Below are 118,986 nucleotides of genomic sequence, written 5' to 3'. Positions count from 1 at the left end.
AAAATCATATGATATCAAAAAAGATAATTCATTTAAATTATATAATTTATGAATTAATTTATTTAAGATCTTGTATGTATTTTTTTTTGTTCAAATCTATGTACACTTTTATATAACTCTCTCTTAGGTTTAAAATTTTACCAAACCTGTAAGTTGTTAAAACTTTGATGAAAACACTAATTTGTTATATTTTTGTGATGAAAACATTGACTCATTTAAATAATAGATATCTAATATATAGTTCATTAAAGTCTTGTTATATGAGGTATAACGTTGGTTTATAATAATTTCATACCATCATTCGATACAAACATATTATATAAACATTACTAATAGAACAATGGTTCATACAAAACCTACGTACATATATAAAAGACTATAGATCGACAGTTTAGATTATAATATTTAAAGTTAATAAACAGTAATATGTTTTATTTAAATGTAGGAGATATTTATTTGGTTGCTATAAAATAGGTTGGTTATAAGATTTAGTTATATATAATAGGTTGGACTAAAAAGTGAAAGACTCTAACAACCTTATTTAAGTAGATTTTTTTAAAATGGTTCTGTTTTAATAGTAAAGATTTTTAATCTACTTTTAAGTTTCACCGAAGATTTTCAAATCCATAAAAGACAAAAACACAATCGATATTAAGAACCTCAAGCAAAAGCAACACCGCATGCTTAAACACCACTCTTCTTAACCGAAGGAGGCCATGATAGTCTCCGGTCAAGTTGAGCATTCTCATTGCCATTACCATCTTCTTCGCCTTCAGCTTCATTTTGATCATGGATTTGTCTCCTTGTGGCCTGAACAGCTAAGTCGTCGAAGCTTGAATCTGTTCTCCCTTGAGGTGGAGTCACGCAATCTGAGTCTCTATGTGGCGTTTCGTTACTTCCTGGTGTTGTTGGTAAAGAAGCTGCAGAGTTACCAACTCGAAGGTCTTGAAGAGTCGCGAATGATTCTCTCATCGCAGTCATGGCCTCGAAGAATCTCGTGCATGACGCTAGTGCCACTGGTACCGGACGCAGCATTTCCTGGGGTGAAAATTGTGAAGAGAGTGAGATCATAACATGCAAAACCAAAGCATCAACTGTTTATCAACTTTCCATACAATTGCTAATCTCTTTATCTGTTGATACAGCAAGATAACTAGTAACTACAGAGAAATCTAATTCGATGCCCTGACGATGACAATTGGTCTCTTATACTAAGCAGAATCCTTAGGCGATGTATTACTCTATAAATTATATATAGTTTACACGATAGCATGGCTTAGTGTGACTCAGTACAGAGCTTTCCACTTAAATTATGACCATTGTACAAGACTCTAGTATAACAAATATATGCAACGAAACATGTGGAGTTATGTCTGAAAAGATATAATGGGAAAACCCAAGATGGATGTGAAATAGAATAAAAGCGTACCCCCCAGACGGAAGGAGGTTCTTTGAAGTTTTGGCTCCATTGAAAATCAGACACTGATGCTGTTAAGGCGCCGTAATCACTGGCGGCTTTCATCAGCAACTCTGAAAATTGTTTCTGAAATAACAAAGCAGAACAAAGCTATCAGATACTTGGTCCTCAAAGTAGCAAATACTATCGAATCACACAGGACACACCTGATATTCTGCTTCAACTGGAATACAATCTAGTGAATAAGGTTGTTGGAGACGAGCAATGATGCGATCCTGCCATATAAAGAGCGCAAATGATGAAAAGATAAAGCCGTCTTAGGATTTATCAGGAGCTATTGCAGCCTAAACAGTTTAAGCAAGAATTATAATTTCTCAAGTGTTAAGAACGATAAAGTAGGCAGTGACTCAAAGGGACAAGACTTTAGAGGCAAGCAGAGAAAGTATGTACCTTGTTTTGTATAACATCTTTCAAGATTTGAGTAATCCTTGAAAGAGTCTCGATTTTCTTTTGCATTTCACTCACATGAGTCAAATGTGCCACATTCTTATCATCCTGATATTCGACAACAAAGATATAAGACACAAAGAATTTAACAAAACCTGTTAGATATACAATATTCAGGCAAGCAATCTCCTCAAAGATGGTTTACCTACCTTCCTCCCTTGAAGTTCGACCTGAAAATCAGCAATTTTCCTTTGCACAGCAGATAACTCCCGCAAGACCCTTATCAAATCATCACCCTTTGAAGAGTCCAAGCTTTGTGATTCTTCCTACATTTCGAAATGATTTGAGCACAATGCGCGTTACTACAAAAGCATATTGTTGACTAAATGAATGATCACAAATGTAGCTAGTTCATGACAGCTTCAGAAACATTGAGTGAGTTCTGTAAGAAAATAACAGATCTCAAACCCTTGTTCTCCAAGTCAATCTAACGGCAACATCCAGAGAAGGTACTATCTATCCTCAGCTAATCGAAGTAACATGAAACCTAGTTACGATGCTGATGAGATTTACTGAATCGAAGAGGCGACTGGGAAGTTACCTGCGAGGGAGGAGGGGCGACGGCGTAACCGAGATCGGAGGCGATGGAGAGAGCATCAGAGAAGCCACCGATGCGCCTGATCGGTTTCTTCCCCACCCACGTCGAGTCGCTTCCCATCGACATCTCTCCACAAGCTTTCCGGTGATAAACTTCGATTTCAAATTTTCTTTTTCTTTTCCGGTTGTGGGAAATAAAAATGATTAAAAGCTTTGGTTTCGGTTTATTCGGTTAAATCTGTTCAGTTAATTTGTGTTTTGGTTAATTAGGTTCGTCCAAAACCTCGTTCAAGATTTTAGTTTGGTTTAGATCTTGGTTATTTTGGTATTTTTAATTTATTTTATTGAAAATATATTTTATTTTTTGATTTAAACTTGTTAAAAACTTGGATATTTACAGTTAAATTAAGTTAATTTGGTTAAGAATTGGATAAAAGAAATTCCCGGAAACCAACCTAACCGACAACCAAATCGATAACCACAATATTTAAAAATGTTTTCAATCTAAACCAAATTCAATTCCGGATATGAACCGGAAGCGGACATCTTGTTCAATTCAGTTCGATCCGATATTAATCCCAAGGTTGTAACTTGTAAATATAGTAATTGTTAAGTGTATGATCTAGTTGTCGTTAGGCTTCAATTATAAATTGTAACTAGATTTTGACATTTTTAAAAAAATACGATGCTATTTGTTTAAGTAGTACCAAATCCGAACCAAAAATTGATTAAATATCTGAATTATTTAAAATTTTAGTATTTGAAGAACTGAAACCTAATCCGATCCAAACCGAAGTATTTTGGGTATCCAAAATAGATTTATATATATATATATTAATTATTTATTGATTTAATATATATATATATATATAAACATCCATAATATATGATACGTTTAAATTCGTTTAAATATTTGAAAATATATACAAATAATCAAACGTAAATATCTAAAATAATTAAAATATACTCAAAACTTCAAAAATACTTAAACAATTATGAATTCTCTATCTAAATATTTAAACCAAACCAATTTAAATTGGTTATTCAAATTCGAACTGAATCCTAAAAGATCTAAACCGACCACGAAATCCCAAACAGACCCGAAAATGAACCCGAACGTCTACCCCTAATCACTATTATATATCCTATATGTGTCATCATAGGTTACAAAAATATGTGTTATCATATAATTAATCGTATTTTATACGTACCATCAAATGAGTTTTCTTATAATTAATAATATTTTATACGTACAATCATATAAACAATCACATATATTATATTTTTAAATTTCAATGTGAAATATAAAAACCATAATTTAAGTTGGTGTTTGAAATTGGGCTTTGTATTATATATATATATGAAAACATTTTTATAATGGTTATTGAAAAATATGTTAGTAAAAATCAAATTTTGAATATATGTATGTTTTTGAATGAATTTTGATATAAATCAATTTTAAAGTATTATTTTGATTTGAATATGTATATCAAGTAACATAAACCTATTATTTTTAATATAATATAATGGACTTCTAATTTTTAATAGCATAAACTCATTATTATTTTTTTCTTCTACTCCTCGCACAACACATCTCAAGGCTGCTAAGGCCAACATTTCTATTGACAAATAGGGGGCTTCCAAGTCCATGCGCACTGTTGTCCATGTTTTCAAATAACACTATTTTTTAAACTGCTATATATGTTGCCAAACAAAAACTTAAAATACTTCTATTTTAATAAGATATATTTGGATTCAACTTTTCCTTAAGACGAAGTTTTTGTTCCTTTTTTTTTATGATGAAGTTTTAGCTGAAACTTTGTTCCTTTCATCCTTTGTAAGATTTTATAATTTGTTTAATCGTGTTTAAGTGTTTTTTTCTCTTATTTATAACTCAAAATTTTATTAAATCTTTTATAATGAAAGACATTGTGGATTACAAAAGCCGACAGAAAATGGTAATATCTCTGGAAACAATAGCCCAAAAAAGGAAGACAATAACAATGAAGTAGGATAATACGAGAAATAAGCATTAGAGAGTCACAGATACTAAAGCGGGAACTGATGGACTATCATAACTCGCATACACTCCTGAGAAACATGAAACCAAAGAACCAATGACTTAGGCTAACCCAACTCTGAAGGGTACACCACCAGGCCAAAACAGGCGCAACATCGGAACAAGCATGTTCGAGGACAAACTTACATCAACACCAAAGACAGTTTGTAAACCGGAGCCGAGGCAGAACCAAGTCAAAACCAAACACCTAGGCTCAAGGACACAAGAACTTGAAATGCTAAAGGGAAAAACACCGGCGAAGATTTACAGGTCTTACACGCGGACACTCGTTAGCCAAAATAGCGATCTACAGAGTTAAAACTGGTCACCTCCTCGCAAGAGAAAACCTGCAAATCAAACTCACGGCTTCGTCTCGAAACGCTTGCCCAATTTACGATTGATAAAGGAGAGGTCTAGTAGATATCTCCACAGGAAATACACCTCACACCGACGAATCCAAAAAGCTACAAGATCTCCTCACAACCGGCAATTCTACTTGTCTTATGAGGATTGACACCTGACTGCATCATCCATATTAGATCTCTTCTTCATCATAATTCATAAATACTTGACGCATGTTTCGAAAACTCACATGACATGGCCTCCCACAATGCCACCAAGATAATGTGTTTTCGGGATTCATTTAAATAGATAATCAATATATATTTCAAGTATTTTTAGTGTTTTGAGTATTGTTTGGTTGTTTTAGACATTTACTTTTGACCATTTGTATATATTTTTAAATATTTTAGACAATTTCAAAGTATCTAATATATTTTAGATATTTTCTATATATTAAATCTAAAAACTAATTAATATATTTAAGTATGTTAATCTATTTCAGATACATTCGGGTATCCGATTTTTTTTGGTTTGGGTCGGATTTGGTTTTGGTTCTCTAAGTACCAAAATTTTGAATTCGTTCGGATATTCAACCAATTTCGGTTTGGGTTGATATTATTTTTTTGGTGCGGATTCGGTTTGGTTTTTTGGATTCTGGATTTTTGCCATGTGCTAGATTTTATGAAAATATGGTTTTATTTTCACTGAGTGATAGGTTAAAGAACTCAAATACAAATAATAATAATAAAAACTGGTTTTATTTGCACTGATTTATCAATTTCTATATATATTTTTGGATTTTTTCTTCTTAATATTTTTTATTGAATGAAAAGTGTGTATAATTATCATTATTATTATTATTATTTTGCTTTTGTTATTGCTCAAAGATCCGTTTAGTCGGTTTTGACTCTTTATATAAGTTAAAACGGTTACTCCGTGCCTCTTTGGAAATATTCTTGAAGAAAGTCCCGCGCCAAAAGAGAGACCATACTCTTCGCTGACTGACGATGGCTCATGATCAAGCTTCCAAAACCTTGTCGTCCGTTAACGTCGCATCTTCACCTTTGAAACCGTCCGCCATGGAAGCTTGCCGCAACGAAACTTTGCCGTCTATCGACGTCGTCGCATCTTCACCTTTGAAACCGTCCGCCATGGAAGCTTGCGGCAACGAAACCTCGACGTCCATCAACGTTGCATCTTCTTCACCTTTGAAACCGTCCGCCATGGAAGCTTGCGGCAACGAAACCTCGACGTCCATCAACGTTGCATCTTCTTCACCTTTGAAACCGCCAACGACTACTGAATCAACTCGTGTTTTCAATCAGACACCGGAGAAACAGCCGTTTAATCTGAAGAATCAAGATCTAGTTCAAACCCAAAGCTCTCCTTCAAGGTATTGAATTCTTACATCTTTTACATATTTGTCACCAAGAATCAAGTATCTTCTGTATTAGGGCCTAGTGTACATTTCTTGATTCCCAAGAAAGTCTGGAACTTATGTTGGGCTTGGGGTATAAAACAAATATGTCTTGTTTCTTGATCCGATATATTCACTATTCTTGCAGACACTCCCTAGCGGTACCATTACTCAGTTCAGTGTCGCAAGGCACTTCCAAGGATGGGGGAATCCAAATCATAACTGAGCAAGATCCGAGAGTTCCTACGGTGAATATGCCAGCTCAAGTAACACCGTGAGACTCTTTTTTTTTTTTTGTGGACATTTTTTTCTACTTAGCTTGTTTTTTATTTTATTTAGCACTGCTCGTTTTTAGTCATTTATTATTTTTCATGATAACTAAGATAAAATTTCCAAAAAAACAAGTTAAATAGAAAATAATTAGTAGAGTACATTAAAACAAGCACTGCTCCGTTTTAGTTAGTTTGATTTAGTGTTTGGTATTTTATCATTTGTAGTTTATTTTTATGATTTGAGATTTGGATTTTGACTTTATGTAGGTGGTCTGTTTACGTAAAAAGGTGCCATGAAATGATACTATTTTTAACGGCGTCTGCTTTGGCTTTCTTGCCAATTCGTTATATGATTCATGAATACACAAAGTGCGGCAGCATCCTTTGTGTCCAACATTACGTAGAAGGGGTTCATACTTTACTGGGAGATTTCAAGAAGCTTGATCCTTTTATTTTATTTGCCTTGGCCTACGCTGGGTTCTACATCTTGTCTTCGGGTTCCTTCTCACCCCCCACTGTGCGGATTTTTGAGGCAGCGTCAATATTATTGGGTTTCGGCATGGTCTTTGTTTTGATATACTATATATCAATCATTACTTTTTACGTAGGTCTGGCTTCATTTGTTGTTTTAGTAGTAGCCGCTACGTTCCGTGAGGTCCTCCGTGCATGAGAAGAAATTTAAACTTTGATGTTTATGTGATGTGATGTTTTTTTTACAAGTTAATGTCAGCAACAACAAAACGATGTGTATGTTTTCTTTTAATACTTTCAGATGAATTTAATAGCATCTGTGTTTTAAAAATCATAAATTGAGTAATAGAATTCAAATAACAATGGACATATTATATAGTTATGAGATACACAATCTAATAAAGACTCGGTACAAGAGTGTTCTAAGTCCAATCACGCAAACACAAAGGATAATAATAGAATTCTTCTTCTTAGTACTCTTCACCTTTGTCATCCTCATCGTCCCCACCTTCAGCACCAACCTCCTCATATTCCTTCTCCAAATTAAGCTGCAAGATACTCACGAGCCTCAGAGAATTCTCCTTACCAGTGAACGAAAGCAAGATAGAACTTGAGATCAATTCTTGAGAAGACCTCAGCAGCACTTGTGGAGTTGGAGATCATACACACAGCTCTCTGCTCATAAGCAAGATCACCTCCTGGAACAACAACAGTTTATGGCTGGTACTTTTAAACCGCACTTGAACGATCCATATTACACAAGTCAACAAACTGGATGGTACGCTTGATCTTGATACAGCTGCGTTCACGTCTGCGGGGACGACAGTTCGTCCAGACTATAAGCAACATTGAACATACCATATGTTCAACATTGAAACCTTAGGACTACCCATTATTGCTTAAAATGAGCTCCAGTTGGAAGTTCGTTTGTTCTAGTTTATGACTAACAAGTTCCATAACAACATAATTTCAAATGAACGAACACTAGGAGAATGAGAATCCATATCAGTGTTTTATTGTTAGACGCTAAGTAAATAGATAGCAATCAATATATGTTAGACTATGTTAACATCTAAAGTTAGACAGCTTCTTCAACAACTTGGCTATTAGCAGTTACTCAATGGCGTAACACAATATATTATTTTGATGGCAGACGGATCCAGTCAACATTAAAAGAATAGTACAATACAAGAACAACATCCTCAATGTTTTGGTTTAACAAGGCCAGCAACAAGGTTCGCAATGTGGTTTTGGTCGCCTCGCCAACATCACATGCATCCGTTTCAAGTGAGCCACCATGGCCTGTCTCTCTGTCATTCTTCTCTTTGGCCTCCTTTTCTTTTTGCTTTTTCTCTGCTCTCACACGTGACAGATCAGCTGCGGTTAGGCCTCCGCCAAAAGTATATACATTTCTTGAATACGTGACCGTCTTGGAGTATCCGATCAAGGTTGTCCACAGCCTCGTCCTCGACTTCATCATCCCAGGCCAGGTCGTCAGGGGGTGATTAATTAGTATCCTCTCTCATGGATGTTACTTCTGTCTGCGAAATATATATATAAAAACTGATTAGCATCTAAAAACAGTAGAAGTTTTGGTTAATGTATACTCAAGCACTTACACTTTCATGTTGATAGAGTAATACAATCAGTAGCAACCTATGCCGTCACGCAGATGGGTGACCTACGCACGCTAACATGGGGGTGGTCACTAACTGTTTTACCGGTTCATATGTGACATCTAATAAAGATCTTAGACGTTATACTCGAAGATAACATCCACATATAACCTTATTCTCTACTATAGAACATTTAAGATATTTTGAATTTTGACTCTTGAACAAGTGTATTGACACATGTTCTATTATCCTATTTCTTCTTTTCAGTGTCTATGTGACAAAAACCTGTGAAGAAGCTTACAAGACTGCAGTACCTATATTCTAAATTGGCGGGAAAGCTGAGGAGAGAAGATGAAGTGAGATAATAGTATTTTAAATAGTATGTTCATCTATATAGCTTGAAGTTAAGGGTTGTGAATGTTATCTCCAGATTTTTCTTTTCTTCACAGTGGGTTTGACTCTTTGGTGTTTTTATCTACATTTTGACATCTTGGCTGCTCTGCATCCAACTCCAGCTGTTTGTGGGCTTCCAGAAGAAGAAGCCAGACTTTTGATTAAAGAAATAGGTGAAATATTGGCTGTTTGTATTATTTTCTTATTTGATGAATTTTCGAGAATTGCCATTTTTCCCATCTATTGATGTACTCTTGAGAATTGAATTGCCAAGAAGTAACAAGACTATCAGTTTACATTATAACTTATTTGAATGTCAAAGCTACGTTTACATGTCATCCTTACACCATTGAAATTTGATGTGACACATGTATCTATTACAAACAACATTAAAACTTTTTTTGATTTAAACAATATATTTTTAAGGTTCAAGAGTCTGAAATAAAATGGAATCCCATATAATAATTTCTTTCTCGCAATGGAGGTCGAACTCACAATTACACACTTATAAGAAGTCCACAAACTAAAAAATTTAGATGGCGATACATAACGTTACAAACTCACACTAGCATAAAAGATAAATCTAAAAGATAGATGCTGAACACACCATGGAGACATTCAAACAATAAAATCAATAGTTACACGCAAGTTTGTTTTCCCTCTAATCATCAAAATTATCTAACAATATATAGTGTTCTTTAAAAAAAAACTACATCCATGAAATCAGAATATATAATTAAAAACATGTTAGTTAATATATAATAAGTTAATTATATATATATACACAAAATAAAGTGTAAAAATTATACTATGCTAATTGCAAAGTGCCATTTATTTTTTAAAATTAATATCCTGAGTTACTTAGATTACGTGATTTATTTTGTTTTTAAACATAATATAATATATTTAAGACTCTAAAAACATGCATAGTTTTAAATAATAATGATCACCATTAAATTTATGTAGTCTACCTGATTTAAATATATTTTCAGTTAGGAGAGATCAGACATCGCATTACTATTGTTAAACTAAAACAAACATTATAAATAAAAAAATAGTCAAATAAATATATAAATAGGTTTAACTAAAACATGAAAGTTAATTTTAATTTCAGTTAAAAATAAATTAAACATTTTAAATAATTTATATTATTTGCTTACCCGCCCTTACCCTAATACAGTATATAACAAACGTAGAACATCTTTGCAGTTCTCTCGGTTTTATTTGAGCCACACGTTAGGGGAAAATATTAAATCTATATGGTATAAGTCTTACCCCTATATAAATAATAAATCAAAGGCGGATAATTATCTATGCTCAATTCTCAACAAGAACAATCAAAATTTTAACTCTGATCTTGAGTGTCATGACGGAAACATAACCCCTGGCGACATGCTCGGGTTTGCGAAATCCTAAATAAACTACATTTAGGATCAAATCCGATGAAAACATGTTATCTAGTCGATACAGTCTGAAATACTCCCTCCGTTCGGAATTATTAGACGTTTTAGAGATTTTCTTTTGTCTCATAATACTTGACGTTCACAAAGTTCTAGATAAAAAAAGATAACATATGACTTTTTCTACCCTTGTAATCAATGATCTCTAGTAATAATGATATGAAGTCAACTGAAAATAAAACATAAATGAAAGGTTAAAATAGATATTATAGCAACATTCTTAATTTATGTGTCAGGTTCTAAAACGTCATATAAATCTGAACGGAGGGAGTATCTAACTAGGGTTCATGATATTCATAGAGGTGCATCGATCGCTTCTTTTAAAGATTACGAAGGGTTCACTGATGCACTCATCTCATCAAGGGTATCATTATAGGTACGGTCCGAGCCTAATTCAAGTCTTTTGGTCGTGGCTTTGGTGGAAGGACCGGATCACTGAGATGATTTTGTTGACCGGAGGGATAACTATACGTTCAAACCAAAGCTTGTACGTATACTTTGCTCGGTGTTTTTGCGAGACTTTCCGAGCTTGAAGAAGAAGAAGAAAATGTGAGTCTCGTTGCAACTTATAAACGACAGGTTTAAAAATTCGAATATAAAACAAGAAAGGAAACGGGGAAACTGGAAAGTTTGTATATTTGCACCCATAAGGCCATAACCCATTTATCGATTTATATATATGTATCTAGTGTTTGATTTTTTTTCTTTATATTTTTTTTTGTTTGAAAAGTCTGTGTATTTGCCGTGATTTCATTAGGGGTGGGTGTTCGGGTATCAATTCGGATTTGGTTCGGGTCTATTCGGATTTCGGGTTTTCGGGGTCAAAAAATTTAGCCCCATTCGGATATTTATAAATGTTGGTTCGAGTTTGGTTTAGAATTTTGCAGATTCGATTTGGATTCGGATAACCCGTTTAAATTATTTTAAAATTTTGAATTTTTGAATATTGCTTCTTCTTGGAAAGAAAAATTGTTTCACATGCACAAGAGGGAATGAAATACAGAAGTCAGCTTTTTTTTTTTTTAACGCTGAATGTTTCATTAAGGCCAAAACAGCCAAGGGAACAGAGTAGGGATGTTAACATGGGTAGTTACCCATGGGTTTATCTAAACCCACTAATAATGGGTTAGGTTTTTACCCGTCTAAGATTTATTGGGTCGATCATAGGTATTAATTTTGAAACCCATATTTATGTTGGGTAAATATAAAAGGGTAATGGTGTACCCATGGGTTTTCAGTTATATTATTATATTTACACCATTTTAATTAAATTATATAAAATTTGCAAAAACGTTTTTTCTGTCAAAACAAAAAAATGAATTTTTCCGCCAAAACCGTAAAAATAAATTATCTCACATAAACCAAAATATGAGTTTTCCCACCGAAACCAAAAAATTGAGTTTTCCTGCCGAAACCGAAAAATTGAGTTTTCCTGCCGAAACCGCAAAACCGAGTTTTCCCGCCAAAACCATAAAACCAAGTTTTCCCGTCAAAACCGCAAAACCGAGTGTTCTCGCCAAAACCGCAAAATCGAATTTTCCCGCCAAAACTCCAAAACAGAGTTTTCCGTCAAAACCTTAAAATCGAGTTTTTCGACTAAAAACCGCAAAACCAAGTTTTCCGACTGAAAATCGCAAAACCGAGTTTTCCTGCCAAAATCGAAAAACCGAGTTTTCTCGCCAAAACCGCAAAACCGAGTTTTCTCGCCAAAACCCCAAAACCGCAAAATCGAGTTTTTCCGCCAAAACCTTAAAATCGAGTTTTCCGACTGAAAACTGCAAAACCGAGTTTTCTCGCCAAAACCGCAAAAACAAGTTTTCCCGCAAAACCCAATTTTTCCGCCAAAACCGCAAAACCCAAATTTCCTGCCAAAACCGCAAAACGAGTTTTCATGCCAAAACCAAAAAACCGAGTTTTCCCGCCGAAATTGTAAAAACGAGTTTTTCCGCCAAAACCGCAAAGCAAGTTTTCCTGCCAAAATCGCAAAATTGAATTTTTCCGCCAAAATCACAAAATGAGTTTTCCCGCCAAAACCGGAAAATCGAATTTTCCTGCCGAAACCGCAAAGCCGAGTTTTCCCGTCAAAATCGAAAACAGATTTTCCCGCCAAAATCATAAACGAGTTTTTGCGCTGAAACAAGTTTTTCTTAAAATTGCGAAATCTTGTTTATATATTAAAGCTGGCATTAATGATATTAATATTTTACATGATATTTTTAGAATAAATAAGATAATATTTTGGGTACCCATGGATAAACCTATACCCTATTGGGTTATTTTTTGGGTTTGGATTTCAACCTTGATGTTTCTGGGTTTTTGCAGGTTGGGTATAAACTGGGTTGGGTTATCTGTGGGTTGGGCTGGGCTGGGTTATTTTACCCTACGTTAACATCCCTAGAACAGAGTATAATAACGGTGACTAAACACCAAGCTATATATGAAAGCATAACAGAACCCAATAAGGAAAATAGAGAAGCCAACAGGGGCGTAGAACCAAGGAGACCACATATATAGGTGAGGACCTAAGGTGGGGTGGATCCTAGACTCTTAGTAGCAGTATGGAGTAGTAGCCTATGTTTCTTCTGCAATCGCCATAAAACCTAATTAGATTTTGACCTGCGCTTAGAAAGCGCGGATTTGTTTGTTTTTCATTTATTGATCAAAAACTAATTTACCAATTACCATTATATTTGTTTCGAACTATAACAATTGAGTTTTTAGATTTTTATCATTTTTTTCTTCAACATAAGGTATTTTTTTGAAATATGGTAATTGTTCTATAATAATGTTTGAGTTTTAGATTTGTTTTCATATCCGACCTAGATTCGTGATTGAACCTATAGACCCGATACATTGTATATAATCCGGTTCAGATTTAATGAAAAATCGTTAATTAAAAATCCGATAGAACCATGTAAAAATCCAAAAACTCACTATTAAACGGCGATCTGATACCATTGATCCGATAAAATACAAAATATCTGATAGTATTTTTTAAAAAAAATTGATTAAATTACTCATATATTTTTTAGTATTACATAAATTTGTGATTCCTTAGAATTTGATGAAATTTTATCATGATATCCAAATAAAAAATGATAATATAAAAAACATATTGATTAATGCTATGTCTAACTAAATTATGATTTGCTATATCGATAGAAAAACTTTGATTTTTGAGTTAATGCTATGTCTAACTAAATTATGATTTGCTTGTTGGTGGGGTAAGAAGTTAATGTGCTTTTTATTGCTTAATGTAATATGCCTTGGAGTACTATGAATAATTAGTAAAGTTTTAATTAATACCAGTCGCATTACATTGTAATTATTTAGGAAAACTAAGGGTCAAATCTTATTTGTACTCTTGTTTTAATAGTTTAGATTACGTCTTTTTCAAATACCTCAAGGATACAACTTTCATCCCTTATATACTAAAGCACAAGTCACATAACCAATAAAATCATAACACATGAGATTTGGTTAAAAGTTAAAAGAGAAAATGAAAATGCAGAAAAAAAACTTAAATGCATAAAGAAAAAAAAAACAGTTTCGTTTGAACTGTTTTTTTTTTTTATAAGTACGTGAATTTCATTAAAAATGAGAAGGTTTGCAATTTACAAAAAAAGGTTAAGACCATCTAGCTATTCTCTGCAAAAAAAAAAAAAAAAAAAAAAGAAGAGCTAATAATAACTAAACCCTCAAAGGGTGTTTCAGTCGTACGCTAACCATTGTACCATGAGTTTCCGAAATTTCTTACGGTTCTTTGATGTTAGGAGTTTTCAAGGCTCCTAAGACAAATGTTGTAGTATAGAAGATTGTCGAACCAGTTCTGAGGGATATCAAAGCACTGAGAATGCAAGTACTCACTTAATCTAAGTGCAACCAATGATTTAGATGGGTTTTAAACTACTACTAAACTAGAAAGCAATAACAGAATGATACTTTCTTGACTAAGGGAAAAGAGAACTCATGGGCATAGGGATTAGACCTTGGGTGATCAAGTATCGAACTAAAGATGGCAAATGATCAATCAAACTATCAACCTTAAGCCTAGACACAATTCTAAGCAAGCTCTATGTCTAGATGAATGCTCATTTGCTAACACATCTCAAACATCAAATGTCTTTGGTTGAATAATATGAAAGCAATCATTACTAACAAGTCTATTAGCTATCTTAGCACCTTTAACAACAAATGTCTTTGGCAAAGTATACTAAAAGCCTAGGAGAGTTGTCTCAGACATTTCATCAAACACCTTTTGGGTGGGAAATGTCTATTGATCAACTTTTGAGTGGCCAACTCAGAAGATGCATTATGAATACTCTACTAGCAAGGAATAAGAATGATCTACACTAAAACATCCTAGAACTAACCTAATCACCCTTAATCTCCCTAACCCATAAATTCAAAAGGTGATTACTCACTAATCTCCATGATTCCTCTTGAACCCATATTGGATTTCAGATTAACCATGTAGAGAAATAGATAAGAAATCAACAAGAACACAAGATGAAAGCAATGAAATCTGAATCAAAAGAGGTTTTTTTACTAGTTCTTCTCTAGAAAAGAGATTGTTTTGCCTCCAATGGCTTACAAAAGTACTTAACTTAGGTTTAGAAAGTGTAAAACATCAAAACAAATGACCAAAAGGTCCCTGAAATAACATAAAAAATTGTCCAAGCAAAACACCCGGAGTGACCTAGCATAGTCGCTCCAGGAGGTCACTCCCGACGCGTTTTTTCGTGTCTCGGCGCGTCAAAACGCGAGTGACTTGAGCTGGTCGCTCTGGCTGGTCGCTCTGGCTGGGAGTGACTTGAGCTAGTCGCTCTGGCTGGTCGCTCTGGCTGGGAGCGACCTCGGTAGGTCGCTCTGAGAGGTCACTCTGCGATGCTCGACCAGGATGGATATGCCTCTAGTAAATTGATCATAACTCCTTCATTACATCTCCAAATGACTTGAAACCACTTCCATTAGAAAGCTAACTCAATTTTCTGTGTCTCCACAAAATCTTAGCAACAGGAGATTTCTCTAAAGGCTCCATCCATGCTCATCTTTCACCTCCTTTTGGATCACAATGCTCCCAAACATCTCAAATCACTCCATGGCACACTCCAACACCTAATAAGGACAATGAATGCAAAATGCAACCTAGACATGGCTAAATCCTAATCTATATGATGAAAATGCTCATGGATGAATGGATAAAACAATGTAAATATGCAAGATATCAACTCCCCCAAACTTGTTCTTTTACTTGTCCACAAGTGAACTTTCTAGAACTCATAAGGAGAGAGGTTGAAGGTGGGAGCACATAGCCAAAAGAAACACAACTAGCACACTCTCTTATTACACTCTAGCTTCTCTAGGCCTATCTCAACTCTTTTTGCTCTTACACTCATCATCAAGCATCCACACATTCAAATCAACCAACTCTCACATTCATTAAGCACAAAACATTAGGTGAATTCTTGCAAATGGTCAGTTGGTCCAAATCATTTGGTTGGGTAAGAGAAGGTTTTTATTCAAGTGATTCAAGAGGTTCAAAACATATGATCTTTAAGGTGGTTTACTCTCGAAACAAGTAGACTTGACATTGCACATAATATATCTAAGAAAGGGATCAACTCATGCTTACAATGCTCAATCTCCATTGTTCTACCCTTTTCCCAAACATACAATTACACAATCATTCCCAAATGTCAAACCCAACTCACATCTCTCACCAAAAGATCCTAAGAACTTTAACTCCTTCTCCTTGAAATCTACAAGGGATTTTTTTCAGAACCTCAAAATATTTCTTAGCTCCTAACAACTTTGCTAGCCCCTTTTTCTTTTCTTTTTTTTTCTTTTTCTTTTCTCTTTTTTTTTTCGTTTTTTTTTCTTTTTCCTTTTTTTTTTTATTTTTTTAGGCTGGGGGCCAAGACTTTCAAAACTTGAGCTAGAGGCTTCTCTACTTATCCCAATAAAACAATTCACTTAAGCACAAAAAGTCTATTCTTTTCCTTTTTCATTTCTCCCAAATCATAATCACAACACTCACCCCCCACCTATAGCTAGACAATAGAGTGCCCAATCTAGCAAGAATGAAGATCAAGCATTGTCGTTCCCGATACTCTCAACATTATGCACATGTAAGACTTTCCGAAAAAGGCCTCACTCATCAAACAATGAAAGCTTAAAAGGAGGGAAAGGTTTTGGGAGTGGTCTACCACTAGAGTTTGTCAAAAAAAAGATTGGTATAAAGGATGTGACAACTCAAGTGTGTATAGCCATGACTCAGTACACAAGGGACCATGAGCAAGAAGCATTAAGTTCGTTCAGTTCAAATAAGGTTGTAGTTGGCTTCAAAGACTGAGTTTCAGCAATCAACAAGTTTCAGGAAGAGTTTTCAAGGCTCGAAACATACAAGTATTTTTGAGAGGTGCAAAAACTACTCAGGTGCAACGTAGTGTTCTTTACAAGGCATTTAAAATCATTGCTCCCAATGCAAGTGAATGCAACCTATATGCTCTAGACTCTCCTAAAAATGCAAATGATGCAAACTAAATGATTGGTTTTTTTTTTTTTTATGCAAATAGGTATGCAATGCATGACTCAATGAAACAACATCAAAGCAAACATGATCAAATACTTGGTACCTCCCCCAAACTTGAGTTACACAGTCTCTGTGTCGTCAAGTAGAGAGAGATACCGAAAAGAAGACTAATATGCAAAAATGAAATGGTATATACAAGGGAGTGTGGTGGGTTGCCTTCTATAGGGAATGAGTAGAGGGAGATGCTCCCTCCTCGTCGTCCTCAGGTGGTAACTCTTCAAGGTGCTCATCAGCAGGGGTGTCCATCTCTTCAATGTAGAAGGCTTGCCCGAACACAGTTGGTTTCCTCATTTTCCTCTTGATGTCAAAGTGGAGGATGTTCTCTTTACCCAAATGGAGATCAATCGTGCTCTCCTTCACATTAACAATAGCTCCTGCTGTAGCTAAGAATGGCCTTCCTAGAATCAATGGATCTTGAGCCTCCTCACCCATCTCAAGCACCACAAAATCTGTAGGTATCTCATACCTTCCAATCTTCACAGGGAGGTCCTCTAAGATGCCCACAGGGTACTTCACTGAACGATCAGCTAACACCAGAGAGAGTCTACACTTCTTGTACTGAGTGAATCCAAGCTTCTTTGCAACAGACAAAGGCATCAAGCTGACACTAGCTCCCAAATCGCAGAGACTTTTCTCAAATACCATAGGTCCAAGAGCACAAGGTAGTGTGAAGCTTCCTGGATCCTCTAATTTCTCTGGAACATCAAGCCTCTGGATGATGGCATTGCACTCATGGGTAAGAATCATCATGCTTTCCATCTCCTTCTTCTTTGCAGCTACAACATCTTTCAGGAAATTGTTGTATTGAGGAATCAACATGAAAGCATCGATGATGGGCATTGCAACCTGAGCTTCACTCATTTGCTTCTCAAACAGAGCTTTGTATTTCTCTAGCAGCTGCTTCTTGAATCTACCAGGGAATGGAAGTTTGGGTTCATAGGGAGGAGGAACAAAAGAACTTTCACTTGCTGGAGTAACAACTTCACCATCCTTTACTGTCTTCTTCTCCTCTCCAACCTTTCCTTTACCTTTGGCTTCCACTATCTTCTCCAAGATCTCGTCATTGATCTTCTCATCAACAATCACCACTTCATCATCTATGTTGATGGCAACCCCCTCACCTAATTTCTCAGCATCCTTGGTGAGGGTTCTAGGAGGTAACTGCTTACCACTCCTAAGGGTGATAGCTTTGGCCTCCTTGGGATTTTGGTCAGACTTTCCAGGTAGAGATCCTTGCTGGCGATTCTGGTGAGTGTTCATGGAAGCAAATTGATTCTCTAAATTCCTGACTGTAGAAGCAAGGTGTGAGAATTTGTTGTTGAGCTCATTGTAGCTCCCATCAATCTTGGAATGAAGGTTCTTCAACTCATAACCAACTTGCTTCTCACTTCTAGTCTGAGACTCCAAGATTTGCTTCAGTAAGGTATCAGTGCTGCTCTCTTGAGGAGCAGAGGAACCAGACGAGGGGTTTTGCTGAGGCTGATAGCTGCCTTGCTGGTTGTTTCTTGGCGGATAGCCACTCTGTTGGTTGTTTGGATAGGATTTCTGTTGGTAGTTGTTGTACTGAAAGTTGGGCTCCTTTTTGTACCAGCTACCATTGTTGTTGATGAAACACAACTCCTCTTGACCTTCCAAACCCTCAACCTCATTGACAGCAAGTGGATCTTCCTGCTTGGAGTTACCAACAAACTTCAGCTGCTCTTGGGTTGCTTTTTCAGCAATGAGTAGGTCGATCTTGTCTTCCAAAGCTTTGATCTCTTTCCTCGTCTGCTTATCATCTGTTCTACTGCCTCTGTCGTGGTCTCCACTGTAGACTGCATCACTCTTTACCATGTTGTCAACCAGTTCTTCTGCATCCTCCTCAGTTCTCCCCAAGAAGAACCCATTGCTAGCTGTATCCAGTCTGGCTCTGTACTTAGGAAGAGCACCACGGTAGAATGTGCTCAGCAAGCTCTCCTTAGAAAAGCCATGGTGTGGGCATTGAGCTTGGTAGCCCTTGAATCTCTCCCAGGCTTCACTGAAGCCTTCCAAGTTCTTCTGTTGAAAGCTGGAAATCTCGTTTCTCAGCTTAGCAGTTCTTGAAGTAGAGAAGAACTTCTCCAAGAATGCTTTCTTGCAGTCATCCCAAGTAGTGATGGAGTCACTGGGTAGAGACTTCTCCCACTGACGTGCCTTATCCCCCAAAGAGAAAGGGAATAGCTTGAGCTTTAAGGCATCTTCGGACACACCATTGGTTTTTGACAACCCACAGTAGCTGTCGAACCTGTCCAAGTGATCAAATGGATCCTCTAGAGCCAAGCCATGATACTTGTTGTTCTCGATCACGTTGAGGAGTCCTGATTTGATCTCAAAGTTGTTGGCTGCCACAGCGGGTGCTCGGATTCCCAATCTATGACCATGAATGTTGGGACGGTCGTAAGTGCCAATGGGTCGAGCTGCTCGCTGTTGGTTTTGAGGTATGTCTCCCATATCAGTACTCAATCTCTGCAAGTGAGCCTGTTGCTCTTCTTCTCTTCTATTTCTAGCACACTCTCTCTCTAAAGCTCTGATGTCTGCAGCTATTGGAACTAGGTTTGATGGACCCCTGCTCCTCAAGTTCATACACCTGTAGATTAAAGGGAGGTGAAGAAAGAGAATCAATAACAAAAGAAAATAAAAATGACTTAGTCTCAAGCAAGTGACTAAATCTCAATGTTCAAATCTACTCAGAATTTGGCAACGGCGCCAATTTGATGTTAGGAGTTTTCAAGGCTCCTAAGACAAATGTTGTAGTATAGAAGATTGTCGAACCAGTTCTGAGGGATATCAAAGCACTGAGAATGCAAGTACTCACTTAATCTAAGTGCAACCAATGATTTAGATGGGTTTTAAACTACTACTAAACTAGAAAGCAATAACAGAATGATACTTTCTTGACTAAGGGAAAAGAGAACTCATGGGCATAGGGATTAGACCTTGGGTGATCAAGTATCGAACTAAAGATGGCAAATGATCAATCAAACTATCAACCTTAAGCCTAGACACAATTCTAAGCAAGCTCTATGTCTAGATGAATGCTCATTTGCTAACACATCTCAAACATCAAATGTCTTTGGTTGAATAATATGAAAGCAATCATTACTAACAAGTCTATTAGCTATCTTAGCACCTTTAACAACAAATGTCTTTGGCAAAGTATACTAAAAGCCTAGGAGAGTTGTCTCAGACATTTCATCAAACACCTTTTGGGTGGGAAATGTCTATTGATCAACTTTTGAGTGGCCAACTCAGAAGATGCATTATGAATACTCTACTAGCAAGGAACAAGAATGATCTACACTAAAACATCCTAGAACTAACCTAATCACCCTTAATCTCCCTAACCCATAAATTCAAAAGGTGATTACTCACTAATCTCCATGATTCCTCTTGAACCCATATTGGATTTCAGATTAACCATGTAGAGAAATAGATAAGAAATCAACAAGAACACAAGATGAAACCAATGAAATCTGAATCAAAAGAGGTTTTTTTACTAGTTCTTCTCTAGAAAAGAGATTGTTTTGCCTCCAATGGCTTACAAAAGTACTTAACTTAGGTTTAGAAAGTGTAAAACATCAAAACAAATGACCAAAAGGTCCCTGAAATAACATAAAAAATCGTCCAAGCAAAACACCCGGAGTGACCTAGCATAGTCGCTCCAGGAGGTCACTCCCGACGCGTTTTTTCGTGTCTCGGCGCGTCAAAACGCGAGTGACTTGAGCTGGTCGCTCTGGCTGGTCGCTCTGGCTGGGAGTGACTTGAGCTAGTCGCTCTGGCTGGTCGCTCTGGCTGGGAGCGACCTCGGTAGGTCGCTCTGAGAGGTCACTCTGCGATGCTCGACCAGGATGGATATGCCTCTAGTAAATTGATCATAAATCCTTCATTACATCTCCAAATGACTTGAAACCACTTCCATTAGAAAGCTAACTCAATTTTATGTGTCTCCACAAAATCTTAGCAACAGGAGATTTCTCTAAAGGCTCCATCCATGCTCATCTTTCACCTCCTTTTGGATCACAATGCTCCCAAACATCTCAAATCACTCCATGGCACACTCCAACACCTAATAAGGACAATGAATGCAAAATGCAACCTAGACATGGCTAAATCCTAATCTATATGATGAAAATGCTCATGGATGAATGGATAAAACAATGTAAATATGCAAGATATCATTCTTCCTTGCTAGAATGGCATTTCGGACAAGTCTGTCTATCCTTTTGACAGTTACCGGTGCAGTTGATGATATGGAGTTATGAAGCCTGTTATTCCTGCTCAACCAAAGGGTGTATATTGTTGCTTGGCCGACCAAGAGACGGAGAGTAGGAGAACATACACTGTATCGTTTGAACTGATTTCAATTTGTTTCTTTTTTCAAATAAAAACTCCTTATATTTCTCACACTACTTAGTTATCACACTATTTTTGAAACTGTTACTCTTCATGTGGAGAGGTTTGACACACGATGCCATTGTTAAAAATTCATCTTTTCATGCATTCTAGGTACTCTCTCTTTTTTCGCTTAACAATATCCTAGGTACTTTCCTCAATTTTTTTTTTTCTGATGGCTTCATTAGTACCTGTGAAAGAATGAAAAAATTCAGTTTCTAACCTCACAGATCGATGGTTTCTGATGATACTGTTCAAGAGAACTTCTTTTAGATGATTAAGAAAGAAACACATTTTTTTTGGTCAGGGCTTTATGCAAAGTTGGCAGATGAAAATTTAAATACAGGTTAGTGAGACTAAATACTCTGAAACTCTTCAATACTCAACTCTAGATTTGCATCATGTTGACTTTCATGAATCTTTATCTCCTCTAACCTACTTTTAATAATTAGTTTTTAAGTAATATGTTTGATCAATATAACTTTTGAAATAGACTAAATTTATTTTCAATTTGCCAGGAAATGTTTATTGGATACGGTGGTGATAATTTGAGGAAGAAAAGCAAGAAGCTTACCTTAAAGCAGATTTACAAGGCTTCTAATAAACGTGAGAAGCACTTCAAGCAACAAAAAAATAAGAAAATGTGGTCTTTATTAAAAAAAAAATGGTGATAACTAAGGTAAAAATGGGGTTTAAGAAACATTGGTGGAAACGAGGATTCATGTTTACGATCTCTAAGATCAAACCAAACTTCAGGTAAGTTTTCTTATTTTTAAATATGTTTATTGTTCTTATATAATGTTACTAATTTTTTTAGATACTCATAAACAAAACTTCAAAAATAAATAATACCATTGAAAATGAAAAGAAAAAAAGATTAATAAAAACAAAAAAATACTCCCTCCGTTTTTTTATATAAGTCGTTTTAGAGGAATTTTTATGTTCCAAATTATATGACGTTTTCGGTTTTCTATGTAAAATTTATTAACACTTAATGTTATATGACCAATGATTATATATCTTCTAATTTATTATTGGTTGATTTGTGGTTAAGTAAATAATTAATGATGTTTTGTTTAGAAAATATAAAAAATTAATGATTTCTTAATCTACGTGCATAATTCTAAAACGACTTATATTAAAAAACAGAGGGAGTATAAAAGACTATAGGAAATGATAGAATCTAAAAGAACAATCAATAAAAATGTCTTCTATCTAGAGTCTCTCCCACAAAGCCGCCGTCAAACCCTAATTCCATCAACAACAAGCTCCTTCTCTCGGTGGCCGCTAGAGTCTCGTCTCCGCTCACCGCGGGTCTCCTGTCCGTTTTAAGCGTGCCGCCTCAACCCTTCGCCTCCTCCTCTCGTCTCTCCTCCTTGTTCGTGTGTCTGGGTTAGATGGGTCTCTCCGTCGAAACAAACTGAAACCAAAGGCGTCTTTGGTCTCTCTGAAGCATGAACGAGGTCTGATTAGTCGAGGTAAGCTTCGGGAGGCATGGATCTACCTTTAGTCACCGATTGCGCTTGGATCTGGGTCAGATCCAAGATCTGAGTCTCGCTGGAATGCACGACGTGTCGCTGCCGTCACCGCTTCTGCCTCATCGTGTCTCACACCAGTCGGTCTCCTCTTCTGTGTAGTTCCAAGGTTGTTGTAGAGCTTCTCCTCTCTTTATCGAGTGAAAGGTAGATGTGAGGCGCTCCACCAAGAACCTATTTTCTTAGTTCAAAAGACTACAACCGTGGCGCTCGTTGGTAATCGATTGGCTTCTCCTTCTTGCTCTTGACGCCGTTTTACTTGGGTTTTGAGGACATCCCGCTGTGAAGGCATCTCCCGCATTAAGGCGGAGCTCTCTCTTGCCGATTTGAGTCGCTTGTTTTCGAGGAGTCATGACTCCTCCTGCGCTCCATTTCCCTTGTTCCATAGCTCTGACAGTTGGTTTAGTGTGCCCTCTGAGTCTTTGCCGCATCTCATGTGTCGTGTGGCCGGTTGGGGAGCCAATTTGTACCGCCTACGCTTGACCAGTAACCCAAGTTTCCATTGTCAGCAGCATCGATTTGGATTAGTAATTTTATCTACTGTCAAGAAAGCTTGGGTTTGTTTGGTTGACGTCCTCCTCCAGTAGTGTTCCGGGGTGGGAGCCAGACACCTCCGTTGAAACTGATTGGAGCCACTTCGATGGTTGCTCGACTGAACTCTCCTTCAAGCTTTTCTCTTGCTTCTTCAGGATTGCTCCAGTTATAGCAAGAAGGGCTTTGGACAGAGAGTCTCATTCTGTTGTCTCTTGTTCTATTATGTCATATTAACTTCAAGCTTTCTATTGATAGAAGCTTGGACTTAATAATCTAGGTTCTTAAGGGTTTTTAAAAACTTTTTGAGGCTCCTTAGAATCAAATGGCTGTCTCAGTAGACCGTGGTTTCAGATTTATTTTGTAACTGAAACTTCATTACTAGTAATGACATTTACAATTTAGCAAAAATAAAGACTATAGGAATAGGAAACTTTTGTTCAAAAAAAAGAAAAAGGAATAGGAAACTTCAATTATCTACAAAAAGTAATGTAAATATTTTAGTTGTATTAGTCTAAGAGAGATGTTTTCCCTGAATTTTCATAGTATCTAATAATATTGGCCGTCTTGAAAAAAAAATCAATATTTTATACTTATTTTGATTTTATTTTGAACATGCCGCACGCACGGGAGATAATACTAGTAGATAATAAATCCTAAACCAATGGTTGGATTAAGGAATCATCTCCCAAAATTTCTGGAATAAAAGTTGAACACATAAAGAAAAAAGTCCAAAAAATAGATAATAAATCCTAAACCAATGGTTGGATTAAGGAATCATCTCCCAAAATTTCTGGAATAAAAGTTGAACACATAACGAAAAAAGTCCAAAAAAAGAATGGTATTCCTAGGAAACAAAAGGCAAAAGCCTCAATATGATTTGATGGAACTCTATACGTGAGGAGAAACATAGATCCCACCATATGGCTGATATGCCCGAAGAATGTGACACACATCTGGTCTTTAAAAGACGCCCTCACGGCAATTTCCAATAAACCAAACACAAGGTATAAGACAGAGGGGCCTATGACATTGAAAAACAGGACGACATCAAAGCCGCCCCTTGTATAGAAAATCTGAAAAGTTAGCAAAGTGAATGCTGTGATGATCAAAATATGCATCACTACTGAGTAGACTACTCCCGAAGTCATCCTGCAGTTTACATGAAATCAAGACATGTATTAAAATCAAATAGCTTTTAAATAAGAGATAAACAAAAGACACTCACCTGAGAATAAATCTTAGTGAACGTTTCCACATATCTTGTCTCTTTACAAGAAAGTCATCCATCTACAAAACAAATTAGAGGTAAAACATCAAATTAATGACTATCTTAGTTAAACCGTAAAAATCAAAAGAAACCCAAATTAACCCTAAAACCCAAAAGATAAAAGCTTATCAACTAACTCACCGGCAGGAGTATAGGGACAGCAACAGACATAGCAACAAAAGAACTGACGGCAGTGACTTAGAGACGGTAGTGCAAGCCCCTGTTCTGAAGTTTGATGGAAAACTAGGCATCATAACCTACGTATTTATATATAAATAAATATTAAAAAGTGAAAAGAAAACAAATAGGAAAAGGAGTTGTCGACCGACATACGAGGACTTTTAAATTTCGTACTAAATTTTATAATTTTTTATAATTCTTCAAATTTTATTTACCACAATGAATCAATGATTAGGGAAAAGTACAGTTTCCCTTTATCAGAATTACGTTTTATAATTAGAGTATTGTAATCATAGTTTTGCAAGTATTTACCCTCTCTTCAAACAGATTTGTTTGGCAGCTCTACCCTCTGATCAATTTTCTCTCGGCATTCCTAAGCTGCTTATACTTTGAATTACTGGATGATAGATTTACCGGAAGCTTGTGCGCCAAGTAACAGAGGTGATGCATAAGAGACGGTTGTTGTGGTTTTCAGAGTTGAGTTCCAGCCACTGAATTGGTAGATGTAGTTTCGTGAGTCGTGACCAGACCGGTGATGGTATCCCACCAGACTCCAATTGAATTAGTCAGTTTGGCTGCCACCGCTGGAATCAAACTCGTTCTTGAACTGCCTAATGCCTTCTATATGGTTCGGACGGCAAGCAACAAGACTTACTATACTTATCATGACAACAGACTCATTGGACTGGATACGTTTGTACTTTGTAGGCTCTTGGTGTCTTTTTTATTTCCACAAACTAGCATTGATTTTTGTTTCAAAGCTAGAATATGAAACCGGAATGTATATATATTATATAATGTGTTTGACCACAACACTGAAGATTATTGGGGGAAAGTGTATCTGAAATCAGAACTAATGCTAATGCAATTATTCGTAATCCTGCTGTAAATTACAGGGATATTTATTATGAAAAAACCTTTGAGCTATTAGGGATAAATGTCCCACATCGGATATTGGAAGGGATCCTTAACAATATATAAGATGATGGGCCACTCCACTTAGCACCAATTGGTTTTATGTTGGAAGTCTATCTAGCTTAACATGGTATCAGAGCTCGATCCACACAGTCCAATCTGATCCATTATCGATCCAGTCCAAAGTTGGCCCATCGATCCTTGCCCGAACATTCCGAGATTGACGCTCAAAGAGCCATCATCTCGAGGAGGCGTATTAGGGATAAATGTCCCACATCGGATATTGGAAGGGATCCTTAACAATATATAAGATGGATGAGCCACTCCACTTAGCACCAATTAGTTTTATGTTGGAAGCCCATCTAGCTTAACATGAGCAAATACTGGTAGCCTCAATAAGAAGCCAGCAAAGGAAATTGATTCAGTAGCCCTTAAAGAGTTCAAAACACACTATTTCTCCTTCAAGGTGGATAGATATCAAAGCCAAGTTAACGCAAACATAATGTGCTTATTCAGCGGCTTCAAGTGCAGAAGCTCCAGAGATAATTTCGATAAGCTCTGTGGTAATAGAGGCTTGACGAGTACTTTTGTAAGTGAGGGTGAGAGGGTCAAGCATTTTTCCTGCGTTTCTGCTTGAGCTGTCCATGGCAGACATCATACCTCCCATCTCACTACATGCATTCTCCAGCACCGCATTGAACATTACCTAAAACAAAGTTTAAGAAAACCTTATATGTTTAAACACCGTTCATGGTTACTTACACAAGAGAACTGGAACTCGGCAAGATTCTCTTGAATTATGAGTAGAAAACCAAAAATGAGTTGAAAAAGTTGATGTTTGGATAATTGGATGGTTCATTTTAGGTATTAATCATGGAGCTAGTAAATATGTAACAGGTTGATAGTGTCAAACACATTTGCAATGAACTTGGAGCTAGTGTGTTGACAAGAATCATTCTTTTAACTTGAAGGGTTAAATTGGAACTTCAATGCCGCCATTGAGGCTTGCCGTCAATGGAATCACCTTGTTCATCATCGCAGCTTCAAGATTCAGTTTTACACTCTAAGGACGATTACCTGAAAGAAGTCAATATAAGATGATAAGTATCATGTATATAGTATAGATATCATTAGATACTATTCTCTGTATATTCCCTGGAATATCTCACCTGTACGTTGTATATAATATCGTATCAATACAATGATCAGTTCAAGGGAAACAATATTACCCCTGAACCTTTTACGCAAATTCCCAACTCTTTTCTTCTCCTTCTTTCGTCTTCTTCTTCTCTAAATCTCTTTTTCTGTACTTCAATGGCCGCCCCTGCTGCTGTTGCTCCTCTTGATCGTGTGTATGGTGTCACAAACATCAAGACACATGTTCTGTTTCTCCTAGATCTCGATGATGGGAATTATGATGCTTGGCGTGAGTTATTCATGACCCATTGCCAAAGCTTTGATGTCGCAGGCCATGCACTCTGCTCACGAACAACGATGATGAAGAAGCTTGGACAAAACGTGATGGCGTTGTTAAGCTTTGGATCTACGGAACCCTCTCCAAAGATCTCTTTCGCAGCACATTTAAAACTGGTGGGACTGCTCGCGAGATCTGAATTCGTCTTGAACCTTCTTCCGTGAAAACAAAGAAGCTCGGGCCGTTCAACTCGATCACAAGCTCCGTACGCAAGAGATAGGTGATCTCACCATTCATGCCTATTGCCAAGAGCTCAAATCAATTGCTGATCTCATGACCAATGTCAATGCTCCGGTCTCCGAAAGAACATTGGTTACCTATCTGCTCAACGGACTCTACGCGAAGTACGACAACATAATCAACGTCATCATGCATAGTCAACCTTTACCGACGTTTGATCAAGCGCGTTCCATGCTCCTCTTGGAGGAGGAGCGACTAGGAAAAGGCAAAAAGACCTGGCTTAACAAAGATGAGTCTTCTTCTTCTGCTAAGGTTCTCAACGTCACCCCAAGCCAACCAGAACAGAAATCAAACAACTCAAACTTTCAGCAACGCAACTTTCAAAACAGAGAAAACAGTGCCCGTAACCGCGGTAGAGGTCGCTCCACCAACAATCAACAACGACAGTTCTTCAATCAATGGAGCGCACCATACTGGCAAACAGGATATCCAATGTGGCCACAACAACAGTTCAATCCATTGATGCAGCTACCCCAGCAGTCGCACCCACAGCAGGGACTACTCGGCCCGCGTCCTCAACAACAGCTCCTAGTACAAGGACCACACAACAATGCCGTTAATCAGCAAATACCCACCACAGATTTCGCCTCAGCCTTCAACACGATGACCCTAGTCGACCCCACAGACGGCCAGTGGTATATGGATTCAGGCGCAACTGCTCACCTCACAAATGCGGCAGGTAATCTTCAAGTTTCATGTTTAGTGGACCCAAGTTTCTTCTCACAAGATATAGAAGTAGATGCTAAATTTTTTCTAGTCATATTTTCTTTCACATGTAGTAGGACTAGTGCAGTGTGTTGAAACTTTAATAAAATGACAATTTTTTGAACTTTTTTTGGGTTGTAAGGCCTAAGAAATACGCCCTCAACAATACAACATTTATATTAAATACTAAATCAATGGTTGGATTAAGGACTGTTCCAATTAATTCTGGAATAAAAGTGGAACACCAAACTAAAAAAAAAGTCCAAAAGAAGAGTGGCAAAATATAACTGTTGGAACCCTCTGCCCGAGGAGCAACATAGATCCCACCAGATGGCTGACATGCTCGAAGAAAGTGACACACACCTGGTCTTTAAAAGACGCTCTCACAAAAAATTCCACTAAACCAAAGAAAAGGTATAAGACAAAGAGGCCAATTGCATCAAGAAACAGGACGAGGATCAAAGCCCTTTTTATAGAAAATCCGAAAAGTTAGCAAAGTGTATGCCGTGATGAACAAAACATGCATCACTATTGTGTAGACTACTCCCGAAGTCATCCTGCAGTTTACACAAAATTGAGACGTATTAAAACCAAGCCAAACTTGCTTCTTAAGTTACAAAAAAAAGACACTCACCTGAGGATAAATTTTAGTGCACGTCTCTCTAAGAGAAAGTCATCCATCTACAAAAAAAAAAAATAATAATAGAGGGTAAAACATCAAATTACAAGTCATCTTTTTCCATCAATCTACTTTTGAACCATAATACTACTACTAACAAACAAAATGAGCCTTACCTTAACGCTCAAAAATCGAAAGAAGCCTAGCAGCAGTCATAGCAGTCATAGAAACGCATATAGATTAATTTAAATTTAAAATTTAAAATTAAATCTAATTTAAATTTAAATTTTAGTTTTAATGTAAATTTTAATTATATAAGAAAAACATATATTAACGAAGCCTAAACTAGGTTTTCTTTACCAAACATGGAGCAACCAGACCAAAAGAAGAACAGAAACTACTACAAGGGATCTTTTCCTCACGATCTAACCTCCGAGCCTGAGAAATCTGTTGCGAGGTTCCGTTGCGTGTCAAAGCTCTGGTCATCAATAAGCACCGATCCATATTTCATCAACTTGTTCGAAACTCGGTCCCCTCGGCAAACTATTCTACTTTGCGTCAGAAAATATGACAGTCTGTTTGTTTCCTCGATTCCGCAGCATAAGCACATGCATACTCTTCATCAGAGTTCGAGCAAGTCTTTCTCATCTTCTCAGCCTATTAGTTGTTATAATATGAAGTTCCCAGAAACTAATGGTTTATATCCTACAGAATCTGTCCACGGCTTGATCTGTTTCCAGGAATCAGGAAAGCCCGTAGTTTGGAACCCTAGTAAGAAAGAGTTTGTAACCTTACCCAAGCCAAGAAAGAGCTGGAACGATATAACAGTTTTCTTAGGATATGATCCAGCCCAAGGTAAACACAAAGTAATGTGCCTTCCTTGTAACAGAAGTACTGATGTGTGTCGAATCTTAACATTGGGATCAGCTCAAGAATCTGATAGAGTTTAGATATCTCTAACTCCCTGTCATGCAGCTTCTTCTTGAACTTCTTCAATGATTATGCCTTGATTAGGGGTAACTTCCTCATCGTCTAGATCATCTCCACTATCATCATCCCCTGCATCTGGCGCTCCACCACCATTGTTAATGACACAAGCACTGGTATCGTGTGTGAGCATTCCACAAGCTTTGCAAAAACCCTTGAGCCTCTCGTACTGAAACCTCAGCAAAGTGTTCACTCCAATTGCGAATTGAAAGTTTCTCTGGAAGCGCAAAGGGTGATTGATGTTTCAATTCAATCGAACCTTTACAAACTCCAATCTTCCTCCCATTTCCTCATTGTACTCCATTTGGATGTACTGCCCCATGATCCGAGCAATATAGAGTATAACCTCCCGGTTCATAAACTGCAATGGAATGCCTCGGATCTCCATATCCATTAGAGGAGTCCACCTTTGGAGAACCAGCATTCTCTCCGGATACGCCCATGGCCCGCGTCGTAGCACCGTCTCCATTGCTTCCTCTGAAGGAAACACAAACTGAAAGCGCCGACCCTCTGTAATTCTGCCTCGAACGATACCTTCTAGACCCCAATTACGAGGCATAGTCGCAACAATTTCCCAAAACTTTTTCCTTCTAGGCATGACTAGTCTCCCAACAATGATGAAACGGTTCTCCTCCGCAGCCTGACGGACCATTTCCGCTGGCATTGTCACTGGAGCATCGGTAACCCCAACTTCTTAAACTTCATACTTTTGTAGAGGTTATAAATAATAATATATATTTATTTTAACATTGTGGTAGATGATTGAAAACTATTAGTTTTGGTTATAATTAATTATTAAATTTAAAAATTTTATACTACTATTTAAAAGTTACACATAGCTAGTGATATTTTTAATTAATAATGCAAATATTAATAAATAATTTATAAGATAATTATGTCTACATGTGCGAACAAATACCTAGTTAGTTTTAATATTTTATTATTTTAGATCAACTCCAAAAAGAAACTCTATTTTGAAGTTTTCAAAACTCTATATTTGAAGTTTAAAGTTGTTCTTCTTCAAAAACAAAACTTCAAACTCAAATTCAAAACTATTTATATTTTATAATATGGTCCTTATATTTGTCATAACTAATTTGAATTCATAAAACTTTTGTAAATAATTAGCGCATATATAAACATATTACAACAATATTAATTAATAAAATAGTCTATTGAAATATAAAATTTAAATAAAAATAACTTAATTAATATTAAACTTCAAACAAAATACCTTATTCCATAAAATGGTTTTGTAATGCATATATGATCTATTAGTACATTTCGAAGTCAAAATAGCTCTCCTCATTTTTACTTTGTAGATTACGAGCTAAACTTGTTCAAATTGGATGATATTGATACTTGTAAATACATTAGATCGGAACAAGAAAATAAAAGAGAAACATAAAATTTGCTAAAAGACTAATTTATTTTCGATGATATTAATACTCGTGAATATATTCGATATGAATAAGAAAAAATGGTACGAAGAAGACATCAGAAACAACAATAACAACCATCTTCTTTTTTTTATACGCTGATTTATTATGACATTACAATTATGAGAAATATTACATAGATGATTTAACAACCGGAAATACTACCTGTCTTATGAGGATCTACGTCTAACTGCATCACCTGAGTCGTCCTATGAAGATCCACGCCTGACTGGATTTACTTGCACAATGTTGAAGATCCCTTGTAAGTCTTTCTTCCGTAGTCTGCAGTAATAAATCGCTCTTTTCGGAACTTGAAACCTGGATTTTCTGTATTCTGCAATAAATTGCATAGTCTGGGATTCGAACCCTAGACATAGGTGTAGAAGCCTTTAAACCTTAACCATTAGGCTACAGTGCTTCCACATAACAATCATCTTCAGTTACACAAAAAACTTTGGACAATATTTGAAAATTTTGAAGGTTCAGATCAAACTTACCTAACTATAAATGTTGTTGTAAAATTTAAATTTGTGTAATAGTTATGGCTTCATGTAATTTTTTTTAAATCTTTTTTGTTAAGTTTTTTTGTATATTATTGTTGTTTAAATCTAATTTAAAATATTTTAAGTTTTATTTTAAAGTTTTATTTAATTTTATGTGTAAAGTTTAAATTTTGTAAACAATGTTTTAAATATTTATGAGATATAATTTTTGAAGGATTAAAACAATAAAAGAGAAAATATTTATGAATCATAAAGGTGTTGTGTATTGTAGGGACCAAAATGCAAATAAAAATGTGAAACTTCAAATTTGAAGTTTTGAGGAGTGAAACTCTATATTTGAAGTTTCACTACTCAAAACTTCAAATTTAAAGTTTTGAAGTTTCTTTTTGTAGAGCAAAAAATTTTATATTTGAAGTTATAGAGTGTATTTTGGAGATGCTTTTAGTCCTCAAACGAGTCGTATCCCTCAACTTTTCCTTTTATCTATCTATATTATTATTTGCGAAGTAAATTTTTGCAACGGAGCTCTCACGTTAAAAATTAGAGCGGTTAATATCATTTATACCCTTAATGAATAATTATATAAATTAGTCGAAATATAAAAACGAATTTCAAATCTATCTGATTAAAAAAATGATTAAAATTAATAATAAATCGTTTATACCCTTAATGAATAAATTATATAAATAGTCAAAAATAAAAACGAATTTAAAATATATCTGATTAAATAAGTGATTAAAATTAATAATAATAAAAATTATCTAAAATATAAATAATTAAAAACGAATTTCTATTAATACTATTATATTTATATATTATATTAGATAATTGACTATAAATAAATATAATAAAATTTTCAAAAATAAAAACATGTTTTAAAACATAAGATAATTGTTAGATATATTATGTTGTTATCTAAAAATAATATTTTATTAAAAAATATTTTAAAACATAAGATAATTCTTAGTTATATTCTGTTGTTATCTGAAATTAATATTTTATTATAAAATTTATAGTTAAATATAAAATAATTTAGAATTAAATGCTAATCAAACAAATAAATATTTTTTCTAAAATATATGTGAATATCTTTAAAATTTAACACAACAATAAGCATATATATATTTTGATAAAAAGTAATGAATATATATTAATAATATTTTATTTATATGTTATATCTGATAATTGACTATAAGTAAATATAATAAAATTCTCAAAAATAAAATATATTTTTAAAACATAAGATAATTCTTAAATTTGTTGTGTTTTTATTTGAAATAATATTTTTATTATAAAATATGAAATATAAAGTTTAATGTTTGATTTATATTTTTAAAAATATAATTAATAATTTATTATGTTGGTTTTGATTTAATATTTATAAAAAATATCTATAAAAACACTATGCCCGCATGTGCGGGCAGAACACCTAGTTTAGTATTATTTTTTATCTCTACATTAAAATTTAAAATCAAAAGAAATCTTAAGAGGATAACAACAGCAGCATTGCAGATAGGAACGCATATAGATTAGTTTTAGTTTTGATTTTTATTTTAATGTTAATTTTAATTATATAAGAAAAACATAGATCAACGCAGCCTAAACTTAGGGTTTTGTACCAAACATGGAGCAACAAGATCAAAAGAAGAAGAGAAACGACTACAAAGGATGCTTTCCTATCGATCTAACCTCAGAGATACTTTTGAGGCTACCTGAGAAATCTGTCGCGAGGTTCCGTTGCGTGTCAAAGCTTTGGTCATCAATAAGCACCGATCCATATTTCATCAACTTGTTCGAAACTCGGTCCCCACGGCAAACTATTCTACTTTGCGTCAGAAAATATGACAGTCTGTTTGTTTCCTCGATTCCGCAGCATAAGCACATGCATACTCTTCATCAGAGTTCTAACAAGTCTTTCTCATCTTCTCAGCCTATTAGTTGTTATAATATGAAGTTCCCAGAAACTAATGATTTATATCCTACCGAATCTGTCCACGGCTTGATCTGTTTCCAGGAATCAGGAAAGCCCGTAGTTTGGGACCCTAGCAAGAAAGAGTTTGTAACCTTACCCAAGCCAAGAAAGAGCTGGAATGATATAACAGTTTTCTTAGGATATGATCCAACCCAAGGTAAACACAAAGTAATGTGCCTTCCTTGTAACAGAAGTACTGATGTGTGTCGAATCTTAACATTGGGATCAGCTCAAGAATCATGGAGAACGGTCAAAACTAACCAAAACCATCGTTCTTCCATTATTACTATTGGGCGATGTATCAAGGGGGTTATATACTATCTAGCCTATATTTTTCACAGTCGTCTCCAGGTTATAATGAGTTTCGATATCAAATCTGAAAAATTCGATACGATACCATTACCAGCGGAAGATATAGATAGACCTTTTCTGATAACTTATGTGGGACGGTTAGCTTTTGTTGATGACAAAAATCCTAGAAGAATGTTGATTTTGGAGGATGCAGAGAGACGCAAGTGGTCAAGCCAAAACTTCCTTGCATGTTTACGTCACCGTGATGTGATTACTTCAGAATATTTGCATTTAGGAGGTTCCACCCATGCTGGTGAGCTTGTTTATCTAGCTCCCTATTTTAAAAAAAAATCATATATTCTATTTTGTGATCCCGTGAGAAACAGCTTTAGAAGATTTGAATTTAAAGGAATCGCAGAAGACGAATCTTGGCTCAATGCAGATCAAGATGAACCACTTTTCTCTCCTCGGAGCCGTCTCCATATTTTTCCAAATCATACTGAGAGTCAAATTTCTTTGTAACAATTTGTTGCTTTTTTTTTTGGTTGGCTTTGTTTCTTTTTAAATTTATGTTATGCTTTTTCATATAATTTTCTCATTCTTTGCTTCAATTCTATGCGGTTCATTTCCAATTAATATTGCGGGTACTATCTAATTCAAAAGTAATAGAGGAATTGCATATATGGAATATGCTACGCCGAGAAGAGAACGGTGGTTGGTGAGGAGGAATTAAAAATGAGAGCACTACTACAGGTACTATCCATATTTTTCCAAATCATACTGAGTTTTGACCAGATGGTCCAGACCGTGATGTTATCGTACCAGACTGCAAGGACTTCGATATGGTTACCAGTGCAAGCAGCAAGACCAACTACAAAAGCTTGAAGCAGATACACAACATAGTAAGATTACCGCATCTTATTGTTAGATTTTCACCGCATGTCATTTAAGTCTTGCCGGTTTGGTCGTGGCGTTTACAATGTTGTCTGAAGACTCTTGGGATCTTGAGACTCTCATATGTTTAGCACGACGACAGATGCATTGGATTGGAGAGGTTTGTAGCCCTTCGTGTCTGTCTTTAGAATTGGTTTTGTTACAAAGCTATTAGGAAACCAGAGTATTTATATAAGTTATTTGAACAAAACAACACTGACGATTCTTGGGAAAGAGTATCTGAATCCAGAACAAAATGTGGATGCAATTATTCATAATCCTGCTGGAAATTACAGGGATATTTATTATGAAAAAAAATCTTTGAGCAAAGACTGGTGGCCTCAACAAGAAGCCAGCAAAGGAAATTGATTCAGTGGCCCTTAAAGAGTTCAAAACACAGTGTCTCCTCCACGGTGGATGAATAATATATCAAAAGCCAAGTTAACGCAAACATGGATGTGCTTATTTAGCGGCTTCAAGTGCAGAAGCTCCAGAGATAATCTCGATAAGCTCTGTTGTGATAGAAGCTTGACGAGTCCTGTTGTAAGTGAGGGTGAGACGGTCAAGCATTTCTCCTGCGTTTCTGCTTGAGCTGTCCATAGCAGACATCCTAGCTCCCATCTCACTACATGCATTCTCCAGCACCGCATTGAACATTACCTAAAAACAAAAGTTTATGGAAACCACCCATATTAATCCTTATATGTTTAAACACCATAACTCAAGTTTATATGTTATTGGTTACTTACACAAGAGAACTGGAACTCGGCCAGATTCTGCAGAATTTCTCCCTTTGTTTCCCCACCTTCAATCTCGTATGAGTCGAGCTCACCGAGTTTTCCTCCAACTTCAGACTCCTTCTCAATAATCTATCAACGTAGAAACACAAATAAGAAAATAATAAGTTTATAGTAAAAGCAGAATGTGAAACTAAGCACTGATTGTAGTCCTGAGACATTTGTCACTCTTGACTTACCTCAGGTGACAAAACGGTGGCCACAGTCGGTAGAAATGCGACAACGGAATGGAACTTGTTGTAAACAATGCGCAAAGCATCGAACTCAACGTTCTTCAGGATGTCATCAGCTAAAACTGAGACCTGATGCATCATGTAAACATAAGAAACATTAAAGTAAAGAGGACATAGCTCGAGGCTGAAGGAACTGAGGAGAGCAAGTAATGCTCCTAACTATCAATAACTATGACCAACCTGAGCATAATTGAGTGGATTCTTGTTCAGCTCTGTAACAGTAAGGGAGATGTCGTTCTTTGAGTCACGGAACATTATAGCCTTTGCTTTCTCCCCAACAATAACAAACTTCACGTCCTTTTCAGGACCTGCAAGGAAACAAGAATTAAATCAGGTATGATAATTCAGAAATCAAAACCATTAAACCATCGAATAGTGCTTTCGAAACATACCAGCATTTAACTTGTACAGAGCCCTGCTCACTTTAACAACAGTGGAGTTAATTCCACCACAGAGACCCTTGTCAGAAGAGAGAGTAACCACCACACTCTTCTTCACATCAATGCCTGTTTTTTTCCCATCAAGTAAACGCTAGGAATCAGAAACAGATCCAAAAAGAACAATATACATATAGCAAGAGTTGGATATCTAAGAGGAGAGTCAAGAGTATAAGACTGTTCGTCATCATCAACACTAGTATAAATTGAATAATATAAACTACTCGGAGCATACTGGGATTATCTCCAAGAAGAGCAGTAAAAGGCTGCCAAAGTCCACGGGAGTTCTCAGCTCGTCCTTGAACAGCTCTTAGCTTAGAAGCAGCAACCATCTTCATAGCCTTTGTGATCTTTTGGATGTTCTTCACACTCTTCATGCGGTTACGCACTGCAGAGAGTACACAATAATTAAAACGATACATGGATATTAGAAGTAGAACATAACACACTCGTAACTAGTACACAACTTACCAACTTGAGTAGAGATAGAACGAACTCCAAGAGGTCCTTCCTCCCTACAAAACAAATGCAGGTTAGTCCTCCTCCTCCTCATCATTACCATGAGTACACAACACCACCCAGCACTTTGAATCAATATGGGTAATCAAACCCCAAAAAGCAAACATTTTTTTTGTTGCGGGTGGAGGCAGAATGTAACTGACAAGTTTAGAAAACATACAGAATTATCATTATCAAAACATTTTCTCCGACAAGGGAAACTGAATTCATATTACGACAGGAACACGAGATTCAAAAGATATGAGCTTTGCTCACACATATCTCATTTGGCACAAAGTGAATAATTCAAATTATTTCTCGTAAATTGGAAAACTCACCCTAACGAGCAAACATCAAAGAGTCAAATCAAACGAAGCAATAATCGGATTCTAAAGAGTATCAATTGAAGAACAGCGAAACGTTGGGGCTTATACGAGAGGATAAAGAAGGAAAGGAGGGAAGAGAGATCTCACTGGTCAGAAGAGAGAGGAGATCGGATGGGAGCAATTGGGCGAGCGGCGATTGAAGGGAGGAGACGCCTCCCTTCGCGACGGAATACAGCCATTGCCATTGATCGAAGACTAAAGCTAGCTCCGGCGAATTTCTCAGATCGGGGTCGTCCTCCTTCTCGAGATAAAATGACTGCTATGGCGAAATCAAGGGCTTTGTTTTACAGAACAACAACATACTCACTTTCGATACGTCGTCGTATTCACTACCAAAGTTTCTCCTGAGATTAACATGGGCTCAACAAAGGCTAATACTGACACGTCTTCAGCCCATTGTATATTAGGCCCAATGTTTTATCTCGTAAGCCTTCATCTCCTCAATTTGCCACGTCATCACTTGTCTGTCTTCTCTATCTGCAGACAAAATAATGCAAGTTAGTTATGTACTTATGTCACGTAACAAAATTTTTAAATATGATACCAGAAAATTCTCCAAGATAAATACTTGTGTTTCATTTTATAAATTATTTTTCTTACAAGCAAAAAAAGATTGATAAATACATTCTCTAATAATATCATTTCATATACTTATACATATTATTTGGGTACAGAGTATTCAATAAATACAAAACTGCATAAATACTTATTTTAAAGTGTGAAAGTGCATTTGCATAATTCAAACTGATAAAATCCAATTTTCAAAAAAGGTCAACTCTTGATGCCCGAAAGAAAAGGTCAACTGTTAGCTTGGACATACAATATGATTTCTAGCAGGTTGTCTACACAAAATAAAAGAGAGAACCTGAACTAATTTCATGAACTGTCTGATTGGTTGACTTTTTTGGTGGCTTTAAGACCCATACATTTGTAATTATTGCTCAGGATTAATACTATACAATGCGATGGCTGGCGGCTTTAAGAACATGCATATATATATCAAGTCTTATAGATCATCTCCAGCACATCTATCATTTCATCAACTTTTTCAAAACACAAACACCATGTCGCTATCGCGTCTACATTTGTGCTTTGTCTCTATATTCTTACTCTTCGCTGTACACGTCTTAATGATGAACGCTCTTGTTTGTCGTCCTGACCAGATCCAAGCTCTAATGCAATTCAAGAACGAGTTTGAGTCCAACGGTTGCAACCGCAGCGAGTATCTCAACGGAGTCAGGTGCGATAACGCCACTGGTGCAGTCACGAAGCTACAACTCCCAAGTGGTTGCTTTACTGGAATCCTCAAGCCAAATAGTAGCCTCTTTGGATTTAACCATCTTCGTTACCTCAATCTCTCTCACAACAACTTCACTTCTTCTTCGCTTCCTTCCGAGTTCAGCAATCTCAACAAACTAGAGGTTTTGTCTCTTTCCTTTAATGGCTTCATTGGTCAAGTTCCTTCCTCTATTAGTAACCTAATCCATCTTACCCATTTAAACATTTCCCATAACGAGTTCACTGGAAGTTTCACACTTGTGAGGAATCTAACAAAGCTCTCGTTTCTAGACCTTTCTTTTAATAAATTCTCAGGAGCCATACCTTCTGATATACTATTCACTATGCCCTTCTTGACTCATCTTGATTTGAAAAAAAATAGTTTCACTGGAACAATAAAAGTTCCAAACTCTCCTTCTTCATCTAGGCTAGTGTTTTTATCCCTTGGCCAAAACCAATTTAAAGGGCAAATCCTTAAGCCTATCTCAAAGCTCATCAACCTCAGCCATCTTGACGTCTCTTCCGTAAACACAACCTACCCAATTGACTTAAACATCTTCTCTCCACTCAAATCTTTGTTGGTGCTTTATGTCTCTAGAAATAGTTTATTACCATCCAGTCTAAATTCTTCAGATATCTCATTGCACTTAGAAAGCTTGGTCATGCGAGGATGTGGCATTACCGAGTTCCCAACCATCATAAAGACCCTTCAAAACTTGCAGTATATAGACCTTTCCAGCAACAAAATCAAAGGGAAAGTCCCTGAGTGGCTATGGAAGCTTCCTCGTCTTTTCCAAGTGAATCTTGTTAACAACTTTTTCACCGGTTTGGAAGGTTCTTCAGAGGTTTTCGTTAATTCATCAGTGCAGTTACTAGATATTGCATACAACTCCATGGCAGGAGAGTTCCCTATTCCACCAACTAATATCATCTACTTGTCAGCATGGAATAACAGTTTCACAGGGAAGATACCTCTCCAGATTTGCAACAGAAGCTCTCTTGTTGTGTTTGATCTATCCTACAACAAATTCACCGGTCCAATACCTCAGTGTTTGAGTAAATTGCCGATAGTGAATCTCAGGAAGAACAACTTGGAAGGAAGTATACCTGACGAGTTCTATAGCGGCGCTTTGACACAAACCCTTGACGTTGGCTTCAATAGACTAACCGGGAAGCTCCCAAGATCGCTTAGAAACTGCTCATTTTTGAGGTTTCTAAGTGTTGACAACAACAAAATCGAAGACACGTTTCCTTTCTGGCTCAAAGCTCTACCAAACTTGCAAGTCTTCACTCTCCGCTCAAACAGATTCTTTGGCCAGCTCTCTCCTCCTGATCAAGCTCCTCTCGCGTTCCCCGAGCTGCGTATACTCGAACTATCTGATAACAGATTTACAGGGAACTTGTCACCAAGTTACTTTGTTAACTGGAAATCATCATTGTTCAAGACAGATGAGGATGGGCGTATGTACATGGGAGACTATAAGCATGCTTACTTTGGATATGAAGATACTATGGATTTGCAATATAAAGGTCTATTCATGGAGCAAGGGAAGGTCCTTACCTCCTACAGCACTATTGATTTCTCCGGAAACAAACTTGAAGGACAGATTCCAGAGTCCATTGGTCTCTTGAAGGCATTGATTGCGCTCAACTTATCGAACAACGCCTTCACTGGACACATTCCTTTGTCTTTGGCTAATGTTACTGAGCTCGAGTCGCTAGACCTGTCAAGAAACCAACTCTCTGGGACTATTCCTAGGGAACTCGGGAGGCTCTCGTTTTTGTCGTATGTGAGTGTGGCTCATAACCAGCTGAAAGGTGAAATACCACAAGGACCGCAATTTAGTGGGCAAGCTGAATCATCATTTGAAGGGAATGCAGGTCTATGTGGTCTTCCTCTCCCAAAAAGCTGCTTTGCGCCACCAACAGAACAACCTAAGGAAGAAGACGAAGAAGAAGAGGAAGGAGTGCTAAACTGGAAAGCTGTGGTTATAGGGTATGGTCCTGGATTGTTGTTTGGATTAGTAATGTCTCATGTTATTGCTACATACAAGCTAAAGTGGTATTTTAGTTGGTGCGGATAAGCGCAAGTAAATCCATTTAAATTGTTTATGTCTATGAATTCAAAATGCGACAGTCTTAATAATATTCACCAGAATAATGTAGAACCAGAAACTGGTACGTAAATATAGTATGTTGATATCTGATATAAGAATGGGGTTTTAATTGAGATCTCTGTTTTGGCTGCTGAATGCAGATTGTTAAGAAAGTGACTTGTGATGCTAGTTTTTGAGAATCTCCATAGAACTTGTCATCCTTGGAAGTACCGTAAATATATTCTGAGACTGTAGAAAATTTGTCATCCCTAGAGAGTCTATTAGGATCCCTGAGACCCAAAAACTTCAATGTGCATGTATCCATGAGGAGGATACATTGTATTTTTAGAGCATTATGTGAAGGTTTTCTCCAGATATATACAAGCACAGGATATGAGCCATCTCTGATCTCCCAAATTTCTTTCGTAAAGACAACAGTTGAAAAGAACATAGCAGTAAATTTAGCAAAAAAAAAAGAACATAGCAGTATATTTCATCAAAAAAAAAAAAACATAGCAGTATACTTTCTAAACAAACCTTACGTAACTTAACAAACTCATAAACGTGATATTTCATCATCCTGCGAAACGAAACTCCAATCTAAGATGAAGGCCCACTTATATTTTGGTTGTCATCATCAGATTAATAACGTATTATTTGATCCCATGTGCGTATGCTGATTTGTCTGGTACCTAATTAAGTTTGTGTGAACGTACTACTGGTGATTCAACGCTCTTTAACTCCAAAGTCAAAAGTCAAAAGTCAAATGTTAAATGTTAGGTGAACATTCAACTTATTTATGTCTAGACAAGAGTCATAGAGATGTCCACGTGGGATTTACTTCATCAACCTTGTGACTCCTAGGCATACCACATGCATTTAGACCCCACACATTTATTAGTACGAATTGTTTTCATTTATCTGTTCTGTTGAACCAATATAAAAGAAGCCTACCTTTTACATGTCTTTTTGGTTTAAATCATTTTCTCAAAACTCTTTCAATCACCATTACGATGCCACGATCGTGTTTGCGTTTACGTTTTCTCTCTTTACTCTTGTTCACTTCAAGCTTCTTGACGATGATCCATGCTCTTACTTGTCGTCCCGACCAGATCCAAGCTCTAATGAAATTCAAGAACGAGTTTGAATCCCCCGGTTGCGACCGCAGTGACTATCTAAACGGAGTGCAGTGCGATAACGCCACTGGTGCGGTCACGAAGCTACAGCTACCAAGTGGTTGCTTCACTGGGATTCTTAAACACAACAGTAGCCTCTTTGAGTTGCGTCACCTTCGTTACCTTAATCTCTCTCACAGTAACTTCACATCCTCTTCACTCCCTTCTGAGTTCAGCAATCTCAACAGATTAGAGGTTCTATCTCTTGCCTCTAGTAGCTTCACTGGTCAAGTCCCTTCCTCATTTAGTAAGTTAATATCTCTTACCCATCTAAACCTTTCACACAACGGGCTCACTGGTAGCTTCCCACTTGTGAGAACTCTCACCAACCTCTCGGTTTTAGACCTTTCTGATAATCAATTCTCAGGAGCCATACCTTCTGATTTACTTCTCACTTTGCCCTTCTTGTCTCATCTTAGTTTGAGAAAGAATCATCTCAATGGTTATATAGAAGTTCCCAACTCTTCTTCTCCTTCATCTAGGCTAGTGTACTTGTCCCTTGGGGAAAACCAATTTGAAGGAAATATCCTAAAGCCTATCTCCAATCTCATCAACCTAGAGTACCTCGAGCTTTCTTCCCTAAACATCAGCTATCCAATTGACTTAAACATCTTCTCCTCTCTCAAAGCTTTGTTGATCCTTCATATTTCTAAAAATAGGTTGTTACCTTTAACTTCAGATTCCGACATCCCATTGAGTTTAGAGAGTTTGGCTTTGTCAGGATGTGGCATTATTGAGTTCCCAAACATGTTAAAAACCCTCAAAAACTTGCATCATATAGACATCTCCAACAATAGAATCAAAGGGAAAGTGCCTGAGTGGCTCTGGAAGTTTCCTCGTCTCAGCATAGTGAATCTTGTTAACAACTCTTTCACCGGGTTAGAAGGTTCTTCAGAAGTTTTACTAAACTCATCAGTGCAGTTACTAGATATTGCATATAACTCCATTACAGGAGACTTTCCTACTCCACCACTTAATATCATCTACCTCTCAGCATGGAACAATAGTTTCACAGGGAACATACCACTTCAAGTTTGCGAAAGAAGCTCTCTCAGAGTTCTTGATCTATCCTACAACAACTTCACCGGTCCAATACCTCAATGTTTGAGTAACTTAAAGATAGTGAATCTAAGGAAAAACAACTTGGAAGGAAGCATACCTGATGAGTTCTATACCGGCTCTTTGACACAAACACTTGACGTTGGCTTCAATAGATTAACAGGGAAGCTTCCAAGATCGCTTTTGAACTGCTCCTTTCTGAAGTTTCTGAGTGTTGACAACAATAGTATCGAAGACAAGTTTCCTTTCTGGCTTAAAGCTTTACCAAATTTGAAAGTCTTCACTCTCCGCTCAAACAGATTCTTTGGCCAGCTCTCTCCTCCCAATCAAGGTCCTCTTGCATTTCCCGAGCTGCGTATACTTGAACTATCTGATAACAGCTTCACCGGAAGCTTACCATCAAGTTTCTTTGTTAACTGGAAAGCATCATCACTCAAGAGGAATGAAGATGGGAGAATCTATATGGGAGACTACAAGAATGCTTATTATAGCTATGTGGATACTTTGGATTTGCAATACAAAGGTCTATTCATGGAGCAGGGGAATGTTCTTACTTCTTACAGCACCATTGATTTCTCCGGAAACAAACTTGAAGGACAGATTCCTGAATCCATTGGTCTTTTGAAGGCGTTGATTGCGCTCAACTTATCGAACAACGCCTTCACGGGTCATATTCCTCTGTCTTTGGCAAATGTTTCGGAGCTCGAGTCACTGGACCTTTCAAGAAATCAGTTATCAGGGAGTATTCCTAGAGAACTCGGGAGCCTATCGTTCTTGGCGTACGTAAGTGTGGCTCATAACCAGCTTAAAGGTGAAATACCACAAGGACCACAGATCAGTGGGCAAGCTGAATCATCATTTGAAGGGAATGATGGTTTGTGTGGTCTTCCTCTACAAGGAAGTTGCTTTGAGCCACCAACAAAACAGCCTAAGGAGGAAGAAGAAGAGGAAGGAGTGTTGAACTGGAAAGCAGTGGTTATAGCGTATGGTCCTGGATTGTTGTTTGGATTGTTAATAGGTCATGTTATTGCCTCATACAAGCCAAAGTGGTATGTTGAGATCGTTGGTCCGGATAAGCACAAGAAAGTAGATTCAGTTAGCTTGTGTATGTCTCTGGATTCAAGATGTGACAGTTTTAGCAATAAGAATAGTGTAGAAAGTAATATGTAAATATATAGTATGTTGGTGATTTTGTTAGGGATGTAAAAAAGAGGTCTTACTAGTTTTTGTAACCTCTCGGTCCGCTGATGATGTTCTGTAAAGGTCTGTTATATACTGTTTGTATGGTTTTTAAAATAACTTGAGCTAAGTTCTTACAGAAGGCGTCCTATTTTAGCTTTGTTTTTAAGAAAATAGATCAAGTGAAAGTAAGAGTCAAAGACTAAGATTATAAGACTATAACCTCAGACTAGATAATATATAAGTCTAAATGTTACAACTAAGCACTGATTTGAATCAGTTCAGCGATCTTACATGATAATAATCGGACTTACTAAACATAGTAATCTGCTCCACAATTTGGAACTGATATTCTCAAGTATTATCTTTCGATTATAACTGAAACCAGTCTTCACAATTCAAACTCTAGTCTCATGAAACAAACATACAAACAAACGTTCAGTTGAGAGACTGAGAAATTACTAATTTATTCACAACTCAAACATTCCTTACTATTCTGTGTCAGGATTAACAACCAACGTTGTCAGTTAGTCAGTAGTTATAGATATCGCTATTTATCTGGCTATGCGTTGATAACTTGATGTGTATCACTATGGCTTTCATGTCTGGCTGAACAGAGAAGCAGAATTGCCAATTGTTGGACCATAGAAGAATGTGTAAATTTGGAAAAAGACAAGAAACAATGAAATCTTTCTCGAGCATTGACTTATTGTCTATGTCTCTCAGTTACAACTAAAAACAAGTTTACATTTCAATCTTCAATTGCGTCATGTATTCGCATAAAAGAATACACTTCAACTTGAACAACACACAGAGAGATTGCAAAAAAATATGCCTTATATATTTACAACTCACAACATTTTACTTTCTGAGTGATCTATCGAAGAATAATAACAATCAACGACTTGAAGTCGACTAGTTTCTTGTCAAAGGCATTGCTTCGTACAAGCCAGAGTGTCTTGTCAAGTTCCCTTATGTTCTGTTTATTTTCCATACATTTATTAATGTTCATACACATCTCTGTTTTATTCTCCCCCAACTTATGGAGGAATCAAATCTAAAAATACATTCAATCATCTCAAAAATTATCATTTGACTTTTAAGTCAGATAAAAATCAGAACTTTCTCATGCACTGATTTACAACTGAAAAAAATCCAATTTCAATTAATACGCATAAACAGATAACAACACAAACATTGGTTGTGAAAGCAAATTCTTTACGGTTAGCTTTAGAGCAATTGAAATATAAAGTGGTAAATTTACCAAGAATAATAAAACAACCGACATTGTTGTCAAAATTACAAAGCCTACTGAGTTTTTAGAGGGCATCTTAGTGTTGTTGATCTCTGATGCTCTGACTCCAATGTTGTAAAAGAGCCGATGCAGAATTGCAGATTTTACGATCTTTGTGCCTTGTGAGATGACCAAGCCTCTCCGTGATCCTCCTCGTTTCAGGAGCTGTTGCGCTGATTGGCATAGTGATGAGCAAAGAGAGAGTATCCACACAGATAGATGTCTCTGCTTTGGCGGCAAGAAGTCCCTTCGTGTTGGCCACGTCAGCTGATTTCTTGGCTTTTTCGAACAGCTCCAACGTATCCTTATCGTTCTTCTTCACCGCTGGAAAAGCTTTAGGGTTTCCACAAACTTCCGGAATCGGCTGCTTCTTCTTCGTCACCTCTAGAGGCTTTGTTGAAACAGGCTTGCAAGGCTTCTTCACTTGTTTCTTAATCACGGCTTTAGGGTTTTGAGAAAGTCTCATTGGTGGAGCCGATTGCTTCTTCGCCTGGACAGGCCTCGCTTCAGCCCCAGCCTTCTGTGTTGCAGTCGCAATTTTCTTCATCGTTTTCATCATGGTGTTGTTTCTTTCCTTTGTTGATTTGTGGAAGAGATTGAATTTGGAAAAAAAAAAAGACAAGTGTAGCTTAGGGTTTCACTCTCGAAGTCAAGTATGGAAATAGAGATAGAGAGATAGAATAGTGTGAATCATATTATATAGAGCGTCTAGAAACGAAAAAAGGAAAACATGAATTTAACTTGCATCCCAAGTGTCCATTATCATACAGAATTTCCTTTTTTCTTTGATGGTGGGTGAATGCGTCAGATCAAATTTCAACGTTAAAAATTTACTTTTATTATATATTGGGGTTATATCTCATGATTTAATACTTCCGGGGATCAATTTAGCATTTATCAGAACATATTATATATTGGGGTTATATATTTGCATCCGGAGTTTTTTTTTGTAATTTTGTCTCTATAAATCTATAAAAATCGCATTTTCTAGAACACAAACTCTAAACCTTTTGAATCTAAAATCAGTAATTAGTCATTTGGTCAAACCAATGGACTAAAGACGTTTTACCAACATGTGTCGTCTGACTCAAATATATTGTCGTCTGTGCAAACAAAATCATAACCTATGTTTTTTTTGGGTGCAAATGTTAAGAAATCATAACGTACGTTGAAACATAGCTCAAAAACAGAGTTGCATAACCAAAAAAACAGAGCCTTGATTATGAGATACTGCAAGTTGCAACCCATCGTTGAAGAAGTTCATGTAGATAAGGATTGGCGAGGTGGTTGAGTAGGCTATCTTGTTGCGGATGAGCTTATCAATATTCCAAACGAAGTTAACGATCCGAATTATAATCAAAGATGAAATTCCACCAAAAGACTATTTAACACAACTTAGAATCTTCTTTACATAACAAACACAAATATATTAAGGCATGAAAAATACATGCATTACAACTTTGATTACATATATATTACTAAGATTTACTTCACTAAACATAACTTAATGAATCCCTAGCGCCTGCATTTGTCTAACCATCAATATAGACGAATCATACATCTGCTTGCGGCTCACGTCACCTTCCTTTCCTCCTTCCTCTTTAAAAAACCTCTCACTTCCATCCAATGTACACACCACTTGGCTAATGCTAGGTCTTAGCTTTGGGTCGGTTCTTGTGCAAACCAATCCTAACCTCAATACCCTCGCCATCTCTCCCCTCTCGTACTCATCATCTAGATGCACATCTGCGATCTCCTCCAATGGTTTTTTCTTGTTACCAACTAAGTCACGGATTCTCAACACCAAAAGAGCGTCTTCCTTCTTCCTCGTATAGTCCACCGCGGGCTGGCCCGTAACCATCTCGAGTATCACCATGCCGAAGCTGTACACATCAGCTGCTGTCGTTGCTTCTCCGGACTCCATGTATTCTGGTGCCATATAACCAAAAATCCCTTGCGCTGAGCCCTTCTTCTTGGCAGCTTGATGTGCCTGATCATTCCTAGATAAAAACTCGGCCAGCGCGAATCCGCATAGCCGCGGATTCATGTCTCGGTCGAGAAAGATTGTAGAAGAAGTTATGTTCCGGTGAACAACTTGCTCATCCCATTCCTCGTGGAGGTAACGTACGGCGCACGCAAGCGATTTAATCACGTTGTACCGGGTTTTCCATCGCAAAACCGTGGTCCCCTGGCTATGGAAAAGAAGATGGCTTAGCTTCCGGTTCGCCGAATAATCATACACAACAAGCATTTCGCCGTGTTCCGTGCACCACCCGCGGAGCATGACAAGGTGACGGTGACGTAGCCGGCCTAGGTTGAGCAGCTCGGTGGAGAACCGTGTAACTAGCGCGGGACATTTCGTCATACCGAGACGTTTCACCACAATTTGCTGATCCCGGTTTAGTAAACCGTAATAAGCCGTACCGAAATCAACCTCAGCTACACGACGCGCGTCTGAGAAGTTGTCAGTAGCTAAAACAATGTCGTTGTATGAGATCTCCCTTGGCGTGTCCAACACGAAAGACTTTGATGACATCACCCGACGGCTGTTGTTAGTAAAATACCGATTCTCTCCCGTCTCTGCCGTCTGGTAAATAGAATCCTCGAGGGCAGTAACGTAATTTGACGACGGTGTTGCCTCCGAAGACGCGTTTAAACTTGTCGTTGAAGTTGTAGGAATCGTTGTCGTCGCGGTGGTCGTCGTTGTCCCCGACGTTGAGGATGATTTTAAAGAAGATAAAGGAATGTAAAGAGGGTGGCTTTTGAAGGAAGGTAACGCCGGTAAGTTGCCGGAGAATTCGCCGGAAAGTGCTCCGATCACCCATTTCATGCTGGGACGAAGATGCGGGTTGTTCAAGGAGCAGAGAAGAGCGAGATGGATCATCCTCTTCATGTCGGAGACGACGTAAGAGCCTTTCGGAAGCCGAGAATCGCCGGCGGCGAGTAGCTTCCGATCATCGGATAGCCTCCGAACCCAGTCGAGCAAAACGATCTTATCCTCCGAGAACGAGAGGTCGACGGCGCGTCTCCCGGAGACGACTTCTAGCAACACGACGCCGAAGCTGAACACGTCTGTTTTAGCGGTGGCGACGGTTTTCTTCCTGAAGCTCTCCGGCGGTAAGTACCCGATTGTCCCGCCGATTCGCGTCGAGTCAGCGACTCGGAACTGGTGGTTTCTAAAGGAGGAAACCGAGTCGTAACTCGTATCGAACTCGGGCTCTTCAACAGCGTGTTCTAGCCACCGAGCCAAGCCGAAATCGCCGAGCCGAGCGTTGAACTCGGAGTCCAGCATCACGTTGCTCGTCTTCACGTCTCGGTGAATGATCTGCGTCTCTAACTGCTCGTGGAGGTAGAACAAAGCCGCGGCGAGTCCTTTTACGATTTTACCCCTCCGGTCCCAATCCAACGGTTTAAATTTAGAGTTCATCTCCGGGCTACGGAAAAGCACCCGGTCTAAGCTCCGGTTAGGCATGTAGTCGTAAACCAAAAGCAATTCGCCGTCGTTTAAACACCACCCTCTTAATTTCACGAGATTCCGGTGCCGGAGCTGAGCTACGGCGACAAGCTCCGCCGCGAACGTTTTCTCGAACTGCTCTCCTTTTTTCTCCGCCAAGCATTTGACAGCCACGGTGGTTCCGTCGCTAGGTAGCACCGCCTTGTAAACACGGCCGAACCCGCCGCTTCCGAGGATCAACTCGTCGCTGAAACCATTAGAGCCGATGTAGAGCTCGGAGTATCCGAAGATTCTCGGGTTCTCGGCGCCGATCTTGCCGGAGAGCTGAACACCTTCCATGTCAGTGAAGGGTTTATCGTTGATCTCCAGAAAGTTGGAATCTTTATCTCTCTCGCTGATACAAAGATTCAAGCTTTTCACCAACTTGGAGCTGTGTAACCGCCGGAATAAATCTCCGACCAAACTCACGACTTGACGTCCACAGTCACGACTCTTCTTCTCCTCTTCCTTGGTCTCCTCAACCATGGCCGGAGACTCTACGGAGGGCTTTAACTCGCCGGATTCCGCCGGTAATACGAAACAGAGACGGTCCACTGACATTGGCGCCATGTGTACGTGTAACAATATCAAATGTGAATGAGTTTATGATATGATGTGCTTTATAACATAAGGGATATGTGGCGATCTATTAGATTTCTTTTGACCGACCAAAATTTAATGATGGATTTTTGCCAGCAAGACTGATGATATATAGGTGTGTTGTAGAAAATTTAATTTAATGTTTCAAAAAGGTTAGTATTATTATTTTGAATATTGGTGGCATTAATTTCAACAAGATTAGGTTAGCGTGGTTTGAAATTAGCAAAACCATATATCGGGTTTGGTCATTTAAGCTGACGTGTCATGGCAATGTATTCACCATTTCTTTCGTATAAAGTTCCTTTGTTTTAATTTGTAGGTCTTGTTGAGTTTTTTTAGTGAGAAAATAAAATTCATTGTTTTTGCGAAAATGATTTATTTATAAATACAGAAATAAACTTTAAATTTATTTACGTATGGGAAAAATACGACCGAAGAAGACTTCTTCAAACTTTTAAGCGTGTCGTCGAGAAGAATATTGACCGTCTAAATTTGTCTTCTTATATATGTTTCTTTTATTTTCTTTCCTAATATAAATTCTACATAAACTTTTTTTCTTTATTGTTCAAGGACGTGTAATGAGTTTGTACGCGCTAGCTTTAGCAAAAAAAAAATAGTTACGCGCCAGTTTCTTAGGTTGGAATTTTAATTTTTCCAAAATTTTATAGTATATGCTTTACTTCACCTTAAAATAAGAAGTAAGAAGTGTTCAAAAAAAAAGTAAGAAGAAAAATCTTGGTGCAGCCCATCATAACTGGAGGAAATATTAACATGAAAAACCAAGGACAACAAATAGAGATGTTTCTTATTGTATGAGTCGAGTACCAAGGCAATGAGATACAGTGAGCTTTTGTGGAGTACTAAATACTTTTGAGGTCTGCCAATTAAAAAATGTCACAACACCATTCAACTAGTAGAGAATTCGTTCTCCTCGAAAATAATGCTACACTTGAATTCATTTTTCTAACTATCATCACCTTTGATCCATAATTTTTCTTAACCTGAGACTGACTTTTGATAGTATTTGCGGGGGATCCAACTATTATCACATTTGAGTGTTGTAAGCTGTGTTATAGTAGTTAATTTCATTCATGTAGTTCTTGCGATCGGTTCACTAGTTTTCATTTTGGATATGATGAAGATTTTCTGGTGGTTTAGTTTGGCACTGAGCCTTTCAGACCGATCTTGGTTGAGAAGACTTTAGATTTTATTATATTTTTGCACATGTAAACGGATATGAATGGTCTCTTTAGCAAAAGAAAAACACGGACATGAACGGTCTAGGAAAAAAAATATATATATATATATACTTTTTGGGTTTCTAGAAACTAATTGTTCTTGCCCAAAAAAAAAATCTAATTGTTCTTGTGAATAATTTTTATATGTATAGAAGTCCAGACTGTCTGGTATCTATTTATGTGAATTTGATGCAAAAAAAGAACTATGAATTAGATTCAAAAAGACTAATAATACTCATTTGTCAAAAAACATTTTAGTAGCATTTTCAAGCCTGACTTTTTTAGTCATCACATCTCCATTAGAGCCAGTAATTTTATCATTCACTGCGTTGTTTGTCGTTGATTACAAGTTTTAAGTTTTCAGTGATATGATATATACCTTGACATAAAACTGAAAATAACGATAATTTCTTTGTTTTTTACTTTCTAGATATCTCTGAGGCTAGACTATTTTCTTGGTGAAAATAACTTTTAAAGTTTCAACGATAATTTTCTTAACTCTACCATATGTGATGTATGCAGTTTTTCTTCTAGAAATCAAGTAAACCAGAATAATTTTTTTTGTAACCCGGGAAATCTCTATGTAGACTTATCTGAACATGTAACACCTCCAAATTTTGTTATCACTTAATACTAAATCAATTTGCTGCATCTTATTGTAACGATGATAAATAATATAAGTAACGATCAACCAAAGGAAAAAAATAGATGTACGCAAACTTTGAGTGGAGGAAAGTGGGAGACAAAACATGAATAAGGTGTTGATATAAAATAGACATTTGAGACTATATAAAAGCAAGATTAAACATGATTATCAATTTGATTAAACCCCAACAGTGAAATGAATAACCAATCCAATCAGCCACACGATTTAAGTTTCATCCATTTTCTGAATTTATAACGTCAAAACACATGTGATTCTCTCCCAATCACTTGTGTCGAGTTCTTGTCTCTTAAATGATCAACAATTCATGAAAATGAAAAGACCCCAAATTAACTTTATTTTTACTTCTTTGGAAACAAAGACCGCGTTACTATCCACATTCAACTACTTTTGTCCTTAGCCACATTCTAATGATACTACGATAGTAAAAGCTAGGGGTGGACGTTCGGATACCCGTTCGGGTTCGGATCGGGTATTTCGGGTTTTCGGGTATTTCGGTATAGAGGTGTAGGACCCGTTCGGGTATTTCTATACTTCGGGTCGGGTTCGGGTATTTTTAGTTCGGTTTCGGTTATTTCGGATCGGGTTCGGATATTTAGATTTTGAAAAAATTTTAAATTTTTCATTTTTTAAATTTCTTGTATTTAAGAATATAAATTTTACTTAACTTTTTTTTTATTTTTAATAGATTAAATGGTTAATAGATTTGGACATAACATTTTAAAACTAAAAATGCATTAATTTAGTTATTGTTTTAAAATTTTGGATCTAACTTTTTGTTAATTTTTGAAATAAAAAAAACTTGACATGCTTTTTAAGTGAGTACGAAATCATTTTTTCCATAATTGCATGTATATCATATGAACTTAAAGTATGTGTAGTATTAATATAAATATTTTATATAAAATAAGAGATGTAAACTAGAAATATAAGGTTAATTATACATATGTTCGGTTATCTTCGGATATCCATTCGGGTTCGGATATTATCCATTCGGGTTCGGGTATCCAATCTCTCCTAATTCAATACCCGTTCGGGTATTTTGCTACTTCGGTTTGGATTTCGGTTCGGGTTTTTCGGATCGGGTTCGGGTGTCACTTCGGATATCGGGTAAAGTGCCCACCCCTAGTAAAAGCATCTCCAACCCATTGCTATTTTCACATCTATAATAGCATTTAGAGGTGAAATTGCTCCAACCCACCTCTATTTCTTCCTCTATAATAGAGATCTCTATTTTTTTCTTCTATTTATAGAGGAAGAAATAGCATTCCTCTATTTTTTATTCTATATTTTAAAGATTGTTATTTTAGGGGAATACATTGAAACATATCTCACTTCTATTATAGAGTTTTCCTATTTTAGAGGTGAAAATAGCAAAATACATTGGAGATGGTCTAAGTTCTGTTAGAAATCTTAATGTTAAATCATGGGGGTACGCAATTTCTATCTTAGTAAAATAGTTAATATGCTTGCTAATATTACATTGCACAGTTGAGTTTGGCATTATTTGGTATAAATAAAAATAAAAAAGTCCTAGATTTTATGAAATTTTGAAAGTGGAGTTTACACTTTTATCTTTGAATATTGGACACCATTGATAAACATCCGCATCAAAAGTTAATTGATACTTTCACCTTCAATAATTTTAAGTTGGTTAGTATTTGACATCTTGTAACAATTAAAACATAATATTATAATTATACTGACATTTTTTTTCCAGAAACGTTTCCCGTAAAAGAAAATGAAAGCTTTGGGTCGGCGCAACAAATGGCGCGAGTATATTTTTATTTTCTTGCAGTTATTGTTGGTTTTTGTAACTGGAGAAGTCAATATTAGAACAGTTGGAATTTGAAAAACTTTAAAAGGATTGAGAAGAGGACATAATGCCACCATAAATGCAACAAGATAAGGGAGACACATCAAAGGAGCTTATAAAGATAAGATGTCATTTATACCGTCTTCACGAGATAAATAATTGAGTTAAACTATATATAAAAAATGGAGAAAAGTTTTACTTTGTTAAACATCGAGCTAGTTTATATTTAGAACCATAAACTGAAAAAGATAAACATAAAATATATTGAAGTTTAACATAGTATACAGTTTGTTTTTAAATGTGGAACCTATAGCTTCTTTTGTTTTTATCTATTTTAATAATTCTACTAGCTAGGAGAGGTTGGGTTATGTCGTTGGCCTACCTCTTTTTCACTATTTTTTGTTGGCTTTCATTAATTATTCAAAACCAATGAGAAGATTATGGTTTTAGAATCTCTTAGTGTAATTGTTGCAACTACTACTCACTCATGATTTGATCATAGTAGCTAATAAGTATGACCTTTTGCTTCTGCCATTATTTCAACTATAATTTATTTTAAGAAGTCTAGATGTATATATTGACAAATATGGTTTCATCCATTTCTTTACAGTCCCTATTTTGACACATGATTGATTATTCACTTGTGCTCGCAAACGTTGAAAGTATACAATCTTACGAGGTTTAATAGAATCACAATTGTTTAAGTTTAATCCAAGTATGTTGAAAGCAATTCAGTCTATAAAAACACAGAGAATAACGTACGTGGTATTTCTCATGAAAACATTCTTAAGTGCACCGCCGTACCCTTGTTACAAAAAGCATTCCTAAGCGAAGTTTTCTTCCATCACAAGAAATCAATACTCATGAAATTTAGGTGAAACTAAGGAAACAGACATTTGTGATAGTCAGTGATGTGCTACTAAACATGCAAATTAACCTACTAAATCAAACTATTTGTCTAAAATATGTTGCCCTGAGCTTTATTTTTTTGGTGGCCTGCAAATGCTCTTTGAAGGAGGGAAGGCACGGTTCTAGTAAAGACTTCTTAGTGTTTGTTATGACAAATATGGTTCCACTCTGTGTTTTGGTTAAATACATTTTTTGTCAAAAATATAATTAATAAAAATAACAAGTTGATATATCTTTACTTTTATAAAATAAAAATTGTAATATTTTATACATTTTAATGGAAAATATTGAACTTCAATATATATACTATTAGTATTTTGTTGCATTGTTTTAAAATAAATCATCATATTTTGTACAACTAGAAAATACAGTACTATCAAAAATTAAAATTTCAAACTAAAAATAAATATCAAAACCAAAAGTCAAATATAAAAATCTAAAAACCAAAATCTAAAAGCTAAAAACTAAAATCAAAATGCTCACACAAAAAAAAACTAAAATCAAAATCTTTAAATGTTTGTTATTTTACTAAATATTTATTTAAAAAAGGAAAACTAGTTTGATTGATAAAACTTGAAACCTTTTGTTAGATAGATTGACGTTGTCATATCATATGGGACCTGAGATCAATGATATACAATACGATAAAGAAGACACCTACTTCCAACTAAAATTGGCTTTATACCGTGACTGAAGCTTTTCCTCCTCGATGATATTCACACATACATCTTCGATATTTAACATATACCGACTTTAAGATTTGCTATTTTCGATTTCAGAAGATAAAAAGTTAAAATGTTGAATATGACCCAGTGGTTTATGCACGAGATAATTTGTAGATGGGGATGGGACTATATTGGCTTCTCTTAGTTGAAATGAAGATATGTTTTTTTGGCATTAATTGGTGACATGAGTTACATTTGATTAAGTTTGAAGTGTAATTCAAAAACGTTACTAATCATGAATTGGATTTAATCTTTTGAGTTATTAATGAGTTATTTGTGAGTTACAATTTTTATTTATCCTTTTAGTAAAAATAATAACTCAAGTGTTAACCCAACATCAAACAATTTCTTATGTATTAGAAATTGAGTTAATCGTTTTTGGTGTTTGACTAGTTATCCTATGGTTACCTTTTCCTTTTTAACTTTTTAATGTATCCATGTCCCACATTTAGATTTCTTAGTTAATGAAGCATTTTCAAAGAGACATATAGTTTTTTAGCAGTTAATCAAAATGTTTATAAACGATTGTTTCTCACTTGAATTATCTAAAAAAAAATTCCAATAATTTTAATGGTAATTCTATTTGATAGCTAAAATTTTACATATATGTAAATATATAGGTATCCTATGTTAGAATATTTATATAAGTATATTTATTTAATTTCAACGTAATTTACTGTAGTCTAATATATATTATTTTTCATTTTATTTTATAATAAATTTTATCTTAATTGATATTCATATTTTAAAAGAAAATAATAAATACTGCAACTTATACTTCAAAACATCACTAATCAATAATTCTAATAAAATATTAATACATATTTTACAGCGAATTCTATGCATAAATCTACGGTTTCTGTCACAGGGTACACTAAATTATAACTTGATTGTAATTCAATTCTTGATCAACATGTAGGATCTTTAGTTGCACATATTGTCAAAACAAAAAAGTTTCCTGATCAGATTGGGTTTTAGTAGATTCTTAAATTTAGTATAAATTTATGGCCCATTTAAACGGTCAGGTTTTCGATCCAGCATTAAGGGAAAGTAAGCTTCGATTTTTCAAAATATTTGAGAACTCAAGACAAGTCAGAAGTGGTCAGCTACTGACGCCACGCTACTGCGATAATTCCCTACAAACCCTATTGAGATGACCAAAACAGTTTTGATGTCACCATTTGCCTTATTGCACAAGCCACATGGTTTTGATACATAGTTTTAGATATATAAGTTACGTCTACTACAATGATATCTGTTTAGGGTTAGTATAGTATTGTTTCAACGATGATAAGGGTTTCATAATTCTCACTGATGATAAGGATTTTCATAATTGACTAAGATAAGAGAGATTCAAATCAAATCCTATTTATTTTTGTTACTTTTGTTCGAGTTTTAATAAAGATACAAATTACCATCAGTTAAATTACGTAAAGATTATTCAGCATGCATTAGCGCATCGATAATTGTTTCAAGAATTAAGATACATCTTTGATATTAATATATTCATGAATATCAGGCCTATCTAGAAGATACATATAGTGTGATCCAGCTCAGGACTCTTAGTGGAACGGTAACTACTTTGTATAATGGCCGGTAACTCAAATTTGTATCACACGCGACAGCTATATTTGGTCTGGCGATAATACATATTACAAATATCATTTCGTGTTTACAAACTCTATAACCAACTTACTTCTAATTATGCATACAAATCCAAAGCGGGCTATAAGTAAAAGGAGCTGTGTATACTTTAAATATTCCTTATTTATAAATTATTATACTCGCAGATTTTAATTGGAAGTCTAATTGTACTTTTTTTTTGTTTTCTTTTAGATGGAAACGTGTTGGTGATTCGCACTTGCTTTTTGTAAGTTAAATCCACAATGCATGAGAATGAAAAAAATATGCACAATGCCTATGTCACCAATTGTGGATACCATAATTAATGACTTTTGAACGCTTGAGCACGTGCCACATAGTGTAGTTTAATTTTAGTATTAAACCAGCAAGAATTTTATTCGATCAAAATTTTGATTTAGATTCGTTAATTTGTGTGGTTGTTAAATAAAATAATAAATCATTCGTTGGTATAATTTTTTAATAAAGATTCAACAGTTAAATTATTGATTACAATATCTGCATATTCTCCCCAAAAAAAAAGCTGCATGGTGAAAAATGATGGGAAATAATGAAAAATGAAACACCAAAAGTCGAGATCACTTTTTGTCCAAATTAAATTCTCATATTTGAAAATATGAACAATACAATGCAAATCTAGCGAATCAAATCAGTATAACAATTATATATTAAACAACTCTAATGGTTTTAATAATCTAAAATGTAGGTGTATCAAAGATTATAGAATTGAATCTGTATTAAGTATATTTATAATGTTTTATAAGATTCCAAACAATCATTTTAATTAGTTTTTCATAATTAAAATTGATTACTTTTATAGCATTACCTATATGTAATATATTATATAAAATAATATACATTAAATAAATTTAAATCATATACGTTATATTAAAAATAATAACGATATAGATAACTAATATGTTTAGTGTAAACCGTCTATATTTGATTTTAGATAAATAAAATTAATAAAAGACTGAAACGAATATATAAAATAGAACACTTCATATATATGGTATTATATTGTTACTTGCATATTAAAATTGATTTATCTTTTTTAAATAAATACTAATGGGTAAAAAAAGCGACCACCTTTGTATCAGCTTTCCATTAAAATCTAAATGTGCTTTTATCCAATAAAAGAAAATGTAGAATCCACCTTGTAGTTTATACATTCAGCATTATTTATCCTTTTTCAGCTATTAAAAGTTGTTGAAACTTGAAGGAGATTACCCAAACGCAACCGATGTAATTTATATGCTGAATGTAAGAGAGAGCGAGAGAGTAGTCACACTTGAAACAATAACGCACACATAGAGAGAGAGAGATAGATGGAAATATTCAAAACCTGTAGTTTCCGGCGAAGTGCATCTCCGGCCGCCGCATATAATCAACCTAAGTCTAAAAAATCATCGGCCTCTCGGTGTGGGGAGAAGAGGCTCTTGAAAGAATCTAAAATGAAAGATCAAATCCTCATGAAGCTTGTCAACTCAAGATTAGCTTCGCCTGAAAATGTTTTCAGGTGGGAAGCAAACATCATCGGACCGGCGAATTGTCCGTTTGAAAACGGTGACTTCGCCGTCTCTATTCACATCCCGACCAGCTATCCATTCAAGCCACCCAAAGTCACGTTCATAACCAAGGTAGGAAAATCCCGGTTTAAGTAATTTTTCGATTATGTTTGGTACACGGTTTGATCTCGGAATAACCGGTTCAAATTTTTATATTTTGTTTCCTCGTTTTCAGATATTTCATCCTAATGTCAATAAAAAGGGAGAAATTAGTATCGATATATTGGGATCGCAATGGTCACCAAGTTTGAGGATCGATTTGGTACTCTTATCGATATGCTCGGTCCTATCAAACCCGGTCGAACCATTTGTTCCCGGCAATCCTGCCGTGATGTTGTACCAGCAAGACCGGAACGCTTACGAGAAGATCGCTAGAATGTGGACTTTGGAATTTGCAAATGCTTGACGATTACTTTCAGACATTTTGTGTGTGTGCGGTTAACAATAAGTTTGTCAATAATCTGCTTTACTATGTTACTCACCTGTTTTGTCAATTTTAGCTGCTTATATGTCACTGGAATTTAAAGTTTTAGTTATGAGCTTAAGTGAAATATGCGTGTGTGTTATAATTGTCATTGCCGTAACTTAAAGAACGAATTAAAAGGTAATAGTACATGTTGCAATATATGAATATAACAAATTCTGCAAACAACAACCATATTTATATATTTCAGACCAGCGTATTACTTTTGCTTTGGTAGTCTTCATTGCTGCAAGAGCCGCAGCAACCAAAAATGCCAAATATATAACAACCTTCAGGTTTTAGACAACATCACTCTTCAAATAAAACTAAGTAAAAAACAGAATTTGATCTAACATGGTGATTGTTGTTTATGAAACGTAGAATGTCTACACTGGGCTTTTTTTAGTAAGCGATCGTGGCTTGTTTTGGTTATGAGCTATATTTGTATAAATACGTAATAACTTGCTAAATGTAAAATGGCTGTGTCTGAAGATAATACTTGCAACAAATTGAAAATGTATTGAGGCTTTACAATAATAGTTACAATTCCAACTTTTTTTTTGTCAACTGTTACAATTCCAACATATCCGCTAAACACCATTTATTATTTTAAAACTGGATATAAACATTCGACGAACGATATATTTTATTGATTTTTTTTATCAACACGATATATTTTATAGATAAAAACATTAAAACAACCATGCCGTGCACCTCGGATCAAACTCACATCGTTTAATTGGCCTTTTGTTTCACACAAGTTACAGGATACTTTGGATTACATCCAAGTGCATGATTTTGAAATAAAGCTTCGTAGCTTATTATCACCTCTTCTGCATTGGTCTTGATTGTTGCAAGAGTGAAAAACACCATTATAAGAGCCATAATGACTGCCTTAATCAATTTCTTAGACATACCCATATCGTTTAAAAAAAAATTGAACTAAGAAAAAAAACTATAATTTATCAATCAGAAAATTAGATTGTTGTGTGAGAAACACAAAAGGATTGTTGAACATTAAATAATGTAGGAAATGGGAGACAATATTGTTATGCCGCTTTCTTTTTTGGGCATAAAGATTTGTTGTATCTAATTGTAAAACAATTATATTTGTTATTTTACTAACTTTCTTTCTAAGGTAACGAGAAATTAGTTTCTTGTCTTAAAAGGTAAAGGAAGTTGTAAAGATTTTGTTACCATTGCAACAAACTACACGATGAACACTTTAACTAAACTGAATCACATAAACAAGAAAAAAATACAGAGTTAATGTTAATTACAGCCAGATAATAGTTATCTTCTTCTTATTCCGAATTTCATACCGTATTTGTAGATTCTAATAAAAATTGCATGAAATTTGATAATTTTTAAATATATATGAAATTTTTTTCATGTAAGTAAAACAAACATAAATTGACATTACTGAACTGTAGATACCAATACAAAAAGGATGTATTTAATTGAATACTTTCCCAGTCGTAGGAGGTTCAGTGGAATTTCATCTCTTCGTCAGGCGGAACAGATTACTCTCTCATGGGCAGTGGCAGCTATAAAAGATATAAGATGGCAACGGGTAATAATGGAAGTCTCCTCCCCTCGGTTACAAGACTTGCTCTTTGACCCAAGAGGTCTACGTGACCAATCACCATGGGCGCTGGAGATACATAATGCGCTTCTTACTTTTGAAATGTGGTGTTTTAATCTGGTCTCGATGGAAGCAAATACCCTTGCAAAAGATATAGCTACCAGTGTTACCAGGGACCATAGATACCAATCTTATGTAGCGTTCAAAGGGCCGGCGTGGCTTGAAGAACGTATCCTTCAGGAAGCAATATCTGCTAGATAGTATCTCTGGCTCAGCATCACTAAAGACTGGCGAAATTGAGATCATCTCATACTGCTGATCGTCAAGCCTCTTCTCTTTATTCCCCGGGGAGTTCTTTGTTATTTGTTTTGGTTAAGCCTATTAGCTCTGTTTTCCTTTGTTTAATTTGTTTGGATCCTAAGTCAGTTGACTTCACACTTTTGAAATGAGAATTTTCTTGACAAAAAAAAAATAATAATAATAATAATTGAATACTTTCCCATAAATTATTTCAATAATTAACTTGCTACATTTTTTTGTGAATCAGTAATAACTTGCCACACTTTTTTTTTGGAGTCAAAATTAAATAATAACTTGCCTTACTTACATCAAGATTCAAAAGTCAATAATGTGCAACATATTTATAATTCAGTGGCAATTGGCAAACCTCTATTACAAAAATCTGCAGACCTTTTGAGTTTCTTCTGCCATGACTTGATAAAGCAAAAGGGTTAAATTAATTACATAGCAAAATGAATAAAATAGTCTTCTTTCTTGTCATTTTCGCCCTTCAAGTGTTTGTGGTGTGTGTTTTGGCGATGGACTTCCATCAAGGGCATACGCATGTTAGTCTTCTTTCTTGTCATTTTTGCTCTTCAAGTGTTTGTGGTGTGTGTTTTGGCGATTGTCCATCAAGGGCATATGCATGTTGTAGAGATCGTTTAGTTTGAGGTCTCTGAGTACAACAAATAGAAGAAATATGGATTGAAGTTTGTGACGGTTTTTCGCGATGAGTTTCAGATAATTTCTGGTTAGAATTATCAGCTCGTGGTGGCGACTAATGATGATGGCAACAGCGCGATCAAAAATAGTATGTGTTACAAAAAAAAAAGGGTAAATAGTACATACTGCAATCTGCAAACAACAGCAATATTTATATATTTCAGACCAGCGTATTGCTTTTGCTTTGGTAGTCTTTACTGCTGTAAGAGCCACAACAACCAAAAAAGTTGCTATATTTGTATACAATTGTGACCTGTTTTGGTTAAGAGCTATATTTGTATAAATACGTAGTAGCTTGCTAAATGTAAAATGGATGTGTCTGAAGATAATAGAATAGATGATCACGTCTTGAAAAGGTATCGAAGCTTTACAATAATTGTTAAAATTCCAACATTTTTTTTGTCAACTGTTACAATTCCAACATATCCGTTAAACACCATTTATTATTTTAAAACTGGATATAAACATTCGACGAACGATATATTTTATATATATAAACATTAAAATAACCATGCCGTGCACCTCGGATCAATCTCACATCGTTTAATTGGCCTTTTGTTTCACACAAGTTACAGGATACTTTGGATTACATCCAAGTGCATGATTTTGAAATAAAGCTTCGTAGCTTATTATCACCTCTTCTGCATTGGTCTTGATTGTTGCAAGAGTGAAAACCACCATTATAAGAGCCATATATATAATAACTACCTTAATTAATTTCTTAGACATACCCATATCGTTTTAAAAAATGAACTAAGAAAGAAAAACTCTAGTTTATCAATCAGAAATTAAGATTGTTGTGTGAGAAACACGAAAGGAATTTTGAAACTTTAAATAATGTAGGAAATGGGAGACAATATTGTTATGCCACTTTATTTTTTGGGCATAAAGATTTATTGTATCTAATTTTAAAACAATGATATTTGTTATTTTACTAACTTTCTTTCTAAAGTAACTAGAAATTAGTTTCTTGTCTTAAGAGGTAACGAAAGTTGTAAATATTTTGTTACCATTGCAACAAACTACACGATGAACACTTTAACAAAACTGAATCACTTAAACAAGAAAAAAAAACAGAATTAAAAGCTGTCAATTACAGCCAGATTATAGTTGTCTTCTTCTTATTCCGAATTTCATACCCATGTTTGTAGATTCTAATAAAAATTGTACGAAATTTGAGAATTTTTAGATATATATGAAAAAAATTTCATGCAAGTAAAACAAACATAAAATTGACATTATTGAACTGTAGATACCAATACCAAATAATGATGTATTTAACTGAATACTTTCCCATAAATTATTAAATATTTCAATAATTAACTTGCTACATTTTTGTGGATTAGTAATAACTTGCCACACTTTTTTTTTGGAGTCAAAATTAAATAATAACTTGCCTTACTTACAACAAGATTCAAAAATCAATAATGTGCAACACATTTAAAATTCATTGGCAAATGGCAAACCTATTACAAAAGCCTGCAAACCTCTTGAGTTTATTCTGCCATGACTTGATAAAGCAAAAGTGTTAAATTAATTACATAGCAAAATGAATAAAGTAGTCTTATGTCTTGTCATTTTCTCTCTTCAAGTGTTTGTTGTGTGTGTTTTGGCGATTGGACTTCGATCAATTATATATATGCATGTCGTAGAGATAGTTTAATTTTTGATCTATGAGTACAACAAACAGAGCAAATATGGATTGAAGTTTGTGACGGTTGTTCGCGATAAGTTTTCTATAATTTCTGGTTTGAATTATCAGTTCGTGGTGGCTAATGATGACGGCAACAACACGATCAAAAATTACGAAGCAGTTGTATGGGGGAAACTTTCGCTAAAGTAAATGAATCTTACTTTCTTTAAACCGCTATTAAATGATCTTTCTGACGAGTTTGTAAATGCAACTAAACTCATATATATAACAAATAATATAAAATAAATGGAAGAAATGTAATCTATGTACTATCTGGTTTTCAAATTTAATGTTTGGCGAAATATGAAGAGGATATTTAACAAGGTTCAATATTCCCTAATTAATGCTGAATATACAATCTGGTATTTATGGGTCATTAGATTGTTGAGAGATGTAAAAAATTTTCTGTCTCTAATGATCACGAAAACTAAAAATAAAACTAGCCAATTATAAAAAGAAAAAACAATTAATATTTTGTTAAGAACAATTGAACAAACTATTACAGAAATTGTACAAATGGTTACAAAATATAACATAAAGTTATAATTTTGTATATGATGATTACGAAGTATTGCATTGAATGGCCGTATATATATTTGCTTATAACATGAAAAATAAGGCCGATCCTAATCAAAGCCGAATAAAACATTTGGTTTTGTCTCCAGATTTTAAAAGTTAACATAGATAGGTCTTCTTTTTTGTGTTCACCAAACATAGATAGGTCTTATAACCACAGATTATATAAAAAGATATTGCTCAGATTTATATTATAATTGTTAAAATTATGGATCTATCAAAAAACACCTTGTTCGTTTTAGTTAACTCTTTTATTTATAAAAGGTATCACTGAAGAATTGACAAATATTAAATACTGATTCTGAACTCAGAAGAGGAACAGTTCTGTTGTTGTTCTAAGTTTCTAACTACTAAGCTGAGTTACAAGGCCATGGCTAAGTAAAACGTTACAAAATCATCCGGTTTAACTACTTGGTTTAGTTGAAAACCGAGCAGATGTCAGGCTGACGTACAATGTATATAACCTCTCCGACAAGATTGTACAAGTTTTGATTCCGGTTCCAGCTCCACAGTGCATGCGTTTCATTCTTCACCTAAAAACGCCAAAAGTAGGAAAAAAGTAAATCAATTTTCGCAATTTACTACTCCCTCCGTTTTTTTTTATATAAGTCGTTTTAGAGGAATTTTTATGTTCCAAATTATATGACGTTTTCGGTTTTCTATGTAAAATTTATTAACATTTAATGTTATATGACCAATGATAATATACCTTCTATTTTGTTATTGGTTGATTTGTGGTTAGGTAAATAATTATTGATGCCTTTGTTTAGAAAATATAAAAAAATTAATGATTTTTTAATCTACGTGCATAATTCTAAAACGACTTATATTAAAAAACGGAGAGAGTATAATAATCATCTGGTTTATATTGGTAGGTTCTGGTTTGGTCCATGGCTTTCTTGTGAAAAAAAAAAAGAGAGCAAAAACCTACGATTTGTAGTCAACAGATTCAAGCATGCTTGTGCACCAAGGAAGTAAACTCAGCAGGTTACTTGAACACCAAGCGATAGAGATTATAAAGAAGACTTACTTCCAACATACCGACACCAAAGCTGCTCTCTCTGTACGCGCTGTAATCTGGCTGATTAAGCCGGCAAGGCTCGTCGTTTACTGGTCCTAACGTGAAGTTAAAGCTGCAGGATCCAGCAGAGTTTCTCTGAGAATGATCTGGACAGTTTCCTGGGTCATCTACATGCTCAGTCTCCAGTTTCCCAGCTCCTCCTGCGCCTATTGTTATATAAACCGGGCCACACTGGTCTAACGTGTAGTTGTAGACTCTGTTTGATCTCTCATAAGCATCAACCTAATTCATGTTTTATGTGTAAATTAGCAAAAAGAACACAAACCCTAGAAGCAAAGGAACACTAACAGCACCTTACCTGACTATTGAAGACAATATCGACTTGGTAGCTATAGAGCAAGTCTTCAAGGTTTATCCTCATGGATTCACCTTCTCTATAATGCCCTTTGAATGTGCTGTACCAAGGAAGACTCCAAGTTGCAACCACCCATGGAGTTTCTGATCTGTTTATGTTTCTCAAGTCATTTTCAAGCCAAATATACTGATCAGCTGCCAAAGAAAAAAAAAGCGATTTAAAAGCAATTCAAACCCAAAGAAAGAAAAATAAAAACTTGGAGAAACTTTACATGAGTAATCATATGGTGTGTATGCATTGAGTACAATGAAATGAGCTCCTCCTGCATTGAAGGAATAGTACAATGGAGTAAAAGAACCGCTTTCGTTTGAAGGGAATGCGAATCTTGAACTGTACGCAACAAATGTCAGATTATCATCGGTCTGCGGCTCAATCTCGTGCTCTCCTGCTACCATCATGGTTGGAACATTAGCCGTGAGTGGTTCCATGAACCTGTCATCATAACTCCATGATGTTAGCATTAAAACCACCAGCAGATTCACAACCACTAGAGAAGAATCTTGGTTTACCTTCCCCAATAGTCCCAGCGAGGCTGATAACTTTCTCTACCATTATAACAAGAATCACAACCAGAACTGGTTCCATTATGGTCACACTTACAAGAACTGCAATTTAGTTTGGTCTTATTGGCGAGATAAGTGTCTGCATAGCTGAAACCTCCAATCAAAACCACAAGATCAGGATGGTTAGAGAGAATATGAGTCAAAACCGTTGATGTATTATAAGTAAGACCCAAATCTCCAGCCACAATGATTCTATGCGGGTAACTCTCTGATGTAGACTTAGGCATTGTCCTGAAGTAATAATCTCTGCTCATTGCTGATAAAGATGGATCTCCGCATCGGTATTGATACAATGTGTTTGGTTTAAGACCAGTGAGCTGAACATGGTGGATGATCCCTGAAGTATAGTTCTTCTTGAGAGCATTATACTGCTGGTTATACACAATAGAATGGCCCGTGGCATGTTTGTTTCTAGTACGGGCGTTGAACTCACGGTACTGGACTACGCTTTGCACTGAATTAGGATCCAGAGGCACAGAATCTTCTTCGCAGCAACCTTTGATAAAGTATGTAAATGCCAAAAAAAAAGTTGTTAAAGTTATAAAGAATGAGTCTGTCAACATATTTTTAATCCCGGTTTTTATCAATCTAACCGGAGAACGTGTAGACCGGAACAGTAACTGTTCAAGTTTCCTAAGTAGATCCAGATCTTGGTTTAACAAGATCAAATTTTCATGTAAAATAAACCTCAAAGCTTATTGGATGTTTAAAGTATATATAAAACATGTTTTAAACTAAAACTAATCACATACATATTCCACATTAATGTAAACGTAGCAATGTTTGAGCATTTAAAAATCTTTAATATCCAAACTTTACTGAAAAATAAATAAAATAAAAATACAAAGAAAGTTGAAGAGTTTAACCTGTTGTGACCCAAGAAATCCACACAGAGTCAGAGTTGTACGATAAAGAGACAGAGATCTGTTCAGGTAGAAACTTCGAGTTCGGTTGTACGAAACTTGGGTCGGATTCAGGCAAGTCGAATGCCACCGGGTTAAGATTCGGGTCGAGTGGAGCAGTCACTGGCGTAAACGGACCGTCGACCGTTGAAGGAAAAGCATCAACGGTGATAATGATAACAGCACAAACCAAAATGACCAAAAAGGACATGGACGTCATTGTATAATTTACCACCATTTTTTTCATAAATGCTTTTTGCAGCGAAGAAGATATAACTCTCTCTCTCTCTCTTAAAAATCAGAAAGTGATTGTCCTTTTTTTACAGGAAATTCTAATTATTTTCTGGTTTACATTTTCAACTTTTCCAACCACAAGTTTACAAAAAAAAAAAAAAAACTTTTCCAACCACAACTCACGAGACAGAGAAAAGTTAATGAATTAATTTAATAATTTAATTCTACGACCAATGATGACAACTAAATTGGAGTACTTCAATCTGAAGCAGCCCATATTGGGTTACTTTATGGTATTATAATTATCAGATGATTAAACATGATTTAATACTGAGCAAATTTAAATTAGAACTAGATTCAATGCTTTTGAAAGCTCGGAATTATTTTGTGCTAATAAAATTTAATTTAATGGAAACAGACATTGTTTACAGATAACTTCTATATCCATAAATGTTCTATATCCATAAATGTTGTACATAAAATTTATCTATATTTGTGCAGATAATTTCTAAAATATCTCACATTCTTTTTATTGATGAGTATATTTTAACTTTTTAAATTATTTAAAAGTAGTTTTCATTTATTTGTTAACTTGTAAGATTTGAATGGAATATAATTTTTGAAAATGTATATTGCATCGGTTGTCAGTTTAATATATATTTTACTTTTAATAATATTTTCACATTTAACTAATATTTTGATGGTATTTTGTAAATCACATAGAAATTATATTAATATCACGAATTAAAATCAACTGGACAACAAGCGTTCAGACAGACATAAGGTGCAACAATAACTAAAATTTTCTTTTCTTATTCTGGAGACTTGAAACTCCGGCGACATCAAGCGGTGTAAGGACCGCCACCGCCTTGTTCCGTGACTATATCAATGATATCGTTATCTTCCATCTTTAGCTGTGGTTAAAAAAAGTGAATTTGTTAAATATTAACAGTTTCATTTTCGGGGTAAATTGAGAGTAATTCATAGGAGAAATTCAGAAGGTAAAAATGGGAATAGGCCACGGAGAGATAAACAGAACCTGAGAAGGAGTATGTCGTGGTTTGAGACCCTTTTTCTTAAAGATGAATCTGACAGTACTTCGATCTAAATTCTTCTTCACGCAGTAAGCAGTCATTAGTTTCTTTAGAGGTGCATTCTCACCAATCTTGTACAGATCCTCTCCTCCGTCCTGTGCGTTTCCCATTTCTCAAATATATATTTTAAGATTTTTGATATTTGTTTTTTTCTTTCAAACAAGAGTTTTAATAAATATGTTAAAAAGTTGAGAGGAAGTTCTCCTTTATGTTCTTGGGCCAGTGGGATATGGTTTCCTCAAACTACTCCCAGATATGCGTTTATGGTATGGTTAGCCTCTAGAGACAGGCTATCAACAATGGATTGTGTGGTTAAATGGAGTCATGGAGTAGATTCAACTTGTGTGCTTTGTCGTTCTGCGCAGGAGTCAAGGAATCATTTGTTTTTCGAGTGTGATTACACATCCAAACTTTGGGAGTTTATGGCAAAAGGTATAATGGGTAACTCTTTTACCAAGCATTGGTCGGAGATTATGGAGTTTATAAATGATTCATCAAGGGAGAAGAGAAGTCTGTTTTGTATAAGATACGCTTTTCAAGTAGTTCTGTATGCGATTTGGAGAGAGCGAAACAAGATCAGGCATGGTGACAAGTTGTTGCCATTGGGGGTGCTTAAAAGACTGCTTGATAAAAGTATCAGAAACAAGTTCAGTGTGATGCGGAAGAAAGGTATTAAGGGAGCAGGAGAGTTAATGCAATTTTGGTTCCAAAATAGTTTGTAAAAGGGTGATGTTTGCTTGAGGTTTACATAACAAACAGGATGCATTTATGTAATAAGGCTTTTTTGATGAATAAATTTAACATTCATTAAAAAAAAAAAAAAAAAAAAAAAGTTTTTGTGAAGAACATATTGTAACTTGCATTTTCAAAAAAAAAAAACATATTGTAACTTGTAACTATTGTCTAAAACTGTTGTTGACTTATAGGTGAAGAAATGGAAGGGTGAGAGAAGGTGAAAAACTCGAAGAACAGTAGCAAATGCGAAAGAGAAGTTTCTATTTAGGGAAAGAAAAAGGAACAAAACAATTTCATAGCAGCCAAAAAGCTTAAAGATGCAGTCATGCATACAGAGAAAGAGAGAGATTAAAGACCTGTTGGCTCTTGACCTTGATCATAATCTTCTTTTGGCTTGATGATTCAGGAGGTGGAGATTTCTGTTCATTTTTTTTTTGGTCGAGAGGTGGAGATTTATTTGTTTCAAAAGAATCAGAGCTTATGGAAACAGAATCCACCATTGTTGAGATTTTTAATTTAGAAGCTTTTAGGAGATTTTTGAGGTTTCTAAATTTCTAGAGAGCAAAGTTGAAGAAAATTATGAAAGTGACGAGCTTCGAGTATTTAAGGACAATCCCAACCTAAGACAACCACTGGTTCAATGTAACAAAGCAAAGACTACCCACTACTGGTCCTTTGTCTTTTTTACTTTGGAAGTTCCCTTTTTACCCTTTGTCTTGTGTTTTCATTGCCTTCGAATCATCATCATATCAACAGAACTCAGAAGAGAAAAAAACAAGAGGCTCCTTATTAACTTGGATGGTAAAACATATTCCAAAAAGCAAATACAATACATCTGTTAGGACTTATACGAAACTAGACTTTCTTTGACTATCTCCAAACCAGGAAAAGTATCACACTTACAGAGATAAGTATCATTCTAAAGAGAATGTCCCTGTGTATGCGTTCTCTGACGATTACAAAAATCTAAACCTTTTATCCCCAAAAACTGTCCACTTGAGAAGATGCAAAAAAAAAAAAGTAAGAGACAGTGAAGCTGTGTGAGAAGTAGTTGATTCATCTACAGGAAGAAAAAAACAGTGTTGGATATCTTCATCATCCATCGTCAAGAATGTATATAATCTGGTGACTGGATGATTCTGATTAGCTCCTTGAGGTTAGCTAGAACCTGACGTGGCCCTAGACTGTTAACCCCAACAAAGTTCAGGAGCTGCTCGATGTTCTGTGATATGATACTACAGTTAGACCAGAGGAGAGGAACAGAACAGAAAAACTTTCTTTAACTAACCTTGTTCAATAAGAAGACAGCATAGGCAGCTCGAGTTGTATCTTGCCCATCCAAAAACAGAGGGAATTCTACAAACTTATAGTTTTGGGAAAGAGTGGAGATCGCAGACATGTCTGATGACGAAGGCTCAATGTAAGGCGCATAGTCTCGAATATACGTTTTGGAACCACCTAGGCGCAAAGGATAACGAATAGGCACTCCCAAGTAAGGAGCTAATAGGGACACGGCCTGCAACATCCAAAAAGGAAGCCTTTAGTACTTTCTATCCAACCAAGGCCGAGAGAGTTAAGGCGACACACAGGAAAATTAAAGTATGAAGCAAGTTTTTAGTCAGTAGCGAGAACACACATGAGCTACATATCCTAGGGCAGTTGCCGACTTCTGAACTTCTTTCTTGTCAGTGAAGAAGCTCATCTTTGTAAACGGGGCCATACTAAAAGGCAACCCCAGGATTCTCACGGATCCTTGACTCACAGGCTTAGTTCCTACTTAAAGCCATACATATAAGCAAGTAAAGAGGGTTAGATACTGCAACAAAGAACGTTTTTCAAAACACTTAGGACAACAAAAGTCAAAGTTAGTGCTGAAAGCAATGTCAAGAGTCAATGAGTTGGGTTTTCATCAAAGTATAACGTCGTTTAGACTCATATAATACAACTGACCTAATCTACTGCCACCTGGAAGTGACTCCAGTTCTTGGTCTTGCGAAGGTCCAGCCTCAATCTTCAAGGGATAGATAAATGAAACTTGGGATACCATGTACTGGTGCCTCTTTCTTAGCTTACTCGTAACAATCTTTAGATGAGTGTAACCACTCTCTCCTTCTAGTTGGCAGTTTGACTCCTGTAAAGAAAATGAAGCAAAAAAAGTGAATCTATGATTCAATCATTCGCCACTTCTTCATAGCACGAAGAATATATACAGCAGAAAAACTGTCATCACATCACTGTCTCATAACAAAACTAAGAGACAGTTGAATGAAGAAAAGGAAGCAAGGAAGCAAATACTTTGAACTAGCCAAATCCCAAATGAAATGTACAAGTGCTGCATTTGCCTTCTTAAGAATCTTGTTTTCTTCTATTGTATTGAATGAGAACATACCTGCAATTTGCTTTTAGCGATTGAGAGGGTTGTACCGCCAACTAGCAAAGATCTCACCTCTGCACTGAGACTATCCTCTTTCACTTTAACATCCTGCTCAGTGACTTTGCAAGCAGCTGATGTCTTCTCCACCAGCAACTTTCTTGCTTCAAGCCTCTGACGCATTTCTTCAAGCTCATTAGCGCGTCTCAATGAATCAGCACTAACCTGCCCGAAATTTGGCCGCCCGCTAATCCGCGGGCTAAGCAATTAAAGCTCACTGAGTAGATAAAAAACAAGGTAACTTCTTATGCTGAAAGTCTCAAACTTTAACTAAGTAGTGCATTACTAACAACAACAAAAGGCCACTCCTTTACGGACATTGGACCTCAAAACACATCTAATTGCTTTGATTGGGTTTCTAGCTAGCTTCAATCACATTCATTAAGACACTGCCAGCAATTAAAAACTGATGCTTTCCACTCTGAAACTGATCAAAACCAAACATCTAATCTTGTGAGTGAGTTTCTAGCTAGCTTCAATCACATTCCTTAAGACACTTCCAGTAATTAAAAATTGATGCTTTACACTCTGAAACTGATTAGGACCAGACAAAGCACATGGGTAAGAGAAAAACCTGAATAAGAGACTCGAGTTTGGGCTGTAGACTTAGCTTCTTCTCTGTGGCTAACTTCAGAGCAGATGAAAGACTCCATAACCGAGTGAGCTCATGGTCGAACTCTTCCCACTCGATAACCTTCACATCTTCCTCTCGATCGCCTCTTCTCAGCTTCTCCGACGAACTCGGCCCCGTTTCTCTTTCCATCAGCAATTGTCTCAGAGACTACGCGACGAGAAGATCCAAATCTCTTCATTCGACTTTCATCACCAATTTTGAAGGAGCGTTGATCGGATCAGAAATTATCAAAAACCCTAACTTTAGCTGATCAAGTGGCGGTGGTTTGATGCGAGATCGATGCGTGGAATCGAAGTATCGAGGATGAAGAAGCTTCTCGGGCTGATTCGATTTTCGCAGATTTTTCTTTGAAGGTTTGTTACTTTGAGAGAGAGAGAGAGAGAGAGAGAGACTCTTCCGGGTCAGATATTTGCGGGCGGGTATTTTATGAAGAGTGGGTTAAAGCAGTAGGGACCGTTAGATCCGCCCAATTGAATGCGATTTCTCGCGTGAAGCATGAGTCATTTAACTAAACCAAATCTTTCGTACCGGTTTACCCCAATTTTGGACCAATTATTCGTTCCTTCAGAATTTTCCGTTTAATGAAAAAAGGCCAAACAAGTGGTGTTGCTATATCATCTTTAATTTCGCTTTATTTTTGGTCCAAACTTCATCTGCGAATAAAAATAAAATTATCACTAATTCTATTATATTTTTAATTCTATAATGGAGTAAAAATAAGATTACTCTAAAAAAATAAAATAATGATATTATATTACTTTTTTATCCATTACCTTTTTTTTACTACAAAATAGAATGAAATTACATTAGAATTTATATTACGAGAATATATTTAATCCACGTCGAATGTCACATTTTTCTTTTGGAAAAGTAAAATAAGAACAGAGAAAGAAAGAATTATGGTTCATATTGAATTTGGATAGCACTCACTATTAACATTTTTTTTTATTCAACAAATAATATAACTTAGGATTTACAATGTGTGATATGCTTCTTCTTTGAACTTTCATTTGCACGACCTCGTATTTTCAAATCACTACCAGTTACCTGTGAGCAAGGCTAACTATTCCATAGTAAGTCTTGTATTCATTTTCTTTGGGGTGGTTAGTGATTACATTCAATATTGTTCTTGCTCCACAACTTATGGAACGTATTCGGAAGAAGAAAGCAAAAGGAAGAAAAAGAGAGAAATATGTAATTATGCATATAATACATTTTGAGCATGCTATTTGCTATCTAGTATTCCAACCAAAAGAAAGTCTTAAGCAATCTGTTTATCTTCTTCCAACATGTTACTATATGATTTTCACTCACCTTTCTTATAAATCTAACAAAATAATAACAACAACAAAAAAAAAAACAATTGTTTTCCATGTGATTTTCACTCAAGTTTTTTCAAGTCCCTTGTCTGTGAATACTCACTCTGAAGATATTTCCCTTCTTCCATCATCCTCTTAACCATTGCTACCCTCTCAATAACCCTATCCACTGCAATCTCAAACGCATCTTCAATCTTCTCCGGTCCAACCAATCCCGGTTTAGTGTATATTATCTTTGGTATAATCTTCACAACTTCATTCCTCATCCTCACAATACTCCCCCAATCAATCCTACCCAATAAACTCCTAAGACTAACCGTTCCATCCTTCATCCCTTTCTCCGGTATGTAAACCGAGTACTTCTTATAATCCTTTGGAAAATACCACATATACTGGTTATAACCCGAGCCGGGATGGAAGAAAACCGGTATACAACCGGCTAAAATCGAATCAAATATCGATCTCCTAGTATATGAATCTCCCCTAGGTTGTAAACAGAAAACCGAACGTTGGAACACTTCCATCACCTTAACCGGGTTATCGCAATCTTGACCTTTATTACAATCAAGAAACTTGCATCTACCGTGAGACGCAAGGCATTGCTTTATAATCTCACCCCTTATAGATCCATCCATGTTAGGCCTCGGAGCTCCAACAAACGAATACAAGTACCTCCTCTTCACGCTCTTCACCTTCCTTTGCCATCTCCTGACCTCGGACAAGCTCTTGGGATGGAAGTAAGTAGGATAAGGAACCGCAAACTCATTGGTCCAAGCAGTGGTTTCTATCGATAGCATAGTCATGTTAGAGAACTCTGGTAACAGCATCAGTTTGCTTCCCCACGCTGAATCATCATCTAAACCTCTCCTGAAGTCCCAACCGATCCTTCCCGTTACAAAGAAGTGATCTCGACCGTTCATCTTCCTCCACTCGGGTCTCTCTCTAAGCCATTTAGCCAGCTTTATACCTAATTCGTCTCTAACCGTTGTGTTGTATCCCCAGAGGTGACGGCTCACGTCGAAACCCGCATAGTACGGGACGTAGAACGCTGAGGCTAGAGATGAATCGTTGGTCAAACACTCGTAATGTTTCATCCTCTCTCGGAAGATAACCGCTAGCAAGAACTGGTTTGTTGCGTACCAAGAACCGGTTTTCGAGGTTAAGACACGAGCCGTCTTGTTATCGGATAGTGAAACCTGGGAGCCAAGGCCGGAATTGACCATGAAGGGACACATGGTGAACCATTTGATGAGTGTTTTACAGTCTTGAATGATGTCGTCGTTAAATATGCTTGGGATGTTGTGCATATATATGTACCTTCCTGCACAAGTTTCTTCTTCTTCGGGCTGTTTTGCTCTGTTTCCATCGCTCTCATTCGCAAATCTGGTGGGGTTTGGGGTTTGCTGATGTGAAGAAGAGGCGATGGAGATGAAGAAGTTGTTTACTTGATGAGTGATTTGGAGATTTTTTCCGAACAAGTTTGATATTTGGAGTTGAAACAGAACGAAGAGACAGAACACAAACGTAACCGGGATGACAACCCAAAGCCTTGGAACTGGTTTCATCATCTATGTTTTTTTTTAACTCGTGTGTAAGAAAACGGTAGTTGTTATATAAAACAAAGACTAAAAGGATTTGGTCTCAGAGAAGTTTCATCTTCTTTGTTAATGGTTTTAATTATGTTTCCCAAATAAAGAAAATATACCATTTATGATGATTTGTATTCAATGGATTCTATTCAAATACATCTCTCTGTTTTAATGAAGTTTCCATCATAGTCACTCATAGATACATTTGTCAAAAGAGATCTCAACTTTTCTTTTACATTGGTATTGATAGGGAAATAAATTACCAGAAATTAATAATTATTTATACTAATAATATATTTGCAGTTTAAGAGTATACCAAAAGTACTTACTCGATCGTTCAGTTTCAACTCCTTGATTCTAATTGAATTTATGGCCATTTTAGAAAACATGGTCCTGTGAACCACTTATGTTGAATTATATTGAATGTAAGAAAATACTTCTCTTTGAAGGAAGATTTTATTTCAGTAGCAAAATACAATTATAATCCAATATTACTCTTTGGGAAACAATACAACAGCCAATCTGCTGGAAATAATCTCTATTGGATTATTCATGTCAAGATTATCAGTATCTCTATTATCAGATTTCCGTCACAATTAGCTGAATCTGCATTCTTGACGTATGTTCTTTTTTTTTAGCTTAAACCGTGTCATAATCAATAACGGTTGCATTTAGCTAAATTAAATGGTTTAGTTCAGTTTACAACGTACCATTTAGCCACTTTTATCACACCACACGTTTAGATGACATGAAAATAAAACGACTGAAATTTAGATAATGATCAAACGAGAAGTTAACACAAGATCGTACTTGAACTTAGAGTTCAATTTTCAAATGACAAGAAGCAGTCTCAAAAATCCAAAGATCTGTTTTTTTTTTTGCGTCTTTCAACAGAACCAACAACATTCCCCCTAATTTTTAAAAGAAACTAAAATCATGATGCGTATTCAAAGGCTTGTGGAGGTTGTGGCTCGTCATCAACGGCCATAGCCGAGGCTGTGGTTCCTTGTGTAGCCGCCGCTGCACCAGTTGCAGGAGAAGCTGTTGAAGTTGGTGCATCGGTCAGAGAGAGAACCTCTGGCTCGTGTTCACGCAAGTCTTTGAGAAGAACGAAACCAGATGGAGCTAGCTTCACCGGTACGTATCTGCTGTCTTCAAGCAGTTTAATGTACTTCTCTTGAGCTGGGACTACTCTAGCTGGGTTTACTAGAATCTCAAACGCTGGCTCTGGCTCAGCAGCTTTCTTCTCAGCCGTTGCACTGCTATCAACCTGACAGTTCATGGAGACAGAGACTTTCTTTCAAATCCCAGACGATCCAAACACTATAAACTTTATAAGAAGAAGATGATAGAAATCTAATACATTACCTGCATAGCGTCTCCTTCCTTTTCAGTTGATCCTTTTTCTTTTCCAGAGCCACTTTCATTGACAGACTTTTCGGCACCAGAAGTTTTCTCAGCATTAGCTTTCTGCTCTGCTTCTTTCTTAGCCCTAGCTTTGGCTTTAACGGAGGTTGAGAGAACAGCGGTTGGAAGTTTGGCAGCGGTATTGGCGGTAGCAACAGTGGTGGGTTTTGGGTACTCAAACAAAGACGGTTTTGCATGTGACATGAACTCGAACTTTGGGACCTTAAGGTCGTAGTTTAATCCGATGAAAGCGGTTGGCGAGAAAGCCAAACTAATGAAGTAGATCAGAGGGTACCAATACCAAAACTGGCTGAAGACAGCGAGGCCGATGACAGCAGTGACTTTGTCATGTTTGGTCTTAGAGAGCAGTCTTATAGTAACGTTCCTACCACCGGCGTCGAGGATACCAGAGGCCAGAATCGCTCCCATCTTGCTCATTGTATCTTCGTGCTTGTCGAGTATGATCTTCTCAAGTTGGCGCCTGCAAAACATTATACAAAAAATATCAGTCTACCAAAATATTCTCTACCTCCTAGTGCTGAAGAGAAATAGATATGTACTAACCTAAATTTTCCAACACGAGAATCGCTTGCTTCGCTAATTTGGACCATCACCATGGCCATTGCAATCAATGCACCTTGACGAACAAAGTCAACCACATCTGATGTAAGTGGCTCCAACAAGGATATTGCTTCGCTGAGGCCAGTGCCTGCACAAGAGATACCTACTGCAAGTGCCGCTCCATAGCGAACATGTGGGTTGTACGATTCAGAAAGTAATGATACAATACGGGGAGTCTGCAGAAAAGAAAAAATTCAATGAAATCAAGACAAGCAAACACAAAATCCTTAGAAGCACTACAGATATCGAAGTTTTTGGTCACAAGAGAGCGTCTGAAACTGACCTGCTCTGGATCAGAGTATAAGACGAATCCAAGTGCCAGAACAGCAGTCCTTCTAACATCATCACTGACATCAGATACAGCAAAGTGAAGCAATTGGCGAATTGCCTTATTGTTTGCTGTTCCACTGTAAGCCAATGCCAGTGCGTACATGCCACCATAACGGATGATAGGATCTTGATCTCTAGTCATCTGCTCAATCAAGGTGTCAGCTCCTTCTTCTCTGCCGTACACTGTAAGAGCTATACCTAGAGCCAATCCCCTAAAAATCACACGAGAATGCTGATTATTGAAATGCTAGTTCAAAATACCATGGACTCTCATCACCAAAAAACTTCCCCCAACATTACCTTATTATCTTCTCATGCTGTGTCTCATGAGCGTAAGCGAGCATCTCGCTTGCTTTTTCAGTCGCAGTTCCAACCAATAATAAACCCATGCTGATACCAGCAGCTTCACCAGCAACAGCACTGTCAGTGTAAAGCACGCTTTTGACATCATCGTATATCTCTTCATCAGCTGTCCCAATAGCTGACAAACCAAGACCTAAACAAGCTCCATGTTGAATGACCTGCATCCACAGTTCACAATACAAAATTATCTTTGAGCAAAGAGGCTGACAGGGAAGTTAGAGAGACTATATCAAGTAAGATATCAACTAATCACCTCAACATTAGTACTGCGTAAGCTGTCACGAAGAAATTCTTTGATGCCCTCGCCATGGTTTGCATGGATAAGTCCAAGGGCATACAAAGCGCCTCCTTCTGAATAGGGACTCCCGCCGCCACCTGCTCCACCCTGAGGCAAGTATGGAGCCATCAATGACCTACCCTGTTGCAGGTGACCTCTGTGAATAACACCTAATCCGGCTGTAGCACTAAATTTAGCCCAATTGGTGGCCCTGCTTAGCCAATCCTGTCAATTTCAAAAAGAACAAAAAATAAAAGAGAGTTATAAACACTAAGCCACACAGTCAACCGCAAACATAAAGAAATGTGACAGTGGAAGTGAACATTTACCAAATTCTCTCTAAGAAAAGTGTCCACTGTAGTTCCAGCATGCATAATGGCATTAGCATATATTGTAGCACTGTGGCAAACACTGTTTCGCATCTCGACAGACTGTTTGATTGTCTTTAGTATCAGCAGGTCCGATCTACAGAAGACAATATTATCAATGAAACATATGATTACTTCCTGAACTAGACTTTTTTTTTTATAGTACGTATCCCCTTTCAAGATGTCAAAACTTTAACAGTAGCTTACTTGTTGTGGCTGTAAAGAAACTGAAGCGTCAGCTGAATAGATGTCTCCCCAGATAAAATTCCCTTAATCTTGGTTAGCCTCTCAGCATATGTAGCGTCAACTGGATCCGTCTCGTGCACAATTGTCGGAGCTGGAGTTCCATCCGCCATCGGAACATCTCCTGAAGGATTCTCAGTCGGAGCCGTAGTCGTTTCAACAGCCTGAACTGCTTCTACAGGGCATGTTTTGGGAGCAGGAAGGCGATCTCTAACACTCAAGAGAAAGGCCTGGTGCTCATTCTCCACAAGATCAAATGCAATTTGCAATGCCAATAAAGCATCATCCTTGCTCTCTGAGCGAAGAAGCTTCTCCAAAATGGTTGCAACACCTTGTGGTTCATCCAAAAACATGAGGCATTGGCAAATGCTCAAATAATCAGGAGAAGACAGCTGCTGGTAGACTTTAACAAGTAAGGTAAGCACCTGAAAGAATAGACAAGGATGTTATCACTCTTCCAAATAAAGACTAAACTAAGATAAACCAAGAAAGAGGACATTTTCAATACAAGCTTGACACATCTCAGATAGGTTCACGAGAACTGGAATAGGATTTCAGTTACAGCTTAGAGACAGTGAATGCTATACATGAGACTACCAGACATGGTACTGGGAAGATGCAACATAGAGACTACTAAATGCTCACAATATCTGCCAGATGAGGCAAAACCATACTGTTCTACTCTCAATCAATAGTATCAGAACATATATTTTCTATTCAATCAAAGTCTGAGACTATTAGTCTTACCTCATGTCTATACTCTCTGCGGTTAACAAAGGAATGAGAAACATTGATGCAATATGATAAAGTTCCCTCAACATTATCGCTCTTTGTGATAGCTTCCTCCAACTTATCCAATCTCCGGCATTCTATGGCAATGCCCATAGCCTGTTGATACTTCCCATCAGTGATACATCTGCAAAAGGCAAAACCACGTAAGAATAATTGAGACACTAAGATGACTAGAGCATTAGATTTTTCGGCATACATACTTTTCAAGCATTCTTTCAACAATGGCCTCGAGCCTGGAATCAATGTCCACCATCTCATTTGACTCAAATGCCTTTGATCTGAGACTGGCATATTCATCAATTGCTTTGGCTGAAAACAAAACAAAAGCATCTGGTGAGCGAACATTCATCCAGATTTGATACATTCTTATCTTCCATGCATATTGCAGTCAACAGTACCCTAGCTAGAGTAATAGTGAGTGAATCGCAAAAAAAAAAAAAGAAGAGTAAACACAGAAACAAGCTCCTCAATCCTCACCTAGAAGCGTATGAACATAATCAGTATCTTCTGAAACATCAAATGAGGGCCCAGCTCCAAGGGCGTAAGACAACGAATCATTGAGCTCGCCCAAGTAATAGAAAACCTGAGACAAATATTCGAATCATCGAGGGAAGAAACAACAATCAAGCTTTTAGTGTAACAATTACACAATTTGTCACTAACATATATATATAGCAAATATCATCTCTATTCTCTAAGCAGACAACACTTAAAGTTAGCAAAAACGCTGGAACGTACCTTAGAGACAAGCAAAGCAGCAAGCTGCCTTTGATGCAAATCGAATTCTTCATCTTCATATAAACTCTCTCTGCAAACAGAAACGTCTCTTGAGTTAAACATATCACTCTAGAGATCTAACAACTAATAGTTTCACAAAACCAAATCCCTGTGCCAGCACAGCCTCTACACCTTTGATCTAATATCACTAGCAGGTAAGACAAGGAAGAAAAAGGAATCCAAGTGTCTACATTATATTGGTAAAAGAACTCAATTACACAAAGACAACTTTTTGCTAAACTCGGACTCATTCATAATCTACAAAGATCACTACAGAGACTTGCTAAAGCTGATCATCTAAAAGAAAAGCACTTTCCTTTCTTATCCTAACCATTAAACCGAGAAGACCCAAGAACAAATCCAAATCTTCACTTGAATCAAAAACCCTAATTCTCAAATCGGAAAACAAAGAAAAAGTTAGAGAATTTACATGATGGGGACACTGGTGGAGATCTCGGGCCAGAACCGATCAACCAAGTTGTTGAGATGCGAGAGCGCGTGATGCTTCAAGGAAGGCTGAGGCTCGTTCAGCATTGCCAGCAACCCTCCGGCGGAACTAACCATAGCGGCGGCCATTGATTACGAACGCTAATCGAAGCTGACAAAACCCTAAATCAGATGACGAACTAGATAGAAACCCTCCGACGAAAGAGACTCGTCTTGAATCTCTCTACCGGATTCGAAGTAAAAGAATGAAAGTAGTAGTGAGGGAGTTGGATGCAAATGAGCTGAGGAACTTATCGAATATTTAGGAGACTTACCCAACAAGTCAGGATATTAACAACTTCTCCTGATATATACGTTAATTACACTTTTGGTCTACTATTTTCTGTATATTGTTATTAGATCCCAATAAATTTAAACTTCATAAATTGCCACAATAGTCGAATACTTGTTCAAATTGGGTAGTTTTGTTAGTTTATATTTCAATTGCCAAATAATATTATAACGATCAGATTTATTGCAACTCGTTAATAAAATAACAAATACCTTAAGATGCAAGATGTGAATTTTTCTTTTGCTATTTGGATCACAGTTTGATAAAAGATTAATTATCTCGATTGATGGACTTGTTTTTTTTTAATATCTCAGTGTTTATTTTTAGGGCAATTGTTAATAATAACACTTTTTGAAGTTTATGTCTCAAAAATAGCAATAGAAGAAGAAAGTCACAAAAATGACATTCATTAAAGGGTAAAATATCCCTAATACCCTTGGTTTAAAATTAAATAAACAAACAAAAATAAATAAAAAAAAAAAATTTATAGTTTCAGATTATATGTTTTCAGATTCGAAATTTTATAAATTTTTTTTTCGTAATTTTTTTTTCAAATTTTCTTTTTATAATTTAAAAATATTTTTTGAAACTGTTTTTAAATTTTTATTTTTTATTTTAGTATTTATTTTTTATAAAATTTTAAACCCTAATTCCAAAACCCCACCCCTTAACTCTAAATCGTAAGGTTTGAATTAATTAACCCAAGGGGTATAAGTGTATATTTACCTCTTTAATGAAACTTATTTTGTGATTTTGGGCCTTGAGTGCTACTTTGGAAACAAAAACTTGGTTTGGTGCTATCCTAGTCTTTTTCTCTTATTTTTATTTATACAAGATGAAATCCTTCAAAAAGGAACAAAAGAGGAATTATCTAAGAAAAGGAAAATATACATATACAATTTTTCTATTTATTTGGGTATCAACTTTATTCTCTTATGCTATTTTCATCATATGCGTCATAAAAACAAAACAAAAAATCAGCAGAAAACATCAGTTTCATAATTTTTAAAAACAAATTTTGTCCTAAAAATATATAAAATTTCGAATATTTTTAAGAGAATTATTCTATATCATAAACAAATTTATTGTACATCATTCACCAACCGATCTTGGATGAAAAAGGCAAAATTAGAGCAAAACCGCAGCATTTGCACTGCCCACCTACCCCACCCACCCGGGGATAGCAACTATACCAAACCAATGAACCCATCGGTTTAACATTGGTACATGTTTTTCCAAAAATCAGTCAGATGAATACCAAAATGTCTTAAAATAGTGGAGTAGCAGTGTAGCACAAAGTTACACAGTAAATGAGAAGAAATCTATCAATTTAACTCAATCAGTATCACACACTCGTAATTCGATTTAACGAGCCGAACCGGATTTGTAGGATCGGTCCTGTCTCAACAACTCTGTCTCTCGGTACTCCTATTAATTTTTTAGCTTTAAATCTGGCTGTGTCAGGTTCTGGTGGGAATTATTATTTCTGGTAAAGAAGCAAAAACAATGAGGGAGGAAGCAAAGATCTTCACACTTTCAGAAGTTTCAGAACACAACCACGCTCATGACTGTTGGATTGTCATCAGTGGAAAGGTTTCTTTCTTCTTTCTCTTTATTCTCAGCTTTGAAACTAGGTGTTTGCACGGGATTAAGCTTTTGAAGTTTCAGAAACAACTTGTTTCCTGTTAAGAGTCATTGATTAGTTTGTGAAATGCGTATCGTCTGCTTCAGTCCAAGCACAAGAAACTTGTAAACTTAAAACGTTTTGGTGTGTCGTTCCATCAACAGGTTCTGTTTATTTTCATAAGCAAATTATATCTCTGAACATAGATGCTAGTGGAGTATTTTGTTTCTAGTATCCTGGTGTTATGTTCCCATTGATTGCTCATTCTAGTTAAATGAACACAAGACACATGGTTGATCTTGGTTTAGTCAAAAGGTAGCAAGAACCTTATGAACTTTACTTTGTGTAGCTTCATTGTTTCTTGCATTGGAATCATAACTAGGGTATGTGTTGGATCTTAACATGTCTTAATCTTCTTTATTTAACAAGAAATCTTCAAAAGTTCAGAAGCTTGATGACTAAGTTTTAGTATACTACAGTTCCTTTGCTCATACACTAAGAAGTTTATAAAAAACGCAGGTGTATAATGTGACAAAGTTCCTTGAAGACCATCCTGGTGGGGATGAAGTTCTCTTGTCTTCAACAGGTCCGTATATAAACCACAACTATGTCCAAACTTTCTGCTTTGATACGTAGTGTTGATCCATCCATATTGATATTGATATTGATTCTTCTGCTTTTAAAGGGAAGGATGCAACGGATGATTTTGAGGATGTGGGACACAGCGAGAGCGCCAGAGAGATGATGGAACAGTACTACGTTGGAGAGATTGATCCAACGACAATACCAAAGAAAACCAAATACACACCTCCTAAACAGCCTCACTACAATCAAGACAAGACCTCTGAGTTCATTATCAAGATCCTCCAGTTCCTTGTACCCCTTGCCATTCTCAGTTTAGCAGTTGGGATTCGTATTTACACAAAAGCAGCTTAGTCTTCTTCATCTTTTTTAGCATTACTCCTACATATCTTACAAATATATATAGAGAGAACAAGATTCAAGTCTTCTGAGAAGACAAATCTTGAATTCTCTCCCTTTATTCATGTCTCTATGTTCCAATCTCTTGTTGTTTGAATGTTGTTCTGCACTGTTCTCAAGTGTTATGATGGAAATTGCATATGAACAGCAGTCTTGCAGTAATGCAACTGATATTGATGTATAATTCATATTATAAAATAGAGTTATGACTTTGAGTGATATGTTTGACGGTGTGCTTAAGTATAAGTTAAGAATCATAACACTTTAGAGGAGAAACTAACCAAGAAACTCTCTAAACAAGATCTTACTAAGAACACTTAATTAAGTTTGTAAAAGGGAGAAACAAAGAAGAAGAAAAACACATATCGCAAATTCCGGAGAGAAAAATATGTTTTCATTGGTTGCAGTATGGAGTTTCTGGCAGTTACTTAAACAGAGTGTGTGGCAGTTAGTGGACTTGAGCTCACTACACCACATCCCAACACAAAGAATCCAAGACTCGTACTGTAGTTGTGGGTCCTTTCTTTTGTACCTCTTCACCGCTTTGGCCGCAAGTCGCAGCAGCTGGCACAAAGTTCGATACTTGTTAACTTCGAGAACAAAGAAATTTCATTTAAACCACATTTGGATTGGATTCGTGCGGCGAGTTCGGGAACTGTTTCAAATGACGTCGTCTGGAGACTCAAATCAATCACAAAAAAAAAACGAATCTTATGACAAGCAAAGAGGCGACGAAGTTCCTATGATAGATCAAAAGACAATGATGATGATGATGATATGTAGTGGGCACAAATCACAAAGTGGAAAAAGTACACACATGAGTGATAAAAAGAGAAAAAGAATCTTTCTAACACTTTTGATTTTAGTGAGAAGACAGAGACATAACAAAGACCACTACTATGAGACACTATCCAAATCCATAACAAACAGATTCTGTCTCTCTATATTGGCATATATATGTATGCTATTTACCTGTCATTGTGATGTATACATGTCTGAAGAACGCAACACATGGACCATAATGATGATAATGATAAGAACAAGAACTTAAGACGAAGCCAGAGAAGGATAAGTCTTTATTGAAAGTGTTTTTGAGATCAGTACATGTATAAACATAAATAGATAGATTTTTATTATGGTTACAGGACACAGAGTTATAACAAGACTTCCACTAAACCATTAACCAAAAGAACTCTAAACCCCTAAACCCTTACAGACTTTTCTCTTATAGTTTAGTAATACTACTAATAGTAAGGTGATCTGTTTAGAACTGAAAAGGATTGGTATCAGTTATGTGTTACACAAACCCTTTTCAGACACTTATGTTTACAGACACCAACGCTACAATGGGTTTTTAGTCCTAAGTTTCCTTTACATGTTGGGAAAGTTAAAGAAAACGGATGATGGATAATAAAAGATCAAACCGATAATTAGCAGGAATAATGTTAATAATAGTCTGTTATTAACTATTAACCACCCCCACCCCTTTTCGTTGTTTTCTAATCATCTACCTTCTTCCATTCAAACCGTCCCGGTAGTGGTTGTTCGTTCACAGGATCAAAGTTGTACCTGAAAGAAAAGAATCAACAGAACCGTTAGGGACACAGAACAACAGAACAGATCATAACCAAAAGGGTTTAGTCATTGCAGAACATACTTCTCAATGAATTGCTTTTGTTGTTCTTCTTCAGCACCAGAGAAAAACTCGTCCATTTCAGGTGTAGTTGGTAGGTGACGATGGCTCCCTGAAAAACTATCTTCTCTTTGGTTGCTGTTGCCACTAATACCGTTGCTAAGCTTCGTAGATGATCCAGGACTTGGGATGGATTCTGGCTTTTGTATCAAACTGCATGGTGTGGATTCCCTACTTGTGGTCCTGTTGAAGCTAAAAGCAAATAACATGTTACTTTCGTCTCACTCCGCACAACGCTCACAAGGATAAAAGCGATTAACTAACATTTTCCTCAATTAGTAGCAAAAAGCCAACATACTTTATCGCCTAAAGCTAATCTAAGTCATGCCCTACTGAAAAAGGATAACCAGTAACCTGTTGAATAGTGGGTCAAAAGATCAAAAAGCATAAACCAAAGGGAACCAAAGACGACGTAATATTAACATTGATTAGTTCAAATATTATCCAACAAGATCTTCAACTTTAGATAAATCTTAACATCAAAACTAAATAGAAAACCAAAGAAAACAAGCATTTATATAATCAGTTTGCACAAGACCCAAAACTAAGCTTTCAAGAATGCATCTCAGACACAACAATCTAACACTCAAAGCAGACACACTAGTAGCACAGAAATAGCTTGAAGAAGAGAGCAAAAATAAAAATAAAAATCTCAAGAAATTGATTAATATATACTTTCCTGGAAACAGAGAGAAGAGACTAGTGAGTGTCAGATAAAGCAAAAATGGCATCATAAAATTTTAAAAACATTTAAATTTAAAATCGAGAAAATAATTGAAAAACGATACCTTTCACTGCCATCGAGCTCTCTGTTGATTCCACCGTTAAAGTCCTTCTCTTTACCAAACACGACACTCTCCGCAACCGAATCCGACCTCGACGACCCATCACCACCGGACCCACGAATCGAATTTTGGGGATTAGGGTTAGGGTTTCGACCCTCTTCCTCCCTCCGCTGCTGCTGTTGCTTTCTCCGTTTACTTGAGCGAATCACGACAATCGGAGGCTTCTTCTGGAGCCGGCGGCTCCGCAGCTGGAGATACGAGCCGCCGGAACAATCAGTCATCTTCTGTTTCGACGGCGGAGGGTTGGGAGAAGGGGAAGAGGGGGGTTTTTGGAGGCGGCGTTGGAGAGCTAAGGACTTGGCTCGGGTGAGAACGCCGAGCGGAGAAGGAGAAGGAGAAGGAGAGACGTCCATCAAGGATAGAGCTTCTCCGTGGAGTTTGTTCTTCTTTATGTATTTTCCCATTTTCCGACGCGTTTCATGGAATACTCAGAGAGAGAAGAGAGGAGAGAGAGAGGAGAAAAGGTCTGATTGGAGTTAGGGCTGGAGATGGTGCCGTGTGGGGTCTGTCTCTCTTTTTATTTATTTGTTTTTGTATTAATCTTTTTCTTCAATACACTGTACTTTTCTATTTCTTTTATGTAATTTTTGAAAGAGAAAAAGACTATGATAGCACCAAACCAAGTTTTTGTTCTTAAACTAGTATTCAAGGTTCAAAGTTACAAAAATAGGTTTTATTAAAAAGGTAAATATACATTTATACCATTTGGGTTAATTAATTCAAACCTTAGAATTTAGAGTTAAGTAGTGGGGTTTTGGAATTAAGGTTTAAAATTTTATAAAATAAAAAATAAATAGTAAAAAATTAAAAATAAAAATTTTAAAAACAGTTTTGAATTATAAAAAGAAAATTTGAAAAAAAAAATTCAAAAAAAAAATTATAAAAAATTTTGAATCTAAAAATATATAATCTGAAACTATAAAAAAATTAAATTTTCATTTTTTTATTTTTATTTTATTTGTTTTTATTTATTTTTGTTTGTTTATTTAATTTTTAACCAAAATTATTAGAAATATTTTATCATTTAATGAATGTCATTTTTGTGATTTCCTCTTTTTAGTGTCATTTTAGACAACAACTCAAAAAGTGCTATTATTGACAATTGCCCTTTTTGGAACATAATATATTATTTCTTTTATGTATATTCAGTTAATTTAGCCTTGTTTGTTTTTTTTTTAATACCTGAGTGAGTGTAATAATATCGATAATTGTAAATAAAAATGATGACGCATACTGTTCTTTTATACTGAACGCTTTTTCTGGTTATATTACACGAAAATACAATAATGTTCACCGAAAGGAAAGATTTCGCGGCTATGCAACCTAAATCAATTCGAGAATTCACAATATATAAGTTCATATAAACATATCAATTGGTTGCACCAAATTTTAGCAAAAAAAGATATATCAATTGGTTTGATATTATTTTAAAATTATATATACTCTTAATTGGACTGATCTTTTCTGAAAGAGTAATAAGATTGGACGAATTTAGAATGTCAACTTCTACTAGTACTAGAAGTCTAGAATAGACCTCCGAACTTCACAAAGCGATTAAGTTTTTTTTTTTGGGTAAAAATGTAAAGTGATTAAGTTGCTCTTTCTCCGTTCATTATTTCTATCCAGATGATTTATATAAATAATTTCTTCAAATGGTTCATTTGGATATTGTTTAGGATTATTCGTTTCTTTATCCAAATGATCCATGGATCATGTAAATACATTTATCCTTGTTTACTTATTTTATTTTTTATCTAGATAAGTTTAATAAGGAAATAACATATATAATTTTGTTTTGATTTAATTTTACTTAATATTATGTTTAATTATATATCAATATATTTATAACCTAATAACTTTAAAGTAATTTTTAATTTTATGGTTTGCAGAAACATATAATTTTACTGTTTAAAAATATTCTCTCCGTTTTATAAAATGCATATTTAAAAAAAAAATTGTTTCAAATATTTTTTATATTTTCACTGCATTTTTATCAACTAATAATGCCTAAGTGTAAACTTAAAAAAAAAATGACTTTACTAAACTTTTATTATTTTAGTATTATGAAAATAGACAAACATAAAAAAATATGTATTTAATACTAAAACTAATTTGTTTTATTAATCTATGTGAAAAACTAAAATATGTATCATCATAAATATAACTTAGTATTATTATAATGTGTCTGCTTATTTTTTGTTTGCAGTAATCATCTTTAACAAACCAACCGTTGACAAAAAAACAACCAACCAAGTGTTTATGTATAGAGGTCATTTAAAAACGTTTATTTGATTGATTTATAAGAAATTATTTCAACAAAATGGTCGGTGACTAGAGAAATTACTTACATCTGTCTCTCACTTAAAACACTAGATATCACAACAAGAAAGAAAGTAGGATCATGAAACAAAGATTCGAATGAGCATAAGTCCCTTTGCTTTTGAAGCAAACAAACCCATTAAACAACTTATTGATTTTAACATTTAACAAAGAATTTAGACTCAAAAATAGTCCTGAGCTGCTCTTCTTGAAAGAAGATAAATATTATTTTCTACTTCCAAATCTTTACAGACTTGTCATGACTTGCAGACGCCATCATTCCTGTAGAAGATGACTGAGCTAAGGCAGAGATCACACACTCGTGAGCCGCTATTGTCATACATTTGTTCTCTCCTGTGTCCCACAGCTCCAGTGACTGCAATAGATTCGTTTTACAAAAAGTTAAAGCAACTGACTGAGAAAATCATTCACATCAAGCAACTGTAGACAGCCAGATTCTACTGAACGGTGGTTAATGGTGATACAGATTCAATCAAAGCTTCTGAAATTCAGGGGATTATGAATAATACCTGGTAACCACCGATGACCAAGAGATTGGGATAGGTAGGGTGATAAACGCAAGAGTGGAATTTGTTTCCACTAGAACTGAGCTCGTGGATGCATTCTCCTGAGCCCACAGACCATACTTTAACACTGTCTTCGCTAAGAGAAGCTACCAACTCTCCGGTTGGGTTCCAACAAATAGAATGCACACTTGAGGAATGTCCCTAACAGATCAAAGATAAGTCAAGCCATGAGTACATAATCATTGGATTTTGTCAAACAAGAGAACACATTGGACTTCCAAGTTGCATAAGTCCTAAAAGTAGAAAACAAGTCCTGCCTGCTGTAGACTGAAGAAGTAATTAAAAAAAAAAATATCTTCGGGTTTACCTTAAACGAATGGACCCCTCTGTACTGTTCAACATCGAAAATTGACACAATATTTTCCGAAGCTGCAGCAAGCATTTGTCCAAGTTTTGGCTGAAACCGTACTTGCGTGCTAGCACCCTGTGCTTGTAAAACTCAAAAGATTAGAAAACACAAAGTTCAACTCGAGGAGAAGACACGGCATAAGAAAGTTCAGGGGGGCTTGCCTTTATACCACGAAGGCAATTAGCAGCGTTGATGCTCCAGAAACGAATCTCATTGTTGGTATCACAAGAGCAGAAAAGATCGGTTTTCTTCGGGTGAAAATCAAGGGACATTACAGGTGCATTGTGACCAGAAATTGTTCGTACGAAGTAACCAGGCTGCACAAATTAGTAGTGGTTAGTCACAAAAGTGAAAAAGAAAAAATGGATTCAGTTAAAAAAGAGATGAATTACTATACCTTAGAAACATCCCATATTTTGATAGTTTTGTCGAAAGACGACGTAGCCAGTTGAGTTGAATTAGGTTGGAAACGAACATCTGTGATGATATGACCATGTTCTTCCGGAGGGATCTCAGTGTGTAGCGTTTCCATGTTCCAAATAAACACCTACTGACAAAAAAATTGCATCCACATTATCTGTTCTTAAACAAACAAAATCTATAGATGTTGGGTTCATAAGAAAAGTGTATGCTCCGTCCTCAGAGATTAAGATGTTGCACCTTCTTATCATGTCCAGCACTAGCCAACAATTTTCCATCAGATGAGAAGTTACAGCAGATGACCTTACTGGCACTTCTTCTTATAGAGCCAACCTCATTGAAACTAAAAACTGAGAGAAAAAAAGGACCACTTTTACTATATATCGTCTATTAGTAGAGAATTTTTAGTCTGAGGGGGGGAGATAATACCCTTTGAGGTTTCGGTATGCTCAGAAGGGTTCCGCTTTAGGGTGCCAAACAAGCTTCCTCCATCTCCATCATCTTGGGATAAAAACGATTCAACGTTATCTTCTAGGGCTCCCACATCTCCAAACGGTTCCATGTCATCCTGCAGCTACATTTCTTATCATAAGAAAGATGAAAATAAAAGGGCTAGAATACTAAAGCCGCTAAGAAAGCACTTCCTTTCACACAAGGAACTGTATGCTGGATTCAGATGTTACAAGAACCAAGCTAGATTGTCTTAAGAAACATACCAGTTGATTTGCTGATGATGCAAGACCACCTATTGCATCAGAACCATACATCATTGGCCCTTTTGGCATGTTATTCACATGCTGCATATTTCCAGTCATAGCAACTCCTTCGACAGGGGTATGCGTTGAAGGAGTTGACGGCTGTGAGTTGGATGGGCCGACCGTGTTTCCTGTCCCTGTGCTGTTAGCAGGACCAGAAGATGAAGGTCCTTTTCTTTTGCGGTTGTTCTATCAAAGACACAAAAAGGAAGTTGTGAATCAATGATCTTACAAACTAAAAATTATACTAATGTAGACAAAACCACATGATAAACATAAAAGTACCTGCTGTGATTGCTGTGATAGTAAAGGATCTTGTTGCTGAGAAGAAGATTGCTGTACTTGCGGCATGTTTATAAGCTAAAGACCAAAAACAATAACGGAAAAAAATGGAAAATCAGAAAGATGTTTGGGAGTCAAAAGCTATTTATATGCAGATAAATTTTCTCTTGGAGGATGTGGTTAACAAGGAGAAACCAAATTGTGTTCCCTTGATAGATCAACCTTAGGATGACACAAAAACATTATGCTTATAGTGGAAAGTTCACTTGAAAAATAAAAGAATTCAGCTCAACAGATGCCACTGCATTCAACAGGGATATGCATTTTTTGTGCTGATTTTTAGGGAAAAAAAATCTTACTTTTGACGAATTTGACAGCATGGGGGATCCAATAGAACCATCATTTGCATTCTGTTGGCCATCTTTCGAATTCAGGTTTCCTCTGGGCAATCCTGAAAATCTGCGAGTGTCCATGTCGCCATACACGGACGAATTAGTCATATTTCCTTGCCCTTGAACCTGAGCCATAATCTGTTGTTGTTGCTGCTGCTGTGGTGAGAGCTGAAATTGACCTTGATTTTGAAGGAAAGCTTTCTGAACCTGAGGGCCTAGACCTTGTCGCATATTATCGATGCCCTGTATAACATTTGACAACAAATTTGATGAAAAACTGGATTCGGAATGACAAGAAAAGATAAATCATGCAAAGGAACCACAGAGACTTACAGTTAATGGCCATCCCTTCAAAGGAAGAACACCAACTCCAGGATTTAATCCTTGACAAGAGAAAAACATAAAACCATAAGACTTGATCTAACAAAATATAAACAAAATTTTCTCACAAGAGGCTATTAACCATATCACCCTGTGTAATTCACCATAAATTCTCAGAATATAACAGGGAATAATTTGTTAATTTTGGAGTCAAGGGTCAAACAATTGCCACTGTATAATCCCGTAAGCGTTACATTGGATTCATTTACCTGCACTCCCCATCCCAGGCTTCGATTGCAGAATCCCCTGGCCATAAACTGTAGACGGATCCACTGGCAGTTGTCTTGGAGATGCTCCAAGATTTACTTCACTTTTGATTTCCTGCACGTTCAAGAGATTCAGATACACACAAAAAAATTTAACTGGAAACTTTCCAGAAAAAGGAGATTTGAACAGTCATCATCAAGTAAGGTAGTTACAGGGCTCTGCTGAGTTCGTGACTGAAGTTGCTGCAATGCTGCCGAAACACCTCCTTGATGATTCCCTTGGACCATCTGACTGTTTCAGGAACAAGACGAGACAGGGGTGAAACGGTGTGATGACAGTAAATATGCCTGCAAAAAAAATTAAGCCGAGACAAAAAATTTACCTATGATGGCTTGTTCCTGATTTGAGAAGGGCCATCCTCGGATCCATATGGGGTTGGGATGTCTCAGCGTTCATTGGATTGGGTTGCTTCATACGTTCCTCGTACATTTTTGCAGCCATAGCACTGGCATTGTTAGACTGCCCAACCATCCCATCAGAAACAATAGCATTCATCGGCCCAAGAGAAGGATCCCTACGCATTTGAGCTTGGCGCATCATCTGCAGCTGCTGCAATTGCATTTGCTGCTCCTTCGCTTTACCTTGTTGCGCCTAAACATCAAAGCCACCGCTCAGTTACCAAACTGGAAAAAAAAAAACTTATCTCCAGACGATAGATAGCCCACCTCTATATAAGCTGCAGCAGACTCAGAATGCTTCTCATTCGTCCTTGCAATAAAGATGTCCCAGAACACAGACCACCACTCAAAAAGAAACCCACCAGGAGCATCAATCGCTACATCATTCACATGAACTCAAACCATTCAATCACTTAGCTTAAAAACCCAAAAGACAATGAAACAAAAACAATCAAAAGAAGCCAACAGGACAAAAACATACCAACAGGATCAGGAGAGACTTTGCCTTCAGTCATGAAAGACTTAGCAGTGTTATGAAGTTTCTTCTTCACCAAATAATCATATATGTAAACGTCAAGCCTACACCCACCCAACAAAAGGAAAGTTAACAAAAAAATAAAAATCTGGGAATTGAAACTTTACCACACAATTAACTTACATCTTATCCGCTTCCCAATTACTCTGCGCCATAGCTCCAGCCAGAGATCGAGCTATAAGGAAATTAAAGTGATTCAAATCTCAATTCATAACAATTGACTTAGAATTGCGATTGTTTGGTGATAAAAGAGACTAACCTGAGTAAGCCCAAACGAATCAGTGTGTTTCGAAACTCTAATTCGATCTTCAAAACTAGAGATCAAGCATTGCCAGCTGCACATACAGAGAAATCAGAATGATAATCGAGAAAATTAAAATTACTTCAGGGATTCGTCGAATTGAGCGTAGAAGTAATCGAATTGATGATTGAATGAGAAATAACGAAATTGGGAATCTAGGGTTTGGAGAAATTCAAGTGAATTGTTTTTTTTCACCTGGAGGAGCTATCGAAGTAAATCGATCAGGAGAGATAGAGAGAGAGAGAGATCAGATGAAAAGGTTTTAAACAGGTTTGGAGATCAGGATTTGGTTCAATAAGCTTAGGATTCGGTTTATGTTTATTAATGAGCCTCATTGTTTAAGCTCCTTAGTGGGCCTTTTATTGGGGTTTCTATTGGCTTCAAGCTTTAAGAAGAAGATTTTGAATGAGTTGAACGGGGTCTCCTCTTAAAACATTTGCATTTTTCTAAGAACAGGCTGTTAAATATCTTATTAGTGAAACCAATTGAAATGGTAAAAGTCTATGTATTCTGTACGTTTTATATAACAAAAACAATTGCATTTTTTCTCAATGCAAAACAATCCAAAATTTCACAAAGTATAAACCTAGTCATCTAGCAATGTACCGTTTGAATTTATATGACTACATTGAACTTTGTTTTCTAAGCGTAAAGATGCATGTACACATAACCTTTTGCCTAACTGTTTAATCTTTATTTGTTGGTTTGGAAACTGAAGCTTTGACGCCGAATCTGTTCTCACACCCTTCACATTTACAGTTTACGGTACAGCCCACACCACCTTTCAAAAAAAAACCATCATATACCAAATTAGAGTAAAGTTAAATCAAAATAGATTTTATTAGAAGAAAGAACAATAGAAAAACCTTAAAGCATTGACAGTATTTCTGACAGTTTGATTTCTTGCAGTTGCAGCCACTTTTACGGCGAGCAGAAGCTGGACTTTTTCTTGCATCCTCCTCTTCCTGCGTGTCATTACAACTTGTTATCCTTTCAGACAAGAATGAAGCAGAGATGTGTGTATGATATCTTACTCTGGTTTTCATAACTGAATGGGAGCTCCTGATGACTCTAGGAGCAAATCCAAATGGGTTCCGAGACTCATACTTTTTGCGAGCAGGAGCCAAGACGGTATCTTCATGAATAGGTTTGTTGAAGCAATCTGTACATGAGCATGGCGGCTCTGTAGTACAATAGACTCCAGTAGAAAAGCATTCACATAAACTGCACATAAAGATCAAGAGAGAATAATCAATACACAAAACTTTTTGATGAAGAGCCTAAAAGATCACAAACAAGTGGAATTATGTATAGCTTACAGTTGCAAACACTTGGACTTTTTGCATTTGCATCGCTTACGTGATTCTCCTTCTCCAGCTTCCAACTTTAGCCCCATGTGTTTAGTACAATGCAGAAAGGTTACTAAAACAGAGAAGAAGATTCTATCAAGTAAGGTAATTACAGGGGTCTGCTGAGTTTGTGACTTAAGTTGCTTCAGTATTGCTGCCGATACATCTCCTCCTTGATCATTCCTTTGGACCATCTCACTGTTTTAGGAACATGAGAAGAAAGGGGGTGAAACGGTGTGAGGACAGTAAATATGACTGCAAAAGAAAAAATGAAGGCAATTCAATTTTTACCCATGATTGTTTGTTCCTGATGTCTCAGTGTTCACTGGATTGAGTTGCTTCATTTGAATTTGCTCCTCCTCCGCTTTACCTTGTTGCCACTATATTTCAGAGCCACAGGTCAGTTACCAAATAAAAACAACGATTCTATGTTATCTTCTAGGGCTCCCACATCTCCAAACGGTTCCATGTCATCCTGCAGCTATATTTCTTATATGAAAAATAAGACCGCTCCATGGGCAATGCACAAAGCACTTCCTTTCACACAAGACTACTGCATGCTGGTTTCATATGCTACTAGAACAAAGCTAGTCTGTTTTAAGAAACATACCAGTTGGTTTGCTGATGATGCAAGACCACCTATTGCATCAGAACCATACATCATTGGCCCTTTTGGCATGTTACCAGTCATAGCATCTCCTTCGACAGGGGTATGCGTTGAAGGAGTTGACAGCTGTGAGTTGGATGAGCCGACCATGTTTCCTGACCCTGTACTGTTGTTCTACCAGAGACAAAAAAGGAAGTTGTTGGTCTATCTCAATCATCTCACAAACTGAAAAAAATATATATACTAATTTGGACCAAACAAACCACATAAAAGTACCTGTTGTGATTGCTGTGATAGTAAGGGATCTTGTTGCTGAGACGAAGAGTGCTGTACAGGCGGCATGTTGATAAGCTAAAGACCAAAAAAGCAGCGGAAAAATGGAAAATCAGAAAGATGTTTGGCAGCCAAAAGCTGTTAGGATAACACAAACACATTAATCTTACAGGGGTCTGCTGAGTGCGTGACTGAAGTGCTGCCGAAACACCTCCTTGATTATTCCCTTGGACCATCTGACTGTTTCAAGGTGAAACGGTGTGAGGAGTGAGGACAATATTTATGCATGCAACAAAAATTAAGCAGAGACAAATTTTTTACCCATGATGGATTGTCCCTGCATCCATATGGGTTTGGGATGTCTCAGTGTTAATTGGATTGGGTTGCTTCATTTGCTCCTTCGGTTTACCTTGTTGCGCCTATATATATCAAAGCCACTCGTCAGTTACCAAATAAAAAAACATCTCCAGATGGTAGTAGATAAGCCCACCTCTGCAGTAGACTCATAATGCTTCTCATTCGTTTTAGCAATGTAGACGTCCCAGAACAAAGACCACCACTCAGAAAGAAACCCACGAGGATCATCAATTGCTACATCATTCACAAGAATCACCAACGAGTCAATCACTTAGTTTTAAAACCCAATACACAATAAAAACCGAAAAAAAAACAGCTTGAATCAGAACAATCAAAAGAAGCCAACAGGACAAAAACATACCAACATTATCCGGAGAGACTTTCACTTCAGTCATGAACAACTTAGCAGTGTAATGCAGTTTCTTCTTCACCAGATAATCAAAGATGTAAACGTTAAGCCCATACTCAACAACAGACTCATCATGCTTCTCCTTCGTCCTAGCATAGAACATCTCCCAGAACACAGACCACCACTCAAACAGAAACCCACCAGGAGCATCAATTGCTACATCATTCACACAACACAAACACATTAAACTCCAACGAGTCAATTCCCATTGAAACTAGGACAAAAACATAAACTTCAAAAGTGGGTTTCTTACCAACAGGATCAGGAGAGACTTTGCCTTCAGTCATAAAAGACTTAGCAATGTTATGCAGTTTCTTCTTTACCAGATGATCATATATGTAAGTGTCAAGCCTACACACCCAACAAAAACATGAGAAACAAATTTTTTTTTAAAAAGGTTATAACTTTCCACGAAGAATTCAATTTCAGCTTCACTTACATCTTATCAGCTTCCCAATTACTCTGCGCCATGATAGCTTCAGCCCTAAGATAAGCTAGTCAAATCTTGAATTGACTTCAGAGTTTCGATTGTTTGACGGTAAAGAAACCAACCGCCTAAACAATTCCGAACCCTAATTGGATCTTCTTCTTCAAAGTCGGTAGCTTTAGAGATCAAGCATATACAAAGAAAAATTAAAATGAGAATCGGGGTTTAACGCCAACATGAACATAGAAGTAATCTAATTGATAATTTGAAGGATAACAGTTTACTTGAGAGAAAAGAAACGAGATTGAGAATCTTAGGGTGTGGAGAGATTCCAGTGAACTGTTTTCACCTGAGAGAGGGAGAGAGATCAGATGAAAAGAGGTTTTGAATAATTTTTTGAGATGTTTCAGAGGTTTATTAATGGGCCTCGATGCTTGGAGTTGTAAGATCCTTAATGGGCTTAATATTGGTTTATGTTATTATGTTATTAACCACGTGGACCGTCGTTTTAGTTATTAGCACATCAACCAGCAGGTATGTTTTTTGTTTCCATATGATAATTATTCATTAAATACAAATAAACTGGTGGATAACAAAGAATCCTCATAAACAAGAGCCCACGAGAAGGCAAGTAAATCCAATATTGGGGCAACTTACGGATACAACACAAACAAGGCACAAGAACTAGAATCTAAAACCAAAAACACAGCAACTGAAAACCATTTACACAAAAACATACGACCATTCAACGCAATAAACTTTTCAACAAAGCAAAACACAATGATTTGGATATATTGATGTTGCCCTCGGCCAGGCAGATGATATAATCTGCTTCTAGAACCCAAAACACGAAGTCTTCTCAACTTATATCTACCGTTGCCGCCTTTTGACCTTCCACAATAACCAAGAACCAAAACTTGACAATCCGACAAGAAACTACATATGTCTCTCTTTCCTACTTTTTGGATCTGGTTATATTCCTATCAAGAAACTATAGCTGGAGAAGCTCTTAAAGACTCTGATGTCAAAGACTTTCTTGATCAGTTTGTTATGTTTTTCATGAAGGAAAGACAAGTAGCAACATACTTCAAATAATTTTATTACCTCCTCTTGGGTCATCTTTTATTAGATCAGTTAAGGATCAAGGTACATGTGTCTAAGTTGTAGATGGTTTCTAGTTAAGAGTCTTGTATGAGATCGGAACGTACGATTTAACAAAATATAGATGGTCTCATACACTCAATAATGCACATTAGTATGCATTACCCGAAGTCAAATTGTCTTACCATCTTTTATCTCCCAGTTAGAAGCTTATTTAGATGTTCAGCATGAAAAATGGCTCGAAATACAAGTTAAATATTTTGTATTTTGCGATAGGATACGTTATCTATAATAACTGCCTATTCTCAATGCAAATCAATTCAAAAATATCATTATATTAACCTAGTCATTTAGAAATAACTTGAATTTACTGTATATGAGTAATCTATAATATAACTGACCAAGCCGACATGAAAATTTGTCTTCTAAAAGTAAGTTGGTAAATGGTGCATATAACAAACGAAAAAGTTAGTAAATGGTGCATGTACGTACGTACTGTTTTTCTTTATGTGTTGGTTTGTAAATTGAGAAGTTAATATTGTGTTTGGTACTGACACAATAAATGAGATCGCTTCTTTTTCACTAAATGAGAACACATTTAGCGTTTGAATAATGCAAAAAGATCCTTCAATTATTGAGGGGAATTATAAAAGGGAAATAAATCAGCCACGATTTGTCAAATTTTGTTTTTTATGAACGCACAGTTTATTCATGTAGTAAATTAATTTTTCTCAGTATAAAAAGAAAGATATGTCAATGGATTTTTTTAAAAATATGTGAGGATCATAAACATGCTGGACTATAAGTCAAGAAATGGCACTTATTTTATTTATAAAGAAAATCTAACTGATGATTGCTATGAACATGAATTAAACAACAATGTATATATCCTTCAATTTCAGGTTCTTTTGCTCCCAACATTCCAGAGTATTTCATTCATTTTTCATCGGAAACTGATGCATACAATTCACTCTGTATGCATATTTATATATCGTATAGATTATCAATTCTTTTCATTTTCTTGTTTTTGTTGGATGAGATCAGAGATCAACTGGGCAGTTGGCAGACATAAATAAATTGTCCAATGACAGATATACATCATTTAATATTATTGTGGTATACTCAACCAATTATATTATCTTTGCTTTATTACAAGTTGAACACCGGTTAGTTCAATGCCGGTTTTCCTCATGGTTATCTCTATTCTGAATGCATATAAGTTTATTGACATTAATCCAGATTCAATTACATTCGTTAACAATCTTAAAATAATTACACTACCCATGCAAAATTTGTCAATCATAAAAATGAATAGAGAATATAAAGAGAAACTAAACTAAACCGTACTTAATAAGAACCCAATAAAAAGGATGCTAAACCGGTTATGTTACGTAGTCACGAGTAGTAGTAACGATATGCCTATATAAACAGACGAAGACTAAACTGTCACTGACACAACTATCTTCTCCCTTTCACATCCATCAAATAAAACTCGTGGAGTGAGTTAATTAATTAAGAAACCACTTACTTATGGGTTTAATTTCCCGTAGGGCGTGTGTGTTTATCTTTGTATTCGCTCTTGTCGCCGAATTTGCCTTCGGACATGTTGAAGTTAAGGACGACAAACACTTGTTTCACAAACCTCGTCCATTCTTCCACAAGAAGGGTTTTAGAAAGGGTTTGGGAGGCGGAGGCGGTCTAGGTGGTGGGGGAGGTTTAGGTGGCGGTGGCGGCTTGGGCGGAGGAGGCGGTTTAGGTGGAGGTGGCGGTCTAGGAGGTGGTGGTGGTTTGGGCGGAGGTGGTGGTCTAGGAGGCGGTGGCGGTCTGGGTGGAGGAGGTGGTCTAGGTCACGGTGGTGGTCTAGGTGGAGGTGGCGGTCTGGGTGGAGGAGGTGGTCTAGGTCACGGTGGTGGTCTAGGTGGAGGTGGTGGTCTAGGAGGCGGTGGCGGTCTAGGCGGGGGTGGAGGTCTAGGTGGTGGTGGTGGTTTGGGAGGAGGAGCTGGAGGAGGATACGGTGGTGGTGCTGGAGGAGGACTTGGGGGCGGTGGCGGCGCTGGAGGAGGAGGAGGATTTGGTGGCGGAGGGGGATATGGTGGCGGCGGAGGTTTTGGCGGTGGAGCGGGTGGTGGAGGAGGATTTGGAGGTGGTTATGGTGGCGGTGGCCATCACTGATGAGTGATGAGGCTCATGCTCATGCAATCGTACGTTGTTACTATTTTATTTAATGAAACATGATAATTAATCATTACAATAAAAATGATACATTAGCAATTGTGTATGTCTTTTCTATTAATTTTGAGTTGTATTGTAATGCTATTTTCATGTTATGTTTTGGTTGGTTTCAAGTTTCAAGTTTCAAGTTTGGTTAATAAAATGGTTGCTTTGCTTTTTGGCAACAGTTTTTGAGTGGTTGTTTTTATGTTTCTATACATGGTTACTTAATATTTTCCCAAGCTACGATATGTTTGTTACCATTGTACTCATGACGAAATTGATCATCTTATAAAATGTCAAGTAAATTATTCCACAATAAGTTCTGGAGCATTTTACAATTCATTGCTTCTTACACACTGGGTGGCTCATCAAGCCTAGAAACTGTTACGATTGTTCCGGTCTTGCATTTGATCTTTGAATGTTTACTAATTAAATGACTGGCGTTGTAATGACGCAATATCCTATGTTCTTATATCTTTATCCAATGCTTTGTTCTGATTTCATGTGTTTTAAATTAAGAAACCTGGATCTTAGTCTTATATATATACATATCCTGGTGTCCTGCCTCCAACTTCTCTTAGGAAGAAGAGGATAGATGAAAAACCTTGGTTATGTAAACAAAAACGAAACAAAGGAATAGGAGAAAAAGCAGAGGATCACACCATATTAAGTTCTCAAGTCTTAAAAATTACCACCGACAGGGAATTTTTCTGAATTCATAAATGCCTTTCACATTTTTGAAAAATGACAAATAATAGAAGAGAAGATAGAGACGTATTATAATGAAAGCTTAAGTAAATTAAAAACAAAATCATCACTTCGTTAATAAAAGAAAACCAACTAACTAGGCTTGACTTGTACAGAGGAGGGCTAAAAGCAAAGGAATTATATGATTCAACTATAACAGAGGGCTCTCATGCATTCGTATCGTACGCTGTTATTAATTACTAATTAGTAAATGAAACATTATAATTAAATGAACCATAATGCCAAAACAGAGCCTATTACGGACGACGGGGTGAGCAAGAGACCGACGCTTTAATAATCGAGGCCAAATCCAATTTCATGACTAGTAAAATCAGAGATCTTAGCTTTAATATTGCAACGGATGCGAAAAAGATTAATATGATTCGTGTTTAATTATTTATTAGTTTATCGAATATTAGTTTATAAAGGTTTTTAGAAAAAAACTACAAACTTAATTATGCGATATTCCAATCCGAGTTACACGTTAGAAAAATTAACAAACGTGGTATTGAATTGTAAACTTATGATCCTAGACAATGATCCCAACAAGTACTCACTTTATTAAGATCTCAAACTCAAACTCACACGTTATGCCACAATCATAGCATCTCCTTATATATCTCTTTTAGTTCCTAAACTCATTAGAAAACATATCTTATAGATAACTATCAATCTATATAATCATAATCTCATTAGGATAACTTCTACTCTAAGTTATCTTCAAGCTTAAGTCAACATTCTCCCCCTTAAGCTTGAACTCACCATTTGACACATCTTGAACTCCAATGAGACTTCTCATGTCTTTAAACTTGATTCTCCCAAGTGCTTTGGTTAGTATATCAGCCTTCTGCTCTGTCCCGGCCACATGCTCAACGATCACTAAGCCCTTTTCAACGCACTCTCTTATGAAATGGAACCTTGTGTGTATGTGCTTACTACGTCCATGAAACACCGGATTCTTGGCAAGTGCGATTGCCGATTTGTTATCAATACGAATCACTGTTTTTCCGACTCCATCTTCAGTAATCTCTTCAAGTAACTCCTGCAGCCACAAAGCTTGTTTTGCTGTCTCTGTCGCAGCCATATACTCAGCCTCACACGAGGACAAGGCAACAATTTCTTGCTTTTGAGAGCACCAAGTCACAGGACAAGAGTTTAAGTAGAAGATATGACCTGTTGTGCTCTTGCCATCGTCAGGATCCACATTGTAGCTACTGTCACTGTATCCTATTAGTTCCTTCATACCGTTGTTCTCATAGTAAAGCCCAAGAGAGCACGTTCCCTTCAAGTACCGAAGGACTTGTTTTAGTGCAGCTCCATGAGAGCTTCTTGGATCATGCATATAGCGGCTTAACACTCCAACACACTGAGCAAGATCTGGTCTGGTATGAATCAAGTATCGAAGACAGCCAATGTTACGCCTAAACTCTCTCTCGTTTATCGTTGCCTCCTCTGCACCTTTGCAAAGCTTTACCCCTGGCTCCATTGGAATGTGTACAGCGTTACACTCAGACATTCCCGCTTCTTCAAGTATTTTCATAGCATATCTCTCTTGTTTCAGCGTCACTCCATCTTTAGTCTGGATAACCTCAATCCCAAGGTAATAGTTAAGTTTCCTGAGATCACTCATCTCGAACTTACTTCCCATCTCCTCCTTAAAACCTCTTATGTCATCACCCTTAGTTCCTGTGACGAGTAAATCATCAACATAAACTGCAACAAGAAGTAGTGAGTGTTTTGTCTTTCTCTGATACAATGAGGACTCCTTGGAACAACGTGTGAACCCAAGCTCTTTTAGAATCTGATTTAGCTTGATATTCCACGCCCTTGGGGCCTGTTTCAAGCCGTAGAGGGCTTTATGCAGTTTGTATACCTTGTGTTCACTTCCTTTGATCTTGAATCCTTCTGGTTGTGAAACGAAAACTTCTTCTTTTAACTCACCGTGAAGAAACGCGGTTTTCACATCAAGGTGATGTATCTCCCAACCACTGGACGCAGCTAAGGCTATAATTACTCGTACCGTCTCTAACCTTGCGACTGGAGCGAAGACTTCATCGAAGTCAACACCGTGGCGTTGCACATAACCTTTAGCTACTAGCCTTGCTTTAAACTTGTTAACGCTACCATCCGCATTACGCTTAACTTTGAAGACCCACTTTAACCCAATTGCTTTGCTTCCTTCTGGTAGATCAACAAGAGTCCAAGTTTTATTCTTCTTAATAGAAGTAACTTCTTCCTCGCACGCATTCCTCCATACCTTCTGATCTTTTGCCTCGTTCCAGTCCCACGGTTCCTCATCAATAAGCAACAGAACGCGTTCAATCTCTTCTATCTCAGACATCAGCACATAATCATCCAAGTAACTTGGTCTTGACGTTTGCCTTGTCGATCTTCTCAAGATCACTTGATCCTCTGTTTCCTCTGTTTCTTCAGTTTCCTCATCATTGCTAGACGCGTGCTCACTCTCGTCTTCCTCAGCAACTGTATCAGAGGTAGATTCACTACTTGCCATTGGAAGTGTTATCATAGTAGGCTTGTCAGTTTCCTTCTCATTCCACTTCCATTTTTTGCTTTCAGCAAAGATCACATCTCTGCTCACAACAACTCTTCGATTTGTAGGATCGTATAAGCGGTATGCTTTTGACCCTGGTTCGATTCCTAAGTGTACCAGCTCTCTGGATCTGTCGTCTAACTTCTTGAGATGTGGTGCCTCGTTCTTAGCGTAGCAGACGCAGCCAAATACCCTCAGATGTCCAACGTTTGGCTTCTTCTTTTTGTAGCACTCATATGGTGTTTGTAGTCTCAGAGTTCTTGTCGCAACTCTATTGATAAGATATGTTGAGTGCCTCACAGCTTCGCCCCATAAGTAACTTGGCACACTCATATGTTTCATCATGCTGCGGGTCATCTCCATTAGAGTACGGTTTCGTCTCTCAACGACTCCGTTTTGCTGAGGTGAATACGGTGCCGTCAAGTGACGTTTTATTCCATGCTGGTCACAGAAGGTTTGGAACTCTTGAGAAGTGAACTCACCACCCCTATCAGTTCTGAATGTTCCAATGATACTTCCTGTTTCTTGCTCCACAAGTCTTTTGAAGATTCTGAACTTCTCGAAAGCTTCCCTTTTCTCCTCCAACAATATAGACCACATATAACGTGTATGATCATCAATCAATACGAACACATACCTCTTCTTGCCTGCCGTTGTTGGAGATATTGGTCCACAAAGGTCTCCATGAATGAGCTCCAGGACGTGTGAGGCACGGTATGCAGTGGCCTTGGGAAAGCTTTTCCGTGTCTGCTTTCCTAGCAGACAAGAAGCGCAAGTCTCATTCTCAATGCTCAGATTAGGTATACCTGTAACTACCTCTTTATTCATCATACTCCGCATGGTGTCTCGGTTTACATGCCCAAGTCTCGCATGCCAAACAGCTGAATCATCGTCTCTCTCGACCTGAAGACACCTAGTATTGTCAACCTCCATCGTCACTTTATACAGCCGATTCTTGGACCTGATGGCTTTTACCAGTAGGTTCCCGTCACGATCAAGCAACGTGAGATAGTCTTTTCTCATTCGTACATCACAGCCAGACTCTGTAGCTTGTCCAAGACTGATAATATTGCTCTTCAAGTCTGGTATAAAATACACATCGGCCAAGATCTTCTTCTTTCCATCCTTGCTTATGAAAATAATTGAACCTTTTCCTTTGATGTCTATGCGCGAGTCATCCCCAAATCTTACTTTCCCTGTGATTCTCTCATCAATCTTCGCAAAATAGTCTCTGTTTCCTGACATGTGGTTGCTTGCGCCATTGTCTAAGTACCACACATTGTCTTTATCAGTGTGTGTCTCGAACTTGCTTGGTGTCACATTCTCCTCATTTAAGTACACAACTTCATTCATCATCAGTTCCTCAGCTTCATGTGTGCTCTCAGCATCATTCTCTTGTGTTTCTTGGAGTTTCAGCAACCGGTCTGGGCACAGATAGGCATAGTGTCCAGTTTTATCACACCTGAAACAGACCACTCGGGACGTGTCTCTGCCTTGCTTCCAGTCTTGCTGATTGTTGTAACGTCCACGCCCTCTTCCCCTGTTACCAAAACGTCCACCACGTCCTCTTCCTCTTCCATAGGTTTCTGTTTGTGATTGGGAATCTGCATTGGCGTACATGAGTTTTCCTTGATCATCGGGCTGATCATCATCTACGATCCTCTCCTCATAGGCTTTTAGTCTTCCCACAATATCCTCAAAGCTGGTGGTGTTGAGGTTTAGGACCTGTTCAAGAGCAGCTATGATATGTATATATTTCTTCCTTGGAAGACTGTGAAGAAATTTCTTGACAAGTTTAGATTCCTCTATGTCTTCTCCTAAGGCTGAGGATTTTGAAGACATCTCTGCGAGTTTACCGGAGAAATCATCAATAGTTTCTGTTTCTTTCATCTTCAATCGACTAAACTCATCCATGAGTGTTTGTAATCTAGCCTCACGAACTCTGTCAGCTCCCACATGTCTTGCCTTTATTGCTTCCCACACAAGTTTTGATGTCTCAAGATCGCCTACTTGCAGAACTAGGGCTTCCGGTATGGACTGAAACAACAAAGCACGAGCCATATCGTTCTTATCTCCATCATCTATCCCTGGTTCTATTGTTTCCCACACTTTATGTACCTTGAGCGCCACCTTCATCCTCATATTCCACACGGTGTAGTTGGTGGCAGTGAGCATAGGACATTGGATTGTCGTAGTATGCGCCTTTGGTTTGATAGTTGTCGCAACTATATCTTTGTCACCCATGTTGTCTCACAAACCTTCTCTTCTTGGATTTTGTTTAAGAATTCAATAGAATGCTCTGATACCAATTATTGAATTGTAAACTTATGATCCAAGACAATGATCCCAACAAGTACTCACTTTATTAAGATCTCAAACTCAAACTCACACGTTATGCCACAATCATAGCATCTCCTTATATATCTCTTTTAGTTCCTAAACTCATTAGAAAACATATCTTATAGATAACTATCAATCTATATAATCCTAATCTCATTAGGATAACTTCTACTCTAAGTTATCTTCAAGCTTAAGTCAACACGTGGAACCTACTCCAATCTCTTGTGCAAAGTGTTCATACTTTTATAAGCCAAGTAGTCTTGGGTAGTGCCACACTCTGTCTCCTTATTTATACCAGCATTTAGACATGTTCTGTCTTACACCAAAAAAAAAAAACATTTTCTGTCTATTTGCTCAACCAAAATTATTCTTCTTAAAAGTCTTCGAAGAAGAAAATGTCGAAATGCTCTATGCATTTGAATTTTCTCTTGGTGCTCTTATTCTGTTGTGTCTCTCCTGCAAGCTTCGTCCTTTTGGTAGAAAATCCTGTTGCTGGTCTTGTTGCGTGTAGTCCCCGCCAGATTCAAGCTTTAACGCAATTCAAGAACGAGTTTGATACTCGTGGTTGCAACCATAGTGACAACTCAAATGGAGTCTGGTGCGATAACTCCACGGGTGCGATCACAAAGTTACAACTGAGTGATTGCCTCAGTGGAACCTTGAAGCCCAACAGTAGCCTCTTCAGTTTGCATCACCTTCGTTACCTTAATCTGTCTGAAAACAACTTCAGTTCCTCTTCACTTCCCTTTGAATTTAGAAATCTCAAAAAACTAGAGGTCTTGTCTCTTTCCTCAAATGGTTTCCTCGGTCAGGTTCCTTCCTCATTTAGTAACCTAAACAAGCTTTCTGTTTTAAGCCTTTCTAAGAACGACCTCACTGGATGTTTCCCTCTTGTGTGGAATCTAACCAAGCTTGTACTTTTAGACCTTTCTGATAATCATTTCTCTGGACCTCTGAATCCAAAAAGTGCACTCTTTGAGTTGCACCAGCTCCTTGACCTTTTTCTTAGCAATAACAACTTCAGTTCTTCACTCTCTTCAGAATTTGGCAAGCTCAGTAATTTAGAGGTTTTGTATCTTCCTTCTAATGGCTTTTCCGGTCAATTTCCTCCCACAATTAGTAATCTAACCAAGCTCAAAGTTTTAAGACTTTCCAATAATCACTTATCTGGAACACTGGCTCCTAACAGTGGCCTCTTTGAGTTGCATGAGCTCCGTTTCCTTATGCTAGATTACAACAACTTCAGTTCCTCACTCCCTTCTGAGTTTGGCAATCTCAACAACTTAGAGTTTTTGTATCTTACCTTTAATCTTTTCTCCGGTCAGATTCCTCCCTCAATTAGTAACTTAACATCTCTAGTTGAACTGTTCCTTGACGGAAACGAGCTCACTGGTAGTTTCCCACTTGTGTGGAATCTAAGCAAACTCTCCATGCTAGACATTTCAGATAATCACTTCTCTGGAACTCTGAACCCCAACAGTGGCCTCTTCGAGTTGCACGACCTACGTTACCTTAACCTAGGTTACAACAACTTCAGTTCAAAACTCCCGTCCGAATTTGGCAATCTCACCATATTAGAGGTCTTGTCTCTTGAATCTAATAGCTTCACAGGGGAAATAATATGCAACAGAAGCTCTCTTTTTGGTCTTGTTATAAGCTACAACAACTTCACTGGTCAAGTTCCTCCTTGTCTTAGTAACATTCCATTTGTGATTCTTCGAGAGAACAACTTGGAAGGTTCACTTCCAGACAATTTTTACGTCGACGCTTCTGTGCAGACACTTGACGTTGGACGCAATCAGTTAGTCGTGAAGCTTCCAAAGTCTCTTATAAATTGCTCCTCTTTAAGGGTGCTAGTGGTTGACCACAATAGTATCAAAGACACGTTTCCTTTTTGGCTCAAGGCTTTACCAAATTTGCAAGTCTTTATCCTTCGCTCAAACAAATTCCATGGATCTATATCTCCTCCTGATCAAGGTCCTCTGGGGTTTCCTGAGCTGCGGATACTTGAGATATCTGATAATAATTTCACTGGAAGCTTGCCACCAAATTATTTTTTGAATTGGAAAGCATCATCACCCACGACAAATGATGGGGATTTATACATGGACTACAACAAGACTGCAAATGCTCCAATATATTATACCTATATTGATAAAATAGATTTGCAGTACAAAGGTATATCAATGGAGCAGGAGAAGATCCTTACTTTCTACGCAGCCATTGATTTTTCTGGAAACAAACTTGAAGGACAGATTCCTGAATCCATTGGTCTCTTGAAGGCATTGATTGCACTCAACTTATCCAACAATGCCTTCACAGGCCATATCCCTCTGTCTTTGGCCAATGTTACGGAGCTCGAGTCACTAGACCTATCAAGCAATCACCTCTCAGGGACCATTCCTAATGGACTAGCGAGCCTCTCGTTTTTGGAGTACATAAATGTTTCTCACAACCAACTCAAGGGTGAAATACCACAAGGAACACAGATTAGTGGGCAAGCTGAATCATCATTTGAAGGAAACGCAGGCCTTTGTGGTCTTCCTCTCCAGGAAACTTGCTTTGGGAGTAATGCACCACCAACACAACAACCTAAGGACGAGGACGAGGACGAAGAAGAAGAAATACAAGTGTTGAGCTGGAAAGCAGTTGCATTTGGGTATTGGGCTGGAATGTTGCTTGGACTGACAATAGCACAAATCATTGCTTCATTCAAGCCGGAGTGGCTCACCAAGATAATTGGTCCGTATAAGCGCAGAAACCACTAGCATTGCTTCAGTTTGAGTGCTATCTTTCCTTGTTTTTACCAAGTAGTTGTGGTCTTGTATTGAAGCTTTTCCTTATGTTTTATGTTCTATGTATGATACTTCGTTTGCTTTCTTCTTCTATCAAATAAGAATGGTGTGTTTTCTGTAGTCATATTCATATGCGTCTCTGTTTTTTATTTTCTAATGAGGAAAATGGTAGAAGGCAAGGACCATGACCATCCACATAAGCGCAAAGGCCTAATCTAATGTTTCTTTACCTAACGAGAAAAAGTAGGAGATTGAAAGAAACATCAGAAACCCAAAATTAAAATTTTAGATTACAAAAAAAAAAAACCGTGCCTCACCATGAGCACAACTGCACAAGTACCTAATCTTATAAATAAGTAAACCCCAACAGCTCACATCTGTTTCAAAACATTCATACCCTAAAGGATCATTTCTCAATAAGTATCATCATATTCCTTTCCCCTAATAAAATAATAAAAAGAGACAATATGGGGCTGGTAATCTCTCAGTATGTTCCTCTAATTATTTTTTGCAAGTTTTAAGTACATTTGAAGCCATGACAAACTGAGAGGATGATGATGAGAATCAAAGCAATGATGATACCAGCGACTATGAGCTTAATCTTCATGTTCTCAAACCACATCTTTCTTCTTATCTTTGTTCCTTGCGTTCTGAAATCTTGTGCCTGTAGATATTCGAATTGGAAAATATAAGAGCTTACCGTATATGCATACACAGAAGTTTTTCCCTTGATTGAATGAATTAAATTGCTGAAGAAGAAGTTTATCAAAAAACCTCTGACATATATGAGTGGAAGGTAAAAGTACTTACCTGTGAACGAAGGTCTTCAGTTTTGTCCACTAGAAGCTCAATTTTCTCACCACGGTCAAGGACCTGCCATTAAACGAATTACATAAACTCACTCAGGTTTGCAGAAGTGGGTCACTTGAGAAATATGTTTTCAGACATTTAGCCATTTATGACAAACATGCTCAAGTTAATAAAGCAGAATTGTGAGATTTGACATATTATATACTATTCTAACCTTCTCAATGTTCTCCATCATAACACCTTTCACCTCAGTCACCTGAGCCTTAACCTTAGCAAGTTTGTTAATCTCCTCAGGATGATCCACACAGTACTGCATATGCTCCTTCAGTTTAGACCTTTACAACCAAAAGAGTTATATAAAAAAAAAAGATATCCACAAAGACTAATTAAAGAGGAAGTTTGTGTGTTTGACATTCTGATGGTAGAGTTATAAAGTACCCAAACTCTTTGTTCAAGCTATTGGGTTTAGCAGTGGTAGCCTTTCCACCACCATATCTCTTGTTGAAATCTTCCTTAACACGCTCCAAGAAGGCCATTGGAATCTGCCTCCCAACCGATTCAACAGCAACAACACAATACGCTACACAAACAAACATTCTTTTGTCAGATCCATGAAACAAATCCTATTGTGTTATACACTAGTCGTCAAGAACCAATTCATGAAACATGAAGCAAACAACTAAGTCTTGTGAAAAACAAGCTATACATAAAAAACCTCAACCGAATTAGAACAACAATAAAACAAAAGATCCAGAGATATCCGAACAAGAGATGTAGCAGTAAGTATAAAAGAAAAACATATAATCTGATTCGACATACATCCATCAATACAAAAGAAAACTAACTTCAGACAAACATTGGCAAGAAACCCTAACATATGTCCAAACGCACAAAGGACCCCTTTACAAAAGCAGAACAAATGCCATAGATATACAAACCAATAAAGAGAATCATATTCAACAACGTGGTGGGTTGATAGAGAGACTCACTGAAGCCATTTACGACGAGGTAATTGAAGGTGTGACCGTCGCAGTTGTAGGTAAACTTGTTGTTCGAAGAAGGAAGCTTCTGGAGGCACTGTGCAGCAACGGAAGTAAAGTTACCTTTAAACTCAGTATACTCGGCGAGAATCACCGTGCCACGAGCCACGAAGCTGTAGATCAAGTTCTGTTGTCCCATTGTTCTCTTTGTTCCGAAGAAGAAGAAGAAAAGCAAACCCTATATCGCACCACAAATCTGAATATTGAATTCGATGAAAGAGAACAGTGTCTTTTTCAGTTTTCTTGATATGCACGTAAGTAAGAAAGATCCAAAATAAAAGGGAAAATGAAAGGGAGAGAGAGAGATGGGGTCGACGCTGTGTTCGTTTGAAAGTTTTTCTTGTAAGTTGAAAACAAACAACAAAAGTTGAAAACGCTTGATTTTCGCGTGAGGTATCAAGAGAGAAGTTTCCCTTTTTATCACGGTCTCGTTCTGATTAATTAGTATCAGTTTCATAATTTTATTTAATACAGTATATTTAATTAATCCTTTATTTTATGTATCTGCTTTCTAGGTTGTAAACTTGTAATGCACATTTATCTTAGATCCGGTGGACTTGAAAATGTGTAAATTGCACCTGTTTCGCAATAAAAAAAATATGAAAAAAATTATTTCCAAATTACATTTTTTTTACATTTTCCATGCATTTTTTCAGTTAAGACTAACTAATTATAAATTTTGAAAAAATAATTGTATCTATTAAATTTACGGAAAATAGATAATCACAAAACATAATAAATTTATAATAAAAATTTATCATGTTTTAGTAACATGTGTGGAAACATCAAACAAACATTTTTTTAGAGTATATTTTAAATTTTTGATTTGTGTTAGGAATTGGGGTGATGTACATTTTCTTTTAATTCAATCATGATTTCATAGCAAGCTATAAAGGTTTATTTATTAATTTCCAAGAAAAGGTTCCTGATCATTTTGAAGTAATGTTGTTGTGATAGAATCAGATATAAATGGTTTATGTGTATATAACTATCGATGTTATTACATGGCAGTGTTTGAATACAATGGCTGCAAGGAAAAAAGCTTGGTCACCACCACAGAAGGGTTGGTTGAAGTTTAATATTGGTGTTGATTGGAATGTTAGAAATCAAAGAGGAAGAGCTGCGTGGGGGGGGGTTAGGGACACGAGTGGACGAGTTCTGAATATGCATAGCAAAAGGGCCTTTGTTAATGTCACCAGCTTACAAGAAGCAAAGTTCAAAGCTCTCTTATGGACAATTGAGAGTATGATTACTAGACCCAAAGCTTGGTCTAATATCAGATATTAGTCTTCAGAAATTTTGATGAGGCTGGCAAACATTGAAAGGGGAGATTCTTGAAAGAAGATAGCCATACTAACACAGAAGGGGTTTCCTCAAAGAGTGTGACAAAAGGAAGAAACATGCAGTTGTATGTGACAAGTGGACCTCTGGTCTGGTTACAAGATGTATTTGAGAGTGAGGAAGATCTTCCCTTTGTGTAATAAATATGCTTAGAATGTGTCTCATCCTTTGATGAGAGACAAAGTTGACTGTATTTTGGCAAGTCTGTTATTGAGGTTTATATGTTCGGACTATGTTCCGTGTGTCTTAAACGTTACCAGATTGGTGAAATGGTAACTTCGGTGGAATCACCCAATATCATCAAAAGATGATGAGTAAAATAAAACCAAGACTCCCAAAATTTCAAACCTGACAACCTCCTTGTAATTAAAATTAAGTGTATTATCCATTCTGATTTTGATCCGTAAAAGAAAACATTAGTGTCCCTCGTCTTTAGATGTACTTTAATTTGGACCCAAATGTTTTCGTTTGTAAAATTTTGGCCCTGTAACGTGTCACATTCTCCGACACAGCGCGTAATCTCCCAGTGTTATCACAAGTTTTTATCGCTGAATTTCAAAAATCCCGTCTTGGGTTGATACCATCTCCTGATTTTGTGAAGCTCATGGTGGTTTTACAGATTCAGCAGCTCAATGGGTTCGTTAGTCACGCCTCAAGGACTCGCACAAGCCGAGGAAGAAGGAGAGCTTCAACGACAGTGTGCCTTCAAACACAACTGGCTCCCTCTAGAACGCAGGTCAAGTTTTTTCTCGTTTTATTTCAAATTTGAAAATTTGTATCGAAAATGTCCTGTAACTGCTTAAAAGAAGTTGCTTGCGTAATTTCTACTTCATATGAAACATAAAGTTTCGAACTTTACCATAAACATAGATCATTTTGCTGTCTGCATTGTGATGGAATCGTTGATTAAAAGTTTACTCCTTTAGCTGAGTATGAGTTCAACAATTTGGAAATGCAGAGGATAATGGAGAAGATTGCAGTTGGTGGAGAAGCAGGAGGTGCTGGTGGTGCTTACTCATACAATGCCTTGAAGAGACTCGACAATATTTGGTCCAACATATGTACTCAACCACAAGGTATATAACAAAACAACTGTTACCCCCATTCTTATAAATCAAGAAGATGAGTCTTTGCAAAAACATGTTGCAGGACCACAAGAAACTCAGCAAATAGTTTCAAGGGTTTCTGGCCTTTCTCAAGACTATGTTTTGGGGAATAACCTCGTTGGAACTTTTGACATAGCGGTCTGTGGGGGTACTTTGGGGATATTTCTTGCAACAGCTTTATGTGCAAAGGGTTTGAGAGTTGCTGTGGTGGAGAGAAATGCTATCAAAGGGGTAAGTAAAATCTTCTAAACTTATGTTGTGGTTGGAGGAGCTATATAGCCTGATTATACTTTGATAATGGTTTAGAGGGATCAAGAATGGAATATCTCAAGAAAAGAGATGAAGGAGCTGACCCAAGTTGGAGTTTTAACAGAAGAGGAGATTGAAGATGTGATTGCTGCAAAGTTCAATCCGGTAAAGCTTCTGTTTCATCAAGTGAATGTATTTGATGCTCAAAATCCATGATGCCTTAAGGTTAAATCTGAACTAATGCAGAACAGATGTGGATTTGAGAGTCTTGGTGATATATGGGTTGAAGATATTCTCAACCTCGGCGTCTCGTGAGTCCTATTCTTCTCTCATTATCTGACACAAAGGATATGAACTGGATTTTTCATTTTGTATCAGTCCAGCTAAACTTGTGGAGACTGTGAAACAACGTTTCATCTCTCTTGGTGGAGTCATTTTAGAAGACTGCAGCCTCTCGAGTATCACCATGTACGATGATTTAGCTGTGAGTTATCTGATGCTTCTCTCTCTAAACACATCCTAGTCAAAAAGAGAATTCAACATATGGATATGAAGATTTTTTGAACATTTTGATTGATAGGTTATGCAACTTTCTAAAGGTGACATATTATCTTCTCGTCTGGTGATTGATGCAATGGGAAACTTTTCTCCTATTCTGAAGCAGGTCATTTTATTTGCATGAGTGAAATTCTAGCTTAGCAATTGTACTTTTACAGACCATTGATGAGATTTACTGTTCTTGTTATATATTATGCTACAAAAGATTAAAGGTGGTAGAAAGCCAGATGGAATGTGCCTTGTTGTTGGATCTTGTGCTCATGGTTTTAAGGAGAACTCATCAAGCGATGTTATTTATAGTAGTTCATCAGTGACCAAAGTCGCAGATGCCAATGTACAACTCTTTTGGGAGGTATAAAGTCTTTTGTGTTTTTTCCTTCCTACACAATTCACTCAACAACCAAGAATCTGAGGCTGCTTGTTGTTGATTGAAGGCCTTCCCGGCTGGTTCTGGTCCATTAGACCGGACTACTTACATGTTCACTTACACTGAACCGCAATCAACATCTCCAAGTTTAGAGGATTTGCTCGAAGAATACTGGAAACTGATGCCAAAATACCAAGTCAGTTTCCACCACCTTATGTCCCAACAATCATAGAATATTGTCCCTCTTATGGTGAACCTTCCATAAAGTTTCTTTCTTTTCATGTTGTCTTATTGCCGCAGGGAGTCTCTCTTGATGAACTGGAAATACTGAGAGTTGTATATGGAATCTTTCCTACATACAAAAACAGGTACTACCACTGATGTCATGAATCTCTTTCACCTATGGAAGTTGAAACTCTTTATACTTCTGTTATACTGTTTACTAATTTCACACAATAGTACTGCTGCATTCTGACATGTCTAACCTTGTTGGATTGGACTTATCACCAGTCCGTTGCAAGCCGCCTTTGATCGTGTTCTACAGGTGGGTTTTGTTTGTTCACTTGTACATATGCTAGTACCAAGAGAAGCATAAACTTAAGTGATCAAAGTTTCTTACAAAGTTTTACTCTCAATGCAGTTTGGTGATGCTAGTGGGATTCAGTCACCTGTTTCATTTGGTGGTTTTGGAAGTTTGACCAGACATCTTGGAAGATTGTCCAATGGTATATACATATATTCACTCTCTGACAGTGCACTTAATGTCTCCATGTATCAAAGAACATTAGATAACTTTTCTATCATGACAAGTTTAAGAATACATTTACTGAACTCTTTAGACTTGCTGACAATCTTCTTCTTCAATTATTAAATACAAAGGAATCTATGAGGCAATAGATGGAGATTTACTGGACTCGGACAGCTTATCAAAGCTAAATCCTTACATGGTAAAGCTTTAAACAATATCTAATTCTTTCTTCCCTGTCCATTAACTTCACTGAAGCCACCGTTTGCCTTTTGAAGCCTAACTTGAGCGCGTCATGGCTGTTTCAAAGAGCAATGTCTGCCAAGCAAAAACTCGATGTTTCCCCTAGCTTCACCAACGAGCTTCTCCATGTAAATTTCACTTGCATGCAGGTGTGTACACTTTTACTCTTTATGTGGAGAGTAGGAGATGAGAGTTTCTAAGCAAATGGTTCTTTTGTAGAGATTGGGAGATCCGGTTCTCAGACCATTTCTTCAGGATGTAATACAGTTTGGTCCTCTAGCAAAGACACTAGGCCTTGTCATGCTGAACAAACCTCAGATAATTCCATCCATATTCAGACAGGTAAAATCTTTTATACCCACTGCTGCATCTTTGAGCCAGAAACTCCAACATAAGGTTTGAAAATGCTCTCCACTTGTTGACGAAATCTGTTTTTTTCGGTGATCTCCTCAGGTCGGGATACCTGTGTTGCTCGACTGGTCAGTTCATTTTTTAATGCTGGGCTTGTATACATTCCTCTCCGCATACATCGATCCAGTAATAAGGTGAAATGTCTCTGAATCTCCTTAACCTTTGCTTAAACCGCCATGATTGCTGCATAATCGTTGTTTGTGGTCCCTGAACCTTCTTGATATGCTGTGTACCCGTCAGGCCATCTTTGGAAGAACTTCCAGTAAAGACGAAGTTCCAGTGGAAGAGACGCCTAGAGGCCTGGAAATATGGAGCTGGCCTCGATTACGAGTTGTGATTCTCTCCATCTTTCTCAAGAGTGAAACCATCATCGTCACTGCCTTCTGAGCTTCGATGTTCATCTTCTTGAACTATTTTTGGTGCATAGTACATATCTATCTTCACAAGATACATAAATATTTGCCTTCTCTAGCTCTTCATTCATATAGACACAGAAGCAACATCTCAATCCTTAGATTTGGTGCACAGGATTCCAGAGAACTCCTTAGAAATCAACTTTACATAAAGGTCCAAAGGCTTTGTTTACTGGACAGACAATGTATAATAATATAACATACCAAAAGAGTTGAGCTTTGTTTTCTTTACAGCGTAGACACTCCAAATCAGGGTCTGTCTATACTTCACTCCAACTCCTTCAAAGAATCTCTCAGAAAAAGGGGTCCTGATAAAATAACTGTTTCAACAATCAACTGGTAGTAGATCTCAAGGTTTACCACTTCAAACAGATCTTACTTTGACGATCATGTACTAAGTCTCGGGTGAATGCAAGCTTCCAACGAGTGCAGTATAAACCTTATGATCTATTGTAAACCCTTTCCTCTTCATTTCATCATAAAATCCAAAGGCTTCGTCTGATTTTCCAGCTTTGGACAAACCCGAGATCATCACCGTGTATGTTACAGAACTCTGGTCCAAACCCTTAGACCCCATCTCCCTAAAGAGCCTCAATGCTTCGTCCACGTTGTCAACAATACATTCCCCATGTATAAGCGATGTGTAGGTATATGAATCCGGAGCCATCCCTTTCGCTTCCATGTCGGCCCTTAGTTTACGAGCTTCCTTCACTTTCCCTTGCTTGCAGTACGCATCAATCATCACATTATACGTAATCGCGTTAGGCTCTGCTCCCTTACTGCTCATCTCCACAAAGAGCCTCTTTGCCTCCTCAACGTTCCCTTCTTTGCAGTAAACATCGATCAAATTAGTATAACTAACCGTGTTAAGCCTCACACCACCTTCCATCATCCTGAAAATCCATTCCTTTGCCTCATCATACCTTTTCAATCGATTCAAACAGCTAGCAATAGTATTAAAAGTGAAAACATCAGCTTCAAACCCTTTCTTCTCCATCACGTCGTAAATCGCTAACGCCTCATCAATCATCCTTTTCCTACAGTACCCATTAATCAACGTATTAAACACAACCTTAGTGATATCAACCCCTCCGCTTTGCATTTCGTTCATCAATATCTCAGCCGCACCCATCTCCCCTACCTTACACACCCCATCAATAAGCGCCCCGTAGGTATGACTACTCGGCGAAAAGCCCTTCTCCACCAACTCATCAAACAACAAAAACGCTCTCTTCACATTCCCTTTTCTACAACACAAACTTATCATAGAAGTGTACAAATAAACATCTAAGTCCACCCCTCTCTCACGCATTTCGTCGAACAGCTTCTCCGCGTCACCCATCCTCCCGTTCTTCACACTCATCTCCATCAAAAGCGTATACGTAACCTTGTTATACCCCACTCCACCTTTCCTCATCTCCTTCAAAACCTCCTCCACGCCGGAAAAGTCTCTAACTTTAACATAAGCGTTGATGATGGTGTTGTAAGTGTACGCTTCAGGCTTGATTCCTTTTCGATAAAACTCTCTCACCAGCTTCCTACTCTTCTCAACCTCACCTCTTCTACACAACACTTCGACCACAATTGTCAACGAGTAAACAGTTATCCTCACTCCACAATCAACCATCCGCTTGAAAACCTCCAAACAAAGATCAATCTCCAACCGTTTCTTCGCAGCTACAAGAAACACAATGCACGATCTCTCATCGATTCTCATCCCTTTCTCCACCATGTAATCGAAAACCCTTAGACCCTCTTGGAACATCCCCTTATCCACATAAACCCTAATCATCAAATCGAATAAAGTTTCCAAAAACTCGACCTTTCCTTCGTAAACACAAACGCTTCCTATGATCTCAGCCCCATCGGTGGAGACTGAGTTCAGGAGAGACTTCATCTCGCCGAATCTACGGTCGGTGTACAGGCGGTGGGACAGGGTTATAGCCGCGGCGAGGTCGGGTTTGAGGTGGGATTCGAATGTGTTGAGGAGCTTGAAGAAGTCGACGCATGATTGGGTTGGGAGAGATGGTGAGGAGAGGACGAGAAGGGTTACGTTTGGGTTTAGGTTGAAGAGGAGAGATGGGTTTGATTGGAGTTTTCCGACGGTGGATTTTTGAAGGTAGGTTGTGATTCTTGCGGCGGTTTGTTTGTCTGAGATTGGGAGCGGGGAAGGTGTTTGGTTTTTAGTTGTGATGTTGAAGAGTCGGGAGAGTTTGGCGGAAGACATTTGTTTGTTCATGGTTTTTGTTTACAGAGGAGGAAGCTCACTGCTGAAGATTCAAACTCTACTCTGTTCCGTCTTCACTTCTCTAATCTTTTGGATGTTTATTATAGGTACATGGGATGGACCCAAAGAACAAGTGGGCTGATTACTTGACAGGCCCAATTAATAATGATTTTTTTTTTAAATTGTGATGGAAAATTATCACAAAATCTGTCATAATAAATAGCATAAAAAAATCTCACATAAAAGTCTGAGATATGTTTAATTAATAAAAATGAGATTTGATAATCACTGCTTATGTTGAGCACATGAAGAATTTATAAACCACTAGAGATTTTTTCCGCGCTTCGCGCGGATTATGTCTTATAAATTTATTTTATTTATAATATTATTTGTTAATTTTTTTCTTTTATATTAACTTCTTGTTTTTCCAATGTTAGTTTTTCTTAATTTAAATTTATATGTTAATAATTTTTCATTTTTTTGTTGTAGATGGAGAATTATATTTTTTATTGATGGTTTTTTGTATGTGATAGTGACATAAACTTTTTGAAATTTTAAAATAATATTATATATAGTACGATTAACACATTAAAGAAGAGAAACATATTCAGACACATTTTACACAGGTTTTATATGCATAATTTTAAACATTATATATGTATATATTATAAGTTTGAAACATGTAAATGCTTTCTAAAGCTAAATACTTGTTCTGAGTTTACATAACTTATCGAAAGTTTTATCTCTTTTTAAATTCAAATCACAGAAAAAATATAAAAAAGTCAGTATAGATAGGTTTTTTGGGCTTTTAAATCAACACTGAAAAATTACATGAATCAGATAACAACAGTTTTGTAAACAACTGGATAAAATTTGACCGAGCCAAAGATTTTCACACAATATGTTCTTTTTTCTTCAAATTGCGAAGAGCCTATAGGCACAAGAAAAAAATCATAATTTTTGTTTTCACTTATATAACATTTTTTCTCCTTTACACACGGAGTTTATTACACTGCTATAAGCAATGTAGAACTCTATTCATATAAGATTCACATCTATGCATTTTGACAAAGAAGAATTTCAGCCATCTTTAGTTTCGGAATGTACCAACTTCAGTCATATACACTATATTTTCTCTATGATTCAAAACTTATAATTTTAATATATGTGCAGATTTCCATGTGAAAAGGCACGCACGCCATCTATCATTCAACCTATTAATTTTTCCAAAATAAACACTATAATCTTCGTTTGGTTAGCTCCACAAACTAATCTCTTTGGATCAGTTTATCAAAAAATATGGATACTAATGTCAGAAAAGAATATAAACACTTTCAACAATACATATTGGCACAAGAATATTTGGTTCAAGGAACATATTCCACGTAATGCGTTTATATCATGGCTGGCTTTGCGGAGAAGACTGCCAACCAAGGATCGCTTGAGGCGTTGGGGATTAAATGTCTCAGGAACGTGCGCCCTTTGTAATCTGGAAATAGAGACTCACCATCATCTCTTCTTTGAGTGCTCTTTCTCTCGCTTGATATGGGAGCCTTTTGCTGCTGAAGTTTGGATTTCTCCTCCGGCTGATCTACACTCTGTTGCAGCCTAGATCAATCAACCTCGCGTCAACGTAGATGCACATGCTACTCCAGTCATCAAGCTCTACTTTCAGTCATGTCTCCTCACCTTCATCAGTCATCCTTGCCTCTTTCGACCGTATGATGCGTGACCGTCTCCTCTCTTACCCGGTAAGTTCTTCTTTCTCATCTTCTCTACTTCTTTTTAT

At 36.7% G+C, this 118,986-nt stretch overlaps 28 protein-coding genes, 1 long non-coding RNA gene and 1 other non-coding gene across 39 annotated transcripts; 11 read left to right on the top strand and 19 right to left on the bottom strand.

Moving 5' to 3' along the window:
- Window positions 1-519: 519 nt before the first annotated feature.
- LOC106437776 (AUGMIN subunit 2-like) lies at window positions 520-2,701 on the bottom strand. Its single transcript, XM_013878747.3, has 6 exons — window positions 2,466-2,701; window positions 2,074-2,190; window positions 1,868-1,972; window positions 1,624-1,692; window positions 1,430-1,543; window positions 520-1,038 (listed from the first exon to the last, which is right to left on the bottom strand). The coding sequence occupies exons 1-6, from the start codon at window positions 2,586-2,588 to the stop codon at window positions 685-687; spliced, it is 882 nt and encodes a 293-aa protein (XP_013734201.1). The 5' UTR covers window positions 2,589-2,701; the 3' UTR covers window positions 520-684.
- A 3,030-nt stretch (window positions 2,702-5,731) lies between these two features.
- On the bottom strand, window positions 5,732-6,300 carry LOC125604860. The gene is made up of 2 exons (XR_007336475.1): window positions 6,141-6,300; window positions 5,732-6,068 (listed from the first exon to the last, which is right to left on the bottom strand). It is a non-coding gene; the product is annotated as an uncharacterized LOC125604860 (long non-coding RNA).
- Window positions 5,870-7,338, top strand: LOC111214576. The gene is made up of 3 exons (XM_022717541.2): window positions 5,870-6,255; window positions 6,428-6,553; window positions 6,819-7,338. Exons 1-3 carry the CDS (start codon window positions 5,870-5,872, stop codon window positions 7,219-7,221), a joined length of 915 nt encoding a protein of 304 aa, XP_022573262.1. The 3' UTR covers window positions 7,222-7,338.
- An 11,711-nt stretch (window positions 7,339-19,049) lies between these two features.
- On the top strand, window positions 19,050-19,156 carry LOC125607704. Its single transcript, XR_007338775.1, has one exon. It is a non-coding gene; the product is annotated as a small nucleolar RNA R71 (small nucleolar RNA).
- A 4,954-nt stretch (window positions 19,157-24,110) lies between these two features.
- On the bottom strand, window positions 24,111-25,729 carry LOC111214575. Its single transcript, XM_022717540.2, has 3 exons — window positions 24,974-25,729; window positions 24,791-24,852; window positions 24,111-24,714 (listed from the first exon to the last, which is right to left on the bottom strand). The coding sequence occupies exons 1-3, from the start codon at window positions 25,001-25,003 to the stop codon at window positions 24,315-24,317; spliced, it is 492 nt and encodes a 163-aa protein (XP_022573261.1). The 5' UTR covers window positions 25,004-25,729; the 3' UTR covers window positions 24,111-24,314.
- A 1,945-nt stretch (window positions 25,730-27,674) lies between these two features.
- On the top strand, window positions 27,675-28,442 carry LOC106441788. Its single transcript, XM_013883553.1, has one exon. The coding sequence runs from the start codon at window positions 27,675-27,677 to the stop codon at window positions 28,440-28,442; it is 768 nt and encodes a 255-aa protein (XP_013739007.1).
- A 1,490-nt stretch (window positions 28,443-29,932) lies between these two features.
- On the bottom strand, window positions 29,933-30,604 carry LOC106441787. The gene is made up of 2 exons (XM_013883552.1): window positions 30,212-30,604; window positions 29,933-30,169 (listed from the first exon to the last, which is right to left on the bottom strand). Exons 1-2 carry the CDS (start codon window positions 30,602-30,604, stop codon window positions 29,933-29,935), a joined length of 630 nt encoding a protein of 209 aa, XP_013739006.1.
- A 2,913-nt stretch (window positions 30,605-33,517) lies between these two features.
- LOC106443466 (putative F-box protein At1g47790) lies at window positions 33,518-35,520 on the top strand. Its single transcript, XM_013885028.2, has one exon. It carries the CDS (start codon window positions 33,519-33,521, stop codon window positions 34,677-34,679), a length of 1,161 nt encoding a protein of 386 aa, XP_013740482.1. The 5' UTR covers window position 33,518; the 3' UTR covers window positions 34,680-35,520.
- LOC106437775 (ATP synthase subunit gamma, mitochondrial) lies at window positions 35,262-37,746 on the bottom strand. The gene is made up of 8 exons (XM_013878746.3): window positions 37,529-37,746; window positions 37,029-37,072; window positions 36,793-36,945; window positions 36,513-36,626; window positions 36,301-36,428; window positions 36,067-36,189; window positions 35,840-35,959; window positions 35,262-35,750 (listed from the first exon to the last, which is right to left on the bottom strand). Exons 1-8 carry the CDS (start codon window positions 37,624-37,626, stop codon window positions 35,553-35,555), a joined length of 978 nt encoding a protein of 325 aa, XP_013734200.1. The 5' UTR covers window positions 37,627-37,746; the 3' UTR covers window positions 35,262-35,552.
- A 171-nt stretch (window positions 37,747-37,917) lies between these two features.
- LOC106443465 (receptor like protein 26) lies at window positions 37,918-41,072 on the top strand. Its single transcript, XM_013885027.3, has one exon. The coding sequence runs from the start codon at window positions 38,407-38,409 to the stop codon at window positions 40,801-40,803; it is 2,397 nt and encodes a 798-aa protein (XP_013740481.3). The 5' UTR covers window positions 37,918-38,406; the 3' UTR covers window positions 40,804-41,072.
- A 195-nt stretch (window positions 41,073-41,267) lies between these two features.
- Window positions 41,268-44,379, top strand: LOC106437774 (receptor like protein 26-like). The gene has a single exon (XM_013878745.3). The coding sequence runs from the start codon at window positions 41,829-41,831 to the stop codon at window positions 44,217-44,219; it is 2,391 nt and encodes a 796-aa protein (XP_013734199.1). The 5' UTR covers window positions 41,268-41,828; the 3' UTR covers window positions 44,220-44,379.
- A 189-nt stretch (window positions 44,380-44,568) lies between these two features.
- Window positions 44,569-46,672, bottom strand: LOC106441784 (transcription elongation factor TFIIS-like). The gene has a single exon (XM_013883551.3). The coding sequence runs from the start codon at window positions 46,079-46,081 to the stop codon at window positions 45,560-45,562; it is 522 nt and encodes a 173-aa protein (XP_013739005.2). The 5' UTR covers window positions 46,082-46,672; the 3' UTR covers window positions 44,569-45,559.
- A 218-nt stretch (window positions 46,673-46,890) lies between these two features.
- LOC106437772 (receptor like protein kinase S.2-like) lies at window positions 46,891-49,907 on the bottom strand. Its single transcript, XM_048775005.1, has one exon. The coding sequence runs from the start codon at window positions 49,583-49,585 to the stop codon at window positions 47,027-47,029; it is 2,559 nt and encodes an 852-aa protein (XP_048630962.1). The 5' UTR covers window positions 49,586-49,907; the 3' UTR covers window positions 46,891-47,026.
- Window positions 49,908-57,779: 7,872 nt separating this feature from the next.
- Window positions 57,780-58,751, top strand: LOC106443464 (SUMO-conjugating enzyme UBC9). The gene is made up of 2 exons (XM_013885026.3): window positions 57,780-58,248; window positions 58,352-58,751. The coding sequence occupies exons 1-2, from the start codon at window positions 57,937-57,939 to the stop codon at window positions 58,580-58,582; spliced, it is 543 nt and encodes a 180-aa protein (XP_013740480.1). The 5' UTR covers window positions 57,780-57,936; the 3' UTR covers window positions 58,583-58,751.
- Window positions 58,752-59,018: 267 nt separating this feature from the next.
- Window positions 59,019-60,520, bottom strand: LOC111214746. Its single transcript, XM_048774991.1, has one exon. The coding sequence runs from the start codon at window positions 59,558-59,560 to the stop codon at window positions 59,375-59,377; it is 186 nt and encodes a 61-aa protein (XP_048630948.1). The 5' UTR covers window positions 59,561-60,520; the 3' UTR covers window positions 59,019-59,374.
- An 884-nt stretch (window positions 60,521-61,404) lies between these two features.
- Window positions 61,405-63,486, bottom strand: LOC111214747. The gene has a single exon (XM_048774981.1). The coding sequence runs from the start codon at window positions 61,959-61,961 to the stop codon at window positions 61,770-61,772; it is 192 nt and encodes a 63-aa protein (XP_048630938.1). The 5' UTR covers window positions 61,962-63,486; the 3' UTR covers window positions 61,405-61,769.
- Window positions 63,487-63,766: 280 nt separating this feature from the next.
- LOC106437771 (purple acid phosphatase 13) lies at window positions 63,767-66,732 on the bottom strand. The gene is made up of 6 exons (XM_013878740.3): window positions 66,361-66,732; window positions 65,441-65,990; window positions 65,143-65,363; window positions 64,875-65,065; window positions 64,526-64,798; window positions 63,767-64,028 (listed from the first exon to the last, which is right to left on the bottom strand). The coding sequence occupies exons 1-6, from the start codon at window positions 66,641-66,643 to the stop codon at window positions 63,912-63,914; spliced, it is 1,635 nt and encodes a 544-aa protein (XP_013734194.1). The 5' UTR covers window positions 66,644-66,732; the 3' UTR covers window positions 63,767-63,911.
- Window positions 66,733-67,339: 607 nt separating this feature from the next.
- Window positions 67,340-69,208, bottom strand: LOC106437770 (small ubiquitin-related modifier 5). Its single transcript, XM_013878739.3, has 3 exons — window positions 68,816-69,208; window positions 67,670-67,819; window positions 67,340-67,544 (listed from the first exon to the last, which is right to left on the bottom strand). Exons 1-3 carry the CDS (start codon window positions 68,957-68,959, stop codon window positions 67,473-67,475), a joined length of 366 nt encoding a protein of 121 aa, XP_013734193.1. The 5' UTR covers window positions 68,960-69,208; the 3' UTR covers window positions 67,340-67,472.
- Window positions 69,209-69,224: 16 nt separating this feature from the next.
- Window positions 69,225-71,917, bottom strand: LOC106437769 (UV radiation resistance-associated gene protein). Of its 4 annotated transcripts, none has more exons than XM_013878735.3 (6): window positions 71,465-71,917; window positions 70,849-71,055; window positions 70,410-70,590; window positions 70,096-70,232; window positions 69,748-69,975; window positions 69,225-69,681 (listed from the first exon to the last, which is right to left on the bottom strand). In XM_013878735.3, exons 1-6 carry the CDS (start codon window positions 71,651-71,653, stop codon window positions 69,565-69,567), a joined length of 1,059 nt encoding a protein of 352 aa, XP_013734189.1. In that variant the 5' UTR covers window positions 71,654-71,917; the 3' UTR covers window positions 69,225-69,564. The 4 variants fall into 4 exon arrangements, with proteins under 4 accessions (XP_013734189.1, XP_013734191.1, XP_013734190.1 ...); XM_013878737.3 differs by having other exon boundaries at window positions 70,849-71,107; window positions 71,465-71,907; XM_013878736.3 differs by having other exon boundaries at window positions 70,849-71,089; window positions 71,465-71,907.
- An 821-nt stretch (window positions 71,918-72,738) lies between these two features.
- LOC106437768 (probable xyloglucan galactosyltransferase GT12) lies at window positions 72,739-74,521 on the bottom strand. Its single transcript, XM_013878733.3, has one exon. It carries the CDS (start codon window positions 74,409-74,411, stop codon window positions 72,906-72,908), a length of 1,506 nt encoding a protein of 501 aa, XP_013734187.1. The 5' UTR covers window positions 74,412-74,521; the 3' UTR covers window positions 72,739-72,905.
- A 662-nt stretch (window positions 74,522-75,183) lies between these two features.
- On the bottom strand, window positions 75,184-80,346 carry LOC106437767 (26S proteasome non-ATPase regulatory subunit 1 homolog A). Its single transcript, XM_013878732.3, has 13 exons — window positions 80,041-80,346; window positions 79,572-79,641; window positions 79,311-79,416; window positions 79,034-79,142; window positions 78,789-78,957; window positions 78,006-78,466; window positions 77,760-77,895; window positions 77,407-77,655; window positions 77,091-77,311; window positions 76,744-77,002; window positions 76,404-76,636; window positions 75,801-76,320; window positions 75,184-75,702 (listed from the first exon to the last, which is right to left on the bottom strand). The coding sequence occupies exons 1-13, from the start codon at window positions 80,184-80,186 to the stop codon at window positions 75,367-75,369; spliced, it is 3,015 nt and encodes a 1,004-aa protein (XP_013734186.1). The 5' UTR covers window positions 80,187-80,346; the 3' UTR covers window positions 75,184-75,366.
- Window positions 80,347-81,825: 1,479 nt separating this feature from the next.
- On the top strand, window positions 81,826-83,214 carry LOC106443462 (cytochrome b5). The gene is made up of 3 exons (XM_013885025.3): window positions 81,826-81,981; window positions 82,532-82,598; window positions 82,698-83,214. Exons 1-3 carry the CDS (start codon window positions 81,895-81,897, stop codon window positions 82,946-82,948), a joined length of 405 nt encoding a protein of 134 aa, XP_013740479.1. The 5' UTR covers window positions 81,826-81,894; the 3' UTR covers window positions 82,949-83,214.
- An 834-nt stretch (window positions 83,215-84,048) lies between these two features.
- On the bottom strand, window positions 84,049-86,118 carry LOC106437765 (cyclin-dependent kinase inhibitor 4). Of its 2 annotated transcripts, none has more exons than XM_013878730.3 (3): window positions 85,475-86,118; window positions 84,651-84,878; window positions 84,049-84,562 (listed from the first exon to the last, which is right to left on the bottom strand). In XM_013878730.3, the coding sequence occupies exons 1-3, from the start codon at window positions 85,933-85,935 to the stop codon at window positions 84,493-84,495; spliced, it is 759 nt and encodes a 252-aa protein (XP_013734184.1). In that variant the 5' UTR covers window positions 85,936-86,118; the 3' UTR covers window positions 84,049-84,492. The 2 variants fall into 2 exon arrangements, with proteins under 2 accessions (XP_013734184.1, XP_013734185.1); XM_013878731.3 differs by having other exon boundaries at window positions 84,651-84,869.
- Window positions 86,119-87,804: 1,686 nt separating this feature from the next.
- On the bottom strand, window positions 87,805-92,854 carry LOC106437764 (transcriptional corepressor LEUNIG_HOMOLOG). Of its 3 annotated transcripts, none has more exons than XM_013878725.3 (19): window positions 92,713-92,854; window positions 92,476-92,551; window positions 92,340-92,391; window positions 92,163-92,260; window positions 91,949-92,058; window positions 91,606-91,874; window positions 91,436-91,514; window positions 91,226-91,337; window positions 90,969-91,018; window positions 90,603-90,878; window positions 90,247-90,321; window positions 89,923-90,150; window positions 89,636-89,780; window positions 89,447-89,556; window positions 89,184-89,333; window positions 88,948-89,103; window positions 88,745-88,861; window positions 88,381-88,578; window positions 87,805-88,226 (listed from the first exon to the last, which is right to left on the bottom strand). In XM_013878725.3, exons 3-19 carry the CDS (start codon window positions 92,369-92,371, stop codon window positions 88,083-88,085), a joined length of 2,349 nt encoding a protein of 782 aa, XP_013734179.1. In that variant the 5' UTR covers window positions 92,372-92,391; window positions 92,476-92,551; window positions 92,713-92,854; the 3' UTR covers window positions 87,805-88,082. The 3 variants fall into 3 exon arrangements, with proteins under 3 accessions (XP_013734179.1, XP_013734183.1, XP_013734180.1); XM_013878729.3 differs by having other exon boundaries at window positions 89,636-89,774; XM_013878726.3 differs by having other exon boundaries at window positions 92,476-92,718.
- Window positions 92,855-93,017: 163 nt separating this feature from the next.
- On the bottom strand, window positions 93,018-96,865 carry LOC111198548 (transcriptional corepressor LEUNIG_HOMOLOG). 3 transcript variants are annotated; one of them, XM_048774921.1, is made up of 15 exons: window positions 96,224-96,865; window positions 95,952-96,115; window positions 95,766-95,863; window positions 95,465-95,668; window positions 95,237-95,337; window positions 95,068-95,165; window positions 94,917-94,986; window positions 94,750-94,824; window positions 94,477-94,647; window positions 94,158-94,246; window positions 93,980-94,064; window positions 93,837-93,901; window positions 93,552-93,741; window positions 93,383-93,482; window positions 93,018-93,298 (listed from the first exon to the last, which is right to left on the bottom strand). In XM_048774921.1, the coding sequence occupies exons 2-15, from the start codon at window positions 95,981-95,983 to the stop codon at window positions 93,204-93,206; spliced, it is 1,473 nt and encodes a 490-aa protein (XP_048630878.1). In that variant the 5' UTR covers window positions 95,984-96,115; window positions 96,224-96,865; the 3' UTR covers window positions 93,018-93,203. The 3 variants fall into 3 exon arrangements, with proteins under 3 accessions (XP_048630878.1, XP_048630869.1, XP_048630871.1); XM_048774912.1 differs by having other exon boundaries at window positions 93,837-94,064; window positions 96,224-96,861; XM_048774914.1 differs by having other exon boundaries at window positions 93,384-93,482; window positions 93,837-94,064; window positions 95,952-96,861.
- A 1,614-nt stretch (window positions 96,866-98,479) lies between these two features.
- On the top strand, window positions 98,480-99,438 carry LOC106441783 (glycine-rich protein 23). Its single transcript, XM_013883550.3, has one exon. It carries the CDS (start codon window positions 98,571-98,573, stop codon window positions 99,210-99,212), a length of 642 nt encoding a protein of 213 aa, XP_013739004.2. The 5' UTR covers window positions 98,480-98,570; the 3' UTR covers window positions 99,213-99,438.
- Window positions 99,439-104,471: 5,033 nt separating this feature from the next.
- LOC106441781 (receptor like protein 23) lies at window positions 104,472-107,811 on the top strand. The gene has a single exon (XM_013883548.3). It carries the CDS (start codon window positions 105,288-105,290, stop codon window positions 107,658-107,660), a length of 2,373 nt encoding a protein of 790 aa, XP_013739002.1. The 5' UTR covers window positions 104,472-105,287; the 3' UTR covers window positions 107,661-107,811.
- A 197-nt stretch (window positions 107,812-108,008) lies between these two features.
- Window positions 108,009-110,689, bottom strand: LOC106443461 (putative vesicle-associated membrane protein 726). The gene is made up of 5 exons (XM_013885022.3): window positions 109,487-110,689; window positions 108,936-109,077; window positions 108,712-108,832; window positions 108,498-108,560; window positions 108,009-108,351 (listed from the first exon to the last, which is right to left on the bottom strand). The coding sequence occupies exons 1-5, from the start codon at window positions 109,674-109,676 to the stop codon at window positions 108,205-108,207; spliced, it is 663 nt and encodes a 220-aa protein (XP_013740476.1). The 5' UTR covers window positions 109,677-110,689; the 3' UTR covers window positions 108,009-108,204.
- Window positions 110,690-111,360: 671 nt separating this feature from the next.
- Window positions 111,361-115,196, top strand: LOC125575092. 2 transcript variants are annotated; one of them, XM_048774896.1, is made up of 17 exons: window positions 111,361-111,614; window positions 111,837-111,954; window positions 112,028-112,215; window positions 112,291-112,398; window positions 112,480-112,544; window positions 112,612-112,717; window positions 112,814-112,897; window positions 112,997-113,143; window positions 113,226-113,354; window positions 113,459-113,526; window positions 113,669-113,702; window positions 113,799-113,883; window positions 114,038-114,105; window positions 114,182-114,295; window positions 114,366-114,488; window positions 114,600-114,691; window positions 114,798-115,196. In XM_048774896.1, the coding sequence occupies exons 1-17, from the start codon at window positions 111,483-111,485 to the stop codon at window positions 114,892-114,894; spliced, it is 1,758 nt and encodes a 585-aa protein (XP_048630853.1). In that variant the 5' UTR covers window positions 111,361-111,482; the 3' UTR covers window positions 114,895-115,196. The 2 variants fall into 2 exon arrangements, with proteins under 2 accessions (XP_048630853.1, XP_013734176.1); XM_013878722.3 differs by lacking the exons at window positions 113,669-113,702; window positions 113,799-113,883; window positions 114,038-114,105; ... (2 more) ...; window positions 114,600-114,691; window positions 114,798-115,196 and adding an exon at window positions 113,618-113,648.
- Window positions 113,931-117,350, bottom strand: LOC125604629 (pentatricopeptide repeat-containing protein At2g32630-like). Its single transcript, XM_048774893.1, has one exon. It carries the CDS (start codon window positions 117,207-117,209, stop codon window positions 115,365-115,367), a length of 1,845 nt encoding a protein of 614 aa, XP_048630850.1. The 5' UTR covers window positions 117,210-117,350; the 3' UTR covers window positions 113,931-115,364.
- Between the last annotated feature and the right edge of the window lie 1,636 nt (window positions 117,351-118,986).

This window comes from Brassica napus, chromosome A3, assembly GCF_020379485.1.
Source record: "Brassica napus cultivar Da-Ae chromosome A3, Da-Ae, whole genome shotgun sequence".
NCBI classification, from domain to species: Eukaryota; Viridiplantae; Streptophyta; class Magnoliopsida; order Brassicales; family Brassicaceae; genus Brassica; species Brassica napus.
The sequence above is the reverse complement of the archived record's forward strand: the minus strand, read 5'-3'. Positions and strand labels throughout refer to the sequence as shown.

Excerpts from the sequence above, each read along its gene's own strand:
- LOC106437776 (XM_013878747.3), bottom strand. The coding sequence starts at position 2,588 with ATGTCGATGGGAAGCGACTCGACGTGGGTGGGGAAGAAACCGATCAGG. Across the intron at positions 2,191-2,465 it reads TCGCCCCTCCTCCCTCGCAG|GAAGAATCACAAAGCTTGGA; the intron begins GTAACTTCCCAG and ends TTCGAAATGTAG. Across the intron at positions 1,544-1,623 it reads CAGTTGAAGCAGAATATCAG|AAACAATTTTCAGAGTTGCT; the intron begins GTGTGTCCTGTG and ends TTGTTATTTCAG.
- LOC111214576 (XM_022717541.2), top strand. The coding sequence starts at position 5,870 with ATGGCTCATGATCAAGCTTCCAAAACCTTGTCGTCCGTTAACGTCGCA. Across the intron at positions 6,256-6,427 it reads ACCCAAAGCTCTCCTTCAAG|ACACTCCCTAGCGGTACCAT; the intron begins GTATTGAATTCT and ends CTATTCTTGCAG. Across the intron at positions 6,554-6,818 it reads ATGCCAGCTCAAGTAACACC|GTGGTCTGTTTACGTAAAAA; the intron begins GTGAGACTCTTT and ends GACTTTATGTAG.
- LOC111214575 (XM_022717540.2), bottom strand. The coding sequence starts at position 25,003 with ATGTCTGTTGCTGTCCCTATACTCCTGCCG. Across the intron at positions 24,853-24,973 it reads CTGTCCCTATACTCCTGCCG|ATGGATGACTTTCTTGTAAA; the intron begins GTGAGTTAGTTG and ends TTTGTTTTGTAG. Across the intron at positions 24,715-24,790 it reads TCACTAAGATTTATTCTCAG|GATGACTTCGGGAGTAGTCT; the intron begins GTGAGTGTCTTT and ends TGTAAACTGCAG.
- LOC106441788 (XM_013883553.1), top strand. The coding sequence starts at position 27,675 with ATGACCAATGTCAATGCTCCGGTCTCCGAAAGAACATTGGTTACCTAT.
- LOC106441787 (XM_013883552.1), bottom strand. The coding sequence starts at position 30,604 with ATGGTCCGTCAGGCTGCGGAGGAGAACCGTTTCATCATTGTTGGGAGA. Across the intron at positions 30,170-30,211 it reads GAAGATTGGAGTTTGTAAAG|AGAAACTTTCAATTCGCAAT; the intron begins GTTCGATTGAAT and ends TTGCGCTTCCAG.
- LOC106443466 (XM_013885028.2), top strand. The coding sequence starts at position 33,519 with ATGGAGCAACAAGATCAAAAGAAGAAGAGAAACGACTACAAAGGATGC.
- LOC106437775 (XM_013878746.3), bottom strand. The coding sequence starts at position 37,626 with ATGGCAATGGCTGTATTCCGTCGCGAAGGGAGGCGTCTCCTCCCTTCA. Across the intron at positions 37,073-37,528 it reads TCTCCTCTCTCTTCTGACCA|GGAGGAAGGACCTCTTGGAG; the intron begins GTGAGATCTCTC and ends TTTGTTTTGTAG. Across the intron at positions 36,190-36,300 it reads ATCCACTCAATTATGCTCAG|GTCTCAGTTTTAGCTGATGA; the intron begins GTTGGTCATAGT and ends ATGATGCATCAG.
- LOC106443465 (XM_013885027.3), top strand. The coding sequence starts at position 38,407 with ATGGCTGGCGGCTTTAAGAACATGCATATATATATCAAGTCTTATAGA.
- LOC106437774 (XM_013878745.3), top strand. The coding sequence starts at position 41,829 with ATGCCACGATCGTGTTTGCGTTTACGTTTTCTCTCTTTACTCTTGTTC.
- LOC106441784 (XM_013883551.3), bottom strand. The coding sequence starts at position 46,081 with ATGATGAAAACGATGAAGAAAATTGCGACTGCAACACAGAAGGCTGGG.
- LOC106437772 (XM_048775005.1), bottom strand. The coding sequence starts at position 49,585 with ATGGCGCCAATGTCAGTGGACCGTCTCTGTTTCGTATTACCGGCGGAA.
- LOC106443464 (XM_013885026.3), top strand. The coding sequence starts at position 57,937 with ATGGAAATATTCAAAACCTGTAGTTTCCGGCGAAGTGCATCTCCGGCC. Across the intron at positions 58,249-58,351 it reads AAGTCACGTTCATAACCAAG|ATATTTCATCCTAATGTCAA; the intron begins GTAGGAAAATCC and ends CCTCGTTTTCAG.
- LOC111214746 (XM_048774991.1), bottom strand. The coding sequence starts at position 59,560 with ATGGGTATGTCTAAGAAATTGATTAAGGCAGTCATTATGGCTCTTATA.
- LOC111214747 (XM_048774981.1), bottom strand. The coding sequence starts at position 61,961 with ATGGGTATGTCTAAGAAATTAATTAAGGTAGTTATTATATATATGGCT.
- LOC106437771 (XM_013878740.3), bottom strand. The coding sequence starts at position 66,643 with ATGAAAAAAATGGTGGTAAATTATACAATGACGTCCATGTCCTTTTTG. Across the intron at positions 64,799-64,874 it reads ATATTGTCTTCAATAGTCAG|GTTGATGCTTATGAGAGATC; the intron begins GTAAGGTGCTGT and ends AACATGAATTAG. Across the intron at positions 64,029-64,525 it reads TTGGTGTCGGTATGTTGGAA|GTGAAGAATGAAACGCATGC; the intron begins GTAAGTCTTCTT and ends TGGCGTTTTTAG.
- LOC106437770 (XM_013878739.3), bottom strand. The coding sequence starts at position 68,959 with ATGGTGGATTCTGTTTCCATAAGCTCTGATTCTTTTGAAACAAATAAA. Across the intron at positions 67,820-68,815 it reads TCAAGGTCAAGAGCCAACAG|GACGGAGGAGAGGATCTGTA; the intron begins GTCTTTAATCTC and ends GGAAACGCACAG. Across the intron at positions 67,545-67,669 it reads CACGACATACTCCTTCTCAG|CTAAAGATGGAAGATAACGA; the intron begins GTTCTGTTTATC and ends TTTTAACCACAG.
- LOC106437769 (XM_013878735.3), bottom strand. The coding sequence starts at position 71,653 with ATGGAAAGAGAAACGGGGCCGAGTTCGTCGGAGAAGCTGAGAAGAGGC. Across the intron at positions 70,233-70,409 it reads TCCAGGTGGCAGTAGATTAG|GAACTAAGCCTGTGAGTCAA; the intron begins GTCAGTTGTATT and ends GGCTTTAAGTAG. Across the intron at positions 69,682-69,747 it reads CTGTCTTCTTATTGAACAAG|AACATCGAGCAGCTCCTGAA; the intron begins GTTAGTTAAAGA and ends ATCATATCACAG.
- LOC106437768 (XM_013878733.3), bottom strand. The coding sequence starts at position 74,411 with ATGATGAAACCAGTTCCAAGGCTTTGGGTTGTCATCCCGGTTACGTTT.
- LOC106437767 (XM_013878732.3), bottom strand. The coding sequence starts at position 80,186 with ATGGCCGCCGCTATGGTTAGTTCCGCCGGAGGGTTGCTGGCAATGCTG. Across the intron at positions 77,656-77,759 it reads CTTTTCTTAGAGAGAATTTG|GATTGGCTAAGCAGGGCCAC; the intron begins GTAAATGTTCAC and ends TGAAATTGACAG. Across the intron at positions 75,703-75,800 it reads AGGAAGGAGACGCTATGCAG|GTTGATAGCAGTGCAACGGC; the intron begins GTAATGTATTAG and ends ATGAACTGTCAG.
- LOC106443462 (XM_013885025.3), top strand. The coding sequence starts at position 81,895 with ATGAGGGAGGAAGCAAAGATCTTCACACTTTCAGAAGTTTCAGAACAC. Across the intron at positions 81,982-82,531 it reads GGATTGTCATCAGTGGAAAG|GTGTATAATGTGACAAAGTT; the intron begins GTTTCTTTCTTC and ends TAAAAAACGCAG. Across the intron at positions 82,599-82,697 it reads AGTTCTCTTGTCTTCAACAG|GGAAGGATGCAACGGATGAT; the intron begins GTCCGTATATAA and ends CTGCTTTTAAAG.
- LOC106437765 (XM_013878730.3), bottom strand. The coding sequence starts at position 85,935 with ATGGGAAAATACATAAAGAAGAACAAACTCCACGGAGAAGCTCTATCC. Across the intron at positions 84,879-85,474 it reads GAGCTCGATGGCAGTGAAAG|CTTCAACAGGACCACAAGTA; the intron begins GTATCGTTTTTC and ends ATTTGCTTTTAG. Across the intron at positions 84,563-84,650 it reads CAAAAGCAATTCATTGAGAA|GTACAACTTTGATCCTGTGA; the intron begins GTATGTTCTGCA and ends CTTTTCTTTCAG.
- LOC106437764 (XM_013878725.3), bottom strand. The coding sequence starts at position 92,371 with ATGGCGCAGAGTAATTGGGAAGCGGATAAGAT. Across the intron at positions 91,515-91,605 it reads TCAGGAACAAGCCATCATAG|TCAGATGGTCCAAGGGAATC; the intron begins GTAAATTTTTTG and ends TTCCTGAAACAG. Across the intron at positions 90,322-90,602 it reads TGCTGTCAAATTCGTCAAAA|CTTATAAACATGCCGCAAGT; the intron begins GTAAGATTTTTT and ends TTTGGTCTTTAG.
- LOC111198548 (XM_048774912.1), bottom strand. The coding sequence starts at position 95,983 with ATGGCGCAGAGTAATTGGGAAGCTGATAAGAT. Across the intron at positions 94,825-94,916 it reads CACGCACTCAGCAGACCCCT|CTTATCAACATGCCGCCTGT; the intron begins GTAAGATTAATG and ends TTTGGTCTTTAG. Across the intron at positions 94,065-94,157 it reads TCAGGAACAAACAATCATGG|TGAGATGGTCCAAAGGAATG; the intron begins GTAAAAATTGAA and ends TTCCTAAAACAG.
- LOC106441783 (XM_013883550.3), top strand. The coding sequence starts at position 98,571 with ATGGGTTTAATTTCCCGTAGGGCGTGTGTGTTTATCTTTGTATTCGCT.
- LOC106441781 (XM_013883548.3), top strand. The coding sequence starts at position 105,288 with ATGTCGAAATGCTCTATGCATTTGAATTTTCTCTTGGTGCTCTTATTC.
- LOC106443461 (XM_013885022.3), bottom strand. The coding sequence starts at position 109,676 with ATGGGACAACAGAACTTGATCTACAGCTTCGTGGCTCGTGGCACGGTG. Across the intron at positions 109,078-109,486 it reads CCTCGTCGTAAATGGCTTCA|CGTATTGTGTTGTTGCTGTT; the intron begins GTGAGTCTCTCT and ends TTGTTTGTGTAG. Across the intron at positions 108,833-108,935 it reads AGCTTGAACAAAGAGTTTGG|GTCTAAACTGAAGGAGCATA; the intron begins GTACTTTATAAC and ends TTGGTTGTAAAG.
- LOC125575092 (XM_048774896.1), top strand. The coding sequence starts at position 111,483 with ATGGTGGTTTTACAGATTCAGCAGCTCAATGGGTTCGTTAGTCACGCC. Across the intron at positions 112,898-112,996 it reads TTTCTCCTATTCTGAAGCAG|ATTAAAGGTGGTAGAAAGCC; the intron begins GTCATTTTATTT and ends ATGCTACAAAAG. Across the intron at positions 114,296-114,365 it reads TAAATTTCACTTGCATGCAG|AGATTGGGAGATCCGGTTCT; the intron begins GTGTGTACACTT and ends GTTCTTTTGTAG.
- LOC125604629 (XM_048774893.1), bottom strand. The coding sequence starts at position 117,209 with ATGAACAAACAAATGTCTTCCGCCAAACTCTCCCGACTCTTCAACATC.